The 110,677-nt window shown below is 31.7% G+C and overlaps 12 protein-coding genes and 1 long non-coding RNA gene across 14 annotated transcripts; 9 read left to right on the forward strand and 4 right to left on the reverse strand.

The window, feature by feature from the left end:
* Positions 1–336: 336 nt before the first annotated feature.
* On the reverse strand, positions 337–2,883 carry LOC100785376 (subtilisin-like protease 4). Its single transcript, XM_003549827.5, has one exon. It carries the CDS (start codon positions 2,777–2,779, stop codon positions 530–532), a length of 2,250 nt encoding a protein of 749 aa, XP_003549875.1. The 5' UTR covers positions 2,780–2,883; the 3' UTR covers positions 337–529.
* Positions 2,884–5,502: 2,619 nt separating this feature from the next.
* LOC121173832 (uncharacterized) lies at positions 5,503–6,988 on the forward strand. The gene is made up of 3 exons (XR_005889341.1): positions 5,503–5,778; positions 5,932–6,030; positions 6,145–6,988. It is a non-coding gene; the product is annotated as an uncharacterized lncRNA (long non-coding RNA).
* LOC100782009 (subtilisin-like protease 4) lies at positions 6,989–9,647 on the reverse strand. Its single transcript, XM_003550836.5, has one exon. It carries the CDS (start codon positions 9,460–9,462, stop codon positions 7,237–7,239), a length of 2,226 nt encoding a protein of 741 aa, XP_003550884.1. The 5' UTR covers positions 9,463–9,647; the 3' UTR covers positions 6,989–7,236.
* A 4,368-nt stretch (positions 9,648–14,015) lies between these two features.
* LOC100785914 (FAM10 family protein At4g22670) lies at positions 14,016–19,179 on the forward strand. Its single transcript, XM_003549828.5, has 11 exons — positions 14,016–14,345; positions 14,453–14,492; positions 14,600–14,752; positions 14,853–14,940; positions 16,188–16,268; positions 16,357–16,421; positions 17,154–17,294; positions 17,508–17,624; positions 17,720–17,977; positions 18,111–18,168; positions 18,815–19,179. The coding sequence occupies exons 1-11, from the start codon at positions 14,236–14,238 to the stop codon at positions 18,913–18,915; spliced, it is 1,212 nt and encodes a 403-aa protein (XP_003549876.1). The 5' UTR covers positions 14,016–14,235; the 3' UTR covers positions 18,916–19,179.
* Positions 19,180–30,390: 11,211 nt separating this feature from the next.
* LOC100786965 (MYB-like transcription factor ODO1) lies at positions 30,391–32,508 on the forward strand. Its single transcript, XM_014769380.3, has 2 exons — positions 30,391–30,775; positions 31,560–32,508. The coding sequence occupies exons 1-2, from the start codon at positions 30,513–30,515 to the stop codon at positions 32,119–32,121; spliced, it is 825 nt and encodes a 274-aa protein (XP_014624866.2). The 5' UTR covers positions 30,391–30,512; the 3' UTR covers positions 32,122–32,508.
* Positions 32,509–37,600: 5,092 nt separating this feature from the next.
* Positions 37,601–39,240, forward strand: LOC100782545 (uncharacterized). Its single transcript, XM_026126537.2, has one exon. The coding sequence runs from the start codon at positions 38,351–38,353 to the stop codon at positions 38,771–38,773; it is 423 nt and encodes a 140-aa protein (XP_025982322.1). The 5' UTR covers positions 37,601–38,350; the 3' UTR covers positions 38,774–39,240.
* Positions 39,241–40,961: 1,721 nt separating this feature from the next.
* On the reverse strand, positions 40,962–45,150 carry LOC100786428 (abscisic acid 8'-hydroxylase CYP707A2). The gene is made up of 7 exons (XM_041011198.1): positions 44,891–45,150; positions 44,439–44,754; positions 43,659–44,045; positions 41,645–41,819; positions 41,428–41,534; positions 41,180–41,298; positions 40,962–41,055 (listed from the first exon to the last, which is right to left on the reverse strand). Exons 1-7 carry the CDS (start codon positions 45,091–45,093, stop codon positions 40,962–40,964), a joined length of 1,401 nt encoding a protein of 466 aa, XP_040867132.1. The 5' UTR covers positions 45,094–45,150.
* A 9,593-nt stretch (positions 45,151–54,743) lies between these two features.
* On the forward strand, positions 54,744–59,170 carry LOC100783085 (geraniol 8-hydroxylase). Its single transcript, XM_003550837.5, has 3 exons — positions 54,744–55,583; positions 55,680–56,051; positions 58,361–59,170. The coding sequence occupies exons 1-3, from the start codon at positions 55,023–55,025 to the stop codon at positions 58,979–58,981; spliced, it is 1,554 nt and encodes a 517-aa protein (XP_003550885.1). The 5' UTR covers positions 54,744–55,022; the 3' UTR covers positions 58,982–59,170.
* Positions 59,171–60,878: 1,708 nt separating this feature from the next.
* LOC100787507 (flavonoid 3'-monooxygenase CYP75B137) lies at positions 60,879–65,732 on the forward strand. The gene is made up of 3 exons (XM_003549831.5): positions 60,879–61,684; positions 61,795–62,175; positions 64,969–65,732. The coding sequence occupies exons 1-3, from the start codon at positions 61,151–61,153 to the stop codon at positions 65,587–65,589; spliced, it is 1,536 nt and encodes a 511-aa protein (XP_003549879.1). The 5' UTR covers positions 60,879–61,150; the 3' UTR covers positions 65,590–65,732.
* A 14,660-nt stretch (positions 65,733–80,392) lies between these two features.
* On the forward strand, positions 80,393–82,013 carry LOC100788035 (UDP-glucuronate 4-epimerase 5). Its single transcript, XM_003549832.5, has one exon. It carries the CDS (start codon positions 80,481–80,483, stop codon positions 81,771–81,773), a length of 1,293 nt encoding a protein of 430 aa, XP_003549880.1. The 5' UTR covers positions 80,393–80,480; the 3' UTR covers positions 81,774–82,013.
* A 3,742-nt stretch (positions 82,014–85,755) lies between these two features.
* Positions 85,756–91,422, forward strand: LOC100789105 (uncharacterized). The gene is made up of 4 exons (XM_003549834.4): positions 85,756–86,427; positions 87,053–87,205; positions 87,294–87,499; positions 91,072–91,422. Exons 1-4 carry the CDS (start codon positions 86,008–86,010, stop codon positions 91,277–91,279), a joined length of 987 nt encoding a protein of 328 aa, XP_003549882.1. The 5' UTR covers positions 85,756–86,007; the 3' UTR covers positions 91,280–91,422.
* Positions 91,423–96,404: 4,982 nt separating this feature from the next.
* On the forward strand, positions 96,405–101,806 carry LOC100789629 (uncharacterized). Of its 2 annotated transcripts, NM_001255445.3 has the most exons (8): positions 96,427–96,600; positions 96,725–96,850; positions 98,072–98,170; positions 99,427–99,569; positions 100,082–100,190; positions 100,444–100,551; positions 100,934–101,074; positions 101,164–101,806. In NM_001255445.3, the coding sequence occupies exons 1-8, from the start codon at positions 96,529–96,531 to the stop codon at positions 101,560–101,562; spliced, it is 1,197 nt and encodes a 398-aa protein (NP_001242374.2). In that variant the 5' UTR covers positions 96,427–96,528; the 3' UTR covers positions 101,563–101,806. The 2 variants fall into 2 exon arrangements, with proteins under 2 accessions (XP_006600175.1, NP_001242374.2); XM_006600112.4 differs by lacking the exon at positions 100,444–100,551 and having other exon boundaries at positions 96,405–96,600; positions 101,164–101,787.
* A 1,320-nt stretch (positions 101,807–103,126) lies between these two features.
* Positions 103,127–105,028, reverse strand: LOC100790163 (40S ribosomal protein S13). The gene is made up of 5 exons (XM_003549836.4): positions 104,883–105,028; positions 104,712–104,784; positions 104,461–104,599; positions 104,055–104,241; positions 103,127–103,411 (listed from the first exon to the last, which is right to left on the reverse strand). The coding sequence occupies exons 1-5, from the start codon at positions 104,903–104,905 to the stop codon at positions 103,378–103,380; spliced, it is 456 nt and encodes a 151-aa protein (XP_003549884.1). The 5' UTR covers positions 104,906–105,028; the 3' UTR covers positions 103,127–103,377.
* Between the last annotated feature and the right edge of the window lie 5,649 nt (positions 105,029–110,677).

A 110,677-nucleotide genomic window follows, 5' to 3' on the forward strand; every position in this document is an offset into this window, starting at 1 on the left:
GAGTTTTACGAAGAGAGTGAAAAATTTCAAGTGGGTTGCTTGAGGATTGGATGTAGGCATGGGAACTGGTCGAACCAGTATAAATCAAGTTTGCATTTCTCTTTTCCCTTGAACTTCTTTTATTTATTGTTATTTATCTTTTACTTTAAAGAAGTTTATTTTGAATTGTCTTTTGAGTAATTTATATTAAGGTTGCATTGTTAATTGGGGAATAATTTTTGTATCTTAATTCAACCCGCCCCCTTTTTAAGATAACTGAGACTATTTGTCCATCAAGTTGATATTTTTTTTAATCTATAAAGAGATTTTATTTTTCTATTTCATTTTTCACATTCATGAGTGGACTTAAAAGGAACATTGAAACTCTTTTGGAGATCTAGTTCAAATTTTCCATATTGCATTGATGGAATGAAAATAGAAAAGAAAATGCTGTGTTACAGTTGAGATTTGCCACTTAACACCAATTGTGCCTCTGATCATTACACTGGTCCCATTGTAGTACTGCTTGGTGCTTGCTAACATTATTGCCTTAGACAAAGTTGACTAAGATAGGGCTCCTTACACTGTGTTTGGCTGAGACCCATTGTAAAAACCCTTGAGCATATTCTGCAGTTTCATTACCCGATTCTATACGGCTGAATGACACTGAATATATCTCTTTCTGGTTTTCTCCTGAAAAGGTAAGTTTATTTGGTTGGATCCTCACTTCAACCCCTTCTGGTGCCATAACCATGACAACATAAGATGAGTTGGCCTCACCCACATTTGTCACAGTCCTTGTGAATGTCTGCGGGGAACCAAGCACAACAGAAAATGAAGGATAGTTAAGCTCTCCTTCGGGAATGCTTGAAGTCTCAGAGCACTTAATTGTTTTGTGTGCAATGATCCCAACTTGGGTATCGCTGTACCCTAGACCACACAGATAAGGTATATAATCATCAGGTTGAATATCATAAACTAACCCAGGGTCATTTGCTCTTGATGGATTCACATGACCAGAACCTGTGGCAAAAACATCTGCAGGGTGAAGTGTTTCATCAACAATGAGTTTGCGTTCAAAATTGATTATGTCTGCAGAAGTCATTATGGCAGATTTTATGGCAGCTGGTGACCAATGAGGATGAGAGCTTTTGAGCAAAGCAGCTATGCCACTAAGATGTGGGCATGACATTGATGTGCCAGACATAAAGTTGAAAGTGGATTTTGAATCAGTATCGTTATTCAGAGGGAATGGCCAGGCAGCTAGGATGTTCACGCCTGGTCCTATGATGTCTGGTTTCAAAATACCAGGACTTGGCAAGTTGGGACCTCTTGAAGAGAAGGATGTAACAGCAGGAGCTAAGGAGTTTCCAATTATAGTCCCCTTGAATAAAATGGTTGCTATAGGTATTGCAGTGGAATTTATATAGGCTTTAATCTTAAGTCCAGCATCGTAGCTTACATGTGTTGCAGGTAGAACATGCACATCAGCTGAGAGACTGAAGCCATTGCTTTCATCATTCGCGAGAATCATGGCTGCACCACCTACTCTTTTTACTTCCTCTCCTTTGGGAATTCTTCCTATACCTCCTCCTCTCTCACACAAAACAACCTTGCCTCTGAAATCACTATCATTCAAGGATCCATTAGCACAAAATGCAGCTTCTTGTTTGCCATTCTTTCCAGCATATGCCAAGGGTAATAATGTTGGAGAGAAATCGGAAGGCTGGAAAACAGATTCCCCATCAAATTCTTGCCCATTTCCCAGCTTTGCTGTTGCTGCAATGCTTCTGTCAATATTGCTTGCTCCAACTGTGAGGACCCAAGGGGCTCCATTAATTAAGGAGCCATGGAAAGGGCCAGAGTTTCCTGCTGCACAACTTACAAAGATTCCCTTCTGCATTGCTGCAAATGCACCTATTGCAGTGCTATCATGGAAAAATGGAGGTGGCTCGCTTAGGCCGAGGGATATTGATATTACATCCACGCCATCCTCCACAGCTGCATCCAATGCTGCCAATATGTCACTCTCAGGGCAGTCTTCACCAAAGCATACTCTGTACATTGCCAGGTGAGCGTGAGGGGCAATCCCAGCTGCCGTTCCTTTGGCATTTCCTAGTAATTCTGCATGATCAACAAAAGCACCAGCAGCTGTGCTTGCTGTGTGAGTCCCATGTCCATCCTCATCAATTGGTGAATCTGCTCCTTTCATTGCCGTTGCAGCGAGGTTGAAAGACCTTGCTCCTATTAGTTTGTTGTTACAAGCTGTCGCATTAAGTTCGCATTTCCCTTTCCATTTTGGTGGTGGTGGCGGCATTCCTGCATCACTGAAGGAAGGATGACCGGGTGTGATTCCAGAATCCACCACCCCAACAATCACTCCCTTTCCGAAGTTTGATTCCTTCCAAAATCCCATGTCTTGCTGCAACCCCAGAAATTGTGGGGTATGCGTGGTTTGACGATGCAGTATCCTTTCGGGTTGCGCATAAATAAAGCCATTCTTCTTTTGCACAGCTCTCAGTTCTTCTTCCGTGAGTCTTGCAGCAAAACCACTCATCACGTTCCGGTATGAATAAATCATCCGAGGCTGTTCCTCAGAGCTCATAATAGTAGGTGGCATGAATGAATGATACCAGCTCTCTAAATCTTCTGATTGAGCAAGATTCTTACCCTGTGGCCCCTCCACGTGGATAATATATGTTTTTGAACTGCTTGCGGCGGAAGGTAGTTCATTTCCATGAGCAAAATGAATGTGGAAGCTCAACACGAAATGGAGAGCAATGAAAAAGAAAGAATCCATGTTCTGCTGGATGGAGAAGAATGAAAGGCAAAGATTCTTTGGTTCAATGTGCTTTAAAAACGCGCAATATCAATATATATATAAGGAAGCTAGATGCTGTAATGAGCTTGGCCGGCATGGTTATATATGTCTTGTACTGTGATTCTATTTATTCTGCGTGGTTGACTATTAATTGTGTTGTGCAAGTGCAACCATTTGTAATGTGTATGAGGCATAGCTCTACATTATGGTAAATAGCTGTTTTTTTCCCCCTCTAAATAACCTTTCAAGGTTTTCTTTTTGTTCAAAATTCATTTCACTGGCCTGTGCGATGTAGTACCAGTTAAACATTCCTCACCGAAGTTCTAAAACAAGAACATTAATAATTTATTTTATTTTTCTAGAGCTGTACCGCAGGAATGGTGATGATGATCACAATTTACAAAATCTAACAATTCTTCATGTGGAAAGAAATTTTAAAATTGTGGAAATAATTATATAAATAAATTAATTAGAATGAAGTGATAATATAAACATTTTTATACGCTATTGTTCAAGTACACACTGTCGTGTACAGTAAGATTGTTGTTTTTTTGTGAGAAGACAGATCAAAACAAGACTAAGCCTCGACAGGCAACATATGTTTTTGAAGATTCTTTGAGTATATAGCAAATATTTATATGGTTTTATTCAGTTGGTGTGTTTAGACGTAGAGTAGTACATTGCAGGCATCATTAATTTTAAACGTTAGGTTCATTCAACTTGCACCATGTTTGGTTAGGCTAGTAAGTATAGGCGGCTTGCCAATTAGCGTATTGAGCTCTTAATACCAAAGTGATGATTGTTGTTATTATTACCATATATAATTCTCCTCTGTTGAGTTAGAGAAGTGCAAACATCAATAACGACTTCAAATTCAAATTGATTGAAAAATAAAAAGAGTCACTTAGAGAGGATCTAGAAGACACTATATTAGTTAAAGGGAAAGTTAAATTAATTGGGAGAATTCTATCAGTTGAACCTCTTTAAACTCAACAGAGAAGAGAAAAGCCGGGTAAAAGAGCATTGTCCTTATTCTACCATTTGTCCATTTCTTAACAATAGATAGATGCACATTTCTCTATATTTATTCTCTTGTTTCCTATCTCTCGTTATATGTTTTCAGCCATATTCTATAACTGTGTTGTTTTGTCTTATTAGAGCATTAACACAGCCCTTAATATCTGATTAACTTTTTTTACGCACACTAAAACTGAGAGTTGTGCAAAAATGTAAGGTTTTAAGTCATGCAATTGCAATGGCATAAATTTCCTCAAGTTGTTTGTTATTTGTTGGCTTTAAAAAAAAGTTATTTGTGGTCTTAATGTTGTTTATAGTAGTGTTCGGTTGTTTTAATCACTTTATATTGATGAGTGATGGGGACATCTATAACAATAACAAATCTCATTTTAAGAAAGTTAAAAATAATATCTCACAACAATACAATTATTCATAAAATACTAAAATTAAATACTAGTTACTGAAAAAGCTATGTATATTTATCTTTTAGTTTCATATATAAATTTAATAAACTACGTTTGCTTATTTTTAGGAGTAAGTTAATAAATTATAATTATTTTAAAATATACCTATGTGGTAACATATTAACTTATTTCTAAAATATAAGTGGGTGTATACATTCATTTATTTTTTAGAAATAATTTATTCTTTTAGAAAGGATAAGTTAACAAATTATAACTATTTTTTTCTAAAAAATAAAGATACATCCCATGCGTAGGTTGGTAACTTTTACTAGTGATGAAAACAGTCAGTTGGTTTAAGTTGATTAGCAAATCTCATATATACATGTATAACAATCAATATTTATTCTCGTCGATCTCACATAAAAAAATTATGATTCCTATTTCTTATAATAAGAAAGTTCTCACTTAATATGTTTTTTTATAGATTTAAATATCATTTTATTTCCTTCAATTGTATTTTTTAATTTGGTATCTATAGTTTAAAACATGTCAATTTAGTTCCTGTAATTGCATTTTTATCCAACTTTTTATTAACCACCACATATTACTGTTCATTGAACTTTCCTCTTCTACCCTTGACATATTACTCATTCTATTGTTCATCAACCCCAGCCTTCAACAGTAACAAACCACCACCACCAAAAACAACTGTCCTATACACACCTTTTATGATTTTTTTTCCTCTCTAAATAACAACTATTCTAACATCACAAATCCAACTCTCCCCTCGAAATTTAGGCACATCATCGAACAAACGACGTTAACAATGATTTCACAACGAGCCCAAATTGAAAAAAAAAACACAACTATAAGAACTAAATTGACATATTTTAAACTATGATACCAAATTGAAAAGTAAGCACAAATATAAGGATCAAAAAGAGTATTTAAACTTTCATATATGTGTGTGAGGGGTTTAGCTAACATGTGCACATGTTATTATAGGTATTAGTTTTGAAATTTTATTATTTTTTCCTAATTTTTAAAATTAATTTGATCTTTTTGAATTTAAAAAACAAACAAAGTATGTGAATAGTAAGTTTATACGCGGTTATAATAACTATTTTAAAGTCATATCTAAAATATTTTTCAATTAATTGATAATAGTGTAAAAATCTTAATTCTGTTATATATTAAAAAAAACAGTTTACTGTCTTCGATTGTCTTATTACAAGTTAGCATTTTGGCACCAAATAGTTTGAGAAAACGCGGGAAGGCACCCCAGAGCAAAAGCCCAGTTGCTAAAACCGTAAAACGTTGGTTCTCCAATCCCATGCCCTTTTAGAATTCATCATCCATGCTCTGATCAAATCATCAAAAAGTGGATCTTCTTTTTTCTCTTTAGTCCTTTTCCACATTAACCCTAAAATAAGGAAACTTGCAGCTATACCAATAGTTCAATACCAACTTCTAGCCCCATCCACAAACCTTTGTTGCCCTCTTGTTTAGGGCTAATATTAGCATTGGGAATTGGTGAAGGACTAGGATTTGGGATTGGTGAGGCTGTTACCAACCCTACTCTACTGCTATACTACTGCTAAGGAACTAAGAAGGAAAACTAATTGAGATAATTGTTCTGATTGATTATTCATTCCACTTCTTTTACATATTTATACTAATGTTCTAACAGAATCGAAATTGTTATAACAGAATTATCACAATCAACAAACTAGTGGAATGCTGTAACAAGAGTCTGTGCAACCAATTTAGTGCCCTCGTGCCTTTGGAGCCTCAAACGAATTCCTGTAAGTAAGTGGGCTTCTTAATAACTCTTCTTGGCCCGCTATTGTTGTTGCTATTTGTTTCTGTGATGTGGCCTGTGTTGGTATCCGCTGAATTGCTATCAATATTGCTGCCTTCAAGGTATCTGATTTGACACAGCCTCATTACTTTGTAAAACTTCAATGGAATAATGACCATGACGGCAGACAGTGTGTTCATCTTAAACACTAAAACATGTGGCAAGGTAAGAGGAATTGATTTTGACTTTTTTCTTTTCATTGTTAAATGTTAATTATGAATATATCTTTTTTATTTTGGTTGTTCTTTTTTAAAGCATTTATGCGTATAGTACAAAATATAAATCATTTTTCTTGTATCTGTATAATCTTTGGTATAGTGGCCATTTTGATTAAGTGTTTTTTGGGGTTGATCAATCTGTGTGCTTGAAAACTGATAGGAAACCAGATTCAATGGAGAGGCCTCTTAAGTCTTAAGGTTATGGACAGAGAAAGGGTAACTGGTTCTGCTATATGGTAGGGGAGAGAATAGTGTAGGATCATGTAGAGAATATCTTGGTAATTGGAGTCTAGAGTAGTTATTCTGATTTGGATGGTTTCATCTTTACTTGTACTGCCTTTTAATTCAGAAATCCTTAATACAAATTGAGACACTGATAGGAAACTCCTATAAAAAAACCATGTCTAAGTAGTAACTAGCAAGTACTTAACATGGAGTATAAGCATCTTTAAAATTGATGATTCACACAAATTGATCAATTAGTTCGTAAGTATTGTAGATTTGGCTACTTAAAAAGTTTCAGTTGAGAGAAATATCTGGCAACTATCTGCATTTTCTATTAAGCTTGGTTATTTAACACCCATGTAATTTGTTCATTTTTAATGTTGCATCATCCTTTCCATGTTAACATCTGTTTGATTGCATATTTTGAACAAAATAATCTTTCATTGTTTGGTTGGCTGACAAATTCTACCTATAAAGAGATTTTATTATTCTATTTCATTTTTCACATTCATGACCAAACTTGGATGGAAGATTTTAAAGGAGTTCTAGTTTAAATTTTCCTTATTCGATGATTGAATGAAAATAGAAAAGAAAATGTTGTGGTATGATTGACACTTGCCACTTAATACCAGTTGTAGCTAGCAAGGCAATTATCTGACCATTGCACTAGTCCTACTGTAGTACTGTTCGGTGCTTGCTAGCAGTGTTGTCTTATACAAAGTTGACCGAGATAGGGCTCCTTACAATGTGTTTGGCAGAGACCCATTGTAAAAACCCTTGAACATATTTCACAGTTTCATTACCCGACTTTATACGGCTGAATGTCACTGAATACGTGTCTTTCTGGTTTGCTTCTGAAAAGTAAAGTTTATTTGGCTGGACCCTCACTTCAACCCCTTCTGGTGCCATAACCATGACAACATAAGATGAGTTGGCCTCACCCACATTTGTCACAGTCCTTGTGAATGTCTGCGGGGAACCAAGCACAACAGAAAATGAAGGATAGTTAAGCTCTCCTTCGGGAATGCTTGAAGTCTCAGAACACTTAATTGTTTTGTGTGCAATGATCCCAACTTGGGTATCGCTGTACCCTAGACCACACAGATAAGGTATATAATCATCAGGTTGAATATCATAAACTAACCCAGGGTCATTTGCTCTTGATGGATTCACATGACCAGAACCTGTGGCAAAAACATCTGCAGGGTGAAGTGTTTCATCAACAATGAGTTTGCGTTCAAAATTGATTATGTCTGCAGAAGTCATTATGGCAGATTTTATGGCAGCTGGTGACCAATGAGGATGAGAGCTTTTGAGCAAAGCAGCTATGCCACTAAGATGTGGGCATGACATTGATGTGCCAGACATAAAGTTGAAAGTGGATTTTGAATCAGTATCGTTATTCAGAGGGAATGGCCAGGCAGCTAGGATGTTCACGCCTGGTCCTATGATGTCTGGTTTCAAAATACCAGGACTTGGCAAGTTGGGACCTCTTGAAGAGAAGGATGTAACAGCAGGAGCTAAGGAGTTTCCAATTATAGTCCCCTTGAATAAAATGGTTGCTATAGGTATTGCAGTGGAATTTATATAGGCTTTAATCTTAAGTCCAGCATCGTAGCTTACATGTGTTGCAGGTAGAACATGCACATCAGCTGAGAGACTGAAGCCATTGCTTTCATCATTCGCGAGAATCATGGCTGCACCACCTACTCTTTTTACTTCCTCTCCTTTGGGAATTCTTCCTATACCTCCTCCTCTCTCACACAAAACAACCTTGCCTCTGAAATCACTATCATTCAAGGATCCATTAGCACAAAATGCAGCTTCTTGTTTGCCATTCTTTCCAGCATATGCCAAGGGTAATAATGTTGGAGAGAAATCGGAAGGCTGGAAAACAGATTCCCCATCAAATTCTTGCCCATTTCCCAGCTTTGCTGTTGCTGCAATGCTTCTGTCAATATTGCTTGCTCCAACTGTGAGGACCCAAGGGGCTCCATTAATTAAGGAGCCATGGAAAGGGCCAGAGTTTCCTGCTGCACAACTTACAAAGATTCCCTTCTGCATTGCTGCAAATGCACCTATTGCAGTGCTATCATCGAAAATAGATTTCGGCGTATGCGAGCCGAGGGATATTGATATTACATCCACGCCATCCTCCACAGCTGCATCCATTGCTGCCAATATGTCACTCTCATGGCAGTCTTTTCCAAAGCATACTCTGTAGATTGCCAGGTGAGCGTAAGGGGCAATCCCAGCTGCTGTTCCTTTGGCATTTCCTAGTAATTCTGCATGATCAACAAAAGCACCAGCAGCTGTGCTTGCTGTGTGAGTTCCATGTCCATCCTCATCAATTGCTGCCTCTGCTCCTTTAGCCAACTTCTCTGCAAGGTTGAAAGCCCTTACTCCAATTAGTTTGTTGTTGCAAGCTGTCACATTAATCTCGCATCTCCCTTTCCATTTAGGTGGTGGCGGCGGCATTCCTGCATCGCTAAATGAAGGATGACCAGGCGTGATTCCAGAATCCAGCACCCCAATTATTATTCCCTTTCCAAAGTTTGATTCCTTCCATAATCCCGTTTGTTTCTGCAACCCCAAAAATTGTGGGGTATTTGTGGTTAGGCAATGCAGCATCCTTTCGGGACGAGCAGAGATAAAGCCGTTCTTTTTTTCCATTGTTCTCAGCTCTTCTTCAGTAAGTCTTGCAGCAAAACCACTCATCACGTTCCGGTACGAATAAATCATTCGAGGCTGTTCCTCAGAGCTCATAGTAGTAGGTGGCATGAATGAATGGTACCAACTCTCTAAATCTTCTGTTTGATCTAGTGTCTTATCCTGTGGCCCCTCCACATGGATAATATATGTTTTTGAACTGCTTGCGGCAGAAGAAAGTTTGTGGAAGCTCAACAAGAATGTAAGAATGAAAAGGAAAGCATCCATGTTCAGCAGAAGCTTTCTGCTTGATGGAAGAATGAAAGCGTAGGTTCTTTAGTTTGGTGTGCTTTTGAACATAAGCGTAATATCAATATATAATAAGGAAATAGATGTTGTACAGAGTAACAACGCCTCATATGCATGCTAGGAACCCATGTTTTTTAGTTAGTATTGCTACTGAATGGTTCCTTTGTTTTTTATTTTATGGTTATTATATATATATAGTGATTCGTGAATTGTGATTCTATTTTATTTAATTGCAACCATTTGTAATGTGTAAGCGACGGGCAATGGACGCTCTACGTTATGCTAATTACTTTTTTTTTTCTTTTTAAATAACCTTTCAAGATTTTTTTGTTAAAAACTCAGTTCATCATTGATGGTCTTGTCGTTTATTTTTCATTGTCTAGTTCAGTATCATTTTAGTTTTTAAGCAAAATGGACAGGTAAAGTGAAAATTCAAATTATTTCACTAATCGTACTGATAATTGTTAGATCAATTTCATGTCTCACTAAATAAAATAGGCTTACTCTGCAGTCTGTATTGAATAGGACTTGCTTAAATTTATTCATAATACGGAGTACGTGAGTGTTATTCAAATATTTCTCTATTTTTAAATTATTTTGTGTATATAAATTTATGGGTGAAATGATTATTTAGAAGCAATCCTTCCAAATCTCTAGAAGACAGACAAGGAAATAAATTCTTATTGCTTGTATATGCCCGTGTCTCTTGGTTAATTTATTTGATTTTTTTTTCTTTATATTTCCTCGTAGCTCGCTAAAACTCTACATCAGGAATGATGATTATTAAAATTTCCATATCTAACAACTCTTCACAGTTCAAATAGAAAGAAATTTAAAAACTGCATAAACAATTAAGCGGTAGTAATAAATTATTTTACACTCATTTGATTTTAGATTTTCATCTATGATAAGATTGTTAAATTATGTATTAAATACTTTAAAAGTTATATTTAAAATAAGATAATAATATATAAACATTGATACTTTTAAATACCTACATTTTTTAATGTATTTCTCTCTTTATATCATATCATAATATTTATATTTTTCTTTTTTTTCTCTTACTGTATGTTTAATGGCACATTAGGAGTCCATGAATACTTTTCCTTAAAATGATTTTTAATTAATCTAATGATGTAATTTTTTTATATAGATAATGTATGAAAATTCATCTCTTACATAAAACTTGCATAATGGAGTTGAAATGATGTTAAAGCCCCGCTTAATGAAGATAGAGGGTCTAGAAGATATACTATATACTAGTTTAAGTGGCATGTATAATTTATAAAGGAAGATATGCTGTACAGTGGATTAATTGGAAAATTTCTATCAGTTGAATTGAGTCGTGGAATTCAGTAGTAAAGAGCAAACCCATGTGAAAGAAGTATTCTTGTCATTCTACCATTTCTCAATTATAGATACACATTTCTCTTTATCTATTCACTAGTTTTCCATATCTGATATGTTTTCTGCTATATTCTCTAATTGTTGTTTTGTCTTCCTAGAGGACTACCACAACCATTAATATCTTATTAATTGTTGTTTTGTTCCTCCAAGGGGTAGCTGACCCCCTTAAAAAACTGAAAATTGCTTAGCATCATATTCTAAAATAGGATGGATGAATGATGTAAACCATATTATGTTTAACTAATTTTATCTTACTTCCTCTTTTTCACTCTAAATGACTTTTTAGAGAGAAAAATTGTTTTAAATTATATGTTATTTTACAAAACCAATATTGCATTAAGTACTTTTTCCAAACTACCCTTAATCAATACCACTTCATGCATTAATAATATTCTTTCCAATTCTCGGAGTCTTTCTCAAAACATTTCTCTCTCTATGTTCAAAGCCACTTTTTATTTTTCAAGCAATAATATTTACTTGCTGAAGATGAAAGGGTGCACCATGAGCATTTATTACTGTATAGTATGAGTAAATGAGTAGTTATTAGAGAGATAAAGTGTATATTAGGAAGTCCAATAATATTTTCTATCAAATTCGAAAAATTAATTATATTTTTAATATATGTATTATAGCCTAAATATCATACAAATGAAACAAAGGAAGTATTTAATGTTATTATATCTAAAATACTACTCTTTATTTAATTAAGATTCTAGTTTCAATAATTATTTTTTATTCTTATATCAAGTTTCGATGAAAAATAAATTTTAAAAAATATTTTTTAATTGAAATTAATATAATTAAATATATGATTAACTAACTTTAGCCTATCATATTTTTTTTCTCTTGTATATGAGATCAAGAAGAGAGGGAGTATTTGTCGGTCAAGTTTGCACCTAACCATTTATTAACACGGATTAGGAACTTTTGTTGTGGGGTAGGGGCGGGGTCCGAATTGGCATCTTTGAATTAGTCATATCTCTAATGAAAAAATCTATTAAAGTTTCTCCATTATATTTTTAATAATATTTCACACTTTTTTTATTGTATTTCTTACTTTAAAGTTTAAACAACTCAATTAACTTTTTACTTCAACCAAAAAAATCGCTAAAGTTTCTCAAATGAATACCACAATATATCTAATTTTTTTATATTTTATTATACATCTTAATTTCAAGTTAATATGTTTAAATACCAATTATTTAATAATAAATAAATGTATAATACTTTTTAACTAAATAAAATTTATCTTTCAAAATTAAAATACATAAAATATAATACAAATTAAAATTAATAATAATAACTTTTAAAATACATAAAAAAAACATAAATAATCTATCATTAAAATAGAGTTCATTTTTTTATTATTTTTACATTCAAAATATTTTCAGATATGCTTCATTAAATGTGCTTGAAGATGTTAATGTATTTACTTTTGATGACTCTCCTTTTTAAATATCTTCTAAAATCGGGATGAGGTTCATTAAAAATTTTGGGTGTTGAGGCATCATTGATTGTTTGGAGTTAATTTATACTAAGGAAATTCACTATTCATTTTTTACCGTTATAAGGAAATGCAACGATTATGTGAAATGGTCAATTTTTTATTTTTTGTAATAACATGTAACGGTTAAGAAAATATAATCTGTCATTTAATTACTAAAATTGCATAATTTAATTTACTTTGTCAAAGTAAGAGTACCTCCATTGGAAAATTCATCTCCATACACTTCCGTTAAATGTTTTGGAATTGAGAAATATCTTGATATGTCTTCTATGATAGGTCTAAAGAAGAAAGTCATATTTAATTAATTGAGGGATAGAATTTGGAGGAAGATACAACACTGATCTAAAAGACATCTCCCAAAACCTAAAAGAAAAGATTTTATCAAGTCAGTTGTTCAGAGAAGTCCTTCCCGTTGCGTGAACACTTTTATGCTTCCATAAACTCTTCAGAAGAAAATTCAGAGAATGTTGAACTTTTTTTTGTGAGAATTAAACAATAACTCAAACAAGGGGATAAACTAGCTCAATTGGAATTGATTGGCTACGAGGAAAGAATATGAAGGTATGAGTTTCCAATATTTTTATGCTTTTATATTAGCCATACCGTGGAAGCAAGGATGAAAATTTATTTCTGATCACGGTGCTATTGCTTCATTAGTTTTAAAAACTAAATATTCATTAGTTTTAAAAACTAAATATTCATTAGTTTTAAAAACTAAATATTTTCTAAAGGATGACTTTTTGGATTCTCATTTGAAACATAACCCAAGTTACATTTGGCGTAACATCTTCTCTTCACACGTGATGGTTGAATGATGGTAAATTGATCAATGTAAGGGCAAATCCATGACTTAGGGCAGGTGATTCCTCCTATATACAAACTCTTTTAATTTCGAGGTTGCGAAATTTAAAGGCTAATGATTTGATTGATCCCTTGAATGGTAAATGGAATTCTGTTTTTATTCATGAGATTTTTCATGACACGGATGCACAAAGGCTAATGATATGCCACTATGTTTGCAAAATGCTAAGGATAAGGTCATTCGGAAGCTTAGCAAGGATGACAACTTCATTATGAAATCAACCTATTACCACATCATGGAAAATATGGTTGATAATGTTGATTTTCATGAGAATGGTGATTGGAACTCAATATGGCAGTTGGATGTTCCTCAAAAAATGAAGCTATTACTTTGGAGAGTTGCAAGAGGTTGTCTCCCAACAAGAATGCGTCTGTCATCTAGGGGAGTTGTTTGTCCAATACTTGTTCCTTTTGTGAAAACCCTGTTGAAATGGATTGACACACATCCATTGCATTTGTAATTATTTGCACTTCTGGTGCCTTAATGAAATTCATTGCTGATTAAATAGTGCCTTAATGATTTTGATTTCACTCCTAGTAGTATGCACTCCTTTATTACACATTGAAACGAGACGAGCATATTTTTGTCAATAAATAAATAAATTTAAAACCAAATAAGAAAATAAGAAAAATAGTGTTTTTGGTAAAGTAAAATCTTTTTCTTTTTTTTTTGGTAAAGAATAAGAAAACTAGTGTAATTTGCTGAGATGTTCACGTTTTTTATTTTATATATAAATCTATTCACTTGAATCGTCCCAAATCCAATACAATCCTAGGATACGAAAAGGAAAGTTGAATTGAGTTGAGTGGATTACGGTGGGCGTTAATAACTAAAGTAATATTTCCTAACACATATCCAAATAGAAGCTACTAGAAGCCCAATCCGTCAAGAAAAGTCTAGAGACCCTGTCGTGTAACATAAAAACCACCGAAGAAAACATCACTGCGCCGCGCTGCCACACCAAATAAACACAAACATGGACGCATCAAAACTCAATCAATTGAAGCATTTCATCGAACAGTGCAAGTCCAACCCTTCCCTCCTCGCTGATCCTTCACTCTCCTTCTTCCGCGACTATCTTCAAAGGTAAAATAAATAAAATTCAATTCAATTTAATCAGCACTCGTATTTGCGTTCCAAGACCACACTTTTATTATTATTAACTTACTGTCTTTGATTCTTCTTTTCTTCAGTCTCGGCGCGAAACTTCCTGAGTCTGCTTATTCCGAATCGGTACCCTAATGTTCTATAAATACTTGCCACTACTTTTTTAAAAAAAAAAAAAAATCGCGCGTTGTGTGTGAATCCTTATATACGTTGCTTTGTGTTGTGTACGGAAGACGGGCGTGGAGAGGGATGAGGACATAGAGGATCTTACGGAGGAGCACGAGAAGGTAGAAGAAGAAGAAGAAGAAGAGGACGATGTAATTATTGAATCCGATGTTGAGCTTGAGGGTGAAACCTGTGAGCCTGATGATGATCCTCCACAGAAGGTTTTTTTATTTTAGTTTTTGTAAATAAAAAAATAAAAATTTTAGTTGGTTCATGTTGCATTTGGGTTTTTAATTAAGGCAAATGAGTGTCACGTTTCAGATGGGAGACCCCTCTGTCGAGGTTACTGAAGAGAATCGTGATGCATCGCAGATGGCCAAAATTAAAGCCATGGATGCTATTTCTGAAGGTAACATTCATTGTAAAGCGGATAATGCTGATGTATGTGATTTATTTATTTATTTATTTTTTACATGGCAATCGTTTGGGATGTGGATGGATTCACAACCATTGTGCAAGTAAAAAGGAAATACGAAAACATTAAGAGGAGTGGCCTTATTTATCTGTGTCAATGATACTTAGAATGCACAGAAAAAAATGCAGTAAGATATACTACAGTTTTTGGATTGGCACAACGATAAAGTTGGCCTTGGTAATTGGTTGGTCATGGGTTCAAATCTAGAAATAGCCTCTTTGCATATGCAAGGATAAGGCTGTGTACAATGACCCCCCATACCTTCGCATAGCGAGGAGCCACCGGGTACTGGGGTATGTTAGTTTCTTTTTTTTTTAGGATGGCTCGGGTTGTGAACTCTTGTAGATGGTAAGGTAGGCAGGAAGGAACCCTGTAGGATTCAAGGATTTTTTTTTTTAAAGTTTTTACTGTATAAGGAAGCTTGTATATCTGTCTAGTTCATAGGATGTAACTGACATTATTTGTGTTGTCTGGAGCCATCCCTAATGCTAGATGCATTCTTTCTTTTGTTATTCATCATTTGGAAATCAATGCTAAACATATGGAGTTTGATGCTTTACATCCTCAGTTTAAGTATGTGACCTTTTACCAGCTAATAAATGCTACCTCTTCTCAAAGTGTTTAGGTAATTCTTTAACAGGTTGTATACACAAATACTCAAAGAACATGTATTGTGCATTGTCGCATTGTGCAATTATTCTTCCAATCAAAGAGCAGCATTTCAAATTTCATAGTATGATCTGTAGTGTGGGAAACACTCTCCCTAGCTTAGAATGTGGCACCCTAGATAACAAGCAGGTGTTGATTGTGTGGTTGGATGATATTACCCTCTGTTCCGTCATGCTCATATGACTATCTTCCCTCAATCAACCACAGGCTCTGATAGCACTTGTGGATGAGGATCCATAATAAACATACAAGGATGAGGAAATGAAAACACAACGACAATAATAATAAGTTGCAAACTCACCTCTGTCCATGATCTTTAGAATGGATAAATTTTTTTTTCCATTAACAAAATATGCTACATCTTTTGAACAACCCAAGTTGCAAACTCTCCCACTAAACTCACCCCAAAATACTCCAATTTCAATCATCTATCAAGTGTTTATGCTATTCTTTCTGGCAATATTATTTAAAACTGCAACAGTAATTGGAGATCATTTGACTATGTAATGCAGGTAAGTTGGAGGAGGCGATTGAGAACTTAACAGAAGCTATTTCACTCAATCCTACCTCTGCCATAATGTATGGAACTAGAGGTATGACCTGATTTAGTTGTTCTCTTTCTACATTGTTTTTATCACCAAGATAAGGATTAATTCTTAATATTTTATAAATCATTTACAGCCAGTGTTTACATCAAAATGAAGAAACCCAATGCTGCGATCCGTGATGCAAATGCTGCTTTGGAGGTTATATTCTCTCCCCTATGTTGCTTAGGCTGACAAACTGAATTACATCCTTGCTTGTCTTAAAATAGATCTGTGAATAAAGTGTACGTGTTTAATGCTTTTGTTGCATTATTCTCTGAAAGAACAAGGCACTAGAGTAAACTTGTCTCAAATGTGAGCAACTAAGGCAATATCCATTCAAAAATACTTAATGGGTTAAGATCCTGATAAACTTCAATCAAATTATTGGTAAATACACACTTTCTCACTTGACTAAACTCATTTTGGGGGAGCTTTTTCCCCTATGAAGTGCATGATTTTGGAAATATATAGGATCTAAGCATTTTTAAAATTTGGGCTTTAGTTTTTTCTTTTTTTGGGGGGTGGGGGGGAATCTGTAAACCAAATATTTCCTGTGTTACATAACTCATTAGGCAGTCACTCCTATAAATGTCAAATCTGCCCCTTCTAAAATTGTATTGTATAGCACTCCTGCTTTTTTTTGGTTCTGCCCCTGCTTGTGCATATGACAACTGGATTGAGGGATTATGGGTTTCAATCAGTGTTATCAATGGCGGAAGACCAAAATTCTGCCATATAAACATGCCATTGCAGCCTATGCCACTGCCATAGCAGGCTTCCCTTCACAAATTGCTTATGGCGGCCATAGCGCTGTCATTTAACAACCCTGGTTTCAATAACATTTCTTTGTTCCTGTATACAAGGATTTTTATTTTATATTGCTTTTTCCAGATTAATCCTGATTCTGCTAAAGGATACAAATCACGTGGCATAGCACGAGCAATGCTTGGTCAATGGGAAGAAGCTGCAAAGGATCTTCATGTGGCTTCAAAGTTAGACTATGACGAGGAAATAAATGCTGTACTAAAAAAGGTTTTCTTTCTTGTCCCTTCATGTCATTTATCTTCCACTGATAACAGCCTCTAGTAGTGGGTCATACAACCAGTGCAATCTGTTGTTTTTTTACAGTATGTGATGTTATCCTCATAAGTGATGGATTCCTTGAATTGATTTACCTGTAAACATAAAAGGAAATATACCTTGAAATATTATTTGGTGTCTCATTGTAAATATTGGATTGCCTAGGTGGAACCAAATGCTCACAAGATAGAGGAACACCGTCGGAAATATGAAAGGCTGCACAAAGAAAGAGAGGATAAAAAAAAGGAGCGTGAGAGGCAGCGGCGCCGTGCTGAAGCTCAGGTTCACAATTATGATATAGATATGCTAAAATAGAGCATGCCATAAAATGTCATACCCATGTTATTTAGTTGCTAATTTGCTGTGTATTTTTCCAGGCTGCCTATGAGAAGGCTAAGAAGCAAGAGCAATCATCTTCCAGTAGAAATCCTGGAGGCATGCCTGGTGGGTTTCCTGGGGGCTTCCCAGGGGCCGGGGGCATGCCAGGGGGCTTCCCAGGGGCCGGGGGCATGCCTGGGGGCTTCCCAGGGGCTGGGGGCATGCCTGGGGGATTCCCAGGGGCTGGTGGCATGCCTGGGGGATTCCCAGGGGCTGGTGGCATGCCTGGAAACATTGATTTTAGCAAAATCTTGAGTGTAAGTAAATCTGGCCTTTGGATGTTTTTGTGTGCTTTTGAGTTGCTCTAAAAAAAATCTCTCTCCCTAATGAACATGCGCACAAAGCTTATTTTCGTTTTGATATCAAATGTTGCCTGATAACATTTCTCAGGACCCTGAACTGATGGCGTCATTTGGTGATCCAGAGATTATGGCTGCTCTTCAAGATGGTAATTATCAGTTCTAATGTTTGGTTCCATTCTTTTTCTGTTCTACTTAATTTGGACTTCTCTCTATTTGAGAACCTATTTGACGTTGGCAAAGCTTGAATTTTTATAAACTTCTGACTTAGTTGAACATGCAATGTCATGTGCTCGTCTTTGCATGGTTATTTTTAGATTTAAATACTCAGTAGTTGACAAGACTGAGAAATATATAAATCCCCTGCTCTCCGCTCTCTCTCTGTCTGTCTCACACACATTTAGTAGTTCCTATCCTGTTTGGGCATAAAGACCAAATGAAATTGATTGACCTGGCTACTGGTTGTGAGGAATTGAATGGGCAGTGGGACAGTTTTGAAGTACAGCTTATAAAATGTGAAAGAATGAAACTTTTTATCGTTTACAACTCTACATAACAATTCATAAGAAACTGCTCTCTCTCTCTCTCACACACACTCACACAGACACACAGTATTTTCATATCCATACTAGCTTAACCTGCTCAGGAATAAATGACCATTTGAAATGATCTATTAGGAAACGTCAAGTTCGATAGGAAGTTGATGATGACCCAGTTACACTAAATATGTAGAAAATAGTTGATTTGCTGGTAATTAATTCCAATTTCTCCTTTTTTATTTTTTTTTGTGTGCAGTTATGAAGAACCCTGCTAATTTTGCCAAGCACCAATCAAATCCAAAGGTAGCTCCTGTAATTGCGAAAATGATGACCAAACTTGGAGGTGGTCCCAAGTGAATACTTTTAGATGCTTGTAAGTTATTTGAGACTTCAACTTTCCAGCCCTCTGGCATCGGGTATTTAATGTTTATTGCATTTTTAATCTTACCGAAATTATTAAACTTTTTACCGTTTGTTAGTCCTGTTTCTTAGGTGCCCCTATATAGCTCGTGTTGGTAGTATGTTTATTTGTCAACAATGCAATGTTATTTTCCCGAGTGAATTTGAACGTTTGAAGTTTATATTTTTGCGTTTCAGGAAAAATGAAATAATAGTTTCTTAGCTTTGTCCAGTGATTCCTGTAGAGGTCTGGTTATTACTGGCAGTGGTTTGAACGCACTTAATTACTAGCTTCACATCATTAAAATTTGCGCAATTAAATCAGCCGACTTTACCTCACTATGCACCATAATTATAGACATAGATGCATGATAAAATATATTATAACTTTCAAGGGGAAGGTATCTAGTTATTTTATGATTAAGATTTAAGAGTATCAGTTTCGTACCCTCTTTTATTTTGATCTAATGGTTTAGATTAATTTCAATTAGTCAGCAACACGTGAGTACGTGACACTTCTTTCCCCAAAGCTCAACGTGAAGCTGCCACTCCATGTCTACCATCAAGTACAAGCAGTCGTGTCTCAGGTCATAATGCAGTCTTAAATATATGTTTTTGGATTGAGCAGTGAATGATAAAGATGACTAATCAGGTTTTTTTTAAGGGAGGCTAATCAGTAATCAGATATTTCATACTAATAATATGGTAAAAAAAACTTATTCAATAAAATTTTATTTAAATAAAATCTTGTTTATAAATTTTGACTATTAATTTCTTAAAAAAACTCAGGCTTACATGTGTTTAGGGATCCTCCCTCTGTATGTAAATCTTTTTTTGTGGAGGGATGTGGCACAATTTTCTCTTCCTCGTAATACATAAATATAGGGTCTCGACACTCCCTTTCTATATATAAAAAAAGTAAGTAACCTATTGTCACCCACCTTGTTGGATGAAAATTTGTTTCATACTTTCAAAAATTTGGTTTTCGCAATATCACCGGAGCAAATATTTTATGAAAATCCTTCATATTCGTTTAAAAGTATTCGTTAAGCATATATTTAAGAATTTTATGAGTTTTCAGAAATAATTTACGATTGTTTATGAATATTTGTTAAAATATAAAATTTAAGAAAATAAAAAACAATTATAAATATTTATTTATCGAAAAGAAAGAATTCGAAACATACATTTACTAAAAAGATACTAGAATAGTAAATAAGACTTCCCATTACACGGTTTTGACTGTTTTCCGACTGTTTTCCCGGCAAATTGGAACCGTTCAAGTGCTTAGCTGCTTCCCGTCGTACCACGGACAAAATCCATCAGATCCCTGCTTCCTTATCAATTTGTTGCGGGTATCTACATTTTATCTTCTCTTGAATATATCATATTTTATTTATGATATTTAATAATTTTTTGTTTGGGTAAATAGTTAATTTTGTTCATGAATGTGTAATTTGATAAATATTTTTTTGAAAGATAAAAATATAAAATTTAGTTTCTAAAAATATAAAAAATATAATAAATATATTTGATTATTAACTTTTATTATTTATCATATAATATTTTTTTGATTTTTTTTCATTCTAATTTATTGATAAAATTACAAAATTTATAAGGACAAAATTACAAAATTTACAATGATTTTTTGTCTTTTTATCTTTTTTACTATAAAATGAAAATTATTGTTTCTGTTTAATCAAATATTATTTATTTAATTATTTTTTTTATAAATTTTTCATAATAAAATATGAATGACTTTTAGTATATACAAATGACATCAAATTATAAATTATAAATTATAATAAAAGTTTATTGATTTTTTAATTAATTTTTTAAAATTATATAAAATTATTTTTTATTGATTGGTCATTTAAAAAATCATAATCTTAAAAAAAGATTATTTTAAAGGAGGTGAATGTTTTTTACTTTACAATTGTAATTTTCCCTAAAAATTATTTATGAATCTAATTTAACTATAATATTTTACTAACAAATATTTTTTTTATTTGAACCTTTCGTCAAGAATGGGAGTACAAAAAAAAATTATTTATGAATTTATAAAATAAGTATTCTTTTTTCTTTTAAACTTAATTTATTTTACTAGTTTTTATCATTAATTTAAAGTTAATAAAGCAAATACAAAAATAATTATTTATTATTTTTTCTTATTTAAATTTTTTTCTTTCATCTTAATTCCATGATGTGAATATTAGTTAACAATCAAATCAAAATTTTAAATATATATTAACTTTTGTTTGTTATTTGAGATGAGTTAAGTTAAAAAAATATTAAATTATTAATTTGATTATTTGGTCGCAATCATTATAATTTTTTTAAAATTATAATAATTAGTTACAATCTATTAGTAAGGTTTGGATATATTTATTGTACTTTTTATATTTTCAGGGACCAAATTTTATATTTTCATTTTTCAATAACGTATTTGGTCAGTGGAGTAAAAAGATGAAAAGCCAAAAAAAAATTTTATGACAAATATGCCCTTATGGCAATTAGAGATGTTAATTTGGCTCTCTGTGTCAGGTAGATTATTTTATTAACGGTCACATGCAGAAGTTAATGGCCGGATATATTTTTCGTACTTTTTACATGATTAAATTTTGTATTTTCATATTTGAGATACACATTTATCAACGAATTACATATTGAGGGACAAAAGTGACTATTTATCCTTCTTATTTTGGCACCAGTCCTTCTCTTGAAATCTTTCATCTATATACATATATATTTTTAAATTAATTAGCATAAAATTATATAAAATTAATTTTGTATATTGTTATTATAATAATGTTAATTACTATAAAATTGTGTAAATTTTTTAGTTGTGTTTGTTATTTTATTCCAATGATGAAAGTGATAATTAGTGTAAAATTAATTATGTGTTTGTTGTTATTATAATAACACTTAAGATTATTATTATTTAATATAAAAATTAATTTTAATTGTGTAAAAATAATATTTTTAAAAAATTATTATTTATTAAAAATTAAACATTTAAACAATTATAAAGAAAGAAAAAAAATTCCCAGCACCTCCTTTTATAATCATTGATAATATTGAATAAGATCAATTTATAAAGTGACATTTTATCACTTAATTAATGACAAAGACTTGAAATAAAAATGTTAATATATTAGAGACTTAACGACAAATTTTTATAAGAAATTAAGAATAAAATTTGATCACTTAACATAAATCTTAAACTTATTTAAGTCTTTTTTAATTATATAAAGAATTCATCCTTACCCCGTCTATCTCTATCTCTTTCTATTTTTTCATCCATACCTCAATTTTTGTGGTGTAAGTTCAATATTTCTCTTGTAAAATAAAAATCAAAATTGGGTCTGGTTTTATTCCTGTATTTTTTTATCAGTAAACGGGATTATTTGTGTGTGTGAAAAGTCACAAACTCATTTTTTTTAAAGGATGAGGTAATTGTTTATCGAGAAACATTATTTTATATCATCATTCAATCATAATTCATCATTTATAATATGTTTATTAAATTTTACCAAATTACTTTAAGAGTGTGTTTAGATAGAGAATTTTAGTTGAGGAAAATAAATTAAATTATCAGAGAATTTAAATTTCTTTAATCTAAAATTCATTGTTTGGATGTTTTTTCTTGAAAAATTTAAATTTTTGAAATTTTAAAACAGAATTTTAAACAACTAAAAATGTGAAGTTTTGATTTCCTTCTAAAATGTGAGAAATTAAAATTCTCTTTTCGATTTCAAAATGTTTGCGTATTTCTTTTATAACCTTTATTCTCTCTTCCACCAGAAAGTTACCGAAATTTCGTTCTTAAACTCGCGACTCTTTCCTCATGCAGATGATCCTCTACTTCAAGAAACACTATGCCTTGCGTATGTCAGATGTGGTGATGTACGCCGTAGTATCCCAGTTCTCCTGCGATTCCCCATGCCGCATCAGTATTCTTATCTTTGGACGCACATCACCCATATCTTATCTTCTCTTTACATTTATTTTCTTTCACCCTCACAATTTTAATTTTTTTTATCCAAACACAAAATTTGAAAAAAAAAATCAATTAAAGTATTTGAAATTCTTAAATTTTAAATTCTCTTATCCAAAAAGTCTTAAAAGTCATGTGAATGATGATTTAGGATTAGATCTATTTTACACTTGCATTATCATTAAACTCTTATTTATGTAAAAAAAATTATCTTTCTTCTAATCTCTAAAACAAGTAGGCTTTTGATTGCCGTTAAAGATAATTGTGAAATACTATTCATAAGCATAATTTAGAAGGGACACCAGGCTTCTGAAGAAGCCATATAGGATTGGCAAAGGGCAGTATCCTAGTGGGAAACCGATTCGTCAAAAGTGTTGGGTTTTTTAACATATAACATTACAAAACTTGGAAACATTGCGTGGAAAGTAATTTTTAGATGAACAATCAGTTTGAAGCGGTGTCATCTCATGGTGTCTCTTCTCATGTTAGTACATATTGATAATTATAATGAAGTGTTTTCAAAACTTGTAATGAAAAATTAAGATGTATTTTACATTAAAAATATATAACAATAATAAATAGAGAAAAATAAATTTGTGTATTTGGATGTGTGTTTTTGAAGCAACAATTTATTTTCAATAATGTAAAGACTTTCTATTTATAATGTTAAAGAGACATAAATTTGAACCTTTGTTCAAATAGGGAAGATTTTATTTAAAATAATTTCATATCTCTTTATTTTTATATTTTAAAATAAAAATTATCTTATATCTTTTTATCTCAAGAAGTTTCTTGTTGTAAAACAAAGATAATTCTCAAATAATCATGACTAATTATTATTTCTTATGTTATTTTTGTATTTTTCTATTAATAATTAATATAAGAAATTGATGAACATTATCAGTGGATCATGTTAACAGTGTAGATTCAAACTGTGTTTATATTAACGGATCAATTTCTGCAAAACAAAATTTATATTATCAATAGAGGAAAACATATATAATTAAGGGCTGATCTTTTTCTTTTCCTTCTAATACATGATTTGCATTTTTGTAATTTTCTTAGAATCATCTTGTGTTGAATATTGAAAGCTTTAATGGAATGTAGCTGCCTTCTACCACCAAAGTCATTTTGTAAACATAAAAGGGTCTCAAATCTTATAAATGACCTGATTTGATGTAAGATTTATTATATTAGTTTACGTTGAACTCATACTTCGTATCTTGTCCTTAAATCTTCCTCCCAACACCCATATAGATATAGTTTAGCCATAGTACTTGAGCTAAAAAATTCCTTGTGGTCTGAAATGCTTTGTGTTGGAATTGCACTTGTCGTCTGACCACAAATTATGCCGTTGAAATTTTGAGTCTAACTATTGATTACGCTGTCAGAACTCTAATTGAAATAATTGAAAGAAATGTAAAGAGAAAAAACATCTCAAGCGTGCACAGGACACAGTACTGACGAGGTTGCCCTAACACACTAGCACTAAACAACTAGTGGTTTGATAACTTTTAGTTAGTCACAGCAGTCTTTCATGACAATGCGTCCATTTGATTAGCAATTATTTTCTTGGTGACGAATGCATTACTCACTAATTGATGTATTAATTACTTTCAGATATAGTAAGAGAATTCTTTGATAAGAAAGTAACATTAATCATTATTTTCTCATTACCAAAATGATACGCTAGAATTAATGACCATACAATGTGCTTAGTAGGTTGTGAGCCACTACCGAGCACTATTAATTCTTGGAATGCTCCTTGTTTATAGGAATATTTTGCAGATTTCCAAATAACACAAAAAGCTGCTGAGACTGGTAATTGCTTGCTAATTGATTCGACTACATTCATGAACTACCACTATTCTTTTTGGATGCATGGTCTGAATGACATGAAACGGTCTCAGCAACATGCGACAGGACACCTATATCAAAACTTTGTAATACAATTGGTTTGCTAGACTCTAAACAAAAATAGAAAATACTCCGTTTGTTTAATTGTGTAGTACTAATATAAGTGATGTTTAATGGTTTACTTCTGACGGCGTTGAAACTTCGACATCATTTGGACCAATCTTTTTAGAATAAATAATTTTTTCTATAATATTTTTCAACTACTTCTTTCTTATTTACTCCGTTGGAGTATATGATAAGTATCAAATAATCCTTATATTTTTTTTTATAAAGTTTTAAGAAAATGTGTAATATAATATTGCTCTTAGGATGTGTTTGATAAATTTTTAGCTTCTAAAATAAAGAATAGTAAAACTCATTCAATGGGTAAAATATTATTAGATATGAGAAGAAGATAAAAATATAATATAATAAGAATATAATAAACATTAATTTTATCCAATGTTTGATGTTCATCATCTAACAAAATAACAAATAAGATAATGATAAAATATAATATAAATCATATCCAAAGTGACAAAATTACCATTTCATTAAGTTTACATATAATTTTCTAAAATTTAACTTTTAAAATTATATCTTTGAAAATTTTGATAGTTACACGGTATTTTAAATAGAATTCTTATGTATCATAATCTAAAATTTGTTATTTTAATTTAACGATTAAAATTAAACATTCTCATTATCGTATAAAGATATTTTCAATATTTGTTCAGTTGAGAGACAACTATTGTGAACTAATGTCTCTAAAGATCTTAATTGCAAAATTTTATTCACTCTGAAAGTATAAGACCACATATTATCTATAGTTTACCGCTTTAAAAGTAACTTTCTTATTTTCCAAGAACTCCACTCGATAAGCCATCATAAAGGGCATACCCTCCATAAATAAGAGCACAGTAGTCTACCCTTCTCTCAATATATACTAATTTAATTTAGCGGCTGCATATCTTTGTAGGTAGCTTTCATCTACATGCACTGTTGTCAAGAAATAAGATTATGGAGAATAGTCGTGACTTAAGACCTAAAGCCTACAACGTTACAACAATCCTTACCCATGTAAACAACAACAATCCTTCCCGGCTTACCCTCCCTAAAAAAAACAACAACAATCCTTACCCTCAATCCAAGTCGTTTAATTATATGGTACTTCTTGTAATTCTAATTAATTGGATTTGGAACTTTTATCTCAACTTTTTTTTGGCACAGTTTTTTATATAAAAAATGTAAACATGATATATTATTTTCATTTCTTTAACTATATATATTGTGCATTGATACTATAAAATAATTTTATATTATGATCATCAATTATAATTTATCTTTATTGATTTTGATGATAATTATATTTAAAAGTCATATTAACAACGGTAATTTATGATTAAATAATAATATAACACTAGTTTATATTATCATGCATGATGATTAAATTATATATATTAGTTGTCATGCATTTCAATAAATATTATTTATGAATCATAAATGTATATATCGTGCAACAAAAAGCTATTTTAGACTAGTGTTCCAAAGGAAATTAAAAAAAGGAACAAAATATCGAAGTTGAAGTTGAAGTGGTGTGAGGATGTTAGGGCAACCGTCAAAGTGGAGAATCTGATAATGAACTCACAACCTCTACAGTAATGGGTGCGGACAGCTCCAACTTGCAAGCAATGAATTAGCTTATACATACCACTCTACGTCTTTGTACCTAACTTCCATAATGAGTACTCAGTGATAATCCGTGTAACTGATGTTATCTTAATTTTCTCGCTAATCTTAATTGATTAAAGTAAGGAACTCCTTTTTTTTCTTGATTTGATCAGCTTATAACAAGATGCTTTGGCGGATCATGAGGGCTACACACGCAATGAAGTGTGAAATTAAATATATAGCTTAACCTCGTAACATTGTACAACAGTGATATTGAAGTTTCATTATTCTATGTCTGCTTCAATATGCGGAAATTATACGTGTATGGCTCCTACAGATCACGAAAGCAGGGTGATATCTCACGAGATTCGATTTTGGACACGTAGCTCTCTAAATTGGATATTTTGAATAAGCTAAGATCAAATTGCTCTACAATTAGTTTCTTTTGAAAATAATTAATTGTAGTACAATGAAATGCAATATTAAATTACCCAGTACAATTAGTTTAATTGGGTTAAATAGAAGAATTACAAAGAAATCATTGGTGCTCAAACTAAAAATGTTGGCAAATTTGACTTTAAACTTTTGCAACAGTATTTATTCACAAATTTCATTGACGGGTTTCGTCACTAGTTGAATCCATAATGATTTTTATGATGATAAGAATGCATTTTTTTTTTCTTTAAGATATTGCATACATAAGCAATAAAGTGTGATTGTGAAGCTTAGACGGGGAAAAAGGGTCCACCCATGCCCACAAATACTAAAGGCCTACAAGTCAAGAGACCGAAATTTTGGGTTGGTAACTGGTCCCGACAAGTGCCGCGTGGGTGATCTAATAAATGTTATATTTGAAGTCTCTCGATCACTATCAGATTTATGATTTATCATAAGGAAATGCATATATTATCATGTGGGAATTATTCAAATAGTACATGTTCTCATAGTTACAAAGTTTCATAAGTTGAGCGGTTGAGGTCACAAGTAGTTTATGAACACCTTTTATGCGGATAATATCCGGAGTACATATTTTTTAGTAAAGATAAAATTGTGATGATCAATTGAGTATCTAAGCAAACAATATCGGATATAAATAATTTAAAAATAATTTAATTTCTTTGTTGTCTTTTTTTATGTTGTCCTTTAAAATTATACAGTTTTCATAATTTTAAAAATTAAATATCATCATTAAATATTAACAAAATTGTGATGTATTGTTATTTTAATGAGACAGTATAGGGACATTATAAAAAATGACAGCAAAAAAGTTAAGTCCATCTAAAAATGATGCTTACAAATTGAAAACTTATTTTATTAGTTACAAAATCTCATATCATTTAACAGTCGAAACCACTGATCATTTATAAGCACCATATCTCGGGTACATGTTTAATATATATATTTCTATTAAATACCGTTTTGAGTTAGAATTTACCATATAGAAAAAAAAAATTGTTATAAGAGTTAATCTCGTTATAATGTGGATATTAATTTCTGCCTCGAAAATGATTACTCCTACGAATAAATTCTTATTTGGAAAATGGCATTTTCATCCCGTGAAGGATATATACATGCACTCTAAACACACGAGAAAAGACAATGTTTTATTTGGAAGAATTTCTTGTCTACATTTAGTGTATCCAAACTGTGCGTAAATCTTTGTGTCAAATATTGTTAACAAGAATAAATAGTGCATATACTGATTTTGTAAAAGGTTTTATATTATTACCCGAATTTTCTTTTTGGTGATTTTTTCCGATTATAAATTGTCATATAGTAGGATTATTAATAACTTTACTATAATTTTTTATTGGTTGAGAGTCTAAAAATTTATACTAGAAATTATACTCTTTTAACAACAATGATCATATCTCAGGTTTTAAGTGATATTGTGCTTAGAAGTCGTATATACCAAGTGTATGTAAAAATGTCTCTTGACTAGTTTATGATGGTGTCAGAGAGTAATGATCACCTTTTTTCCTTGGTGTGCATGGTTCACGATGTACAATTATGCCAATTACTCGTTCGTGATTCCTTTTCTTTAATGGTTAGGTAAAGATTAGAAAGCACTCTAGACATGCGCTTGTATAAAAAAAAAGGAAACGTATTCGAATGCTCAATGCTTAATCCATCAACCAATCTGTTACGAAACTGATCTGAGAATGGAACTGTCTAGAAATAATTAGGCGTAGGTAGCCGAAACACAACGGCCTGTTTAATTATTCGCGTTAGAATCAACAAGTTCATGCCCAGTCCGCGTGTCAAAGATATCAAACCAAGATTGTGATCGAACTTTATACATATCCAGCTAATGATCATATCTAGCTTGTGAAAATAATATACATGTTGAATATAGAAAAATCTAATCCAGATTTAATAATGATTAGCCGTCTTATATACATCAATAATTCATTAGCTAGCTTTTACATAATAATTTTAGCATTTAAGAATCAATTCTTTATTCATGAAATGATATGGAACCTTGTGATCAAGTGTTCACTAGTGTGCCAGGGTCGAGAGGGTTTTTCTTGATCATATCTGCTAAGGTTTTCCGTGGTTCAGTTTTGGAAACATATGTTCCTTCCTCTGTTGTCTGTTCACATTTGATTGTTTATTCCCAAATATGACTCTCAGCACCCTTTATCTATTCTGTTCGATGAAGTAAAAAATAGATTTTCCAAACACATGGATCAATTGGTACGAGGTACGAGGTTGTTCCAATTTAATTAGTAATCTCATGTACGAATTCTGAGTATGCTGTTATGCTAAATATTTAAAAAAAGAATTTTATCATGCATAATGATTTTACCTAACTAAAACAAGGTAAATTCCTGTAAAATAACAAGAAGAAAACTTGAAAGAAAATAAGTATTGATATAACATTATTCCATATAAGATTTACAAGGGATGCATTCCTTATCGTTTGCATTTTTGCTTCAACTAGCGTATGCTGCAACTGAACATTACCTAAATACATCAATGCTTTCTCATTGGGGCGTCAATATCAATCCCTTTTAGCACATCTGCAAGACTTTCACCCTCTTCGCAGGTATGACTAGTAAAATTAATCTTAACCTTTATTCTCGAGCCCCTATAGTCATCCTTCCAAACATGCTAAAGACGTGGCTAATTGGACTCTTTCCACAATTGGTTTGGCACATACGTTTGTCTCAGTAAAATTTCCACAACTTTCATTAATGATAACCAGTTTCGTGGACACAAGCAAAGGTGGAAAAGAGGGAGAAAATTACAAACTTGTGGCTTTGGAATCTCTATAGATCGTTGTCCAATCTTGTATATCAGGAATGCCTATAAGCTCTTTTGAATTAAGGGCACCTAGTTGTCCCTATTTGATGTGATGATTTTGCAGCGTTGGATCAGTTTTCTTGGAGCACATCAAAGAACTAGAGTTTCAAGACTTATAGATGGCAATCGCCCTCACCGTACCATAACCTGAAGCTAAGGGGACACGTAAACGTGGTGATGACGAAATGGTGGAGTAAGAGTGAAATCAGGGCAGTGGATTTTGCATATTTCGTAATGGAAAATTTTAAAAAGGTATATTTTGCACATTAATTTTTATACTTCTTTGAGGTGCTTACATATAGTGTTCTGCCTTTGGGTCACACATCTTTCAGCGTCACACATTTTGTGTAGCTAAAAACACCAGAAAACCCCATATTAGTTCCAACGTACCTTTCACAACCCATGGTGGAGCCCTCAACCTTCTTCTGTTTATCCCTGCCTCCTGAGACCCCCTTTTTTTAAAAAATAAAATATATTCTCTTGATGCATGATTTTATTGCACGTATATGTAATTAATAATTTAGACAAGAAAAGGAGAGGGCTTTATATAAAGGTGGGTGGGGTGTGGGGCTTTTTGGGTCATTACTCATTACAAGCTAGTGTTGGTAAGACTTTTGCATTTAGTTTGGGGAATTGCAATATTGGTCAGCTAGCTAGGAAGTGGTGTTGTTTTTGTGTTAGTGCTATGGGAAGGCAACCCTGCTGTGACAAACTTGGGGTGAAGAAGGGTCCATGGACTGCTGAGGAAGACAAGAAGCTCATCAACTTCATTCTCACCAATGGCCAATGCTGTTGGCGCGCCGTGCCAAAGCTCGCTGGCCTCAAGCGCTGTGGCAAGAGTTGTCGCCTTCGTTGGACGAATTATCTTCGTCCAGACTTGAAGAGAGGGCTACTCACAGAGGCAGAGGAGCAACTTGTTATTGATCTCCATGCCCGTCTTGGCAACAGGTTTTTTATTCTTCACAAGCTTGGCTACATGCATTGCCTTCTCTTTGTGAACAATTCTTTCGTGAACACAGTTTTTATAAGTATGAAAAAATGGATTTTTTGTTATTTATTTATTTTGTACATCTTGTACTTTTAAGTGTCTGTGCCTGTATACAATGTATTCACACAAGAATTACCATGGGTTTGTTTGTCCTATGTTCAACAATTAATGATCCCTGCTTGTTAGTTTGGCTTTTCCAAAATTATATTGGAAGGAGCTTAGTCCTTAAAATACTGTGACTTCAAGTTAAAACCATTAATAATGTTGAAGAAGGTAACGGCATTAAAAACCATGCTTGAAACAAAGGCTACTTGAGGCTGAAGCAATTGAATACTTGTCTGGTTTACTAATAGATATACTAACATATATTTATAAATTTCAAGATAGTAGGAGCTTCTTATCTGTTCTCAAATTCTCGTCTACTGTTTACTTTGCGTATGTTAATTTTTCATACATGCATACCAAATGGTATGTATAATTTGAAAGGGAAGAACTTCATTGACCTGCGTAATTATGTTCAAGCTAAAATGTTACTCCACATCATCGGAACTGATATTTGTTGAAGAATAATAAAAATTGCCGTTAGTTACTAGATAGATAATGATAATTCAGTTGAAGATGTTAGAATTAACTAAAGCAATTACTTGTTTGATATGATTGGTACATGTCTTTGTGATCAAGAAAGACATTCACATCAATCTTTGTGTATAATGGATTTCAATATATGGTTGATTGCTGTCTCAGGTGGTCCAAGATTGCTGCCAGGTTACCCGGAAGAACAGACAATGAGATTAAAAATCATTGGAACACCCATATCAAGAAAAAACTCCTTAAGATAGGTATTGATCCCGTTACTCATGAGCCTCTCAAAAAACAAGCTGCAGCATCTTCTCAGGATAGTTCATCCTCCCCTGCAGAGCATTTGCCGCAACCTGGCAATAACCTTGATGATCAGGTCAAAGAAACTGAAGGGATTCTTCTCAACTCAGAGGAGAATTCAAGTTCATCACAAGCTGAAAATTCTTCTGGGGATGATTCACTTTTGCTAGATAGCATTTGCAGCGACGATTCTCTATTAAACAGCATGTGGCTGGATGAAACTCCTCTGGTGGAAGCATTATGGGACACAACACCTAACCTTGAGAATACTAGTAATAACATGGGTTTGTTACCATCTTGGGAGGATAATTGTGCTTGGTTATTGGACTGTCAAGACTTTGGTATTCATGATTTTGGGTTTACCTGTTTCAACGAGATAGAGTCACATGCACTGCAAACGATAGGAATGAAGGAAGAGGGGCATTAGCACGGGAATTTAATTGTCTATGAAAGAAAATTAAGGGTAAGATATCAAATCTATAAATGTGACAAAATACCACGGGCTCAAATTTAGGTTCTTGGTGTTGAATTTTATCTACCTAGTATTTTACAAAAATGTTTCTCTCGGAAGGTGGAAGGTGAACGTTTCCTCTTGTGAGGTTCCTCGCCAACCAAAACACAAAATTGATAGCAAAGCAAAACCAAATCATCATCAAAATGGCACAGTACGTACGTACTTTCTTCTTCTAATTAAATGCTGCATGTATTTATGTGTACGGTAGGGACATAACAAATGGGAAATGTCTAGTGAGTGCAGAAACATATTGTACAAAGAAGTCTACTTTGAAAATAATGGTAAAATCTTTTGTGATTACAAGTTCACTTGTATTCTCTCATTTCCTGTTTTTCTGTCACATTAGAGATAGATAGATAGAGACTTAGAGGAAAGAGAAGTCAGAGAAGTGAGAGGAAGAGATTATTAATAACCACGAATTTTGAGCCAGAAGGTGGGACAATAAGTGGCATGGAAGAATTCCAACTTTAATTAAGAATTAACAAATAAAGCACTAGATTGTATTTAAGTTTTATCTTATAATAATTTGCTATTTATCTGGTGGAAACACATTAATCTGAGTTTAACAAGTGTCAGTGTAAAATAAAATGATTTATATTGTCCATCAATAAAATAATGATTATTAGTATAATTTTTAAAATATATGTTATAAAAATTAACAAATTTATTATACATATTAATTTATAGTTAAATAATAATATAAAATCATTAAAAGAATGATAATGTAAAATTTCGTTTTGCTGTGTGACTGTGTCCCCCAAACCCCGCCTTTTTTCAGTTTTCCAGTTTCATTTTCCTGTCTAACATCATCCTGTCAAAGCTTTCATCACATCAAAGGAGAGTTATATATTTAGTTGCAAAAAAAATGCTGCTATACATTTCAGTTTAGAATTTTTATTTTCTGCTGCTATACATTATTTCAGTTTAGAATTATCATGTCCATTTTTGTGGAACGATTTTTCTTTTTTAAAGGAGTGAAACAAATACTATTGTGCATGATTGTTTGGTTGTTTTTTTTTAAGAAATAATATTTTTCAAATCGTCTCACGCAATTATCGTAAATATATGTACTTTTTAAAAATTATATAATCCAAATATGCTTTCATTTTTTATTGCAAAAACGACATCGCTATCTTACCTAGAAAAAATGTAGTCACATTCACATATATAGAAATAAGATCAAATCAGATGTCTGAAAAAGTAATGAATTGGTTCGATATCTAATTAAAAAATCTAAGAAATCAAATAAGAAAGTACATCTGAATGGAAATCTATCCTTGGAAAAAGATGAATCAACCTCGTTTTTTCCATTGGTTATCAATGAACTAACGAAAATAAATTATTACATGAGTACAGTTATATTAATTTTCTTAAAAAGTTGTAATTGTCTCAAAAGAAAGTATACTAATAATGATACCTTATTAGTTAACAATATAAACTTTTTCATTAGTTCCTGACAAACTGTTAATTTCTTTTGAATTGTAGTCGTTCACTTACCATTATCAGCTATAACTGTTTGAGACAACACAAGAATAAACAATGAAAAGAGATAAAAGTGTTTTGTTTTCTTGTTTGAGATTGGCAACCACAAAGAAAGAGAGGTAACTAAGTGAAAATTATTTGAACTTTTAATTTGGTTAATTATTTAGTTTGTGTTTTATTAGTATATTTATTTATCATATTATTAATAAGTAATAACTCACAAAAAAAGAAAATAAAAAATATAATATAATCAAAATTTTGAATGGAATCGAAATGTTCAAAAATTTAAATCGAATCAAGCTCAAGACACCACTCATGAGTCTCTTGAAACCATGTCTCTATCTAAAAGACCAATAATATTTCAACGATTTATCTTCATAGCCACTCATCAAATGGCTTGAACATATTCCTGGAATGATGGAGAAATCATCTTATTTTCTTCTTCTTTTTTTCTTTCCATTTCGTGATTGTGAATTGTGATGTAATGTATGTGGCAACAAATAAACGCCCAAACTAGCTAGCTTTTGACAATTTATTTTAACTGAAATGAAATCTTAATGGAGACCGCATTAATTGTAGATGGGAAAAGTGTTTTCTATTTATACTTTTTTTCACTTATATCATTATTTTAGCTGATGACAAACTGAAAAAGATACACTAGAAGCAGAGTGTATGCACACTCGGTAAATGCGATTTAAGGACCATTCCGAATCATGATATACCCCTGGACCTGATATGTCCCCATCAGCATAAGTTCTTAGTGGTGCTCATCATAACACTCCCAAAAGAAAACAATAGGATTAGCCAACTCACACCATAGTCTAACACCCACAAGGATTGTATTATGTCGTTTCCAATTGGTTATCAGTGAAGAATGTTGCAACGTTTTTCAAAACTGAACGGTTCTTCTCTTCTGCTGCAATGTTATGCACTCCAAGTTTGAGTACTCTCTTGACCTAGCCTAGCATTTGTTCTTTGTCATTTATCTCGAAAAGGGCTATTAACTAGATTACATATGATTTACTATATGAAAAAACTGGATTACATATGATATAATATAGGTTTATGTCCCCATGGATTTTCTTGCGGTACAAGTTGACAGATATTGCTAAAAATCAACATATATAGTCTACCAAGTTAAACATGTGGCAACACCAACTAATGTTATAAAACTTTAAGTTATCGAGGAACCAACAAATTTATTATTTGTAAATAGTTATGCTTATGCATTCCTTATTGCTATTGCGCTGCTGATTAAGTAACAATTTTATAGCATATTTTGGTTAGCATTGGAATAATAAAAAATACTACTACTGATATATTTTAAAACTTTAAGTAGCCTTTTCGATAAATAAAATCATGTAAGGACAATAAAATTGATTTTACAAGAAATCAAATCAAATTTAGAATTACAAATCCAAATACACATTTAAGCTTTGTCCAAATTACAGGAGCTGCTCAGTCCAACAAGCAAACTCAACAGCACCAAAATCACCAAAATCGAAATCAGGAAGCTCACGAGGCCATCAATTTTAGATGTGCACATCAGTTTTAGAATTGGCCAATGTTATACTTATACCAGGTAAATTTGAATAAATAGTGCCCATCATTTTTAGATGTGCACATAACATCAAAAGATGATGTAATAGGTCTCCATATTTAAGAATTTAATCATTACACATCTTCCTCCTGCTGTATTAGTGTTCCACTTGAAATTCTTTAATTATAACGCTGCCGTTAATTTATTTAGCTTAAGGTCATCTCTATTCTAATAATTTACACGAGGTCACTACAAGAAAATTATGAATTAGGAACAAAAATTAACAAAGATTAGAAAAAAAATCTTTATGAAACCATCGCTAATTAACGAGAGAATTTCAACGATGACAGTATTGTCAGTGTAAAAGTTTTTTCTCTCTTAATCAATCAAAATTTATGATATATAACTTTTAAGATAATTATTGTAAAAATCAATTAACTTATTATACATAATAATTTATAATTAAATAAAAGTATAATTATTTCACTATTAGATTATTAGTGTATAATATTTTTTTTATCCCAAGTCACATATCACAAGTGTTTCTTAACTTCTTTCGTTTGTGATGCATGATTATTATTGACCCAAATTTATTTTACACATAGTAAAAATAGAACACGACTTCCACTAAATAAATTTTTACACCACTGTTCCAACCTTTTAAGTTGTTAGCACATAATCAATTTTCTTTTTTGATTGAATATTGAGTTCCATCTAGAAGGGAAGCTTACAAGAAGACGATCCTCCAAAAGCAAGCCCATATAGTTAACATGAGATCCAAGAAGTAGAAGTGCAAGGCAAGGCCCATAATAGTCCAAGTCAAAGCCCATGAGGTTTCTTATTGGACCAGAAATCAAAATCATTGACCATGTTTGCTTCTGCTTAGAGCGTTGAATAATCGAGTTCAGACCGTTTCGTGCTTTAGCCACCGCCCGTTGGTACACACCCTGATACCTCCTTAGTGTCGTACGATAACACGCGAAATCGAAAATTGCTTTGTGATTTGATACGTTATTCTCCATTCTCGTTCAGATGCGTTCAAACCTAAGTTTTTGTATGTGTTGATTTTGGTTGTGCCTTTTGTCCAACTTGTTTCTTGGTGTAGTTGTTGTAGGTGATTGTTTTTTTCCAACTTGACCCATTTGTTTTTCAAATGTGTTTTAGTTTCATGTCTGATTTCCAAAGTATAGAATCACACGGCCTCTTTCCGTCCTTCACGAGTCACGATGAGCCTTTGGCTGCAATATCCAAAGCGAATGACGAACCTAATATCCAAAGTTCAATCTCATGTTGCATAAATTTCTCATAATATACCTGCATAATTTGTAGTTGTAAATGTTGCAGAATCCTCAATCCTTAGTGCATAAACTTTGCATAATGTCTATCCTGTGTTAGATTTTTAGAATAATCAAATCCCCCCAACAATTAGAAATGGAAGTGAGAAAAAGAGAAAAACAAGAATATGAGCCCACTAAATAGATCCATAATGTCCTGTTTTGGTAGTTAACCGCATCCTTTCTTTTTAATCATTTGTTAAATAACTTTATAAAATTCTCATAAAGGGTTTGGTTTGTTTATGGACTTGGTCTAAGTAACAAATCACATTCTAGAAAATCCAAGAGGTTCATGCACATTATTTATTCAGATGTGATGTTGTAGAAATCCAGAAAAAATTAAGCAGGATCAGCTTTTCAATGCTTTAGGGAAAAACTTTTGTTCGGTAAATTAAAAGTAATCATAGGAAATCTTGCTAATTACACATGCCAAATAGGAAAAGTATGATTTGTTCTTACCCTTAGTTGTTCCGGTAAAAACTATTGTTCTAAAACAATATAGACAATGTTGTTGTCTTCTTATTCTTTGTAATAGTAGTATTTGGATGGAGATGACCACTTTGGAATGATGATTTTAATCTAATGATAACATTCCAACTTATGCAAGGCTCAAGCCCTTTCTTTGTAGTTAAACTCGCAGTTCCCCTAGCCTTGCCTAGACTTCACATTTTAGTTTTGGTAGACCATGAACTTGAGAAAAAATTAGCTAGCACTCTAATGCAATAGCCTTTTTTCTTTTATTTCATTTGTCTCATTTTTGTTTTATTTTTCTTCTTTACTATTCTTGATAAACATCATAAAACTCTGATAATTGGTCTTTAAACCAAACTGGTTTTGAAAAGGGAAATCCAATCCTGATAAATGGATTTGGTTTGGTTTATGCCAATTGCGAATCTTGTCCTGATAATTGGATAATAAATGGGTCACACTGCATATTATATCTCACTCTCCAGGGTAGGCTCGGTTATTTTATTTTGAATGAATTTATTTTGTACCTTGAGTTCTGTTTTTTTTTTTTTTGGGGGGGGGGGGGGGAGAGTACTGATTCTTTAACTGCAAAAAGCTTAACAAACATGCCATAACTCATAAGTTTGTTGACACAGTAACAAGATCTGCTAGTGTTCAATTCATTAGGAACCTAACAGAGGAATAGTAATTCAGAGAGTGTAAAGATAATTTGTGTCTTTATATAAAGCAAAGAGTCTACATAGGCTTTTACCCCAGAAATAGAGGCTTGACAGAACAAAACATCAAACTACCAGTTGCTGATTGTTCAGGTATAAAAAGCAGGAAATAATTGATAATTATGTCCCCATTATTCAAGTTAAGGATCTTGTCATACAGAGATTCAGGTTTAGCTTTTATAGTACAAGCTAAGACCTTTCATATTATAAGACCTCCGATCTACATCTCTTAGGAATTTCAAATTACAGCTATTAAGCACAAAACACAATTTGCTCGAAAGCAAATTACAAGGAAACAACGCCCAAAACATTATTCTTGACTCGTACTAACCCGAGTCGTTAAGGTTCTGTTTGGACAATTATTCTATTTCATTTCATACCACTATTTTATTCCAACCTTTCATTTCACCCACCTTCAGTTATTCAAACATAGCCTAAGAATCCTTGGGCCTTACAATTAAGAAACTTAAATACATAACACTAATCTAAACTGTAATGTACCTATAAACAGAAGCCACAAAAATTAACTGATAATTTTAATCATCTTTTCTACTGCTTCTGCATCAATATCTTTCCGGTACCTTTTGCTGGAGTTATCAATTATGGGTGAGTTTACGATTCAGATTAGCAATGACCTTGTTAACCAGCTTGTTGATGATATGGTGCCGAAGAAAAAAACTAGAAAGACTAGACGGAAGGTGGCAAGAGAGACTGAAAAGCCCCAATCTAATGAAACTATAAAGCCCGACAGTGCAGTTACTCCAGGGTGGCCAGTGCAGTTCCCTTTATTTCTACCTACAACATTGCCTGTACAACCTTCCCATTCAGAGTTAGAAGGTATTCAGTCTATGCTTCAGGAAAGTGAGAGGGTTTTGCAAAGATTGCAGAAGCAAGAGGAGAATATGTTGCAGGAAGTAACCCAAAAGGCAAAGGATCTTCATGATAAAGAGTATAAGCTTCCAAACCCAAAGCCTGAGCCTTGCATGGCCAAGAGACTTACAAGGAACATATCAAGGACCCCTTGAAGTGTTCTAGTCTTATTACCGGTTTTTCTGATTGCTTGCGTAGGTTTGGCCGTTTAGGAAGTAAGTTATACAGAGATGTGGTTCAAAAGGAAATTCGTGTGCCAATGCAAATAAAACTAGTGAATTATACATACTGACAAATACTCATTTTGTTACTGCCAATTTTGTTGAATCTCATTCCCAACATTAAACCACAAGTTCAGAATAAGTGACGTATTCTTCTTTTGAATCTGAAAATATTCTGTTATTTTCGTGTCCTAGGGGAGTATTTTCAAGTTGGCCACACACACATATAAATTTTAGTCCTATGCTAATTTTACATAAAAATTTTAGTCTTGCACATTTAGTAAAGGAACTTGATTTAAAATCAATGACCCAAAGATAACCATTACTCTTTATTCTATTCTTAGCTCCAATGTTTAATAAACATTTTACCACAATTTAAGATAAAGAAAGTATTTTCTAATAACAATCTCATTCAATAATCAAGTTATGAGTGGCCAAATCATAATAAGCATGAAGCATAGAAGAAAAAAACTAATATTGAAGAACAAGATGAATACATAATACTATTTCAAAAGAAATACATAAGAACATTAAGTTCTAATACAATCTAACTCCAATAACAGAGAATTTAGTTACCCGTTTCCATGAATAGCATCCAAAAGCAACGAAAATGAAAGAACAATAAAAGAAAAAGTTGGGGAAAAAGAATTTTTTAAAGAAAGTGTTTTTACAAAATAAGAAAATGTGCACTAAAATGAACAAGACAATCTATTTATAAACCCAAAAAAAAAAAACCTACACTCAAGTGAGTGCTTGCTTAAGCAAAAAAAAAAAAACCTACACTCAAGTGAGTGCTTGCTTAAGCAAAAAAAAAAATAGATATTACAATTTATAGTAGTTCTGCACTTCTGTCCAAATTCGGCTTAAACTAAAGTTGTTTTAAGCAAATTATTCTGTGTAACTTTCTTTTTCATCTTCTCCAAGAAGAAACTTCAATTTGGGATCTCTAATACCAACTTAAGCATATTTGAGCTGAAATCTTCACTCTTTCCTGGATGAGGGGCCAGTTTGTAGCATGCTAGATTATGTTCATTATGCTTATGTTAATATGACTATTAGGGATATCCTTCAGCGGGTCAGTGGCACTGGAACTTGTTGGCTTTTCCTTTAACCGTGGATGTCAAGAACAAGTTACTGAATATTATCCCTGATGAGTCTCTTGATGATGTGTATATTTGGCATCCTGCTAGTGATGGTGTTTACACAAGCAATCTGCGTTCCGTTGGATTAATGTCGAGTCTCATATTCAAACTGCTCAAGTAGAGAATTGGAAGTGGGTATGAGCACCATGAAAAAGAATGTTGACGACACTCGCACCATCACCATCATTCCCTCTTTTCACGCATCTTTCTCTTTCCTTTTTCTTGCTCAACTTTTCTCTCTCCGCATTATTCCCCTCCTTCTTGCTCACATTCCACAACCGTGGTGACCTCTAAACAATGACAATGCCACCCCTTCCCTTTCTCCCTCTCCCACCTTTTACCTTCCCCACTCGCTAGCTCTTCTATCTGCGAAGCTATGGGGGTTGGCAAAGATGTCATCACCCTCTCGCTCTTCTAGACTGACCTTTGCTCTCATGCATATAGGGCTTTTGGGCTCCCAGTTTTGATATATAAAAAAATTACAAATTGATTCAAAACATGCTTTTATACGTGGATTAAACTGCAAAATCTTCTCTTAATTATTACTTTCTCCATACACAATTATAAGGGGAAAAAAAGTTTTGCGAATTGAAATATAAATAAATTTTAACTATTTTCATTCTCATTATATTATTCCTAAAACACCTTTCAATTAATTTTAATTTTATTTTAATTTACTTTTTTAATCTTGATTTGAAGTTCCAATGAAAAATACTTTAAAAAAAAATATTTATTAAATATAATTAATAAAATTAAAAGATATTAACTAATTTTCTTAATCAATACAAAATTTAGTTGATTAATTTTATTTATATTTAAGTATAGAGAGAGTAACCAATAACAAGGAAAAATTTTAACCCTTTAACTTTTTATTAATGTATCCAACGACGAAAAGTTTCATCCATGTACAACATAAATCGATACTTCATCGTAAACTTATTCCATGGTTGGTGTGCCTCCACTTTTTATTTGAATGACATTTATTTCTTGGGATATAATTTGATGGGCAATCCATTTTCTGGAAGGGCAAAAGGGCCATATTGAATCCTATTTTTTTCACCTATTATAGACCACCTACATAAAAATAATAACAGATTACAAATAGAATAATTCATCATTCATATTTTGGAATATGCCTCCCATTAGTGCATACGACTAAAAAATGAGACTATTTTAGGTAATAATCTAATTTGTTGACCTGTAGTTTCTGGTCAGATGATGTAGAAGCACCAAAATCTCCAACTGGGCTAATTCATTGCCAGGACATGCATGGGCCCCATCGCCAAATGGCATAAAGGTATTGGGTTTTGGAGCAACCTAGCAAAATAATTTAATAAAATTTGTTAAAGTTTGGGCTTAGAATCATGTAGGTATGATATGGATAGAAAAGTAAATTAAAAAAAAAATACGAAAGTAGGAAATGCATATGTTATGCACAGTAATTGCCTCAAATCTTGAAGGATCAAACTTCTCTGGCTCTTTAAAATTGTCAGGACTATGGTGGATGATTCTAAAAAGCGGTAATACTTTCCACCCTTTTGGTATGAGATGCCCTGCGGAAAAGTAGACCCCAACACAAAATCAAAAACCAGAAAAAAAGGAGAGGAATTCTTTGGCATATTAATAATAAAAAGGGGTATATTATCATATCTTGGTTATTGACCTTGAAATTCAACATCCTCTATAGCTTCTCTGAAAGTAAAAGACAAAATTGATGCTATTCTTAGAGTCTCTTGTATGACCCTGGTTGTTATAAGCATGTTTTTTGTGTCTGACCAATTTAGATCCATTTTTTCTCCACTTTCTTCCTTGGCCCTTAGTATGGACTCCTGCTCTTCCTACAAAGTCACAACCAACAAATTTGTAAGGTACCAAACCAAGTAACACATTATTAGAAAAATGCAATTTAGCGACCGAAATTAGTGACCGCAAAACTTTGATCTCTATTAGCGATCGAAGTAGCGACCACACACAGTTCATGGTGCAACTTGCAACTGAATTTGCCGTCGAATTTTATCATGATAGCTAACTTGGGTCAGCGACTGAATTAGCGACCGAAATGAAGGGTCGTTGAATACTTCAGTAGCTATTTCGATTGTTGTATATGCATAAAAATAAAAGTATTTTAGTCACCGAAGTAGCGACCCATATGTAGTTGAAGTAGCAACCGAAGATGATTCGGTCGCTATATCTATATTATAGCGACCAAAAAGTATTCGGCCTCTACGTATTTCTATTTTGAGATTAGCAACCGAATTAGCGACTGAATGCTCATTTTTCTAAATAAGTGAAGAAACTAAATTTTTTTTTATTATAAATCATAATAAATATATAATATACTTAAATATATTTTATACTAGAAAATTATTGAAATTAGTATATTAGTAATATTTTTCAATTAAGAAAATAATATTTACATTAATTGATTAAGATAAATAAGTCATACTTATCATTAGTCTTTTAATTTGTGTTTTTTACAAAATAAATATTTAAAAATGATAAGAAATAAATACCCTTTATATTATGAAAATATATGATAATTGAAATTTGTAAAATTAAGTATTTCAAAATATAATGTATAAGTGTAACATCAATGATTCATTAAGTTTTAATATGACATGAAATTTATGCATTGATGAAGACCCAATTTGACTTTAGTACAATATGTGCATTGAGCAAGACCCAATAAGATGCAATGCGTAATATATGCATTTACTAAAATTCCAAATTTACTTTAATTTAAGGCTTAATTGCAAAATTTGTCCCCTTATTTTGCCTATTTCACCAAATTGGTCCTCTTATTTTTTTTAATTCACTATTTGAGTGACTGATTTTAACTAGGGGTGGGTAAATAGGTTCGGGTCCATGGATCGGATAGCAGGGCCTGTGATTCGCATAGGCCACAGACCATTTTTTTTTATAAAATTCATGGCTATGCAAGATTTTGGGTTCGTCCGACATAATCCGCAAGTTGTGCGGGTTTGGACGACGGGGTTCGTAGGTTGACCCGCAACCACTAACCAAGGCCAACCCAAACCCAATTAATCCTAAAAGCCTAATCCAAAATTTCTTTTTATTTATGTTGAAAATTTATTTGGTTGTGTTAAAATTTTTGTAATTGAGTATTTGTTAGAGATTTATTAATACTTTTTTTTAAAATATATAATTGAGTGTAATTGACTTTCTTTAAGAGAAAAAATTATATTTATTTTCAAATTTAAGTGTTTCTTTAAAAATTAGGCCCGTAGGACGGAGGTTAACCAATGTATTAAGTTCATATAAGAGTGCGAGAAAGACTGATCCGCCCGCTACTACTATGGACTTACGCAGGACAAGTCGACCCGCTTACTCACTTCTAATTTTAATCGTTGATGGTTAAATTTCAAACATTGATTATAATAAAAAAATTGATAAAAGGTTTAAAACTAAACTCTAAATTAAAAGTCTAGTCACAACAAAAAGATTTTTTCTCTGTCATTAAGTGACAATTTAACAATTTTATTATTTCAAGAAAAAATTATTTATGAAAAATTATAAGGATTCACTTATTTTTCTCATCTCCCTTTTATCTAATTTTCTCCTCTTTTCTTTGTTTTTTACCATGTCATTTGTTATGCACTGAATTGAAAAATTAATTGATGATTATATAGGACAAAAATTAGGAGGCATAGTCTTACCGTTACTGCTTCTAGGACACATGGATTTTCATCAAGGTACTTAAGAATCCACGTAAGTATACTGGCAGTGGTGTCACGAGCAGCAAAAATGACACCGACGATGTTATCTATTATTTGCTCATCAGTGAGTCCTGATTTTTCACTCATGAACAAGCCCAACAAGTCATTGTGATCTTGCTTCATGTTCCTCCTTGTGGAGATTATTTGAGTGAAGATCTGTGCAAGCTCTTTCCTTGCCTTCATGGCCATGTGGAACAATGTCCCTGGAAGGTTTATGGGCATTGAGTTGTACCCTCTCTCAATAGTGTAGTAGCATCGCTTCAAATCCTCTCCACACAAATTTTCATCTCTTCCAAAAATTGTAAGCAAGGCCACATTCAAGGTATACTGCAAAAGATAACAAGAGAAGAAAAAGTGAAAAACCCATTATTTATTTGGTAAATACACATCAGAAATCAACAAGGGTTGAAGACCATGACGACCGGAGATTTATCTCTGAAGTTTTCATGATGCATATAGTTTTTGTAATAAAGTAGAACAACAACTATAATTGTTTGTTTCTTTATTTTGATTTGCATGAATGTGAAGGAAGTGCATACGTTAAGGGTAGAATATCTCCAAAATTAAACATATCTAAGCAACTTTTGAGTAAAATTGAAGTAGAAAACAATTAGGATTAAAATCTAGAGAAAAACAAGTTTGAATTTCGTAAGTTTTATAATGAAGAACAATATAATCGAAGAGAGAAATAGAGGATTTTGGTCTGGTTTTAGGGCTTACAGTTTTCATTTCAAGGAAAGTGGTGATCAACTTTCCTTCACATGATTTGAGGCAACTTTGGGCAATGGATTCAATGTCAGAGACTAGGTCTTTAATGGTCTCGGGCATGACTGTGCGAAGGACAAGCCTTCTGAGGTTAGCATGGTATGCTCCTTGGTGGAAGAAAATTGCTTGCTTCCCCAACATCCTCTCTTTGCTAGCAGGATATGTTGGTTTGAAGAGTTGATCTTTGTTCAATATAAACTTTGCTGCTTCCGAGTCAGAAATCATCACACAAGGATAACCCAAAATGTGTGACTTGAACATAGAGCCATACCTATTGAAAATATACATAAAATAATCAAAAGAATAATTAACCTTATGTACCGAATAGTGCATATGTTAATGCAAGTGACCATTTTAATGAACAAGTTCGAAAGGTTGATGAGAGTGGCAAAAGAATTGTTATGAACCTCTTGATTTTTGTGGCAAAGAAAATGGTTGGGTCTTGAGAATACATTCGGAAGGTTTCTCCTATGTAAGGCCAGCCCATGGTCCCGGGAGGAAGTGGTGATTGTTTTCCTTTAAAAGATAAGAGGAAGGATTTGGCGAGTGATTTGAACAGAAAAATGGATAGGAAAGAAACAAACAAGCACAACACAGTGCTGAGATCCATGTCTAATGGTTGTAGCTTGTCCAGTTGTAGGTGGATAGAGAAAGAAGAAGAAAGATGAACAGGGTGTGTCTTGTGACAAACAAGTTAAACATTAGAGGTATTTATGTGACAAAAAAGTTCATGCATATTTTAATATGTGATGCTTTTTTAATTTCTGTTACATATTAAACGAAACTAAAGAAAAGTAAACAAAATTAGGAAGGAAATGTTGATTTCGAAACATTTTTTCTTTATTTTTTAAAAACAATAAGGAAAGTTGGTTGAAAATAAATAAATTGATTAATTGCATTATTTGATTTACTTTCCTTTATCCCTACTGGTGATTGATATAAATAATAATAAATAAATATAAAAAACACCAATAAATTATTAAATTAAGTGATATTGAATATGATTCTTCTAAACAAGATGTCAAACTAACAAAACACCTCATCATTAAATACAACCAATAAAAAATTACAATTATCATAAGATAAAAAAAAATATCTATCATTTCTTAGATTTATTTTAATTCCTTCTAATAAATATGTAGTATAACTAACAAGTAGGGATGGAAATGAGCCGAGCAGTTTGTCGAGGGTCTTTGGCTCGACCTATGTAAGGTTTGGCTCGGCTCAACTTGTTTACTATAAAGGTCAAGCTCAAGCTTTTTAAAAAACATTTTTAGATAAAATGGTCAAGCTTAAACTATAAAAAAAGCTTGTTAAGTTTGACAAGCCGACTTGTTTAACTAATAATAATAATAATAATAATAATAACTTTATTTTATTAAATCTTATCTTATCCAGATTTTATTCTATCTAGATTTTATTTTATCCAGATTTTATTCCATCCAGATTTTATTTCTTCCAGATCTTATTTCATCAAATTTTATCTTATCTTGTCCATATTTTATTTTATTTCGTTTATGGACTTGGACTTAAAATAGATTTGTGAGCGCTTTGGGGCTGAGGACCTATATAACAACACCAAGGTTTTAGTTTAGGGAGTTTTTTTTCAGAGAGGAGAATAATTCTAGGATTTTAGAATTCCAGTTTTAATTACTGTTCATGCACACTGTTCACGTATAATAAATTTTGTTTTCTGCAATTTCGTTTCGGCTTCAATCTACAATTTTGTTTCTACTAATTAATGGAAGGCTAAGTCTCCAGCATTGTTTTCTCTTGAGGATCAAGCACAGCTGTCTTTGAGTTTTTGTTATTACTATTGAATAATGATCAGTTTTTCCTCTTCACCAATTACTTTGTATTTGTTGCTATTAATCCATGTATGTTTAGTGTTTAATTAATTGTCTCTGCGCTTAATTTACGTTCATGCTTAATGATCAGTTTCGTTCATGATTAATTGGTGTATGTGTTGTTTAATCACATAATGGCAACCTTATGTTAATTTTCGCTTAGTAATTTAATTTAGGGTTGGATTAAGTGATTGAATTGATTAAGGATAAATTCTCGTAACCTAGGATAAGAGACTTGCTTGTGAATCAAGGGGAAACATGTTTTAATTCTGTTATTTTCTAATTCAAATTTGCTTGTTGTTTAATTTACACCAATTGTTACTGTTTATTACTATCTGTTATGAACGTTTGGTTGACCATTGCTTGTTGGGAGACGACCTAGGATCACTTCCTAGATACTGCATTTTTAATGTTTATTTGATTCGGGTACGGCCTCGATCAATAGTATATAAGATATGACTTGAGTAGACTAAGATGAAATTATTGTAGATATATTTTTTAAAAAATATTTAATATAATTATATATTCAAAAATTGGATTAAAAATGTTAATTTAACTAATAATAATTTTTGTTTGGCTATATTAGTGTAAATCATCTCTAATCCATACATTTTTTAATATTATGTCTTTTTATTTTCTTTTGATATACTTTGTACTTTAACGACTTGAATTCAATATGATTTTGTTTATCAATTATTTTTGGATTTGTACATTACTTATACGAAATTTTATAAGTTTCTTTTTTTAGTTAGTATTTCACTAGGTTTTAAAATAATTAATTAATCAAATACGTCTTTAAGCAAGCTTTTAAATAGGCTCGTGGGCCAAGCCAGACTTTTATGTAAGCCGAACCGAGCCTCAAAAAAAAGCCTATGACAAGTAATGAGTCAAGTTCAAGCCTTACTTATTCAACTCAAGCCGAGCTCGAGCCTAGTAAATCTTGACTTAACTTGACTCATTTCCACCTCTACTAACAAAGATTTGATCTTAAAATGTAAATATTTAGAGACAAATTATTGTGTGAGCACAAATCTAATATTAATTAAATACATATATTAACACTATTTAATAGTACATTGAATGCATAGTTTGTGTGTTAAATGCATACATTTAGATACATGGTTGTGGGTGTAATATTAAGTGTAAAATATTAATTATATGTTATATTTAATAATTATAATAAATAGTATTATTTAATGATTGAATATATGGGTGTGTGTGATTTTGTAATTACATTTTATTCAATAATAGATCTATATTTTCTATGTTTCATTATAATTGTTGTTCTAAGTTAGTTTACAGATATCAAGAAAAAATAATAAATGAATGAAAGATAATAATAATTTTATAAAATTATCTTTATAATCATTAATTCGTTTTTAATTTTTGTAGTCCATATCATTAATATTACAATGAATATAAGTATAAAAAGATAATTAATGTTACATTAAAAATTAAAATGATAATTACTTTGAAATAATTTTCTAACATGATAATTTTTAAATATATTTCTATCACATAATATTTTTTAAATTGATTCATTGATAGTATTATAAATTAAATCAGTCTTTTTAGCAATTGTAGAGGCCACTAGAATCATTCAAAGGTTCTCTTAACAAAATCATTCAGGAGACAAAATTATTTATGAATTAGGTAGAGTCAATTTGAATTATAAAACTCTTTTTTTAACATTTAATATAATTGCATGCCAAAGACACAACAATTTTATTTTTACTTTTAAAATTTATAAAAGTATTTTTAATCTACTTAGAAACTATATTAAATATTTTTTGAATGTTTTTTTATTTATCTGATCGAAATATTTATACTAAAAAGTAATTTAAAGGTAATTATATTTATTACAAAATAATATTTGATTTTAGGTTTAATAAATTCATATACAAAAATTAGTTTATTAATATTTATATAAAAATATAAATTTTATATAAATATATAATATGATATATTGAAAATTATTTATTAAATATATTTCTATCACATAATATTTTTAACTTAATTATTTAATAACATTAAAAAATAAATTATCTTTAATTTTATCTATGACATAGATCATAAATTTTATTCATGGAAAATAATTTCATTTGAGTTAATTAGATATAAGCAACAAAACTCTTTTTACGAGTTTATAACTATATATTTAAATCTACTTAGTTAATTTATTTATTACAAAAGAGTATTTTGATTTTTTAATCTATGATTAATAAAATCATCAATGAAATTTATGTTGATTAATGTTTATATAATTATTTGTATATTTGTTACATAAATATACAACAAATTAATTTGTTAAATATATTTTAGTTACAAAATAACTTTAAATTATTCCATTAATAATATTATAAATTAAATTAATTTTAATTTTTTAGTTTTATAGAAACCACTAGAATCATTCATAATTTTTCTCTTAAAAAAAATCTTTCATGAGAAACAATTATGTTTAAGTTAAGTAAAACCAATTTGGTTACAAAATTCTTGTTTTTAGTATTTAATATGATTGCATATCAAAGAGTTAACAATACTTTTTTTACTTTTTAATTTTTTTAAGAGCTATATAATATGTAAAAAAATTGTTTAAATTCATAAAATTAACATTTTATTTAGTAGAAACATGCTGTAAAAAAATAGACAATTTTATTTTAGAATACAGTAATAAGTATACATTAAATCATTTTATTTATTAATTATTTCTAATCATAAATTTTCCTCTAATTATTTATGACACGTTTTTCCTCCTGTTTTTCATAATATAGTATAATGAATTAGATGATTAAAAAGTTAAAACTTTCTAAGAGCTATATAATATGTAAAAATATTGTTTAAATTCATAAACTAATATTTAATTTAGTAGAAACATGCTGTAAAAAAAAGGTAGACAAATTTATTTTAAAATAATAATTGAGAATAGAAATTAATAATTTATATATATATATATATATATATATATATATATATATATATATATATATATATATATATATATAGCCGTGTATGTGTAGAATCCATTTTTAAAATTAACTTTATTCAAATCTAAGATAATAAATTATAATCAAACATTGTTGTTAAATTAAAATTTTGATCTAACCAACTCAAAAACATTCAAGTTTATTTAACAAATATTGAATCAAATTAATGTCTGTTTGTCAAAGTAAAATCTCGATCTAACGATTCACAGCTACGCAAGTCTATTTTACACACACACACACACACATATATGTTAATTTCGAAAGTAATAATTATTTTCAAAATACTTTTTAATGATAAATTAATACTACATTATATCTTATTTTATTAGTTTTTTATATTTTTATTTAATAAATATATAAAATATAATTATAGTAAATCGTTGCTAAATATTTGAATAAATTATAAATAGACATATATTAACTTTAATACATTAAATGTTTATTTAAATATTAATTTATAAAATTAAATAATTATTTTAATTTTTTTTTTATTTAATAATATAAAAAATTTAATAATTAAAAATAAAAAAAAAAATAAAAAAATAATAATCTTCCATTAACATTAGATAACATCAAATCATGAATTTCAATCCAACAGTTATTGAAGTGGATTATCTCGTATGAGATCAACAATTATTATAAGGTTAAAGTTTTGATATGATTCTACAAATTTTAAGATAAACAAAATGAAAAAATTAAAGAAGTTAAACTTCTAAAATATTATATAAAAAGGGAGAAATTTTTGTGTGGCCACAAACCTAACATCTCACCCTTAGACACACAAGTAATGAGAAAGTAAGTAAGTCAACTATCAAGACTCGGATTTTTGTTGTTGTGGTAATGCCCTTCTAGAATTACGTTTAACGTTTCTTCGTTTATGATTATGACTTCCTCGATTAGTGTCTTAGGTCGCTAGTCGGGCTTCAGGACATTACTACCATGGCTACTATCAACCCAAGCCCAAAGAAGAAAAAGAACGGACTAAAGCGAGGAGTTCATTGGCCATACATAGTGAAGGGGGATGGGGGTCAACCTCTTTCATGACCCATGGCCCTGGTGTGTTACTTGGTTAGCATTTCTAGAACAAATTAGGGTTGGTTGTTCGATAGGGAAACAGGGGAGTTGGCTGGCTGTAGTTGAGACACGTTTTTTGGATATGAATTTTTTCAAGACGGTTAACCACTTTTTAACCGTGAGAGGGAGGTCATTCAGAATCCGCTACTAAATTTTTTATTTGGTTCATGTAGTTTCACAATATTTTTAGTTCCTATAGTTTGATTTTTTTAGTTCCTATCGTTTACATTTTAATTCTCTTTTAGTCATTTAGTTTGAAAGTGATTTTTTTAATTCTTATCATTTGCATTTTAGTTCCCTTTTAGTCTCTACAGTTTGAAAGTTGTATTTTTAGTCCATATATTTTATATTTTAATCCTCTTTTAGTTCTTACCATCAAAATATAAGTAATATTATTAATTACAATTAACTGCAAAAATATTAACAAGTAATTAGTAAGTAATTTATCGTAATATAATTTGTAATAAAAAAATAGTTGATAATTTATAATTAATTTGTAGTTAATTATTTTTATATATTTTTTAATATGGACTAAAAGATAATTATATGGACTAAAAATATCACTTTCAAACTATAATGACTAAAAAAATTAAAATACAAACTATAAGAACTAAAAAGAATACTTTTAAACTATAAAACTAAAAAAATCACTTTTAAGAACTAAAAAGATAAGAAATCAAACAATAATTTAACCTAATGAAAAATTCACACCTAATTAACAAAGTACCAGCATGTAAAATAAGAAAATAATCCAACATAATATTTCAGAATGATAACAAAAAAATTCAACATAAAAAAAAAAAAAAACAGCCAAACCTGCGTTGTCTTTGTGTTTTGCGTAAAAGTCTTCTTCCTCTCATCTTTGTGGTTGCCGACTGCCGTCAACACCTTTGTTACGTTTGCCTCCATTGTTATTGATCATGAACCAGAACACCATTTATCTAATTAATAAACCCCGCACTTAATTTGGGAATTCTTTTTATTCTGCCTCCACTATCAATTGTGTTCAAATATTGTATTCCTTATTTCAATTTTATAATTCCTTTTTTTCCAATCTCTTTCCCTAAATTCAATGGATTAATGATTCGGTGATTGTTGGTAAAAAGAAAATTATTGCAAAAGAGGCCTGAAACTAAAGGCATGTGATGCCCAAGAATTATTTTGACAAAGTACTAGAATTGTGCATTTGCACATATGCTTTGCTCATAGTAGTGAATCGCCAGACTGAATGTATTATATTGGTTCACTTTAGTGATTGATTTGGCTTACATACATTTGGCCATTTAAATGGAGGCAAGCGTGGTGACTATATTGATTGGCTGCGAGAAGCCACATGTATTAGAGGAAGAAGGTGTTTAGGTATAACTCAGGGAACGTGGGCTTTTTTTTTATAAAAAAAAACGTTAATTATTTTCCTTATTTTACATGCTGGTATTTTTTTTACTTTATTTAATTAGGTGTAAATTTCTCATTAGTTGTGTCTAAAAGTGAGGTGTTAGATTTGTGTCCACACAAAAATTTCTCATAAAAAAGTGTTTTAAAATATATAAATACATTTACTCTTTTCAAAATTATTTAATTTTTCATATTTTTTATGTTTTGAAAAACAAACAGATTTAAAAAACAATTATTGGCATATAAGACTTATGTTATTACTCTATATATTATATTTTAAAATAATATAATAAAAATAATTTTAAATTATGTATAAAGATCAATAAACCGGTGCAAATATATGGTTAACTAATTAGATGTGGAATTAAAATAGAATAATAATTATTTATATATTTCATAATAAATTTATGAAATGATATGTTGTGAGATTAAAAAACTAATTACTTCTTTTAATAGTGTGACAACAATGCAATCACCTCAACATAATATAAACACCTTATGAATAACAAAATCATCAAATAAATAAGCATATTACATTTATATAAACACTTAAAGTCATTTGAATCATAAAAAAAACGAAGAATTTCAAAAGAATTTTCAAAATAATTAGATTCTAGTCCAACCGACCAAAATTGCAGCCCAAGCATAACGTTTAGCCCATCAAGCACAAATCATAGCCCTACGAGAACATTATAGATGCAAACATTTTAAAATACACGAATTATAATCTAGCGAGCCAAAATCGTGGCCCAGCCAAGATGGAACTTTTTCAAAAGCCAACTCTATCCCAACAAACCAACAAACTTGCGGTCCAGCCAGAATGCTATAAAGACAACATTTTCAAAAACTAAATTCTAGCCCATCAAGCCGAAAGTTGCACCCAACTAGAATTGTGCATAACAGATTTTGAATTGGTTCGTCATGTTCTCCCAAGCTTCCATTTTTTTAAGATTTTCAAAAACTCATTCATCTCACATCAAATTCAAATAGTTTTCCATCAAATCCAATATATAACCACATCAAAACATCATCATTCCAAGTACAAATCATACAATCAAAGTATTAATCAAACCAAATTAAAGTTTTCCTTACCTCTATAGTAGCAAAAGGAGAACTTTGTGAAGAAAGGATAAATGAACGAACTTTTGGGTCCAAGGAGGAATTTTCCTCCACTTTAGCAACAAGCCCATCACAACATCACCAAAACCCAAAAATAACTATAAAATGAAACAAAAATCCAAAAATAGATTTTTCATGAGTTCTTAGGGGTGTTTTATAAGGAAAATGAAAAGAGTCAAAGAGAGGAAGAAAAAGTGTTTACCACTCCATGGCTCAGTCAAACAACATCAAAGGGAGAGAAAAATGATATCCTTCAATGACCAATGCCAAACCTCAAACTTTTAGATTTGGTTTTCTCTTGAAAAGAAAAAGAGAAGAGAAAGACATCCTCTTGCAAATGCAAAGCTTAATTATGAGGGATAGAGAATGGTTTATGACTCTTACAATCCTCTTTTTTACATACATGTTTTCTCCGAGCACATCCACCCCTACCATTCATCAAGGCCTATATGCTCATGCACAAACTCACTAAAACTCACTAATGCATGCAAACATAAGCACAACATCATTACATAAATAATTAATTTATTTCAAACACTTAATTTAAATTTAATTATACTTGCTAATTAATTAAAAACACTCAATCATATATTATTAAAAAAAATAGTTACATTAAATACTTAGAGGAAAAATTTTGTCATCCATAATAATCCTATTCAATTTAAAACAAAAAATGTTACACCAGCCGTTAATATTTTAAAACTCTCTCATCTTTCATGACTCACCCTAAAATATATTTTTAACAATTTATATTAAACATTTATCTAAAATGAATTTGAAAAGTCAACAATTTTTATAAAGGAAAATCAACACTTATAATAAATGTTTTTTTCGTCTCAAAATAAGTATCACATTTGAAAAAAAAATTATCCTAAAATAAGTGTCTCATTTGATTTTTTTTAATGTAATATTATTTTTTTTTACTACTCCCTCCATCACAAAATAATTGTTATCTTAGGTTATTTTACACAAATAAAAAAGTAAAAAATAAATGAAATAGAGTAATGATTGTATAAAATTAACCTTATATCATTATTAATTTATTTATAGATTTAGTTGTTAGCCATTAATATTATAAGGGATATAAGCCAAAAAGGCAACTAAACTAAAATAAAATTATTTTAATTTGGAATAATTTTTTTCTTCTCATACGACAATTATATCGAGACGAAAAGAGTAATACACTTAATAAATGTTACTTTAATTTTTTAATATAATATTAATACTCTCTCTAACCATAAATATAAGACTTTTTTTAATTAATTTGTAATCTTTAAGAAAGTTAATTAGTAACATTAAACTTGTTAAAAATTTAATTATTTTTTCAAAATTATCCTTAAGCTTATTAGAAATCATAATCTCTCTCTTTTCACTTAATTGTTTTTACACATAATTAAATAATTTGTGTTAGTCTTCTTGTCCAATCCTTATAAGAGAAATAATGTATTTATCTTTTAGATATATAACATTTATGGTAAAATAATAAAAGATATTTGAGTAAAAAAGTAATTAATACAAAACACAATTAGAAAATAGTCTTATAAAAAGAAAAAAAAAACTGAAAAAAAGAGTTTTTAGGGACTGCAAAAATTATTAAGGTTAATTTTATAACATTATTATTTTTTTAATCTACTTTTTATTTGTTTAATCTAAATAAAATATTATAACACGAGACTTATTTTAGGTGGTAGGGAGTAATGTTTAAGATTTGTATGAGATTGTAAAAAATCTTCTACACAGAAACACAACCTTCCAGATAATATGACACCCACCCACAATCTTCAACTAATATCACCCACACATATTTATTGCACACTTCCCATTAGACAAGGCTCCCTTTGTTTCTATATATACTTATGTTAATTGTGATTGGTCCCGAGTCTGGCTGCCTCACAAAATAGTAGTATTACAGTACATCGTTAATTTCTCCCAGATTCGCTTTGTCGTGTCTCGAGCATCCTTGATGTCCAGGGAAATCCATATTTGTCCTTTTTTCTGCGTACTTTCATCGAATTATTGCTTGTTAGCTCTATACCAACTTCTTATATATCCCATCCTCCACATCTACGCCTGAATCATCGTCCAACTATTAGTTCCTCTCTCTGCGTTCATATCGCAACATGCTTCCCTTTTCAACTCTCTTTCAAACCCCGTTAACCACCGAGTATTGGTACAACCACCCCACAACAACACTTCTAGCGTTCTTGCTCATCTCCCTTGTTACTTGCTATGCATGGCTCAAGCCCAAGGCCCAAAGGCTTCCACCGGGCCCATCGGGCCTCCCTTTCTTCGGGAACCTCCTATCCTTGGACCCAGACCTCCACACTTACTTCGCCGTCCTGGCCCAGATCCACGGTCCAATCTTCAAGCTCCAGCTCGGGAGCAAACTCTGCATCGTGCTGACTTCGCCGCCCATGGCTCGCGCGGTGCTCAAAGAGAACGACACCGTTTTCGCAAACCGTGACGTCCCTGCCGCGGGCCGGGCCGCGAGCTACGGCGGATCCGACATAGTGTGGACCCCATACGGGCCCGAGTGGCGGATGCTGCGGAAGGTGTGCGTGGCTAAGATGCTGAGCCACGCCACGCTGGATACGGTGTACGATCTGCGCCGCGAGGAGGTGCGCAAAACGGTGTCGTATTTGCACGACCGAGTGGGGAGTGCGGTGAATATAGGGGAACAGGTGTTTATTTTCTTATGGACAACGATTAATTGTTAGTTTTTGTTATCCCCAACTTTTTTCGCTTTCTTTCTTAACCACTTAATCAACATGCAACAGGTTTTTCTGACGGTGATAAATGTGATAACGAACATGCTGTGGGGAGGGGTGGTGGAAGGGGCGGAGAGAGAGAGCATGGGGGCGGAGTTCAGGGAGCTTGTGGCGGAGATGACGCAGCTTTTGGGGAAGCCGAACGTGTCGGATTTTTTTCCCGGGTTGGCCCGGTTCGATTTGCAAGGTGTGGAGAAACAGATGAACGCGCTGGTGCCACGGTTCGATGGGATATTTGAACGGATGATTGGTGAAAGAAAGAAGGTGGAATTGGAAGGGGCAGAAAGGATGGACTTTCTGCAGTTTTTGTTGAAGTTGAAGGAGGAAGGCGGTGATGCCAAGACGCCACTCACCATCACCCACGTTAAGGCACTCCTTATGGTACGCTTCCTCTCACAACTCTTGAATTTCACTTTCCAATTTTACTTATGCAGTATGGGTCTATGGGACACCTTGGCCTTACATTTTAGAATTCGTCGGCAGTAGGCAACAAGTTGACTTATTAGGTTCTTGTTTAATTTAAAAGTAGTATCATCGAGTTGCTTTAACAAAGAAAGAAATATTTATATAATATGATAGAGAGACAATCAATTTTTTTTTTTTATAATAACAAACTTAACTCATTTATATATTTATGAAATCTGTCCATTGACCGATGGATGCTGTACAGTAAAATAGATATTTTTCTTAAAAAATTCTTTTTATGAAAACCTTACATTGATTTTCTTAAAGATGCTGTCAGCACGGGCGACACCTAATTTCATTAGTAACAAAGGAATAAATATAACTTGATATGGTATAATGTATGTGTGGACTGTCATAAGAGATGACTGTTCTAGCTAAAAAATGAGCTGCATCATTTCGCCTTGTTGTTTGGCAAACTTTAGAGAAAAGTTGTGAGCAGTTTCTTTCTTACAATCCAAAATAGTATTCTGAAACGTCAGTTTTGGGCTCGACAAGTGTTTGGTTATTCGTCCAACACCCTCAAACGTGCATTTCCATTGGTCAAACTTGAAAAAAAAGGTTGACTAGCATGTTTGGATGTTCAAGTAAACATTATTGTGTTTCACATAATCGATTCTGGGTAGCTTCTACTTCAAGGGAGAATCGACTTTTAACTTTGGGTTTGACTTTTCCTCATTTTGTCCTTCATTTTTCTCATGCTGTGTGTTTGTGAGTTATGTGTGGGTATAATTTTATCCACTGTTATCAATAAAACTGCACTTGACACTCTTGCACACAAAAATTATAAATTATCAATAATACCTCCAAGTTGTAATACCTTTTTGTTTTAGGGGCCGAGTTGTAATACTTTAACAGCTTACAAAAGGCCCTAATGTAACATATCCTATGAAGTTGAGTAGCTTCTCGATCATATACTCACATATTTTGTGCAACGCCTCGGCCTAGTGACAAACATCATTCAGCCATAATTATTGTCAATAAATTTACTTAAAGATAATTACTTAGTCAGAAATACCTAAATAGGATTAAGATAGTATTACCTAACTGGTAATAAGAACATGCAGACCCAATGTCCGATAAGGCCACTATATAAAGGGAGGAGCTCCCTAAGTAAAGAAATTGATTCATTCTTGAATATTCACTGAACATCCCTGGTTTTGTGGTTTGGGGACTCGAAAATTTTTAATTTGTCGTCAGAAGAAAATGGTTTGGGGAAAAAACCGAACTAGTTTGGGGAGAAAATCGTCAAAGAATATGTTTGTTGGTGGAGTGTGTGGAGGGGTGTGCAAAAATTGGCTTGGAGAAAAAACCGAACTAGTTACGAATTGGTTTAAATGGTTTGATTTTTAAAACAAATTGGAGAATTGGTTTTAAGAACTCGTTTGAAATGTTTTAAGAACCAAACCGGTTTAAGTTATTCTTTTTTAAAAAAAATTATGATTTTAGAAAAAATAATTCGGTTATTAAGTGAACCAAACCGATTTAAAAATTAATTCAATTTGGTATAATTTGGAGACGATTCAATTTAGTATAGTTTGGAAACGATTCAATTTAAACTAATTTAGACACGCACTCCTAGTAAGTGTTTAAAATTATGAGTGATTCATGTTTTTAGTATTACCATAATGTAAGACAATCTTACAATATCTTTTTATTTTTTTCTTCTTAATACTATTATAAAAAAGGAATTAAATACATAATATGCATTTCATGTCTTTATTTTAGAGGATATGCATTTCATGTCTTAAAAACACAAGTATATTTAATATTTTCTTTATCTAATAAATAAGAATTATCTATTATTTTCGTTCGTTAATTTATACTACAAATTAATAATACACCATAATTTTGTTGCATTTCTTTTAATTTGAATGGCTGAATAAATATAAAAACTGTATGTGAACTATTAAAATAGAGGAGACTAAAAATATACAGATACTAAAATATTAAAAACAAAAATATAATTAAGCCTTTCTTTTTTCATTCAGTTTTCTATATATTTCTTTTCTTTCATCCACATACTCTTTAGACCTAGTACGCTAGTAGGATGTCCTTCAAAAGCGATTCATCGTGGCCAAAAGGAGAAACTAAATAAAAAATAAAAAGAAAAAACAAGGCAATCCTTCTAGGTCCTATGAAGCTTGCTCGTGAGTTAACCAAACCTTCTAATGATATTGAAGAATTTTATGACTAATATTGTGTTGATTTTCAATTATCATAAACAGGACATGGTTGTCGGTGGAACTGACACATCTTCCAACACAATTGAGTTTGCAATGGCAGAAATGATGCACAATCCAGAGATAATGAAGAGAGTCCAAGAGGAGTTGGAAGTTGTAGTAGGGAAAGATAACACGGTAGAAGAGTCTCACATTCATAAGTTATCCTACTTGCAAGCTGTGATGAAAGAAACTCTAAGATTACACCCTGTGCTTCCACTTCTAGTACCTCATTGTCCTAGCGAAACCACTATTGTGGGAGGTTACACAATCCCAAAGGGGTCTCGGGTGTTTGTGAATGTGTGGGCTATTCATAGAGACCCTTCAATTTGGAAGAAATCACTCGAATTTGATCCTACAAGATTCTTAGATGCAAAATTGGATTTCAGTGGCAATGACTTCAACTATTTCCCCTTTGGATCTGGAAGAAGAATTTGTGCAGGAATAGCAATGGCTGAGAAGACGGTTTTGCATTTTCTTGCCACACTCGTACACTTATTTGATTGGACAGTACCCCAAGGAGAAAAGTTAGAGGTATCAGAGAAATTTGGAATTGTTCTCAAAAAGAAAATACCTTTGGTTGCTATCCCCACCCCACGGTTATCCAACCCAGATCTTTATCAATAGAGTTTACTATAATATACTTGTATCCATTATTCAACGCTCAACACTATATTAATTATTTTGTAAAAAAAAAAAACTACATTAATTATGTGTACCAGTACCAGCATAAGGTGTTAGATATAAGTCGTTGTCATTGTACATCAAAAAATATGGATTTGTTATAAAAAAAATTATCCTGGGTTGGATCATTCATTATGGGTAGCATGTTGAGTGGTTTTTGCCGGGGAGTACTAGTTGTAAATTTAGTATTCCATTATAATTTTATAAAGAATAAAATTTTCATTAAAAAAAGGGCATAATCAGTCTCAACTCTGGATCGTGATCTCTCTCATCATAATGGCTATAGAAAGAACTCTAATAAGTATTGTTTGTTATAATGGACCTATTTAAACTTAAAAAAAGTAATTTTAAAATAAATCTTTTTTTAATAAGCTTAAAATAAGTAGAAAAATATTTTTTTAAAAACACACACATTAGAAAAATATTTTAGAAGTTATTTTTCAATGAGTGTTTTTAGGTCTCTTTCAATACATCATTTCATCTTTATTTCTAAATTAAATTTCAATATTTTATTAAAAATATTATCAATGGTTAAAAATAATCTAATCACACTAATTTTTTTTTATCACAAATCTAAAATATAATAAAATATAATTTATATGTTTAAATTTTTTATTTATTACAAAGTATAGTTATAGTATAATTTATATCCAAAAGTATTTACTTATTCTGAATATTAGTTATATAAAATTAACATGCTAAAATACTAATTTTTAACATAAAATATTTTTAAAAAACAATTTTAATAAAAAAAAACTATCATACTATAAGAGAAGCTTTAATTTTGTATACATGTTCCTAAGAAATTAATCATATTTCATCACTAATGTGTTTAATATTTACATTTTATAAAAGGTAAACTTAATTCCTTGGGGATTGCATACCTTGATTTAGTTTTGTGTGAAAAAAGTCTTTGTCAATGCTTAAAAACACCTGTGCATAAAGCATTTTCAGCTAAGTGGGGGAGATATATAAGCAATTAATTTTTATTTTGATTGAGAGGGCAAGCTCTAAAAAAACATTCTTAGTAGTTTACTGGAAAAGGAAAGTATGAATGAGTTCTTTAATGTCTTTAAGCATCTTGAAGATCTTGATATAAACAATTTGATTTATGTTATCTTAATCTTAAATAACTCAATTAATTTTCTTTTTAATGTAAATTTTTATTAATAAGTTGTTTAGCTCATATATTCTATTTTTCTCCTATATTTAATACCAAGTTAAACTACTTTAATTTATACTTATGGTAAGCCTTTTTTTTTTCTAAGAAAAGGCAATTGAAAACATAAAAAGGTATAATTAGTGCTTCTTATAGAAATTAGGACTCAAAGAAACAAGGTAATATCTAGCACCACTTAGAAGGACCTATATATGACAGTTGCTTTCAAGAAGAATATTGGGTTTTTTGTTTGTAAGAATAAATGGCTTAAGAAAGTTGATTATGTAGACTCAATGCATGGCTAGAAACAATTATAATTAAATTTGAATGTAATTTCTTTAAGCAAAAGTTTGAAGTTAATAAATTAGTTCTTTTTTTGTGTCTTATTTAGTTAATGTATTTATTGACTCTTTATTGGCATGAATGTAGTTATACAACCTATATTGGTTTAAAACTTTTCTACTTTTTTTTTATCATTAAACTTTTCTACTTTTAATTCTATAAAAGTTTTTTTCTGAGATTGTAAATGCAGATAGAAAATATGCTATTAATATTAAATTTTTAATGTATTTTTTAAATATTAAAAATATTATTAAAAATTATTCGACAATTTTGAAAGAAAGGAAAAATCCATATAATTTTGTGATTTTAAATAAATATTAGCCGATAAGAAAATAGTGTGTGGTCATGGCATGGGTGGCATTTGGGATCTAGCACAACTTCCATTGCCAGTCTCCAATAATTCCTTTGTCGTGTTCCCTGTTGAATCCTCATGTGCCATCCATGCAAAGCAAACTCATATATGTTGTTTTTGCAGATTTTGTTGCACTGCTAATTCTATATATTGCCTCTTTAACTAGTAGGGTACCTGTACCTCATCCACCCATCTTCAACTTGTGATAAATTTCTCCTACCTCCATTCTGATATCTCAACTCAATAATAATAGCACACCATGGTTGCTTCCCTCTCAACCCTGGTTCTTCTATTGTGTGTTATTTCCACGGTAGCTTGGTACTCATGCCTCTACTTCCTCAAACTCAACAACAACACTCAGAAGAAGACCCTTCCACCGGGCCCACCGGGCCTCCCTATCTTCGGGAACCTTCTATCTCTTGACCCGGACCTCCACACTTACTTCGCCGGACTGGCCCAGATCCACGGCCCAATTCTCAAGCTCCGACTCGGGAGCAAGCTCAGCATCGTCATAACCTCACCGGCCATGGCTCGCGAGGTGCTCAAAGAGAATGACACCGTTTTCGCCAACCGCGACGTCCCCGCCGCCGGAAGGTCAGCAACCTACGGCGGCTCCGACATAGCGTGGACTCCGTACGGACCGGAGTGGCGGATGCTGCGGAAGGTGTGCGTGCTCAAGATGCTGAGCAACGCCACGCTGGACTCCGTGTACGACCTGCGCCGCAACGAGATGCGCAAAACCGTGTCTTATTTGTACGGTCGAGTGGGGAGCGCGGTGAATATAGGAGAACAGGTGTTATTTTATTTTATCAATAAATATTAATAATTAATTTATTAGATTTTGTTATACATTGGTAATTTTTTTTCTTAATCACCTAATCAGTCTTGTATCTCCTCCAACAGGTGTTTCTGACGGTGATGAATGTGATAACGAATATGATGTGGGGAGGGGCGGTGGAAGGGGCGGAGAGGGAAAGCATGGGGGCGGAGTTCAGGGAGCTGGTGGCGGAGATAACGCAGCTCTTGGGGAAGCCGAATGTTTCGGATTTTTTTCCCGGGTTGGCCCGGTTCGATTTGCAAGGCGTGGAGAAACAGATGCACGCTTTGGTGGGCCGGTTCGATGGGATGTTTGAACGAATGATTGATCGGCGAACGAAGGTGGAAGGGCAAGACGGGGAAAGCAGAGAAATGAAGGATTTTCTGCAGTTTTTGTTGAAGTTAAAGGACGAAGCCGGTGACTCCAAGACGCCACTTACCATCATCCACGTTAAGGCACTGCTCATGGTACGCTCCCTCTCACAAACTTCGCTCACATGGGTTCGGTCCAAAATAAAAATAAAAAACCGCTTAAAAATCCAAAAATCGAACTAAATAATAATTTTTTTATTTATTTTGATAATTTTATGCTCATATTTTTTTTCTTCTAAAATCCAATCAAACCGTAATACATATATACTACTTTATGATTTGTAAGTGTATAATATTTGAGTTTCACATGATTTAATAGTAGTATGTATATAAAACTTATAAGTGTATATTATATTTTTTTAAACAACTTTTTAAACATATATTTAATTTAAAATTAATAAAAATTTGATAAATTTTTATTATAAAATATTTAGCATATTAACAAGTTTTGTCAATTGTTATTAGTAATTTATTTTAAAAGATGAAAAGAAACTATATAAATTTAACGAAATAATATTTAAATGAAAACTGCAAAAATTAATTTAAATCAAATCATTAAAAAATTGGTCTGATTTTGATTCAAATTTGATAATAAATTAATATTGAACCAATGTAAATCACATAATTTTTATGTTTGATTCAAATGAATTTATGATAAAAAAAAAACAAACCACAAAAATCCTAGCTTTGTTTTCCCATTTGTAATGTGGATCACTTTCTTGTTTTGATTTTTTGGAAGTTTCCAAATAAAAAATAAGCTTAATTGCAAAAATAGTCATCTTATCTATCTCAACTCATTGATTCCCATGTAATTTAATTCACCAGCTGAATCTTTAATTTTTTTTTGTAAAAATACTCCTATTGGACGTTGACTATTAATGGATAACGTTAACTGTTACGTGTGTCATAGTCCCGTCGGATGTTAATTTTTGTATGCCATTTTAACATCCAATAAGATTATGACACGTGACACTCAACGTTACCTATTGAGAGTCAATGTTCAATTTCTGGATTGGGAACTCAAAGAGCCAGATTGAAAAAAAAATGACTAAATTGGTGAATTAAATTGCAAGAGACCGATTTAGTGAGTTAGGATAAATAAGAGAACTATTTTTACAATTAAGCCTAAAATATATTAGTATCCAATATTCTTTTCCAAAAAAGATAATGTGCTTTAATAAACAACAACACTTATATAACTAGGGGTTGATATTGGACTTTATCTAGTTGTCATGGGCCTCTACAAATATGAGAAAAAGATGTCTTTACCTATCTCTCTTCTCTTCACCTTCTTCTCAACCACCCAACCTTGGAATGCATCACTTTCCCATTGGCTTGCCAACATCACTAATCCAAGTCTGACTTATTTTATATTTTTATAGATCAAGTTTGGATTTATTACTTGTTATGAGCTTATTTTTAAGGTTTGTGTTTGGCTTTTATATAATTATGCCGGACTCGTTAGACCAATTAAGAGTTTGTTCATATTAAGAAGTATAAAAAATATTTTTTTCTTTAATAAAGTCAAAGATTTTTGTTAAAAAAAAACAATAAGACAATTTTAAACCACAAGATATGGACAAAATTAAACTTTCCTACAAATACTATATGTGATAGTCTACCAAAGTTTTTTAAGCCCTTATTCTTATTATCCATCTTTGGTTATATGAATTAATTTATTTCAAACATTAGAATGATTCAAATTATCAAACTACTAGAATAATTTTGTAATTTAATTAAAATAATTTTAATAACATTCTTATTAAAATTATTGTTGCTAAATGGGTTAGCCCATCAAGCTTAATAGGATTTTTTTTAAGTCCATGGCCTAGCCTATTTAACTAAAAAGACTTTTTTAAAAATTTGAGCTTAATCTTTTTGCTAAACGAGCCGAGTCAAGCCAGAACTTAAATGAGTTGAGCCATAAGTCCCCCACGGAAGGCTTAGCCCACTTCCACCCCTAGGCAACGCTTCCCCTTCTCAATGAGTTCGATATCATCGCATTGACGATAGTTCTCCTTTTCAAAGAGGTCATGGACATCAACGCATTCCCCCCGCACAGAGGCGTGGTGGTGCAAAGGTGTTGTTGATGCGGGTGTTGTTTGGGTCAAGGTGACGCGGAGGTGCTTAACGAAATTACGGTTCCATTTTAATATTCAATAACACAAAATTGTGTTTCCGTCTCATTCTTTTGGTGCAAAAAAAAATTGCGCAACAAAATCATACTTCCGTTGTATAATTTTTTTTGCACCCCCACTTGGACTACGGAAGTATGATTCCATTGTACATTATGTGGAAGGGTATTATTGGAAATTCAAAAATATTGGTGAGGCGAATAGCAATGAGGTTTGAGCCAATATCAACTAGGGGTGGATATACGGATGGGTCTGACCTGTTTAAGGCCTAACCGCAAAACTCATGTTTTAAACGGGTTAGGTAAACCCTTTTTGCAAAATAAATGGTTTTATTTTCAAGGTTCATATCCGACCAATAAAATATGGTGAAAAAATGTTTTTTAAAAAGTTAAAATATTGGATTTATTTTTTAAGCTAAAATTTATCATACTAAAGTACACCAATTTTAAACATAAATTAACAATAAGAATTTAGTCTGTAAATAAAACTCGTTAAATCCGCGAACTTAACGGGTCGTTCCATAGATTTGCAGCCTATATATATATATATATATATATATATATATATATATATATATATATATATATATATGTGTGTGCTAGTCATTAATTAGACTCGTTACATTTATAAAAAAAATGTTATTTTTGTTTATTATCATTACAAATTACAAGAGAGAAAAAAAAAGTCAATATTTTCTTATATGAAAATAAATTCAAATGTAACACATTAGTTCTCATATTCTTTGCACAAACAGGATATGGTTACGGGTGGAACTGATACATCTTCCAACACAATTGAATTTGCAATGGCAGAAATGATGCACAATCCAGAAATAATGAAGAGAGTCCAAGAGGAGTTGGAAGTCGTAGTAGGAAAAGATAACATGGTAGAAGAGTCCCACATTCATAAGTTGTCCTACTTGCAAGCTGTGATGAAAGAAACTCTAAGGTTACATCCTGTGCTTCCACTTCTAATCCCTCATTGCCCTAGTGAAACCACCAATGTGGGAGGCTACAGAATTCCAAAGGGGTCTCAAGTGTTCCTGAATGTTTGGGCTATTCATAGGGATCCTTCCATTTGGGAGAACCCACTTAAATTCGATCCTACAAGGTTCTTAGATGCAAAATGGGATTTCAGTGGCAATGACTTCAATTATTTTCCCTTTGGATCTGGAAGAAGAATTTGTGCAGGAATAGCAATGGCTGAGAGGACGGTTTTGTATTTTCTTGCCACACTTCTGCACTTATTTGATTGGACAATACCTCAAGGAGAAAAATTAGATGTGTCGGAGAAATTTGGTATTGTTCTCAAAAAGAAAATTCCTCTTGTTGCCATCCCCACCCCACGATTATCCAACCCAGATCTTTATAATTGAATGCAATATTTATGTACTAATGATGGGAATATATCTGTAATCAATACTCAACAGTTCCTAATCCCCAATGCTACATATTTCTACTTCTATGTTATTTCCGTGGTTCAAGTTTAGGCATTGAGCAATAAACAAGGCCTTTATAATTTGTTTCTATCTCATTTAAATTTCTTTACTGGAAAGAATTATTTTCTACTGTACTACTTGACTAGTTTTATTTTTGTTTTTTTGGAACTGCTTGAATAGTAGTAGGGGCTGGAAGTACAGCATTAGTAATGGCTCCGCATATAATGGTATATAATGTTAGCATAATTGGTTATCAACTGTTTCAACTTTCAACTCTCAAATCTCATTATTGTTAATTGTTAGCAGGGGTGAGCATGTGTTAATTAATTTTAACATACGTGTAAATATACACATTTTTGTCAAGAATTGGGATAGATATTTTTGTGAGGATAATAATAAGTGCTTTTTAAGATGCGGTAAAAGTGCTTTTAAGATAGTAGTTAAAGGAATTAAAAATAGAAAGGTTTTGTAAAGACATTTCCTCGTTATTTTTTAAAAAACTTTATTTATTAATTCCGGTAAGACATTGATTGACAAGATTCATTCTTCATTAAACTTAACTAACTATTGAAAGTGTAATTAATAGCATCACCTATCTTTCTTCCATCCGCTTAGATACACCTAAAAGTTAGATGTGTTATTGTGCTTATAGCAACTAAAAAAAATATTATATCCTCACTCATAATGACCAGAATGGCTAAATTTACCAAGGCCAATACAAGTTTACAGTTCCTGCAGCAGGCCAGTCTTGAAATAGGACATATATATAGCTAGTGATGCTAACAAGATCCTCGCGGTCACCATCTGATTCCCTTGCATTTAGGGAATTCATTTCAAACACATTCAAAAGATCCTCTTGGTCACCATCATTCCCTTGCATTTAGGGGATCCACACACAGAGTTAACTGATGTGGAAAAAAAAATTAAGAGCATTTTTGGTAGAAAAACTTATTTTGGAATCTTCAACCACTTTGTGTGGTTCCTATAATGTCACATAATACATAAAAACTCTGCTCAATTTTTACTCTAGGGTAGATCCCAATTTAAATTCTTAGATTATTTTTTATGGATTTTACATTTAAAATTAGTTAGGAAAAGAGACATTGAAAAATAATATTTTTTTTTAAAAAAAAAGTTCTTCAGAGTTGTTTCCTTAAAACTCAACTTCTAGCATAGAGAATTTTTAAACAAAAATAATGATAAATCTAGGAAAAGAATTCTTGAACTCAAGAACTTAAGCTTAAAAATTCATATTAAAGATGCTGTAAGTCCAATAAAATTCTCCAATCTAACTAGCCCGATAGGATCCAATCTTACATAAGCTCGGCCTAGTAAAACAAACCAGTCATACAAAACTATTGTTTCCTAAATTTTCACTATTGCTTCCTCTACTTGCAATTACATTATAAAAAGCTCATTTCCAAAATGTAATTTTACATTCCGTAACATCTTTTCCATAATTCAATGGAAGTACAAGAAGCAATACGGAAAGTGTTGGAATTTTTACCCGTCATACAATGTCCCGACAAGCCGACATGCTTCCATCAGACGATCACGAACGGCATAAGCCTTGATGCCAAAATGACATGTTAAACGCAAGTTAGCTCCATCCCTTCATAGTTCGTTAATTAAGAACAATATTACCAAACTATATATATTGATAACATTTTTTACTTTTTTTGGTCTAAGGGATGGTGCATAAGAAACTTTACAGTGAAATGTGAGAAGGAGATAAGGAAATGGAAAATACGTGGAATGCATTATATATAAGAGATCGAACTCACACATTCAAAGTTAACCTTACAATTAATTAATTCTTTGTTTGGATTAGTTGTGAATTAGAGAAATAAAAGGAATATATATATATATATATATATATATATACACGCAAAATGTAAAATGTTTATTCTTCATTATTTGATGTAATATATATGTACACACACTGTTTCTCCAATTACAGTATCTTTATTAAGTTCTAACCTTCGAGAGAGTATAATTAAGTCACCAGACAGACAGACAGAGACTTTGACGAGGCCAAAGTCTACGAAGCTGATGCACGCATCTTAATCATACATCATTATGCTGAATTCTCATTTCTCAGTACAAAGAAAATTGGTTGCGTTCTTTCTGATTTACCCGTTTAAAATCCATAAATAGTGTACTCAATCTAACTGAAATTAGAAAACAAGATATCTCCTTTACCTGCTATATATATGTGGAAAGCTTGCCTCCTTCCCAAGTCTAGTACCTTATTTTTTAAATTAATTAGACACCATCACGGCATCACCATTAGTCTTAATAATACTTCCTATTTTCTATATTTCTGCTGGTTGAGGTGGCTCGATCCAAGTCCATGCCAGCACTTAGTAAAACATAAACTTTTTTTGCTTATGGATAAAGTAATTTTAGTCTATTTGAATCGGAACCTTGATGAGTGAGATTTAGATAAAAGTTGGAAATCTCCATTTGTTAGTTTCTTTCGTTGAAGAATCACTTCTTTTAAAAAATGACCTTTTTTTTAGCTTTTCAAGTGTTTGCTTCATCTGTTTAAAATAATAAAAAGATGAAAAGAATATAAAATCTGATTAAATTATTAAAATGAGAAGCTATTTTAATAGTTTCTTATAAAATTAACTGTTTCTTAAAAAAAAATCGATTCTTATGATCGTAAACAAACATCAATTATATTATGCTTTTTTAAAAATCTCTAAAAAAATAAGGAGTAAATTATTATTTTTTACCAAAATCACAGGATTAATTTTTTTTTTTTTTATCAAATGTTTATAATATAATGAGCTAGCTCAATAGCTTTCTTCAGAGTTTTATTTACTAGTTACCAACAACAATCTTTTTGATTAAAACATATTGTTTTCAACTATTTTTGTCAAATGTAATCTTAATTAAAGAGATTTCAAGAAATTAGTTTTTACCTTTTAGCCAAAGATAAATTGGGTTCACTTAAAAAATTATAATAGTAATAATAATAAATTAATAATAATGATTTACAAAGTGGTAGGAGATTTGTGACATTGAGAAGGTTAGTTGCGAGTTCAGCACCAGCTCCACATTGTAATGAATCATTTCATCAAGATCTTGAGATTTTCTTACCCAAACGAGTTTTTTGCTCACTCTCGTGATCGTGCAATGCCCATATGCATTAGCTCTTTTGTGGAATGGCGAAATATAACTGCTGACGATATATACCAACAAATATTCATTGGTTATTTGAATACTGGAGTTTTTACTTATTGGGGAAAACAGACAATGTATTTGAGTGCATAAGCCTTTCACACATTTTTTATGATCATTATCCAATGATTTTACTCGCTAAAGATACCTGTCTCCTATGAATTACAACGCTAGCATGTAATGGTGCAAAGACGAGAGAGAAAAAAAAAAAACAGGGATACTTGCTACTTTGCTAGTATAGTACTATAGTAGGAGTTTAAATCAAATTCATCACCTTTGCAATCAGTAATCAATAAAATAATTTCCCAAACAAACAAACTCAAATACTTAACTTAATGATTGTATCGGGCCAATGCAGGTAGCAAATATCTTTATAACTTTCTTGATTTGGGATGACCATATTAATCCCTCTAATATTTTCTAGGCAAATCAAGGTGCTCACTAACACAATATCAATAAATCAATTGCCATGTCTCTTTTAAGTTATTGAATTTTTATATATCTTTTAAAATATTTTTAAATTAATAGATGATAAATTTTATCATATTATTTGCATTTAATTTGTTATTGAAAAAATTAGTAAAAAATCTTCTCTCTAAATATAAAATAGAATAACTATATTAAATAAGAATATTTTTAAGATTTATTGTTTAATAAGAACATTTTAAAAAAATCTTTAACAAAAATATTTTTTAGTTTTTTTTGTTAATTTTTTTCTTTCAATCTATCTTTTACATTGATGCACAATGAAAAAAAATTAGAAAGAAAAAAAATAACAAAAGGTAATTATTAATAATATTTATTGCACAATCTATCTTTTTTATTTTTGTTTTTAAGCTGAATTCAAATAATTTTTTAAAAAAATTATTAATAATTAAAAATAACTTTATACAACAAAATAAATAACTTATTATAATATTAAAATATAATTATATGATCAAAATATTTGTTTGATAAGAATTTTAATTATAATATAATATGTATATAATAATTTTTTATATAAAATAAATATTTATCATGTGTATTATGCATAATAATATTAATATCAATATTAATATATATTTTTTGAGTTAATATTAAAAAGATGTGATTTTTCTTATTCTTCTTTTGACACGTGATCTTCTGATATAATTCCTTCATTTATATTCTTCATTGTTCATTGTTAAGTTTTTTAAAATAAAAAAGATTCAACGGTTTTCAAAATTAATGATTTTTTATTTGTTAAAATTTGAAAACAAAAAAGACTAAAACCAACATCTTTTTAATTATTAATGGTTATAGATTATAAATAAATAAATTATTACAAATTATATAAAATAAAAAGTACTAACAATCCACGATTTTTAAAGTTATTTTTTTAAATTGTTATAGATTATAGATAATTATTCATTGTTAAATTTTGTAACTAAAAAAATTTAAAAAAAAATTAACTATTAATTATTAAATTTTGAAAATAAAAAAGACTAAGTAATAACCAACAATTTTTTAAGAGTGATGCTATTTTGCAGGAAGCGCCTATGCACGAATACCAAGAAAACAAATATTGAATGGCTGATCTCTTTTAAAAAACAAAGATTAATTGAAAAATAAAATAAAAAGGAAGTTAACAAAATAAATGTTCGTCTGCTTTTGACGAAAACAATTTCGTAACTTTAAGCCTTTCTCATTTTTTAATTATTAACCGTTATAGATTATACATAAATAAATTATTATAGATTATACAAAATAAAAAGAACTAAAAATTCACAACTTTTGAGATTAATGTTTTTTAATTGTTAATTGTTATAGATTATAAATAATTTTTAATTGTTAAATTTTGAAAATAAAAAGGATTTGATGGTTTTTAAAATTGACTTTTTTAATTGTTAATTGTTATAGATAAATAAATACTCGATAAGAAACTAATAACCCACAATTTTAATAAATGATAAATGATTTTAAATATATTTATCTAACAGTTTTAAAAATTATCTATGTGATTGATCAGAAGTTCAAAGACCTTTCTGTCTTTACCTATTAAAGGTGTTTCCTGTTCTCGAATACAAATCATATCCCATTCTTTGCAGGAACTGGATGTGCAATCGAGGCATTTTCATCCGTAGGATCGTATAAACGGCTCCAATCATGCCACGTGTTGCATGTTAAATTTGTTTTCAAAGTCAAACAAAAAAAAAAGTAACACTCTTCTGTCTTCTCTCTTTCTCTGCAATGTAGGTATGTGAATCTCATCCTCCACCACCACCCTTCCAAGATTGCCAACATCGCCGTCGGCTACTTTCACCTTTGGAACTCCCTCTCTACTACTCCTTTTAATTTTACACATCAGCTCATGCTCATGCTCATGCAAGTTTACTTATGGGTTGCCTAAAACAATCAAATCATGGTCCCAATCAAGATTAGAAGCATAATGCCCCTCCACCTATTCGGTCAAATGTCCCTTAAAGACAGATTCTGGAAATTACGATTAGTGATTTAATCTACAAAGTACAAATATATACTCATAAGGATGCAAATACTTTTCTTGAATAAAAGAAATTCATTGAGTGCTTGTTTTGTTTATGGTTGGCATTTGGGAAAGAATAATGTTATGATAGTGTATAGTGTTCTTCAAGCAACCACAATTTGAGTTTGATTTCTATTCTCCTAATCATGTGCTGAATTTATTTTTTCTAGGTAGGATGCAGGAAAGAGAGAAGCACAAATAATGTGGTATACGTGGCAAGATCTGTATTGTTCATTTTCATCTACGGTTCATGTTTATTTAACTCTCCAATTTTTTACCAATGGAGAGGATCCATTTCCCTTGTTCTCACTTTTGAGGGTTAAGTGCTTCAAGGGTTATAAGAATATGACTATGTCTATTAAATATGATTCAATTAGAGATATTTCTCTTGTGAAAGATAACTCGTATCAAAGCTAGGTTGGTGAAGATTTATCGAATCAAACAAGGGGAAACAACTTTTGTTCTATAAGTTAGTTTTAATGGATGAAAATGTATGTTTTTGTGTTTCTGTTTATATTTATTGAAGGCACGAGTAGGTCTCGATTTACTCTTCTATTAGTTTTTTGTTTTTTCTTTTGTTTTGTATGCAGGGATCAAGAATTCAAGCATCTATTTGTAAGACATTGATTTATAAATGGAAAAAAGTTTGGAAGGTTTGATTTATTCCATTCGGGTGTTTAGTGTCCATGGTCACATCAGAGATTAGATTTCAAAAAGGTTTGAGTGAATTTTTTCTTTCTCTTATTTTTTTTTTCCAATAATTCTATTTTTTCTGATTAGATTTTTCTGTCTTCAAATTTTTGCATCCAGGTTTTAAACTTTTATTGTGAAAAAGTGAGTCTATAAAGTGAAAGTGGTCAAAAAGTATGACTCTCTTCAGAGAGATGAAATAATCGATTAGGCTTATCTGTTTCATTTATCTTGTTTATTTTCCAAATTTTTTTTGTTATATTATAGATTAAAGTTTTTCTTTAAATATTGATTTTTAGAATGATAATGTGAAAAATTGAGGCAAAAGCTACATGGAAACGAGAGGCTCGACAAAAATATGGAAAAAGAAAAAAAATATATATTTTACTAAAGGTTGTAAAAAGTTGACAATCATATATCCCTCATTTGAGTTATAAGTATCATTTCGAAAGAGACATGTTATGGTACCACCAAAGAGTTGAAAGTTGATATATATAATTCTTTGAGAATATTTCTAATTTTTTATAGAATTGTATTCATAACTAAATGATTAGATTAGATGTTTTGAAGATACTGTAAATTCAAGTATAGAACTTTCCATTATGCATACCAACTATTAATGTTATTATTGGTGAGAATTAATTACAATTATTGTAGCTATTATAGAATCTTTCCTTATGGAATATATTGTTGTTATTTTCAATAATTAATCATTAATTTTGATGGAGAAAAAAATAGATTAAAATATATTTTTTACGTTTAAATTTGTGACCACTTTTAATCTTTAGATTTTCTTATTTTACATTTATATTACGGTGTCTTTGCATCCAAGCAATCTTTTTTGCCAAAATACTGCTATATGTAAAAGGCAATGCATAAAGACATAAATTAAACTCAAATAAAAATGTTGAATAGCATCTATGAGACTTAAATTTCACGGTTAAATTAAATTTCTATAATTTGTTATAATATTGTTAAAATACATATATTGTTTCCTTCCTTACTATCATCTAACTTATAAATATAAAACATGGGATAAATATTAGTGTAACTTAACTAATTTATTAAAGAAATTATTTAATCTAACCTATCAATTATTAGTAAAATTATTCCATTAAAATGTATATTTCATGTCTATAAATATTGAAATATTTGAATTTTGTTCCATAAAATTTTCTATATGTTATTTGCTCTATTAAAATCATGACTTTTGTTTGACGTAGGTTCGATAAACTGATGATTGAAGTTAATCCATTAATCAATTAAATGTTGACACATGTTCAGACCATAACTCTCTTTCTCCAGCCTCTATACCTCAAGTCAAACCCCCTCTTTCTCTCTCTTCAACACCATGGGGATCTGTGGTGGAGGTGGTTGTGGTTGAGGTTGTAATGGAGGCAGAAATGGTCGAAGATGGTGATATGGTGGTGGTGGAGACGTGCGATGATGTTGGGGTCACAGATATGAAGGAGAGAGGCACGTCCATGCCTTTGAGGTGAGGGAGAGTTAGACGATAGTTTCATAGAGGCAAGAGTTGGTGCTGGTTGTTATGAGTTTGTATTTTTAATGTACTTATTTTTTCTATTCTTCCAACTTCCTATTGGTCCATTCATATGCCACACTCTATTTGAGAGTTTGCTTACCATCTTTTTCCAGAGTTATTTATTTTAGGTTGAAAAGATAGAGTTATGAGTATTTTCTAGTTGGGCAGAGACATATAACAACATTTTAGGCTCATTTGGCATGTTGTTTCTAATTACAATGTTTTTTCAAGAATTATGCAAAAAGTTTGCCACTTTCGATTTTATAGAGAATCTTAATACACTGTTGCTATGATGTGGAGTGTGTATAATGTTATATAAGTACACAACAAATTTGGTCTTCGCTTCACTTTTTTTGTTCATAGAGTTGTCAGCTAGTTTAGTTGCCTCAACTGATTCATGGATATCTATTATCTTAGTATATCTGTTATGTTTTTCTGAGCCACACCCTTGGGCATTAACCATCTTTGGATAACTTCGACTCAAGATTTCTACAGACCATAGAGATAACCTCCAATTGATATCAATATTCGGCGTTCTGATACACAAGATCCTCAAACAGGCGAGTGTAGAGCATACTAGCTTGTGAGAGTTTCAAATGATAAACATTATATAACTCAGAGTTTCGGAGAAAAGGGAGTTTAGAAAAGAGACATTTAGGTAAGAAGAGAATGTTATTGAATTCAGTGTGCCTAAACATACAAACTAGTCCCCTTTATATAGGAAAAGGACGTACACCAATTTACAAGGTCTTATCCCGGGGAGGATAAGATTATTACAAAAGAAGATAACAAAGAATCTACTTTCTAAAAGCAAGATAAGGCTAAGTCATAAAGCAGACTCAAGATAAGGTTGAGTTATAAAGCAGATTCTGACAGTAGACATGTGGCACACGTCGAGGAGGATAGGATTTCAGCCATCCTTATCCTAAAGAAGTCACTCTCTTACTGCACACCTTTATACAAGATTCCTTTAGCAGTTCATTAGTCTGATCTGGTGGATAGTGACAAGTTGTAATGTTGTACTTCTGATTGGGTGAGACTTTCATACGTTGGATGATAATAAGGATATTATTTTTTGTGTAATAACTCCTCCATCAATTGAGCATTGTAGTCCTCCAAGTCTTGTTCTAAAGCGAAATTGTCATCTGCTAGATCTTCCACCTTTTGGAACTCAGGATCTGGAACATAAATCTCTGTGCGAATTTGACTGTCATTAGCATTCTGAAGTATTATCCTATCAGTAGGATAACAATCCATTGGCCTTTGGGATGAACTTGTAGGTATGGGTCCAGAGGTTTGCGTGAATAATTATTAATCTCAGAGGTGTTTTTCCAGTTGGATCCAATAACTTTCATCTAAAGGATATGCTTCAAACGTTCCCCAAATTTGAGCTTCATTACTAAACCAAAGTTGTCCTTGTTCCATAAAACAAGGATGATGAATAATCACAATAGAAACCAAATTTTATTTGTGATCTTCTGGGATTCCTCTTTGCCTTTCAGTGTCTAAAATTTGTTTCAGCTTCATACGCCACCAAGCTAAAGGAAAGAACCATTCTAACATTGTCTATAAAAAATATTCATCTTTATATGGATCTGTCAATATATGGTATATCATCAGGGGCTTTAAGGCGATGGGAATAAAGTATTGAACTGTATTACACCAAATAGCCCATATGGTTAGTTCACACAAATTCCATCCAATCTCACAAAAAAGTTCAAATATAGCTTCAAAGGGTATCTCGGGATCAAATATTTGTGCAGGAGTGTATTTGAATCTCATGGTTTCGTGAAGGAAATGGAAGTAATGAGACTTAGCATATTGAAGAATTTCTGCTGAAGTATGGAACACCAACTATGGAGGGAAATCCCTTATGGTTTTGGCTATTTCAGCTAAGGATTTTACCATGAATGTCAAAGGGAAGGAATGAGTAGAAGTTATCACCTTGACAATCTTGCTTGGTCTCGATAAAAAATCAAGAATCAAATTATTCTTCCCTTTTATGTGTTTAACAGAAAAATCATATCTGGAGAACTAATCCTTTGAGCCTTAAAATTTGAGAATCTGGAGGCATCTTGTTTTTGAATTCCAAAATTTTTGGAAATGAAGAATTATCCATGTCTACCTGAAACTTATGTCCTCTCAGATGAAAATCAAATTTCTTGATTCCATTTTTTACCGTCAATGCTTCTTTGAATGTAGTATGGTAATGCTTATCAGCTTCTTTAAATTGTCCGCTAGCATGACCACAGTAGTAATTCTTCTCTCCCTCTTGTTCTATCATAATAGCTCCCAATAATGGTCACTCACATCAGTCTGCAATATCCTCTAACCTGTTCCAGGAATCTTCAAAGTTGGGAGATTTTGAGCAATCTTCTTTAGTTCCTTAATTGTTATTGTTTGTTCTTCTAACCATGGAGAAGAATTTTTCTTCAAGAGTCTTGACAGTGAGCAAGTATATTGGGCTTCTCTGGGGATAAAATCCATGATATAATTTACAATTCCCAAAAATTGTTGGATTTGTTTGACTGTGAGAAATTCATCAGGAAAATTTAACAGCTCATGACTATATGAGGCAGAGGTTGATAGGTTCCTCGGAAAAAATGCATCCCTAAGAAATAAATTTGAGATTGAGCTAGCTGGATGTTTTTTCCTGAGAGCATGATCCCATGCTGATTGGCTATCTCAAAAAATTGATTGAACGAGTTTTTATGAGAGACAATGTCTTTTGAGAAGAGAAGGATATCATCTATGAGGAGATCTTTGTCAAGCAATTGGCTTCTAGTAACCTTGGTCCAAATGATACAATCAGGAAAAAACTTGATGCCTATTGGAGCATGAGTTACTAGGTAACCTTGATAGGTTTTTCGAACTTCTTTTTTGGCACTTGAATTTCAACACATGGTTGAGGAATTGCAGGTCTTATAGACTGCTCTTCGTGGATAGAGAAAATAGGGATAGGAGAGGTTGAGGACTCTTCGTCAGAAGAATCTGTCTGATTTAAGGCAAATTCATTTTCTTCATCTAGATCGCTCTGTTCTGAATACAGAGATTCTATATCATCATATTCACCAATCTGAAGATGAGAAATTAGTTTGATAACCTTTTTCGATTTCTTGGGACAATTTTTTGCAAAATGTCCTGGCTGATTGCAGATAAAACATCTTTGTCCCATAGCCTTTCCTTTCCTCCGACTTTTTTCTGAAAAACTTTCATGGTCTCCTCTCCCCCTTAGCGTCACTTGGTAGGACTTTCTTTTTCTTTGGTGAGCAGTGACAAGCTTTCTCTTTACATTTAATCTCCAAGAAAGGTTTTTTGCATGCTTTGCTATACTTGGCTTTTCTGTTCATGATATCATAGAAATACTGGTGTTGTCTACATAGTTTGTCAATGACCTCCAGAGTGAATTGATGGATTTGTCCCATGGACATGGTAGAAAAATCCATCTGGGCAGGTGCTACCATTTTGTTTAACTCTGGTTGTATTTCCTTTAGTAATAAAGCTAAAGCCACATAAGTATTCTTCAGACTAGGATCATTGAGACCATTGAGAAGATAAAATCTCTGATTCATTCTTTGAAAGTGTCTATCCAAGTCTTTTATTTTTAATGAACAACACCTCATCTCAAAAAATTCCTGCTTGATCTTCCTTTCAATGATTTTCCCTTCTCCAATAAATTCCTAATGAAGAGTTCCTAGAATAGCTGCAGTAGATCCCAATTCATGGAACTAGTTTTGACGAATAGGTCCTAGATTGTGATACCATTCCTGCAGGTTTTCGGTCATTCCGCAACAAAATTCTTCAATTACTTTGTAAGGATATGCATCCTTCATGAATTTTGTATTGATCCATGCTCCCATCTCAATGAGTTTTTTTCTCCATTCCCTTGGGGGAGTTTCGTCAAGAGTAAACCAAGGTCCTCCATTTGGTTTAGAGGATGAACTTCTTGAGATCAATGGGTTTTCTTCTATGGGAGAGTCATAGAATGGTTCTGTTATGGAATGAGCCATCAAAATGTTTGAGATGTCCATATACCCAACTTAATCTTCTTCATCATAATAAGTCTTTTCTGCATCTGTCCAAGATTCCTTAATTTGTTCTTTAAATTCAACATATTATACTATAAAATCTTCTGATTCTGTCACACTTTCATCATATTCTTCTAAAGTTTCTGGTTAAGCTTCTGATTTTTCTCTAATTGATAACTGGGAATAAGGATTTTGAGGGTCTTGGAAGCCATGGGGTTCTGGTTGAGCTTCTGATTTTATAGGGATGAATTTTAAATATTTTAATATTTACAACAATGAAAAAAATAGTTTATAAAATCATTTTTAAGAAAAACTTACACTCACACTAAGAAACAATTTATCTAAAATTACATTAATGTTTAAACTATTAAAGTGAAATTAAGTTTCTATAATTTGTTATAATAATTTTAATATAAATGTATTGTTTATTGCTTATCATCATGTGATTTAACTAATTTATTGAATGTGTTAATCTAAATTAGTTGTTTCAAAACATTACTTATTCCTTATTTATTATCTTATCAATTATAATAATTATTGAAGAATTTCCCTGGCCTCTGATTTTTTTTATTTAAAAATTATACGATGATATTTGTATGTAAATTTATTAATATAGAAATTATATATAAAATCAATATAATGGAGAGTAACATTTTCCTCCAAAGTAAACTTGGAATATTTACACTTAACTTAGAGGAATTAATAATTTACCCGAAACAATATTTACATCTAAATTTTTTGGATTAAAGAAATTAAATCTATTTAATTCATATTATATTAATAGAATATAAATTTTAATTTTTTTAAACCTAGATAAATTTAATTTTGCTCTTACACATTGATATTATATATGTATATTTATTAATATTTTTATGATTATATTTATTAATAAATAAATATGGATATTTAAATTTTATTATATATCATGTATAAAATCATGATCAAACTCTTGGAATGAATTTTTTTATTAAATGAATAAGGATATTTTACACTTAACTCACGGGAAGGAATAATATGTCTGAAATTACATTAACATTTAAATTATTAGAGTTAAATTTATATTTTAAATTTATTATTATTGTATTTTTAATATAAATATTGACATAAAAAATATTTTTAAGATAAATAAAAACTATCTTATCAATATGTCACTTAATTAAGTTATTGAATATGTTATTTTATCTAGATGAACATTTTCTTATGAAATGAAGAAAATAACTAATGAAAACATGCATGATCTATTGGAAAAATGTACATTATCTTGCAAACTTCATCAAGAAGCTTTTACATTAAGTATTTAAATTATTTTGACATTTAAAAAACATTTGTTATTACTATTACAATATTATATATTTTAGCCCAATAAAAAAGTAAGTTTTTAAAATCAAACTCTTGCTATGGACACCTTTTAGTAAATCAAGTAGGAGAAATTTACACTAGCTCATGGGAAGGAACAATTCACCTAAACTACACTAACAATTAAATTATTAGAGTGAAATCATTTTTTAATTTTGTATGCATATATTCAAAAAATAAAAATATTTATATTTTATTGAACATATACACAACAATGAACAAGATAATATTCCATGGCGTGAGTACAAAAACTATTATTATAAAAACTATCAATTTTCAATTATATATGTGAGTGCTTGCACCTGTATTTATGTGTATAAATTTAAATTTTAGTGAGAATCAATTAGATATTAGTAATATTTTTTTTTTCTAAATTAAAGTTAGTGAAATAATTACTAACAAGAGGACTTAGTTTTATAATAAAAGTATTAAATTATGTTAAAAAAATATTTTTTAATGCATGTAATGTTCCTAAAATATTATTATTACTTCTTCTAATTATTGTCAATGATTGTTGACAATATAGATTACATGTTTCTAAGTTGTCCTAAAAAGTGAGAGAAAATGTATTTTACATTTATTACTTTTTTAATTGTTTAAAAATGTTAAATAAATTATTATGACATGATAATAAATATTTTAATTTCTCACATATATTTTCTTAAGAGATAATATTATTTGAAATATGATCATACATTAGTATTTTTTATTGTTTATTTGAGAAAACACATTTTTTTAATTTCATATATAAAAATATTTTCCTATGTTGCAACATGTCAATCAATTAAGTTGGAGATATTATATTTAATCAATGATCTTGATTTTAAATTTTGACTTTTGATTATTCAATCAAATATATGAAAGAAGGACCAATTAGATCAAGATTGTCTTTTAATTATTTATATTTCTTATTTTAAAATTTTTTAAGTATAATTTGATGATTCTCCTAATAACAATTTTTTCACATTATCTTTCTTAACGGATAATCTTATTTGAAGCATATTCAAACAATAATTTCTTTTTGATAAAAATATAAATATTGACATCTCTTTTTCAATAGGATCTGAATTTTAGCTCGTTAGGTTGTGAAAAACTAATATATTCTTTTAGATCCAACATTTGTCAAGAAATAATAATAACTAATTTTATACTAAAAATATAATAAATATTTAATTTGTAGTTACATTTAATTAATAATAATAATTAATTCATTTACATTATTCTTTAACTTTCTTAAATAAATAAAAGGAAAATTTTCAATATCTTCTATTCAATATTTTTTATCATTCTATATATTATAATTAATAATATATATTTTATATTTTTGGCTTGTTTAATTATTCTAATCTGAAATGAAGAATGAATCTCAGCTAGTGGCACGTGCGTAATTTGGAAACGTGGTATAAATAAAACACATCTCTAGCTCTGAGGAGAGTTGGGTGGTGGCAAGAATCCCCATAGAACCAAAAAGTAATAAATCAAAGCTTCGTTATCTTCTTCAAACCCCTGGCTGAATGAAATGTCGCAGGTGAATGAGCACCACCACCACGCACCCTCCACGCCAGGGAAATTGAAGCCAGAAAAATCCCCATACAACCGCCTCCGTATCCACTCCTCTCTCTCCAAACTCACTCTCTGGTCCTCCTTCTTCCTCGCATTCATCCTCTTCCTCTTCATTCTGTCACCGCCTTCGCCCTCCGCCTCCCCCCGCCGCCGCTCCCTCGGCGACTCCTGGGGCGGCTCCCACTGGGAAAAGCGCGTCGCCAAGTCCGCTCGCCGCTCCTCCCCCTCCAGCCTCTCTGTCCTCGTCACCGGAGCCGCCGGCTTCGTCGGCTCCCACGTCTCCCTCTCCCTCAAGCGCCGTGGCGACGGTGTCGTCGGCCTCGACAACTTCAACCGCTACTACGACCCCGCCCTCAAGCGCGCCCGCCAGCGCCTCCTCGACCGCGCCGGCGTCTTCGTCGTCGACGCCGACCTCAACGACTCCGCCCTCCTCCGCAAGCTCTTCGATGTCGTCCCTTTCACCCACGTCATGCACCTCGCCGCCCAGGCCGGTGTCCGCTACGCCATGCAGAACCCCCAATCCTACATCCACAGCAACATCGCCGGTTTCGTCAACCTTCTAGAAGCTTCCAAATCCGCTAACCCTCAACCCTCTATCGTCTGGGCCTCTTCAAGCTCCGTCTACGGCCTCAATTCCAAAGTCCCCTTCTCCGAAAAAGACCGTACGGATCAACCCGCAAGCCTCTATGCCGCCACAAAGAAAGCCGGCGAAGAAATCGCTCACTCCTATAACCACATCTACGGGCTTTCCATCACCGGGCTTCGGTTCTTCACTGTTTACGGGCCCTGGGGCCGACCCGACATGGCGTACTTCTTCTTCACGAAGGACATTCTGAAGGGGAAGCAGATTACGATATTCGAGTCACTCGACGGCGGAACCGTGGCGAGGGATTTCACCTACATTGACGACATTGTGAAGGGGTGTTTAGGGGCTTTGGATACCGCGAAGAAAAGTACCGGGAGTGGGGGCAAGAAAAAAGGGCCTGCTCAATTTAGGGTTTTTAATTTGGGGAATACTTCCCCTGTGCCTGTGAGTGAGCTTGTGGCGATTCTGGAGAAGCTTCTTAAGGTGAAGGCCAAGAAGAAGGTGCTTCCAATGCCCACCAATGGAGATGTGAAGTTCACTCATGCTAATATTAGTTTGGCTCACAGGGACCTTGGGTATAGGCCCACCACTGATTTGGAGACTGGGCTTAGAAAGTTTGTGAAGTGGTACCTTGAATTTTACTCCAAGAAGAGCTCTTGGTGAATGTTGATGTGATTCTTTTGCTTTGCTGCCCCTATTCTTTTCGCTCTGCTTGTAATTTGGAGGATAGAGGTTTTACCGTTGTGTTAGGGGTTACGGATGACCTTGCATCATGTTCTGTTCTGTTCTGTGCTGTCTTTTTTTTTCATCTTCGACTGTATGCCTGCCTTTTAGGTTAGCCTCTGTACATTCTTTAGTTGAGAGTTGAGACATCGAATTGATATTTTTAGTTATTTGTGCTTATGGACTCGATTTGCTTTGCCTTTTGGGTTTAAAACTGCTTGCCATTTGGTTATGAATTTGCCTGCTTCCTGCGTGTACTGCTAATAAATACTATTGCTTCTCTTAATTGGAAATCATTCTTGTGGGCATGGTCTGATTTGGACTTGGGGAGTGTCACTTGGTATAGCCTCTCTGGTTTTCTTATTCCATTTTGTGGCTGCAACTTTGGGTTGATGACTGAGTAATTGACAGCTGATTGTTGTTATGCTAAATGTGTATTTGGTCATGGATGACACTAGTTAGGTGAGCTGTGATGATATTCAAGGAAGTTTGATGATGATTAATTTGAATTACTGGAAATTCTCACGTTTCTTTCAGATTGTTCTGGTAGTTTGGTCTTGTTCTGAAGGTTCATATGAGTGGCTGAAACCATGAATGCATTTAAGATCAGATACAGATACCGTGTGAATTAGAGTCTCTCGGCCTTATTCTTATCATGAAAGATTGTTATGCTCTTATCAGTTTCAAATAGGTAAAAAGTGTACCTCACAGGTTTCCAAATAAGCTTTTTTTGTCAAGTTCATGTGCGAATAAGTTGACAGGACAATTGCTAGTTGCTACAGCCTACAGCTTATAGATGAGCTAGTACGGTAGGCGGTGGAGCTGCTGGTTTCAGCTTGATTTTTCGAATACCCTCATCTGGTAGTAATGCCATGGGGGCTACAATCCGTAGCAGCTCAAAATTCTTGCATTCAAAGGGATTTTTGTTAACTCTTTCTGAAGTACAGTACTATTTTTTAAACTGTTTTATGTTGTGAGGTCAAAGTAAGTAAAACTTCATTTGTCAGCTAGAGACTGATTGATTGGTGACAGGTTATCTTGCTGCCACTTTTGAGTCGTTGCCAGACGGTGGTTGAAGATGCTTCATACCAGATGAAGTTGGATTGTTAAGACTTCATTCCTTTCATTTTAGGCGACACACTGTTGATTCTCCAAAGGTTTAACGAAAGCTTCTTTTTACCTACACCTATAACGAGGCTGGGGCTTGTTGATCTCACCATGTGTCTAGTTGGGAGACTCCAACTGCCCACATAGTCTATTTTGAGTTAGGTGGTTTCTAACTTGCAAATCTGAACCATTTTTTTTTATGTGAGAAGCCAAAATGAAAGAGGTGAAGTAAGAATTGTAGACCACACCAATGTCTGACTGATACTGCTCTTCATAGCACACCATGGCTTATGAATCTTGAAAATCAATTTATTAAGAAAAGAAATGCGTCAAAATTTGTAGATGAGGCTTTATTCATTTGTTAGCTGTCTCACTCATTAACACTCCATGATGGATGGCCGTCTTCCTGTTGTGAATTTCTCTTTTAACAAGTTCACTTGTTCATACTGACACAGTGACACCCAACCCAAATATGCAAACTCCTTTCAATGTCGTGGTTATCTCGGTACATATTTTTTTGGACTAATTTTGAATTTTTATAACGCCAACCTTTCTCTATGATACTGTTTTTTTAGTAACGGGTGGTTGGTTCTGTGACATGTTTGATTCTCTTTTAAGTAAGGCGTAGCGTTAGATATTATATTGTAAATGGAAAAAAAAAAGAAAAAAAAAAGAACTCATTAGGAGAATTAGTCTTGTTATACTGTGTGTTGCCAATTTAAAAAGATTATGTTCCATAAAAGGTATCTATAATAATCTGTGGTTCTATCTTCTTTTTTTTAAAAAAGAAAATGCTCTTGATGCTTGCATCAAGTTAGAACAATAAGCTTTTTTATGATATGTTTTATTTTAATTATTAACATTAAATGTTGATTTCTGTAAATAAAAAATTAAATGTTAATGAGAAGAAATCGCAAAATCCTGAGTGATATAACTCTTAAATCTCAAAAACATTAAACTTAGATTTCTGTAAAAAAAAATGCTGATTTAAATATATTTTTAAAAATTTATTAATAGAAATATAAAAAGGAATTATAATATACTAAAATATTACCGCAAATATTTTAAATTTTGATTTTCTTAATTAACTATTAATTAACCACGGAGCTATAATCTTTGTTGAAAGTTTAATGAGATATGGCAAAACCTTGTCGCGTGATATAATAATTAGCATTTTTAATTTTTTTTAAGTAAATTCATTCTAGCCTTTAAATTATTTTAATTAAGCGGGTGAGATTTGATGTAAGTCATTAGACTCACCTAATGGAAACGGATCCTGATTCATTAAATATATTATTATGATAGAAAATCAATTTAAGATTTATAATTACTAATTACTATAATTTAATTAGAAAAAAATATATATTATCCTTATGCCACATATTTAATTATTAAATTTTTTAAAATAAAACCAAAATGTTAGCAACAAGTCAATGGTCCAAATGATATTGAACTTAATTTCCTTAAACAAAGTCTTGGAATTGATTACCACGGATTAAAAGAAAATGTGATTGTTAGGGGAGAACTCATTAAAGGTAGTCTGTCAGATTTTCGAATGAAGATTAAATATCAATAAAATAAAATCGATGAATCCTTCGTACTAATAACATGATTACCAAACAAAATAGTACGAAAAAATTATTCTAATCCTTCAACATGACTATTTAGGTTACCTACCTGAACCCATCAAGGTAGTCAAATATTTTTGCTTTATCTTCTAAATCCTTTTGTTTACCTCAAGAGCTTTAAATTTTGCTTTTATTGTTCATTTTCTCACCTTGACTTTGTTTTTTACTTTACCAATTCTTCTACTTCTCTCTTGATCCTTCCACCATGTCTCAATCAAAAAATAGTGTCAAATTCAATCTTGATACTCAAAACCCACATGAATCAGCTTTTGAATCATGTGATTCTCCTAATTCAAGCATTTTGTCTTCATTAAGATCTTGAAGACAACTCCCATCTATAAGAGAAAACCCAACTTCCTTGTGCTCACAAGAGTCACTTCTATCTACCCCTAGTGCTTAGGACATTGAAGATGGTATGGCGTTCTTGGACTATTACCTTCATTCGAAAGAATGCCCTATTCCCATCACATCACACTTGTTCAAAGCAAACAATCTCCTTGTAATCCTAGGGACTAGCCCTTAAGTTATGAAGGGTATTTCAATTGACCCGAATGTCCAAAGCAAAAGAAGTGGGATAGAAATGTTAGGAGATTTATGACGTCATTGTTTTGTCCAACCATGACATCAAGCCACCATATTTCATAAAAATTGGTCAGAATGACAAGGTTATGCTGGGTCAATTGCATGACCAATCCAGTTGAGCCAATTACATGACCAATCTAATAGTATAATCGACTTGGTTAGACCGCTCTGACTGGTCCAACTGATCCGATTTTCAAAACATTATATAAAACACATTTAAAACCTGCCATAAAAGATACTAACAAGATTTGTAGGAGGTTATAATTATTTCTTGTCAATACAAGTAAGTAGGAATGTTCAAAATTGAATCAAGTTGTTCGTAAATTGTTGGTAAACTATCAAACCAACTCCAAAAAATAAAATATTGCAAAACCAACAAAATGTGAAAAGTAATTAATTTTATTTTAATTTTAATGATTATAGTACATGATTTATAGTAATGTTAAATAGAAGCAAAAAAATCTATTTTTAACTAAAATATATTAAACACAATTTAATAAATTAAAATATAATTTATTTTTAAAATAATATAACATAATAATTATGCAAGTTAGTTAACAAATTTTACATTATGAAAATATATTAAAAAAATAAAAATTGTTAAATTGAATCAAAGTAAATTATATTTAAACTGGTGATGAGTTTAAGAACGACCGCGTTTGAACTAGAGACAGTGCCACACGTCACTGGACTAGACGGCGCCACGTTCCCATGTCAACCAAAAAAACGACAAGACAAAAAAAAAAGAAAGAAAGTATAGAAGATATTTACGGAACAATAATAGCAGCCTAATAGAATAGATATCTCTCTTGGTCACCATTTTCATTTTCTTTCTTCCAGTAATTTGCTTCATCATTATGGCTGTGAACCTTGGGAACTTGGCGTTGCTACTGGACCTGACTTCGCCGCGGAGCGTGATTCTGGAGAGGAAAGCGCGTCCCGCCGGATCCGACGTCGTTTTGTGCGCGCCGCCGTCCAAGAGGGACTACCCCTCCTCCTCCTCCTACGCGGTGGTGGCGCGTGGGAAGTCGAACTCGGAGAAGAACGGCGTGGATTTCGACAGCGACGAGGAGGAGGAGGAGGAGGAGGAGGGGGGAGGCGGCGGTGGGGGGTTCGTGGACTGGGAGACGGAAATGCGGCAGAGAGTGAGGGAGTTCGAGGAGAGGAGGGAGCTCGAGAAGAAGGCCGAGGAGTTGCAGAGTCGCGTTGGAGAGGAAGGCGAGGAGGAAGAAACCGAGGAAGAAAAGAGGATGAGAGTCAGGAAAGAGCTCGAAAAGGTTCTTTTTTCCTTTTTAACTCTCACAATTTTTTTGGTTTTCTAATTTGAGTTGATGTTTTTATTGTGTGTTTGGCATAGTGGAAAGAAAAAACATAAAAGTTTTGAATTAAAGTATAAAATAAAAGTCTAAGTGGCACAGAATTTACTGTTTATTTCACTTCTACCAAACGAAGCGTAGAGTTTAATTTTGACGTGTGGAGATTTTTATAACGTTAGTCAATAAGAAATAATGCAAAGTATTAAAACTTAACAAATTACTATCAGTGGCTCCGTGCCTTCATATCAAATTCAGCAACTTATGTTGATTTTTAATTCAAACGTTTGTTACCCGGAGTTGCAGATTACTAAGTGGAACTCCAATTCAAAGTGGAAAACAACATAAATTAGGGTTACAGTTGTAGGCTTGTAGCCGTCGCATTTCTTGATGTGGCCACAATTGCAGTTGCAAATACCCCAAAAATCTTAATGCCGCGGTTAAAATTGCTGCCCTTGACTGTTTTTTAAAACCTTAGGTCTAGGATTTGTTATTCTAACTTAGGGTAACAATTGTTGCATAGAGTCTATGTTGACCGAGGACTTATTTATTGATGATGTGTTGTTTGTTGGTTTGGTGAATCAAACAGGTAGCTAAGGAACAGGCAGAGAGGAGGGCCACTGCTCAGTTGATGTTTGATTTGGGTCAGAAGGCTTATGGGAAGGGATCCTATGGACGTGCCATTGAGTTTCTTGAAGCTGCACTTACTATCATACCCGGACCTACATTATTCGGTGGTGAGGTTGGTTCTTTTAGCCTAAATAAGAATTTGTGTCTAATTGTATAAAGAGGAGGGGAAAAAGTAATTTTAAAAAAGTTCTGAATTTCAGATACAAATATGGCTGGCTATGGCTTATGAAGCCCATAACCGCCATAAAGATTGCATTGCTCTATACCGACAATTAGAAAAGACGCACCCAAGTGTTAGCATCCGACGCCAAGCTGCAGAGCTTCGTTACATTTTACAAGCGCCAAAGCTCAAGATATCCCAGGAGGAGATGGTGACTATACCCTTGATTGGTTCTACTTATGACAGGTGACTTCATGGTTGCATTTGCAAATTAGCCTCGTTTGAGTCTTTGTTTAGCCTCTCTCTAACATTGTTGTCATTCATTTTTGTTTCTATTTGCTTTACTCTCATCTATGGAATTATTCTAACTTGTACTAAATAGATGTGTTTGTTTTCTGGGAAGATTTAAGAGTTTTGGATGATTGCTCTTAGACTTTTTCATCCCGCTACTTATGCAATTGTACTACTAGAACTAGCTTTTTTACCAATTGCACCTAGACATGTGGAAGCCACTGCTTATATTCTCTGTCTTCAAGTGAAACTTTCATGTTCATCCTCCAAGTATTTGTTCGGCACCTTTCTTATTTCAGTTAAATGCCTCAGTCTCGGTAACTTCCATGCTAGCCTCAACTCTGGCCTCCAAAGTCCAACCCTTTAAGTTTTTCCTCCAACAAATCCATATGTTCTGTCACCAAATCATGGTTGGATATCTAATTCCCTGACCTCAAAGATCTCCTCTCAATCTGGCAGGTCAGACCAAAATGATATAACACCAATTTATAAATTAGTGAGCAATTATTAATTTATAAAAAATACATAAAACACCTTCTTGATACATGTTGTAAAGATTCAAGAAAGCTTTACATTGTTTATCAATTGCCTAACAAAAATGTCACCTTTTACCTGGGACCTAATATTAATATGTTAAAGAATGCAATAAAGCATACCATGGACAAGTTTATGACATGATTTACAATAGAACATTATGCTGTGTTTGATCCATGTACTGGCCCCACCTAGTCAGAAAAGGTTTGGTTTGCTAATGTTGTATGCAAAGTCAAAATACACTGAATATAATAGTAGTTGCTATCCCTGACTCAGGTTTATATGCACACATGAGTTCTCTACCAGCAAAAGTAGTTCTCTAACTTTATTTTTTTGTTTTGGATTGGTTCTATAACTTTTGTGTTTCATTTTGATATTTTATTTCTTATTTTGGTTTCAATTGGTCCTATTTACCAAAATGGCGGTAAAAACCATCATAATTGACTAATTGGACCAAATTAAAAAAAAAGATAAAGGACCAAAATGGAATAAAATAAAGTTGGAGGATCAAACAGAAACAAAAAAAAAATAAAGTTTGAGGACCAAATTACTAATTATTTTGTTTCTAAATGAGCAGTTATCTGGATCTAACAATAGATCTTGGTTCCCAATTCCCATCTGTACTCTTGTGTGATGGGATGCTGAAACTATGTATTAATGATAATATTTTTGGTTTATGTTTGTTATTAACCCTTAATTATATTTATGGCATAATTAGCACATTGTAGTTATAAATCAATAGAATATGATAAAACATGCTTTGATTTCTTGCAAGGATGGTATCTATTATAGATGTGGTAAATGCCCATGAGCTAAAATGACTAGAAATGTTTTTTTTGTGTGTGTTTGTTGCTTTAGTGGGTGCATGTAAGGTGGTTGAGTGACCAGGGTATTTGTTAATAGAAATATTGTTTTAATTTCAACCAATGCCATCCATGCATTGTAATATGATATGAAACTACTATGTCTAGAACATTTAATAAGGTACACAATGGAAAAACAAGAAATTAGTTTAAAGGATTAATATGTGAGACAATATCTGATGGCATAATCACAAATCAATATGTCAAGTGCAGCAATAGCTTGGCTAACCCTATAGAAAAGGGCTTAATAATGAATTGGTGAGGTGAGAATCAAATGGAATGGGATTAAAACCCTTCAATTAAAATAAATAATTGGTGAGGAAAAGATCAACATAAATGGGATCAACATAAATCACCATTAAGAACCCAACGTTTCTTTTGCATACTGTAGTTCAAAGGCTCAATGGGGTGATAACAAGTGATTGATTGGCAACTTGAAGCACTGGAAAGATACAACCATTCCAAGTCTAGTGCAAATTACAAAGATCAAGGGGATGAGCCTTGCATTCTTAATGAAGTTAACTAACACTAACTGTCTAAATGAGACCTTGGAGAATTTATCTTGTTTGAACACAAGGAGTGATACTGCTTCTATCAATAGTTTGGGTTGACTTTTAGAATTTTTCATTATTTAGGATGCAGCACGTGGCAACATAAGTGCTGTTTATTTTCTGTGAATGGTCTTGATATAGGATCATGTGTGTTATTTCTGATCTTGACACAAGATAATAATTGTTAAAAGTATTAAGCTACTATGAATTAAACTGAAATACTTACACTATGGGAAAGCTCAAATTGGGAAATACTTTGGTTTTTGCATGACACTATATGGATATGAGAAATTATTTGTCTAGCTTTTACAAGGAGGATTGTTATGATAATTTTTAGAGCAAGGAATAGTTATGATCCTTGTTTATCGTCTCTGTTCTTCACGCCTCAACCTCTGGGTTGTAGTGCCTCTAATCGTCCCAGAATATCTTGCATCATGGTTTCAGAGTTCCAACGCCATGCGTCCTCCTGTTGGTGCATCCCAGCACTTCCTCCGAATGACGATTCAACTCCATCAAACTTCTTTCCACCGCTTCCATTCTTGTCTCCATCTTCTTCCGCACCATGAAAAAATAATTCTGCAAGATCAACTTGCTTTGATACCAATTGATAGGATTCAATCAGAATTTAGAAAGAAAAGATCAAGAATCAGATGAAAAAGGAATGTTTAGTGAGATTTTCTTCCGAGTCAATGTGACCCTGAAGCATGACGATACAATAGGGGTAATTTCAGAGTCCCCAAAACTCTCCCAGTTCTGACTTACAACAGCAACAACCCCTTCTCTATTCTCTCTCCTCTCTATTTATTACATCTGTACAGTTGGTTACCAATGTTATTCCTAATTTGCTAGTTACATTTCTCTGCTTATTTCAAAGAGAAGACTGATTACATTACATAGCCCCTGAAACAATATCAATGATGCAAGGATGCAATTTTTTAATAATTAACTTGACAAGAAATAGTGACAAAGCTGAATGTTTTTGATAAAGCACAAAGTAACTAAATTTGTTGCTTTCAAAGAAATCAAGACTTAAGATTTTAAGTTTAGGGATTCAATATTTGTGAGAGAACCAACAACATCCTCACATAGTGAGGCTTATGTTTTATATATGAGAGAAGTACATGACATGACAAGGGCAGACTACAGCTCTTTGTTCAGCAGACAAAAGAGTGTAATAGAAGTAAAACATAAGAAAAGACAAAGCGATACAAGCAAAGAGAATAAATAACACATATATCTAACATGAAGAATGCAACTATGGATGCTCAATTCTTTCTCTCTCTCTCTCTCTGTGTTCCTTTTCTTTTCAAATTTTCCTGTGTCTTTTAGGCTTATAGGGTTTCGGGTAACAAGTAGGGTTGAATTTGCTGCAACTTGCTGAAGTCGTATCATCATTTTCCATTCCTTTTTGGTTCTTGAAAAGCGCAATATATGTCTTTAAATGCTTCAGTTTTCCAGTGAAAGGAACCCACTGGCATTGCTATTAAGGAACATTATAATTGCTTATGCATTTTTCTTGTTATATTGTAATTGCATATTTAAAGTTGTGGTTTATCAAGTATGTATGATGATATTGTAGCTATGCGGCAACATGGAGTGATAAATACAAGGACAATGATAAAAAAATTAGTGGATCAGTCACGAATCAGCTTCCATCATCTAAAGATTACCTTGGGGACTTTCTTGTATGGAAACCTCCTGTCGGGTTAGGGAAAAATCGAGCTTTCTGGGTTGGCCTAACAATATGGTTGGGATTAGTTGGAGCTGCCCTCTTTATTCAAAGATAAACTACACTTAAAACACGGAGTTTGAGTTCTCCAATTTGTGATGTATACCTTCTAATTTGTTGTTATAGTTTTTCTTTTTAGTTTATATGATGTGAAGTCCATGTTGTAACATTATTATAGAATGTATGGAATAGATTTGTAAATTTATTGTGTGTATCAAATAGATGAAGATGTTATATTATCCTACTGTGGTGCTTTTATGTTGAAATTACAAAGGATGTGCAGCAATTCTATTAAAAAAAGAAAAAAACATGTTTAGCAGAATTTCTTACCCTCCGTTTGTCCTTCTGCTATACGAAATGGCAAGTTTGTTACAGATTAAAAGTAGGATTGGTTGGAACTGGGAATGCAGGGTCTCCTAATATGTTACTATTTATTATATTAAAGTGGGACACCACTATTTTTATTTCTATTTCTAACCTAAAATAAGAATGAATGTTATGCAGTACATTTGTTGCAGCAATTTTTTGGTGTAAACCATTTTGTAGGCTTCGATCAGCTTTGTCAGCTATCAGTGGCTCCTGTCTTTGTGGCTTTGTACTGTCCAGCACTATTGAAGCTAGAGAGCAATCGTAGTCGCACATAACATTTGCAGTTATACTTAGTTTAATGTCTAATGTAAAATTTACATTGTTAAATACTTTCTAAAGTAATTTTTATATAAAAAAATAACAATCCTACTCTATTTATGGTTACTTGTAATTAAATAACTGTATTTTTTATATTAGTGTATTTTAATTAAAAGTCTCAATGCTGTAAAAAAAATTGAAAGTCTCAATATAAATTAATTCAATAAGAACCATTATTAGCTGTCAATCTTAGTAAGTATTTTTAGAAACTTTTCTACAATCACTCGTTTTAAGAATTTTTGACCTTATATATTTTAATCCAACATTTTAAAAAAGTTTAGTTCCAAGTTAAATTTCAGAGTAAATTATACTCGCACTCCTGCGTTTCTTTTTAAATTGTATTTGATATTTCTCTCTTTTTTACATTACTTTTATTCCATTTTATTAATGACATTAACTGATATTAATTAAAATATATAAATAAATGAAATTATTCTAATATTTTTGTTACACTCGCATCCTTATGTATTTTTCTCAAATTGCATTTGATCCCCATATATTTTTTACATTATTTTTATCCCTTTTTTTTGCTGTTAACTAACATCAATTGAAATATGTGAGCAGATGAAATTGTCCTAACATATTTATTAAATACTCAATAACAAATTAACAATTGATCTTATAAATGGGTCTTTTTTAAGATAATAACAAATTTTCTTTTAATATTTGGTTCTTACTTCATTGTTGCTAATACTTGAAGAAGATGTAACTCTTGATTAAGACATTCTATCAAACACCAAGCCATCGAAAATAAAATTTCAAAGAGAAGAGTTAAAAACACAACTACAATAACAAAATACTAAAATTTGAACCAAAATAACATATTCAATCAATATGCATAATTAATAGGCATTACTTGAAATACGTCCAACAAAAACACAATAACCAAATGACCCAACACGCACAAAACAAATTGAACTAAAAGAAAAAGAATAAGAAAGGATGTTCACACATGCGTACCAACAAGGTGGATTCATGTCCAACAAAAGTTAGGTTCACGTCCAATTAGAGAAAAAAAAAAGAGTGTTAAAATATTTTCAGATTGAAAATGGTGTCATATCTTTTATGGAACTAAGAGTGTTAAACATATGCTTATTTTATGTTAAATCATTAAATCATGTTTAGGAAGGAAATAGTGTGGATGTAATGTGAGCTAAATGATTGAGGGGGTTATTATAGGATGAAAGGAGAAGTGTTGAATGCAATTGGAAAAAAAACATAGAAAGATAAGTATAATTTACTCTAAATTTTATAATTGTTTTAAAAATTATCATAATTAAAAAGAACATTATATTAAAAAATAAACTAGCAATCATAATTTATGTTAAAAAATATTTCTTTTATTACAATTTTTTTATTATAATAGAATTTATGCATTTAAAACTATTTATTATAAGATTTAATTTATCTAAACTAAATGTTTAGTTTATGCAGGTACAGGCTAAGTTTCTAGTTTAATATTTAAATTAACATGGACCTGACATTGTTTTCCTTGAACGGTTAACGTTTTCGTTTTTGTTTTTATTTCAAGATTTTCAAATAGGAATTAAAAACATTCCCATTATGTATTTAGATTAGATTATGTTTAGAGATCATAATAAAAAAATAGTTACAGAAAACTAAGCCTAATTATTTCAATATATATTTCCTTAGCATCAGAGGAAAATATTTTCAGTAAAAAAATTTAACCTAATTGATTAAATATGATACATGATAATGTAAACTTTTTGATACCATCTTTTGATTCTTACTTTTAAAAAAATGAAAGTATTTTCATAGATTTCTGGTATTCATGTTCAATCAAAGCTAGCTATAGCAAGTTATGCAAAACATTAGCCGAAAGATTAAAAGTAGGATGGTTATGCAAAACACTCCCTAACACTCGTTTCACCACCACTTCTAATTAACGTAAAAGAGTGGAAACTGAAATTTAGTTTCGGTATATAAAAAATATTGTCTCATATTTTCAATTTTTCATTAGTTACTTTCGTAGAAATACGATTATTAGTTACAGTGTGTAACACTCTTAATTTTTTCAAAATACTATTTCTTATTGGATGAAATATATGCGAGTTTCACTAAATGTTGGTCTCATTCCCTATTTATTTGTGATATTGCCCTACTAGAGGGACTCGTGTGCATTTTAATAAGTATGAGAGAATGTGTTGAAAAGGGAATGTTTAATGTCTTGCTAACACCTTTGATTGAATCGTGCAAAGCTGATTCTTTCTTCTTATTTTTTGGCTTTCCATCTTTTATTTGCCTATTTCGCAGGTTGTGTTGTTGGTGATTTGGCTGGTCCAGTTATTGTAGCAGTTTGTGCAGACAAAGTTCTTCACTTGAACCTCTAGCGATGTTTATGTTTGTTCAAATTCTTTTCCTATTTCAAATTAGTGGTGTATTAAGAAATTTTGTGTTATTTACATGCCATTTCTGATTTGAAAACTTCTAAAGAGTTGTTAGACTTTGCGAATGCAGAAAGCACTTTTGCATTGATGGAAATGAGAGCTTGTTAATTATTAATTGTAGTCCTCTGAGAGTTTGAGTTATTGGTATACCACATTTTTATGAATTATTTTTAGCCCATTTACCTTGAGTAACTCCTCCTCTCGTTGCAACTATGAGGAGTAGATACTGACTTTGTGCTAGGGGTATAAACAATTCATGTTCAATATAAGTTTAAACTCAACATGTGAAAAGTAATTAAAAATAAAATATTATTCAAGTTTAAATAATCAGATTTAAAGTTTGAACTTAAATAGTAATTGTTTAAAAAATATAAAGTTTGAATGTAAGTTATTTAATTTGCTTATGATTTCATTGTTTTTTTTAATAAATATTTTATTTATTTATTTATTAACTTTATGATTTACTATTTAGTTGACGTTTTTATGCTAAAAGATAAAGTAAGAACAAAAATCAAAAGTAGAAAATAAATTATTTAATAAAGAAGAAGGTTTTTTAAGAAAATAATTACACTTAAATTATGACTCTTTAAAATTAAAATTAAGTGATATATATACACTTTATTTAGTAATTGTTAACATGATTATTTTTTTATTATTGAAAAATGATCTTCAATAAAGTAATAAGAATTAGTCTGACTGATTATTCAATGATAAAAGAAAGGAAGATTTGGAAATAATCAAAATAGTAGAAGATATCAACTATAGAGATTAAAGACACAAGTCATTAATGGTGAAGATTAAAGACAAAAATCATAGACGGTGAAGATGATAATGAAAAGTTACCGAAAGTGATCTGGAAGTTATAGGTAGTTATGAATTATTGTTTATAAATATTAGTTTATACCATTGTAATAAGGTTTGAAATATATAATACCCTTATATCCTTTTAAGTCCACCGTGACACTAATTTCATGCAAAGTTTATGGTTTGACGAGATTAGAACAATATTTTTAACCTTTATTTCAATTTCATTTTTTATTTTCCTCTAAAATCTTTATTTATTAAAATTTCATTACTTCTCTAAAGCTTACTTTTTCCAATCTCCATTTCTTATTGAAATTCATCTATCTTTTATTTATAATTTGCTCAAATTATTGATCTTTGATATTGGTAAAAATTTAACATATAGACCCATGAGAAAGGACCTACCAAAAGGATAAAAAACCTCTAAAAAAAGAATTATCTCCTTGAATATACTATGAGATTATGTTTATTAATGAAAATAAGTGCAATTTTTTCGGTTAACATTAATATACTCATATACCAATTATCACAATTTATCAATTTCAAAGTTTATAAAATTTTGACTAACTATTTTAAACAATTTAAACCTAATTTATTTTATTTAATTAAATAAAGGGGCTTAATCAACTATTTAACTCATTAATTTCAATACTCTACAGATAGCTTAATTTATCATGGTCTGTTAGTTTCCAATTAAAGAAATCATTAATAATTTGCTTCTACTAAGATTGTCCAGTTGCCACTCGTGCTTAGCTTAACCATCACGATCCCTTTGCTGTGATTCCATTTTTCCATTCCATGGACTTGTGAAATGTTGGATGGCAAATAACAAAATTTAAAACAGTTGAGAAATATAAATTGGATATCATCGAAGTTTTTTTTTTCTTTTATTTATTATGGATGTTCATCGAAGTTGCCTTAGACTCTCGAGTAAAGGAGGAATAAGTAGTATTATGCTGTGTAATGACACCGTAGCAAATATTTGAAGAGAGAGAATATTCGATGGTAACTCCTCTACAGCTATTAAAATTCAAGCATATCCTAAAACCTAAAGAATAAATTATTACTATTACTATTATTAGGAAGCATAACATGGCTAACCACTATAATGAAGGAAAAAGAAAAGAAAAGAATGAATGTAAATTATGGATTTTTTTTTTGTCATCTTATCAGTACCACATATGATTAATTTCTATATAAAAAAATTAATCAGTCAATTTTAATAATTTTTTTATTTCTAAAAATCAAACTCGAAATTTTATTTTAAAAAAATTGACTTTTTGGTTTAATGATGGGTTTGCAAGTTGACGCTGCAATAATAGGCAAAGGTGGAATTGAAGGATGGGCATGGCAGCAGGCACAGCATAGGCAGTGACACAACACAACACAGCCGCCCTTGGAATTAACCATGAAAGGCGTGTTTTCGGCGCCCGGTGATTACGTCCACTTCAAGTCCCAAGTCCCTCTTCACAAAATTCCTGTATGTATTCTCCCAATTCCACCACTTCTTATAGGTTAGGTTTTCTTTTATGAATGAATTGGGAATTTCTACTATTCTATTCTGTTTGATCCTTTTTGCTTTTTCAACTCTCTTTAATTAACAGATTGGCACTAAGCAGTGGCGGTATTACGATTTCGGTCCAAAAGCCGTGCCTCCGCTTATATGTCTTCCTGGAACCGCCGGAACCGCCGATGTATACTATAAACAGATCATGTCATTATCTATGAAGGTACGTACTACTGCATATTATCACATCCAATGCGTGGAAGAAGCACTACGTTGTTGTTGTGGGGTTTGAAATGGCCTAATCTTAGAGACTCATTCTTCATCTTAGTCGAGATTGGAAGTTATTTTAAGATCAGCTCCTGCCCACTTAAAACAGTTACTTGACTTTGTGTTTTAATCTTAGCCGCACATGGACGATTTCACGCGTGGACATCGTGATTGTTGAAATGATGCCACCATCCCCTCTCCACACACATAGGAGCTTCACATAACCCTTTGAATGTTAGGCAATGGATGGCTAACTTCGAAAATGGTCTTCTGCAGAAGTTCTTCTTCCGAGAGAGAGCAATAACCTAGAAACTCAGCTAACTGCAGGATGAACTATAGTTAATGATTATAGGGTTAATTAAGTTTTTAGTTCTCAAACCATGGGGTTTTGAATTTTTGGTCCCTAAACTATTTTTAAAAAAAACTTGGTCCCTAAAGAATTTGCATTAAAAATTGTCCTTGCCGTTAATGTTTTTTTGTTAAGTGATGAAATGTCATAACAAAACCCCCATAGTTTGAGGACTAAAAACTTAATTAACCCATGACTATGCTTGTTTTGGCTATTTAAATGGTCTACTAGGTATCTCTTTACATCATGACTTGTAAGAAAGAATAATGCTAAATATATGAATTGAGGTTTAGAAAATCGTGTGCAAAAGATGCTTGTTGTGATGGGTGTGTATGTGAATTTTTTAAAATGTGGTGGCCCAATGCTATGGAGAGTTTACTCTAGAAGAGCAAAGGGGACATGTGGAAATTAGAGAGGGGAAGAATGGTGGGTCAGAAACGGTTTTATAGAGCGTGCTGACAGGGGAAGGGAAGATAGTGTGCAGGTAAGAATCTTTTTCGGCCATCGGTTTGGGCTCACAGCTGTGAGCTGAGAGATATCTTTTACTTTGTTCCTTTTAATTTTCCGGAATTGACAACCTTTGTTTAGGGAATTGAATTCCTCACATTCCTATTATTAATCAGAATACCATTTTTATAGTTTATTTTTTCCCTATTCCTATTAGCATTCCATCTTTGTAACTGATACAATAAAATCTCATTGTATTTTGTTTACTAACAGGGTTTGACTAGAGTTTTGTTTATTTATTTTGTGTATGCTTGTATTTACTTTTATTAATCCTCATATTGCAATTCTTGAAAGAGTAACCCAAGTTTCCATTTTGTACAGGGTTACCGTGTCATATCTGTTGACATACCTCGTGTATGGAATAATACTGAGTGGATTCAAGCATTTGAAAAGTTCTTGGATGCTATTGATGTACACCATGTATGATCTCAAACTCATCATGCTTTTTACTCATATAGATGCTACATCTATTTGCTTTTAAAGCCACTTATGCTTAATTTGGTATTGAAGAATTTGATAACTTTATTCTATGTTGGAGACATTGATCATTCCAATTAATGGAAAGCCCTACGTAGCTAGTCTTCAATTCATTTAAACAAAGTTTTTCTAAAATCTTGAGGTTCCTATAATCCAGTTTTGCACATCTTCTAGCATTCATATATTATAGAAAAAGCTTTTTTTACTTCTGTTGTCAGTGCCATAAGGAGTGATGATGTGTTTATATGGCGGTGCCATCCTCCATTGATAACACTGTCTGTTGTGCACCATATAATTTTGTTGGGAGCTGTAACATGTTACAACTTTTGAATTTGGATATTGTGTGGGATGTCCATACACATGCACCCTAAGGAGGGAATGGTTCCTAGACATTTCCAAGAATTTGTGAGATGTTATAGGATTTAATTAGGCCAAACAACACAAGCCCAAGCTAAGTCTTAACCCCAACTACTCACAATCTTGGAGCATCAGTCCAAATATGGAACTGTACACTATAGTAAGGCTTAACATTTGGTTTATGAGCCTTTGCTTACTTAAAATTGTTAATTGCAATGAACTGATTGGTCATAATGAATCAGATTGATATATCTTCTTCCTTCCCAGATTTTTGAAGCCAAGTTCTTTCGCAATATAGTTGAAGACCCAGCATGTGAGCCTAAATATATTCCTATCCTGCCTAAAATACAGGCTAGCCTGCTTACAAAGTTGAAGGCTGTTCAAGCCACCTGTCACTTATAATATCATGTATGATTTTTATATAGTTAAGTTTTAGGTGTATTTGGTTAAAATTACAAATGCTCTTTACCACAACCATTTCAGTGAGGATGTAGTTTGCCACTGGAAATATGTTTTGTTTGGTGAAAGACTTCAGTTCTTGTTCTTCAATTATATTTTCATCCATTGTATCTTGTAGGATTAATCTGTTGCGGAAGTTAATTCTGTCAAGTATCAGCAAAAGGGAAATTTCTAACCATACATCCAAATGTATTATTATTCATATGATTGCTTAGTATAAAATATGATCTACACAATACATGATATTAGTAGTTTTTACCACAAATCTCTAATATGTCTAAATGACTGTCTATGTAATGTCATCTTTTGAATCTATAATTTGGTGACATAGTTTGAAACAACTTGAGAAAATGTTTAGTAAATTAGTTTAATATCTCTTACAGATACATCTTTATGGTACATCACTTGGTGGTTTCCTAGCTCAACTCTTTGCTCAGCATCGTCCTAGAAGAGTTCGATCGTTAGTTCTATCAAACACATTTTTGGAGACACGAAGTTTCTCTGCTGCAATGCCATGGGCGCCCATGTACTTTTCTCAGATTCTATTGTAAAGAGTAATAGTAGATATAGGCTAGAAATGAGCAAACTGCTTGTGGTTTTTTTCTTTTTAATTTATGAAAGATAAACTGTTTTATGTGCTGACCTAGTGGAAATTGTAACAAACAAAAGCATCAATGATTACTTTACCTATACACGTAAGTCTATAGCACTGTCAAGAAATTACAGTAGGTATTAAACACAAGGAAACTAGAGTAATATCTTTAAAATTACAGATTTATTTCTGTACCATTAGACAAATAATTCCTTAATATTCCATTAAACTAAGCATCATCCATAATTACTATTGCGAGCACTTGCTGACACATATGGTATGCCTGACCTTAGAATGATGCAATATCCCCTCCTCTTAAACTTTTTTGTACAACAAAAATACATCATCTTTCTTACCGGGAATTGTTATACTTCCTGACAGTTCGTCAGTAGATCTATTCTGTTTTCCATGTATTAACTGATCTAGCTTTACTATTGCATTTGCAGTGTTAGTTGGACTCCTTCTTTTTTGCTGAAGCGGTATGTCTTAACAGGAATTCGTGATGGTCCCCATGAACCGTTTATTGCAGATTCAGTGGACTTTGTTGTTTCTCAGGTAACCTTTGTCTTGCATTATCTAATGCTTATTAGCAATATGCTATTTGCGCCTTTCAGTTTGCAAGAATTTGTCTTGTTTTTGGACAATAAAGAGTTTCCACCATACTTTAGACTGGGGACTAGTTGACTATCCTAAGGCACTCCATATTTCCTTAAAATGATAATGCTGCTAATCTATATCCTGTTTTTTCCCTACTTGTTTATGTTTGCATTTATTGTGTTAAATAGCTTGTTTGATTTACTTGATTCAGGTAGAAACCCTCTCTAGAGAAGACTTGGCCTCTAGGTTGTCTCTGACAACTGATGCTGCTTCAGTGGGACCACTTCTTCTTTCAGTTTCATTTATCACTATAATGGATGTATGTCATCTCAAGTCATAATTTGCGTATTTCTGTATCATGCTGTTAAAAGATTTAATTTTTTTGCATGGCTCTTTTCTTAAAAAGTCTTAATTATTCAGTCTCTAGATTAATTGCTAATCTTATTGTTTGGTGTGCCTAGTACAAGCTCTGTTTTTTAGTTATACCATTCCACATTAGTTATGTTAAATTCTGCTGGCAGTTCTTTCCATAATCCACCATCAACATAATTATATATACATTTTGCTTGTGAGTTGTGACATTGTGATGATAATGTCTGAAGCTTTTATTTTTCTTATTATTATGACCCAGAATAGTATGATATAAAATTTTTAATAACTCCACTTTCATCTTTTTACATGATCTTGCTCCTTTCTTAAAGACTAATGACTACTGTGCAATTCCTCAACAACTTAAAGATCAACTGGGTGAAAGGTATCCCGAGGCAAGGCGTGCATATTTGAAAACAGGGGGAGATTTTCCTTTTCTTTCAAGACCAGATGAAGTTAACTTGCATCTTCAGGTATGTCATATCTGACTTTTCTTACTTTACATGTGATTTTGTTCTGATAGTCAAGCTCATGGATTTAACTGTTGTCTATATCATGGCAGTTGCACCTTAGGCGTGTTGGTGTGGAACCTCGGCCAGATTTGGTTCACAACATACCTAAAGGTGATATTGGAGGAAGCCCTAGCAAAGAAAATAACGAAGATGACTCTGACGAGTCACATAAGGATAATGGAGGAGGGTCAGAAAACCCACCTGCTGAATATGAGATAAATCCTACTAGCCCAGAAAGCTCGGGATCCGGTAATTTAGACAAGCAGCCTCTCGATAGTTCAGAGTGTTGCCATTTGTTTCCTGGTGGATTCCCAAGGGAAAAGCACATTGTGCCTCCAGGAACTCCTTTACATTTCGTGTGGGAATATATTGTTTTTTTTCATCTTCTTCACATCCGTTCACTGTGCATTATATGGAACTATTCTTTGGAATTTAGGCAATTTGTGTAAGTTGGAATTCTTTTGGATATACTATATGCATCATGAGAACCAAGTGCGTGAAACAAAGTTATTAAGATGGACCGTATTGTGGATTGGATTTCTGAGTTCCTTTTGGCTGGATGAAGTTGAGATAGCTACGTTGTAAGTGATTATTTGCATTTTTTAAGGTAGGGTTTGAAGTTTAAACTGCTAAACCATCAAAATTTATATTTCATGTCTTAAGTATTTATATGACCCGAAGTGTTATGTGAAATTTCTCTCTCTCTCTCTTGTAAGTAGGATAGTGTTCATGTAAAATTCCATTATTTTTTTTATACGATTATTGAAAACAAAGAACAGGCTCGAAATGATGATTCAAAATGGTGGTAAACCATTGAAATGTATTCTTAAGTTGTAATTCAACAGTCTAGACCAACAGGCTAAATGTATGGACTCAAATCGGAGCTTCTGAACGGCATCAACTTGCATTATCAGATATCAACCTCAATTCCACCTTGTTATGAGATCAATTCCAAAATTCTACCATAATTCCATACATTCTTAACAACATAAAACCACCATTTTATGATTGTTTATCTTCGATTCATCATATTGTGCTGCAAAATACTGCACTTATTCTTTCTGGGTATAGTATGTCACTATGTTGTATTAATGCTGATAAGCTTTATTTGGTTAAAATCAGCTGTTATGACTTTTGCACAACAGTAGATCTTAACTCAAAATACTATTCTATCAAGTCAGAGAACCTTATAGCTTAAGTATCACGTCATATTTCTGATTTTACTTAATACAAAACTCATAACATCTGCATACAAAATGGATACTGATCTTCGTTCTACTCAATCTAAAAGGAACCGAATATTACTGCACTTGTTACAAAATATACGGGAAAAGAAAATGGGTATACAAAGAGTACCTCTCAAGGTAAAATCCAGTACACTTAAGACATGAACAACCGTAGGCCAATATCACCACTCACCATTTTTTAATTCTCTTCCCTATTAGTCATGGTAACAATATACAAAAAATTATGACATGATAAATATTTATTTTATAACAATTGAAATTAAAATTTTGTAATAATAATTATAAAGTATAATAAAAATTCATCAAATATATTAATACAATATTTTTTAAAATGATAATTTCGTTTAAGACCATTAAAATTTAATTTAAAGATAAAAGTAAAAGATTGAAAAAAAAAAACTTAAAATAATATCCGAAAGAGAAAACTATTATTAGGAGAATATCATTGAAAGAGTCGTGAGAATAAAATTATACTAAAAATTACACGCTGGAAACTCTAAGTCATAGTCCTGTATTTAAGAGTAGGAATTGGTGAGAAAACATTAACACTAAAAAAAATTTCAAAATATCAGTTATTTGATTAGAAACGCTTAAAAAAATATGTTCAAGACGTGAAAACTGAGGGTGTGTATGGATCACATTTTAAAGAAGTGGAATTTGATTGAATTTAACTTAATCAACTTAAGTTTAGTTAAAAGCAATAGACCCGTTTTCCTTTGGTAACCAATTGAATGCATAAGCGGTAAAGAATGCGACCCTTCAAATCTTCTCAACAATTATATTATTAAAACCAAAAACCACAGCCATCTCTGACAACCTCCAACAGCTAAAATAAAAAGAACACCACATTGATAAATTGACTTAACTAGTATCTTTCCCAGTCTAAAAATAGGTTCTTAACAAAACTAAAGACCACATCACCTATCCAGCTTTCAAATAAACATCAAAATGATATGGAAAACTGCTAGCTCAACAGAGGCTGCAAGGTAGCAAAACCCATGAAAGTTGATACATTCTCTAAGCAACCAGAGTGCTCGCAGTTGTTGATTCACTGCAAAAGTTGCAAGTCATTAATAGCAGGACAGGGACAGTTCAAATGGATCAAAAAAAGACACAAGATTGGCATTCAAATTACAGATGCACAAAGACTTAAGAAAGCATCATACAGATGTTTGCACTCAAAACAAAAAAAATGGACTAACTAGCAGTGAACATCAATAGAATTTCATCATATGTAACATATCCAAATAATATCAAATATGCATCACCTATTGAACGACATTTCTAGGAAAGTATGTCTATCATTTTGACCATTTTACAACACATCCAGCAGGTAACAAATAGATCTGAAAAACAAATACTTGTGTGTCTCCCATCTCTAATAAATACTTAAAACATGCTTCAAAAAAGAATCTATGTATACGGTATACAGAATACAGAATTTAAAATACTTAAAATAAATTATCCTAGGAATGCACTAAATACTGTGTTTGGATAGGCAGGGAAAAAATGAACCAAACCACTTCCTTTTGCTTACACTACATTTCACATTGGCCACAGCTAAAGCATAGCAACATGACATAATCATAGGCTAGAACTTTTACCTTAAACACACTTAGAGTCACTAAAAATGCATTGATAAAATAATAGCAAGAGAGTCATAGCAGGGTGATGGGTGGGAACTTGGTACTTACTACTTCCAGACTGGTGGGAGCTTCTTGGTCTTCTTGTAGTAGCGAGCAAGTCGGTGGATTCTGCTCTCAACAAGAATCAACCTGAACTTGGAGTCCTTGTCCTTCCTGTTCCTCTCAAGATGCTTCCTAATTGAAACTGCCTTCTTAATCAAATGGTAAAGATCCTCTGGAATTTCAGGCGCAAGCCCTGAAGCCAACCACCAAATCATTTCTTCATTATTATTATCAGGGTAGTTTTAATAAATATACACTCACTTTCGAATTCATCTCAGTTTTTTAGATCACTCTCTACTTTTCCCATTCACATAACTTATTACATATTTTACAACTATCCAATCCAATATCCATTAACATTATACTTATTATTACCTAAAATAACAGAAAATTGCAGAGAGAAAGCACAAACCGTGAGCTTTGAGGATGCGAAGGATTTTGCTGCCAGTGACGCTGTTGACCTGAGCAATACCGTGAGAATCTCGAAGAATGACACCAATCTGAGACGGGGTCAAACCCTTCTTCGCAAACTTGCAGATATTTTCTTCCACCTAGAACAACAAAAAAATAATCAAAACATCACATTACATCATTAAGAATGCGAAAAAACCATGATACGAGGAAAAATCGTTGAATACAGAGACAGAGGGAGAGACAAATTACATCTTGCGAAGAGATCTTGAGCCAGCTAGGGGGTGTCCTTTTGTAGGGCAAAGCAGAAGAGGATATACCCTTACTGGAATCAATAATAGGAAAAAACAAATGTTAGTTTTGAATAATAATGGGAATGAAGAGAAGGAATTCGATGATATAGATGAAAGAATGAATACAAACCCGCGGCTGTGCATACGACCCATGGCTGGTGGATGTCACTCGCTTGAAGCTGTGGTTCTTCTTATTAGGGTTGCGACTAGGACGCTCTCTTCTGTCCACTTTGAAACCCTAATTCTGTTCACTTGTTCTATTTATTTATTTATAAAAGAAACAGACACGTGTACAAGGGTGGATAAATGGATCGGTCCGCCCCGCATAAGACCCGTCTGTATAAGTCCGCATTGGTAGTAGATCGGTCTGATCTGTCCTGCTTCTTACAGAATAAATTGGTCCCCCGTCCCGCGAACCCCGTGGGTCAAACTGGCCGGTTCGCGGACCTAATTTTAAAAGAATTTTAATTTTAATAAAAATATAATACAATCAAATTAAATTCAATATAAATGTAAATAAAATTTCAATAATTAGTTAATTACATCAGTAAAATAAACAATGTCTTAAGAAAAAAAAATTCAAGCAATAAAATGATTTGATATTTGAAATAGCTTAGCCATCTCCATCTCTATATCTTCATCTTCTTTTCCTAAAACTCAAAATAATAATAAATATTAGAATAAAATCAAGTTAAGTGATTAAAAGACAATAATTATTACATATTATTTTACCCTGCATATCAAATACTAGTAACGAATTTTTAGTATATATTGTCAACAAGAAGTCTAATTCGATATTTGTTAAGCACACGTGAGGAGAAAAAATGTTGTTAGCCTGCTACAACTACTAAATATGATATGAGCTATTTTTTATAATAAAAATATATTGAAATATCTTTAAAAATATTTATTTAATAATTATTTTTGGCTTAAATGAGAAGAATTAATATTTTTATTATTTATGACTTTCAAATATGAAAATGATAGATTAAAAGAGAAAAAGATCCAGAAAATATCAAAAAAAAAAAAGAAGATTATTAGGAGGTTATCACTTATCTTTTTTATCTTACTCTTTTATTTTTGTTATCTTATCATTTTTTATCTTTGTCATCTTTTAATTTAAATCTTTTATTTTTATCTTTATATCTTTATCTTATTTAATATATTTCTTTATCTGTTATTTAAAAAAAAAGTTTAAAGTGAAAAAGAGAAAATCAAACCTAATATAATTGGGTCAGGATCACATAAATTAAACCTAATGCGGGCTGCAGGCAACCCGCGGACCCCATGGGCCAAACCCGCATAGTCTGTGGGTTAAGCAGGACGGACCCAAAAATATGACATAAGTACATAACCATAAACCGTTTAAAAAAATTGGTCCGTAATCCGCACGGACCACGGGCTCCATGGGTCCGTCCATGGACCTGGGCTCATTTATCCATCCCTATCATGTACTCATGATGCTACATCATTTCATGTAAAGAAAAGAAAAAAATTAAAAATAATGTTTTATTTTTAAACTGTTAAATATTATTAATTATTTAAAGAAAAAAAATTATTTTTCAATAGTATTAATATGATTAATAAAAAATTGAATTATTAATTCTTTAATTAAAATAGTTAGAATATTAATTAAAAAAAGATAAAACGAAATGCATTTTAATATCATAACAATAACAACGCATTCTTTATTTTCATTTTAAAATTATTAAACTAATATTTTTAAGATTTACTACAGAATATGAATTTCACTTTATATATTTAATAGAGTTCATATAAAAATTACATTAAAAATTGGAAAACGCCAATAATAATTGATAACAATTCTAAATATTATCATTTTGTGTTTCTTTTTTTTATTTTACTTTCCTTCTTCTTTTTTTAGATTATAACAATTTTAGGACATCTGAACCATTCTCTTACATTTTTTTTAAAATAATGGTTCATATGCTTTTATTCCTCAAGGGGCCATTGCTTATATACAATAATGTACAGCTCCTAAAATTGTGCCTATTATATATACATCTATCAATTACACATGTGTCTAATTATTATACAACTATAAATAGCTATTAAGGAAATTAATTATGATTTGTACATTAAAATATTACTAAATATAACTAATTTATGAAATTAGTTATATTTGTTAATATTTTAATGTGTAAATCAGAGTTGATTTAGTTAATTGCTATTTACATCTTGTGTAATTCGTAGATATATATATCAGAGGCACAATTTTAGGAGACATCGCAAGTGCACATTATTGTATAAACTCTATTGAAATTAACTAAAAGAGATGATGATTCATAAACATGTGTCCAAAAAGTGACCGAGGAAGAAAACACATGATAAAAAAACTGAGTTAAGGATGATGGAAAGGTTCAAATTCAAAGTTTGAGCCATGAAAATGAAGTGGTAGTTTGACTGCATGTTTCAAGAAACATATATAGCACACTTGCAAGAGGAGAAAATGCATATTTGAACCAGTGGTGGATTTTATTTTGTTCAAAATAATCTTGATGGTGGCATAAGATGAGTTTATGATGATGGTGGGCACCTATAACCACTAATGTTTAAGTGAATTATAACTCAAGTATAGTTTTAACACTAATTGAAGAATGCATTCTTGTAGGAGATGCTTACTTTAGATATTTATAGAGAAAAAAAAAAGTTTATAAGGTTAGGTGGGAAGGGTTAGGACAACCATTAGAGTCATTGTTCTTCCATGTTAATTTCTAGCAAAAATAGGCGTCATGTTGCATCAAAAAATGATTCCCAAAAATACAAGAATTAGGTCTTTAAATGAAAACATATTAGTTGCTGGAAGTCAATGTTAATTTTTGTCCTATATGGAAAATCTTGATTTTTTGAAATGTAAGGATGATGTGATGAGCCAAGGTGCAAACAATGAATTGGACTAGATTGATCAAAAGTCATTGGTCTCTTGTTTGATTTTAGGGGTAATAATTTTTTTAAAAAAAAATGAGTATAAATCTTAGAACAAAAAAGTTGAATTAATGGATCTAGTCAATCAACTTCAATAAACCACTCTATAAGGACCAATAAATGTAAAATTCATATTGAATATCATGTTGTTTACAAAGGTGTGAAGAATGATAGACTTAAATATGTGAACTCAATAAATATGAAAGTCTTATTTTATGTGTTAAAAATTTAACATTTAATCGATTGTTTTTTTTTTTTTTAAAAAAAACAGTGTAGTTTATTTAATGAAAAAGCTTAAGGCATATTATAATCAATATAGTGCACCTCATTGACTTTAACTTTTGTCTTGCCTTTGTCTATTTTCATTATTATGCTATATTTAAATTAGAAGAGAAGTAAAGAAGAAAACAAAATTAAGAAAGAAGTAAAATAGAACTAAAAGTGAAATAGAGCAAAAAAAAATAAAAATTGATTGGATAGATATAAATAAAGAGGAACGATATAAAAAAATATTTCTACTTATTCGAATGAGTGAAAGTATGAGTAAAATAAATAAACTATATAAAAATGTTTTTAACGAATTCAAAGATAGATATAAATATATTTTTTTAAATGTTAACATTTTTACTATATTAATATTATATATTTTAAAATAAAAATATTATATATATATATATATATATATATATATATATATATATATATTAATAGATACCTTAGCATGTAAATTTAAACAATTAGAATCAAGATTATAAACTCAAACTATTATTAAAATATAATAAATTATGTAATAAAACAACATTGAGCAATAAAGTAACTATGTCAACTTTAATTAGTTGGATGAACTAGTGTGTCAAAAAGGGAGGGAAAAAACAAGTTTCAACATGCATGATCAAAACAAAAAATAAATAAAAATATAGTTATTGTAACATGTATTTCTTTAGTTTTTAGTATACTTGAATAAGAGATAGATCTAGATTTGTTTTTTATAGAGATAAAATATAATATAATATCTTCTCATACTTAAGATAGTATAAGCTATATTAAAAGAGTATCTTCTCCAAGCTTAACATGAAGAAAGTTCACAGCAAAGCCCAAAGGCGTGCTTAGCGGAAAAACCCACGCTAAGCGCGGAGTTATCATAAAAAGTAAGCTATCTGAAACCTATATAAGGAGGAGGAAACAGAAGGGAAAAAGACACCAAGTTTCAGAGCTATCTAAAGCCTGAGTCTATCCCTTAGGGGAAACCTTCATTCTTTAGTCGTTCCTCCCTTTCTTTCTTTTAGTCATCCACCGCTTATTCCATTCACATTAACCCCTGAAGTGTAAAGTCTCTCATGGCTATGAGAGACCAAACCCCCATTGTTGGGGTCTGGCAGACCAACACCCTTATAATGTAATTGTTCTTATTATTTATTAAATGTAATTTCTATTTTTATTGCTTCTTTTATGCTCTTCATTTTTATTGTATGATATGATCATCCATACATTAGTTTTAGGGATTATATATTGGAAAATAGTAATTTCTAAAGAACTAGAAAAAGACATCTAAACAATTAATTGCTAGGAATAAAACAACTTTATTTTGCCTCTGCATACATCTTCATGCTTCATGTGATTTATCATTCAATCTTTGCAAAGATATTTGAGAGAAAAAAATAAATAAATTAGGCTCTTCATCATGAGGGATCATGGTTGAATGTCTTAGTAGATGTGGGTGGAAACATGGATTTCACTAGATAGTGAAAATCTTTTACATTATATTATAAGTAGTTTTAGCATGCTAGACCCCAACATTATCACATTTCGACTTCATCTTTTTGCATTTAAATTATTATTTATTTTTCTTGTTGTCTTTTTCTTTGCCTTACTCCAAATTTCACACTTCCAATTCCTTATTTTTTCTTCTTCTACTTCTTCTCATTACTTAATAATTGAGTTGAACTTACATCACTTAAATACAACCAAAGTCACTTTGGATTTGACACTTGAACTTTTATTTTAATATTTACTACTTGTGATAAAATTGGTACACTTACCAACAAGTTAAGAGACACATTCTGTATTGGGGCTTAAGGTGATACCTTTCCCACTGCCTTTCCTTACCCTTATTTCCCTTATTGGTCTAAGTCTTCCAAAAGTTTCCAATTTCTATTAAATTCACTTTAGCTTAAGGAAACATATCATATAGATAGAAGGGATACTACCTAAGCTAAGTTATGAGCGTTGACACGATGGTTCTCGAATCCAGGTGCACACGTGTAAAGAAAGTGTGAGGTTACACTCATTTTCTTAATCAGCCAAACGAATTATTATTACCCCAAGGGTATAAGGAGTACCTGAATCACTTACAAGCATTATTTTATTTACCAAAATACAATTCCCCCCTGCAACGATTACCTAATATTAAATGGCCTTTTATATAGCCACTAAATATGCAATAACCATTAATAGCAGCAACATAAGTGCTAAATTAGAGTACAACACATATCTACCACAAATTCTACCCAACACATCATTAATGACCATACAAAACAAAGGGCTACGTAAAAATCAACGTCCCATCCTAGTACTGATGCACGCCCTTGGATATAAATTCCACTAAGTAAATGAATACACTCATCTAACAACATCGAGTGCGACATTGATATGATAAGAGACCTCCCATTAGAAATGAAGACTCTACTTTTTAGTAGGGACTTTCCTCTACATTACTTACCATTTTATTTCCTAGAAAAATTAGATCTTACATTCACATTTCAACAATCACATACTTATTATTATTAAAAAAAATTCACAATACTAGTGGCCAATGCTATTTTTAGAATGACAAAAAGTTACATTCCAATCTAACTCAATCATTTGATAGTGGAACATATCCATACTCGGACCTCAATAATAACTTATATTCTTCTAGTCTAGTTCTTCCTAAAAGCATCCATCATTCTTTACATTTTCTTTACAATCATCGATATTGCA

This window comes from Glycine max, chromosome 17 (genome assembly GCF_000004515.6).
Source record: "Glycine max cultivar Williams 82 chromosome 17, Glycine_max_v4.0, whole genome shotgun sequence".
NCBI lineage: Eukaryota > Viridiplantae > Streptophyta > Magnoliopsida > Fabales > Fabaceae > Glycine > Glycine max.

Coding starts and splice junctions, on each gene's coding strand:
- LOC100785376 (XM_003549827.5), bottom strand. CDS start 2,779: ATGGATTCTTTCTTTTTCATTGCTCTCCATTTCGTGTTGAGCTTCCAC.
- LOC100782009 (XM_003550836.5), bottom strand. CDS start 9,462: ATGGATGCTTTCCTTTTCATTCTTACATTCTTGTTGAGCTTCCACAAA.
- LOC100785914 (XM_003549828.5), top strand. CDS start 14,236: ATGGACGCATCAAAACTCAATCAATTGAAGCATTTCATCGAACAGTGC. Junction 14,346..14,452: donor TTCCGCGACTATCTTCAAAG/GTAAAATAAATA, acceptor TCTTTTCTTCAG/TCTCGGCGCGAAACTTCCTG. Junction 17,625..17,719: donor GGCGCCGTGCTGAAGCTCAG/GTTCACAATTAT, acceptor GTATTTTTCCAG/GCTGCCTATGAGAAGGCTAA.
- LOC100786965 (XM_014769380.3), top strand. CDS start 30,513: ATGGGAAGGCAACCCTGCTGTGACAAACTTGGGGTGAAGAAGGGTCCA. Junction 30,776..31,559: donor CATGCCCGTCTTGGCAACAG/GTTTTTTATTCT, acceptor TTGCTGTCTCAG/GTGGTCCAAGATTGCTGCCA.
- LOC100782545 (XM_026126537.2), top strand. CDS start 38,351: ATGGGTGAGTTTACGATTCAGATTAGCAATGACCTTGTTAACCAGCTT.
- LOC100786428 (XM_041011198.1), bottom strand. CDS start 45,093: ATGGATCTCAGCACTGTGTTGTGCTTGTTTGTTTCTTTCCTATCCATT. Junction 44,046..44,438: donor CTTTCCTTGAAATGAAAACT/GTAAGCCCTAAA, acceptor TATCTTTTGCAG/TATACCTTGAATGTGGCCTT. Junction 41,820..43,658: donor GTGTCCTAGAAGCAGTAACG/GTAAGACTATGC, acceptor GTGACTTTGTAG/GAAGAGCAGGAGTCCATACT.
- LOC100783085 (XM_003550837.5), top strand. CDS start 55,023: ATGCTTCCCTTTTCAACTCTCTTTCAAACCCCGTTAACCACCGAGTAT. Junction 55,584..55,679: donor CGGTGAATATAGGGGAACAG/GTGTTTATTTTC, acceptor AACATGCAACAG/GTTTTTCTGACGGTGATAAA. Junction 56,052..58,360: donor ACGTTAAGGCACTCCTTATG/GTACGCTTCCTC, acceptor TATCATAAACAG/GACATGGTTGTCGGTGGAAC.
- LOC100787507 (XM_003549831.5), top strand. CDS start 61,151: ATGGTTGCTTCCCTCTCAACCCTGGTTCTTCTATTGTGTGTTATTTCC. Junction 61,685..61,794: donor CGGTGAATATAGGAGAACAG/GTGTTATTTTAT, acceptor CTCCTCCAACAG/GTGTTTCTGACGGTGATGAA. Junction 62,176..64,968: donor ACGTTAAGGCACTGCTCATG/GTACGCTCCCTC, acceptor TTGCACAAACAG/GATATGGTTACGGGTGGAAC.
- LOC100788035 (XM_003549832.5), top strand. CDS start 80,481: ATGTCGCAGGTGAATGAGCACCACCACCACGCACCCTCCACGCCAGGG.
- LOC100789105 (XM_003549834.4), top strand. CDS start 86,008: ATGGCTGTGAACCTTGGGAACTTGGCGTTGCTACTGGACCTGACTTCG. Junction 86,428..87,052: donor TCAGGAAAGAGCTCGAAAAG/GTTCTTTTTTCC, acceptor TGAATCAAACAG/GTAGCTAAGGAACAGGCAGA. Junction 87,206..87,293: donor CTACATTATTCGGTGGTGAG/GTTGGTTCTTTT, acceptor TCTGAATTTCAG/ATACAAATATGGCTGGCTAT.
- LOC100789629 (NM_001255445.3), top strand. CDS start 96,529: ATGAAAGGCGTGTTTTCGGCGCCCGGTGATTACGTCCACTTCAAGTCC. Junction 98,171..99,426: donor ATGCTATTGATGTACACCAT/GTATGATCTCAA, acceptor TATCTCTTACAG/ATACATCTTTATGGTACATC. Junction 100,552..100,933: donor CATTTATCACTATAATGGAT/GTATGTCATCTC, acceptor CCTTTCTTAAAG/ACTAATGACTACTGTGCAAT.
- LOC100790163 (XM_003549836.4), bottom strand. CDS start 104,905: ATGGGTCGTATGCACAGCCGCGG. Junction 104,600..104,711: donor TCAAGATCTCTTCGCAAGAT/GTAATTTGTCTC, acceptor TTGTTGTTCTAG/GTGGAAGAAAATATCTGCAA. Junction 104,242..104,460: donor TCGCATCCTCAAAGCTCACG/GTTTGTGCTTTC, acceptor GGTTGGCTTCAG/GGCTTGCGCCTGAAATTCCA.